This window comes from Mercurialis annua, linkage group LG2 (assembly GCF_937616625.2).
Source record: "Mercurialis annua linkage group LG2, ddMerAnnu1.2, whole genome shotgun sequence".
In the NCBI taxonomy this organism is placed as follows: domain Eukaryota; kingdom Viridiplantae; phylum Streptophyta; class Magnoliopsida; order Malpighiales; family Euphorbiaceae; genus Mercurialis; species Mercurialis annua.
Window position 1 is genome coordinate 9,225,157 of NC_065571.1, and position 115,641 is coordinate 9,340,797.

Consider the following 115,641-nt stretch of genomic DNA (forward strand, 5'->3'; position numbering starts at 1 on the left):
GGTTGCTTGTAAAGCTTCTAATTCTTTATTCATAGCTTCTTTCCAGCATTGCTGTTTTATAGCCTCATTATAAGTTTTTGGTTCTTTATTTAAATCTACTATACTAGAAAAAACTTTATGATTACCAGATAACCTATCATATGAAAAAACTTTATGCAAGTGATGAGGAGTAGATTTAGATATTGAACAAACATAATCTTTTAGAAATCCTGGTCTATGTACTACTCTAGTAGATTTCCTATTTATACTTGGCACTACTGTATCATCAGGTATATGTGAAATATCATGTTCATTATCAACTAAAACTTGTTGATTATCTAAAGTCTGTGAGCTATGTGCATTTATGTCAAAATCTATCATTATATCCTTATTAACCACATTAGGTAGAACACATAAACTAGAATCAAAAGTTGATGATAAAACAGGATCCTTAAATGGAAATAAATGTTCATAGAACCTAACATCCCTAGAAAGAAAGACCTGTTTTTCTTGAATATTATATAATCTATAACCCTTTGTATGTTCTGAAAATCCTAAAAAAACACACTGAGTTGCCCTTGGTGTAAATTTACTTTTGTTATGTGCTACTGTTGAAGCATAAGCCAAACAACCAAAGACTCTTAAATCTGCAAACACAGGCTTTCTATTATACAAAATTTCATAAGGAGTTTTATTATCAATAACAGGAGATGGTACTCTATTAATCAAAAAAACAGAATGATGCACACAATCAGATCAAAAACTAACTGGTAAAGCAGACTGAAATTTCAATGCTCTAGCTACATTCAAAATATGTTGATGTTTTCTCTCAACTATAGAATTTTGTTGAGGAGTATATACACATGTTGTTTGATGTATGATACCTTTAGATTTATAAAATTCATTCATATTAAATTCAAGTCCATTATCAGTTCTAATAACTTTTACTTTTGCAATAAACTGTGTCTCAACAAAATTATAAAAACCAACTATTATGCCTCTTGCTTCAGATTTAGATTTCATTAAAAACAACCAAGTAAATCTGCTTTTATCATCTACTATAGTTAGAAAATATTTATGTCCATGCATAGAATGAAACCTAGCTGGTCCCCAAATATCAATATGTAATAAATCAAAAACTTTATCAGACACAGAATTACTTAAAGAAAAAGAATTTCTCTTTTGCTTGGCTAAATGACATGTCTTACAATGTTTACTATTAGGAATTTTAATATTTGAATCCATAGAATGTAAAACTTGCAAACTTGAACTAGCTGGATGCCCTAATCTGTAATTCCACAAACTATCAAAATCTACTTTATCAACTAAACAATGCACATCTTTATCTATCAAACATTCTGCAGTTTTTCCAACTAAACAATCATCAGTATTTTCAGTCTCATTTCCAGTAATATTTGCAGTATTATTTGACTCATTTGCAGGCTGACTCATAAAACTCTTATCTTGATTTATATTTCTATCATATTGATAGTTGTCAGCTTCATATTGACCACTTCCTTCAATGCCATAATCTTCATAACCAGTATTCTGATCAAAATTATAGCCAGCTTCTTGTTCATTTGTCATTATTAATTCTCCCACTTGATTGACATAAGTTTGAGACTTATACTTAGGCCTATATCCAGGTGGATAACCATGTTTCTTGAAACATATGTCAATGGTATGTCCAGAAATACCACAATGACTACACAAAGGCTTTCCATTATTAGGAATAGGATAAACTTCTTTTGTCCCCCCTGAGGCCTATAACTATTCTGACTTGCATCATTTGTCATTGGAGGTCTAAAAGATCTATTGTTATACATCCTATTATTATTATAAGGTTGTCTGTTAAAAGAAGAAGTTCCCTGTGCAGCAAAAACATGAGGATCCACAATCTGTGACATACTAATACTTCCACCTAACTCTCTTTCATGTTGCAAAGCCATAGAAAAAACCTTATTAATCTTTGGTAAAGGTTCTCTCATCAAAACTTGTGTTCTGATAACTGAAAAACCATCATTCAAACCCTTCAGAAATCTAATTATACAATCTGCTTCTTGATAATCCTTTACTAGAGATAAAGCATTACAATGGCATTGAGGAATACAAATACACATAGGTAACATCCTGAGATTAGTTAATTCATCCCAAAGCATCTTAAGATGTGTGAAATAGTCAGTAACAATCAAGTTATTTTGCTTAAAAGCATATATTTTTTCCTGTAGATCAGATATTCTAGTAACATTTCCTTGTGAGAATTTATCATGCAAATCCTTCCAAACATCTAAAGCATTGTCTATCCATAAAACACTTTGAGCAATAGAAGAGGTTAAAGACCTCAAGATCCAAGAAAGTACCATAGTGTTACAACGCTCCCAGAATGGATAAACTGGATCAATCTTTGATGGCACTGAAATGCTTCCATCCACAAACTTCAATTTGTTCTTTGACAGCAAGCACATACGCATAGATCTTGCCCATGAATGATAATTTTGTCCATTCATTACTGAAGAAACCAATACTAAAGAAGGATTTTCATTAGGATGCAAATAAAAAGGACTTGAAGGCATTTCATACTCTGAAAATTGATTAGAAGCCATTAAAACCAATAAAGAATCTGTTAAATGAGAACAGATTATGATGAACCGTAAAGAAAATGTGAAATCTGTTAAATGAGAACAGATTATGATGAATAAGAACTAAAGAAGAAGTAAATGAATGATCTGTTAAGTAAGAACAGATTATCAAGAAATAGAATGAGTAAATCTGTTAAGTATGAACAGATTTTTAAAGAAAGATCAAGAATTAAAAACAAAACTTGCTGTTTGCTTAGAAAGAAAAAATTTAGTACGAATTTTCTCAGGAAAATAAGAATCAAAATTTCTCAGAAATTGAAAAGAAAGAACAGAGATTAGAAGCGTGATTTTAGCTTTGATACCATATTAGAATTTGAGATTAAGATAAAGAGATTTTCATTAAGTTAATAATTGTGATTACATTCTTCTTTATATAGAGAAGAAGATTGACACTTGTCCTATTGCTATTTGCTCTTTACACAACGGCTAAATTGCTTAGAGCTGATAACAGACTCTGCAACTAACTTACTGACTGTTTCTGTAACAAACTAACTGCCTGGCTAAATATCCTATTTAGTCCTCTAACTTATTAATTTGATAAAGAATTAAATTTGCTTTCTATATTTAACAGATAATGTAGAAAAAAATCAAAAAAATGACTAACAATTAAAGAAATATAACTAGATTGCTTAAATTTATATTTATTTAATAAATACATTTTTTATGTATTATATTTTATATAAATTTTATGTGAACATCATATTTTATTTGGAATTGTCTAGTTAACTTTTTTGGCAGATTTATATTTTAAAAGAAATTAAACAGTTTCGTCCATTAATTTGACGAATAAATATAATTATATTTAAATAAAATTAAAATTTCTTTCGTAGCTGGACTAATTAAGTGAATCCACGTCAGTAATTTATATCGGACCAGATGCCTTCTATATTTTACAAAAAATATGTCTAGAAACAAAAGATAAATTTATTTTACCTATTAATTTTTAATATTTATTCTAATATTCTCTCTTGTAAATAACAATTCTATTTTTTTTTAAAAACTCGCCAATTACCATTAAATAATAAAATATTGATCAAATATCGTAAATGAAGTTAACTTCTTTTTTTTTTCTCAAAAAGAAAATACTAGCCGTCAAGAGTTTTTTTTTTGTTTTTCGCTTTAGCTACCGTTAATGGTTTATTTTTGCCGTTGGTAGCCATTTTTTTATTACTTTAGAATACAATAAATAGCCGACTCCTTTTCATCTTTTTTGTTTTTGTTGGTAACTCTATCGACGAGGCGCATCAATTCCAATATAAATACAAATTAAGAATCAGAGATAGATCAAGACCTTTTAAGACTGAAGATGAAATCGTTTATAGGTTATATTTTTCTTTTGATATCTTATTACAGCGATCGTCTTTCTTTATAAAAGTTTGTTATCCTTTCTAAATGAAAGGTTTTTTTATGAAGGATTGGTGAGTTTAGTGAGTTTGGTGAGTTTTCTGTTAGACAGAAAAGAATTGGATCTTATTTTGATAGAGCAGTTATGCAATTTTAATTTTAATTTTATAAGTCGATCTGCGAATTAAGATTTTACATCTTATTTCATGTTAGATCATTAGAAACTGTTATACCCTTTTTAAATTCTTACACTTGTAACTGCTTGATATTAATAAAAGATTATTTGATTGTTAAAAGAAAATGTTAACTTCTCAAAATCTTAAAAAAAATTAGTGATGTATTGAAAGCTAATGAATAATAAATTGATTTTTTTATCATTTTTCAATCACAACCATTTTTTTAGTTTCATCTCAATTTCAATAGCCATTATCAATTGTAGGGGGCTCAGTCTAATTCGGTTCGATGTGCATATTTTTAAAACTAAACCAAACTATTTTATAAAATTTAAAATCAAATTTCACTAATTTTATTCAATTTGTCCTGAAATGTATGATTTCTTTTCAATTATATCCAATTACACAATTTGTCCTGAAAAGTTTGGTTTTAAATTTCCAACTAAGTAATTTTGATTTAATTTAAATATAATTATAAAGAGTGGTATGTCATATAATATCCAACTAAGTAATTTTGCTCATGTGGCACCTACGTTGCGCTGATGTGGTATGTCATACATCAGCGCCACATAAGAAAAATTGTGTAATTGGATATAATTGAAAAGAAATCATACATTTCAGGACAAATTGAATAAAATTAAAAACTTGAACTTTTGTGAAACTTTCATAAAAGTTTTGGCCTTTTTAATCATTTGGTCTAAATATAATGATTATTGGTAGTGATTTAACATCAATTTATGATAAAAGTGTTAATAAATAACCAATGAGTTATATCTCAAATATTATAAGAGTTTGATACCAATATGTTAGGTCGTGATTTAATTTCTCCCACAAGTACTCCCTTTCTACTTTTATATATAAAAGGGTTAATTCCATAAAAAATCGCGACCTTTACACGAATTTTTATTTTAATCACGACTTTTAAAAGTTGTCATATATTACCACGACCTTTCATTTTTTTTCAAATCTCTCACCAAATCAATTTTTTGTGTATTTTTGATGACGTGGCCAACATAATCCGGCAGATTTGAAAAAAAAAATGAAAGGTAAAATTCACCGGAAAAAATAATCGGTGATAGATTTGAAAAAAAATGAAAGCTCATGATTTTTTATGGCAATTTTTAAAAGTCGTGATTAAAATGAAATTTGTGTAAAGGTCGTGACTTTTTATGGAATTAACCCTATATAAAAAGTTAATTAATAAAATTCATCTATTATATAAAAATAAAAAAAGGTGGACGGTGGTTTTCCAGTTCGGTTTGATTCATCGAGTCTTAAAACTGAAACAAAACCGAAAACTGCAATTTTTAAAAATTATTAACCAAACCAAATTATTTTAACCACTTTAATCAATCAACTCTCAATTCTAGTTCACTTCCATTTTACAGTTTGATCCAGTTTTTTCTCATTCTTATCAATTGTATAACAATTCAAGGGAGATGTATGCCATATTGCCAATAATATGGAAGCTACAAATTGAGCAAAACAAAATGATGATACTAATTGTTTCAAGCAGAGTGACTAAACTACAAATATTACACATATGAGCGGTGCTCTCGTCAAAATCCAAAGCAAGCCTAGCGAGAGCACCGTTTATATGTGTAATATTTGCAGCTTATTAACTCGGCTGGGAAAAATTAATATCATCGTATTGTTTTGCTCAATTTGTATTTTCTAGTATTCAAAATTGTACCCATATATATATTGTCATTATTATATAAGAAAAAATCAAAAAAGGTGGATGTTTGATTTGGTTCACCGAGGGCTAAAACTAAAAAAAAACTAACCGTATTTAAAAAAAATTATAAATTAAAATGAATAATTTTAAACACTTTAACCAAACAACTTTAAATTTTAGTTCAGTTCGATTTTGCAATTTGATTCAATTTTTCCTCCTCTTAATAAACTATATCACAATTTAAATGAAAAGTGTGCAACGGTACATAAGCTACAAATTGAGTAAAACAAAATGATGATATTAATTTTTGCCAGCTGAGTGAATACGCTGCAAACATTACACATATAAGCGGTGCTCTCACCAAAATCTAAAGCAAGTCTAGCGAGAGCACCGCTTATATGTGTAATGTTTGCAGCTTATTCACTCGGCTGGAAAAAAATTAATATCATCATTTTATTTTGCTCAATCTGTATTTTCTAGTATTCAAAGGTGTACCCATATGTATATTGTCATTATTATAAAAGAAAAAATCAAAAAGGTGGATGTTTGATTTTGCGGTTTGATTTGATTCCCCGAGGGCTAAAACTAAACCAGAACGAAAAACCATAATTTTTAAAAATTATAAACCAAACTGAATCATTTTAAGCACTTTAACCAATCAACTCTCAATTTTGTTTCGGTTCGATTTTGCATTTTAATTCAATTTTTCCTCACTCTATTCAAATGTATCACAATTTAAGTAAAAAGTGTGCCAACAATATATTGAGCAAAATAAAATGATGATATAAACGGTGCTGTCGCCAAAATTCAAAGCAAACCAGTTTCAATTCTTTGTGCCAAAACCAAAAAGAGCTGGGACGATGATTTGAGTTTTAAAGACAATACCGCTTACATGTATAATGTTTGCAACTTATTCATTTAGCTGCCAAAAATTAATATCATCATTTTGTTTTGTTCAATTTGTATTTTTTTAGTATATGCATTTTGTTATCAAACTCTACATAGAAAATATATGTATTTATTTGTTTGTTTTTCATGAACCAAAAACAAATTGGATAACCATCAATTTTGTTGCTGTCCCTATTTTGTATATTTGTACAACTCTTTTAGAAATTGTTCATATCGTTTGAATTGAAGAAAATAAAATAAAACAAACCTAAGAGCGCATCATTTCATATAAAATATTTGTTTTTTTCTTTTTAAATTCTTATTTTTAATTCACTTCATAAATAGATATACATAGTAATATAATTTATGCCGACAATTTTATACTATTATTTATACTTTTGTTCTTCATGAACCAAAATAAATAAATTGGATAACTATCAATACTATTGCCACCCCTATTGGAATATATCTCCTTCTCCTATTATGATTAAAGGTTCATATCCTTAGAAGTTTTTATTCGATTAGAACTATTCTAGTTATATATATATATATATATATATATATATGCTTGTAATCAATCTATCATCATTCGATTCAATAATATATTTTCTCTTCTCTAATTATTTCACATGGTATCAGAGCAAAATTGATCCTTGATCTCCGCACATATCTTACTATTTTAGGGAGGTGATTTTGGTTATTTTTTAACCAAAATCACCTCACACCCCTTTTAGATTTTTCATTTTTTTTAAATTATATATTACTGTTTTTCTTTTTTTTGTTTTAATTTTTCTACTCTATATGGACAAGAAAGATGTCGCCGCTGCCATACTCGCCGCCTCCATACTCGCCGCCACCAAACTTCAAGTTTTCGATGATTATTTTTTTCATATGGTACTAGTTTATTGTTATTTTCTATTTTTTTTTTCAATTTTTCTACTCTATATGGAAAAGGAAGATGTCGTCGCCGCCGCCATACTCGCCGCCGCCGCCATACTCGCCGCCGCCGCCGCACTTCAAGTCTCCATGTTATCTTCACCCTTCGAATCACTCGGGTCTTAAAATTAGCCCGGTGGCTCAGAAAGGCAAAAACTACGAAGAATGTTCTTCGTCCAAATTATTGATTGGGACCGATGCAAGTCTTTAAACTGCAAATATTGAAGGAGACCATCAAGTTTTAAAACTGAAAATTATTAATTGGGACCGACGCCATTTGTATATTTTTGTGTCACCCTTTACGAAATTAATTATTATTTTCAATAGAAACAAATATATGAAACCTTCTAATTTAAGTTTACTGAAAATTTAATCCAAGTATATTTCAAAGGCTAGATCCATTTTAAAGTCTTTAAACTTTTATTTTTTGATTCATCAAATCCTTCAACTTTTATTTGTCTTTCTCTAATCCTTAAACTTTTATTTTTTGGTTCATCGGGTCCCTCAACTTCTATTTGACTTTTTTCAGATCCTTAAACTTTTATTTTTTGGTTCATTAAATCCTTAAATAAAAATCCATATAAGGACCCAATGAATTAAAAAATAAACAAGGGATTTAAAAAAGACAAACAAAAATTGAAGGAGATGATGAACCAAAAAATGAAAGTTTAAAAACCCGAAGAAATCAAATAAAAATTAAGAGATCTAATGAATTAAAAATATATAGCTTAAGAACCTTGAAACAGATTTAGCCTATTTCAAAATGAAGCAACTTGTGATTTTACATATGTAAATTAGTGGTGCACGTGATCTTCTCGGTTTACTATGCGCCTTCAAAAGTTTCTCTAGTAATTTTTGAATTTCTGTTTATTTATATCTAATGTTAGGTTGAATGTGATGTTTTTAATTATTTTGACTCTCGATTTATTCAAATGTTATTTCAAGTTATATTGATATAATTTAACTCTTGACAAAAAAAATCGGTCAATATGAAATTAAATATTCATTTTAATTCAATTTATAATAAATGTAAAAGTTCAACTTTATTATACTACTCACTCCATCCAAATTGATATACATTTTTTATTCTAAATAATAGATACTCAATTATTATTTAAATAAAGAAAATTCAAAAAACTCTCTTTGAATTTTTTACTCTCCCTTTTCTTTAGAAAAAAAAAATTTATTCTATTTTTATTTTTATTTTTTAGAGGGTGGGAGAAGGTGATTTTTCAATTTTAATCGGAAAATCATCTTCTCTCCGTCCATAATAGTACTTATTTTATGATTTTTACTTTTTAATTCAATAAATTTTTTTATTAGAAAATTTATCTATCAGTTTAAATTTTATCATGTTTGAATAAAATTTTATGGTCTCATTTTCAGTTTGTAATTTAATTTCTTAGATCATTTAAGGATTTTTAATGTTTATCTGGACTTTGGATTCAAGTTTTTGTAGGCAGGGACGAAGCCATGATTTATTTTTAGAGGGGTAAAAGAGAAGATATTAGATAGTTTGAGGGGCAAAAATATTTAAAGAAAAAAATTAAAGGGTCAAAAAAGCTAAAAAAACAAAAATTATTGAGGATGAAAAAGTTAAGAATAAAAATTTGGAGGGGCTAATGCCATTACTACCCCCAGCGGTCCCCGCCCTTGCTTGTAGATTTGATTTTTTTGAAAGTTTATCGATCTAATTTTAAAATCTTATTGAAGATGACGATCGAAAAATACTAAATTTGAACGGATTATCGGTTTAATCAGAAAAGAACTAAATTGAAATATCCCATCCAATGACACTTTATTCATCGGTTGAGTTAATTTTTCGGGATCCATGTCTAGATTGTTCTTGCTTTTGATTAATTTGTATTGCTTATCAGTTGTTGCTTATTATTTGGTAGTCATATGGAAAATTAAATAATAAAAGAATGAATAATAATTAAAAAAATTCTATCGCATTATTGGCTTGTTATAAAAATGATGTGGTGCAAAAATTGTATGGAATAAACACCAATGGAGTGGCTCACAACAGTTCCACGTATAATTTTATTTTAAGGCAATCGACCACTACCACCAAATAAGACCCATTTTCTTTGCTTTGCTTGGAGCTATCAATCACATATGGTGAATCTTCATTTCCTTGTCTTATATTTTTTTTAAGCAAAATGTTTTATATACACACACTTTTGATTGTTTTGACATATACAATTTTTAAAAAATTAAACAATTTAATCCATTAATTGTATAAATTTGAATAAATATATTCAGTATGTTTGATTGATCCAAATAGAATATATATATATATATATATATATATATATATATATATATATATATATATATATATATATATATATATATATATATATATGATGAACCGCTATATATATATTTTTTAAATAAAATATGTCAAAATAATCAAAATTTTAGATATGTAAAATCATTTTTCTTTTTTTATTGTATGAGGTTTAATGATCACTTACTAGATAACAAGGAGTTGCCCATTCTCTATATCTACCGTAAAAATAATAAACTCTCGTATATAAATAGATGAGTATCGTATGAGTGTCAAAAATTTGAACTCGAAACCTCGAAAATTCACAAATTCTCATAAAATGAGAATACGGGTCCCACTATAATTAAACAAAGAAAAAGTATAACATGTTTTCTTCACGAAATTGCCATCAAAGTTTGCTTGCATTATCATTTACACTCAACAACACTAAAAGGCTTAACCAATTATGCAACACACATTCACAGGGACGCTAACTGAGACTTTTATGAACCCACGCACCTTAACCATACACCACAAAATCTGATCCACAAGACTTTTCCAACTCCATTAACTACAGCCACTAATTCTAATTCTTACTCACATATATTGCTTTCTGAAACCAACTGGGATTGCTTTTTCTATGTCATTTCTTCAATGTCTATCCTCCCCCATCACAAGTACCTTACAAGGTCTCCAACCCATCTTTCCAGTTACCGTGATCCATGCCTCCTCCGCACGCGACTGATATGTTCAGCCATGAAAACTGCCAATTCGAAGCCGAAACCAACCCAATTAGCTATGGAACCTAAGCTTGTAAGTACTTCAAATTTAGTCACACCCATTGGCAATCCTGTGCTCAATGACCCTAGTCTGCAATCAACATGGTCTCACCGCGCATTGGTAGCAACTGGGTGCACCACTGTTCTTATTTCCCTAGCCAAGGCTATAGTTGCTGCAGCCGGTTCAGATGCATGGCTTCAAACCATGTTAGCAGGCTATGTTGGCTACCTTTTCGCTGACCTTGGCTCTGGTGTTTACCACTGGGGAATAGATAACTATGGTGATGCATCAACACCGATTTTCGGTGCTCAAATTGATGCATTTCAAGGTCATCATAAGTGGCCATGGACGATCACTAGACGTCAATTTGCCAACAACTTACATGCCCTAGCAAAGGTGGTAGCACTTTTTGTGTTGCCAGTAGACTTATTCTGCAACGGCCCAGTAATCCACGGTTTTGTTAGTGTGGGCGCTGGCTGTATAATGTTCAGCCAGCAGTTTCATGCTTGGGCTCACGGCACCAAGAGCAAGCTGCCACCGCCAGTGGTGGCATTGCAGGATGCAGGTTTGCTAGTTTCACGCTCACAACATTCTGCACATCATAGGCAACCCTATAACAACAATTACTGCATAGTAAGTGGAGTTTGTAATGAGTTTTTGGATAACCAGAAGGTGTTCGAGGCCCTAGAAATGGTTTTGTTTTTTCAGCTTGGGGTGAGACCTAGGTCTTGGAGTGAGCCTACTTCTGACTGGATTGAAGAGGTTGAAACCTCTTCACATGTTACAGCACAATAGTTTTTCTGTTTTAAGTACATATAATAGTTTTTTTTATAATCGCTAAACGTGGCAATGTGTATAGGATTGTGAAAAGACGCATCATTGTTTCTCATTTTTTTAGTCTTTCCCGTGACCAAATTATTTTAATAAGATCATGTTGGTAAACAGCAGATTTGAGTACTTAGTAGCAAAGACTTTTTTTATCTGCTTTCTTAAAGAATTAATAAAATTGTGCAACTATGTATAATTCCTTAAAGAAGGCCACTTGCTCCTTAGATAAGAATGATCCTCTGTTCTACAGATAAAACACAAATGTAGAGATTTGCTAATTTCTATTTACTTTAAATGGCATGATTCATAGGAAAATTCCTAATTCAGAGGAGACCTGTGCAAGCCTGCATGAACATTAATGAGCTAAATAACCTTTTCGATTCATTGGATCAATTTTGCAGCAATCCAACATTCTAACAAAACCCTCAGCCATGGCCATTGTATTAAAATATTTCCTCAAAACTAGGGGAAGTAAAAAGGGAAGCCTCAAAGATATAAAGCACGGTAAGTTCAAATAAGTGGATTTGCACCAAACAAATATTAATGACTATCAGACATGAGAAAAGAGAAGGGAATCAAATAAGAGGCACTTATTCTAGGGGAGTCTAGGTAACGTCAAAAATTCAAAAGTTTACACCGATGATAATGGGAAGTGATTCTTTTAGATTTACTTGTGAGGTTTGCAATCTGAAATCATTCTATACTGCTACTTTTAATTCTATGGAGTGAAAATATCTTTCGCACCTTGTGTTTTTCCGGGTACAAATACAGTTTGTATATGAGCCTTCCATGTTACATATCAGCCCCCTACTGAAGAAGATATGGAGGACACACAAGGAAACCAGTAGCGGCGTTTTCCATCTCTGTGCCCATCATCAATCATCGCAAGACCCTCCTGCAAAAACATTATTGATTCATATAATGCCACAATACTTTTGCTCAGGATGCATGAAAAGGGATTGAAGAAAACAGAACTTACATCTAATAGAGTATCAAGAGCATCAATAGCACGGCCAGATGTCCAAGAAAGTCGCCTCTCAACCTCATCAACAGTCACAAAGCCTTGAGCCTGAAAGAACATATTGGTTGAAACACAATTTAAATAGTTATTTCATTGAGGATGACATTTCAACACATTATGAAGCACAAACGAGAAGAACCTGAGCCAGCTCTAAGATTTCATTATGGTCTTTGTTTAATTCAGTTGGAACAGATCGAATAAGCTTTCTTTTTCCAACAGAAATCACCTCAAAACCGCTCCCTAGTATCTGAGAATGGTCAGTATGATTTGATTTATTAAAATTTAAATGAGCACCTCATCAATAAAGCACTTTATAGTTACTTCAGTTATGACAAAATTATACTTCATCCATCTGAAGAATATCCATAACAGCCTTAATTACAAACCTTAAGCTTACTTATGGCACGCAAGCAGTCATCCTCAGAAACTGCTTCTCGGTCACTCTTTCGTTTCTGGCGAAGTAGAGTGCAAAGTTCCTGCAGGTTGATCAAACCTCCATTGTGGAGTCTTGTTGCCAAGCATATCTCAACAATTTGTACGCCTGTCTAGTCAAATAAATGCACACCATAAGCATTTCTATCACATGAATAACAATAAGTTGAGGATCCAAGTCAAATGGAATTACAGATACATTTTAAACATTCACAGAGCAACAAACTAAAGCACGAGAGTTAAAGAAGAAATGCACAAACCAAGTTCATAATAGAAATCGCCAATCCCTAGCAGCTCCGCCCAAAAACCTTTATTAGAGGCCAAAGGATCCACTCCCACTTTAGCACACATGTCATGAAATTGAGCTCTAAAAGTCGGGTTCTTTCGAATATCATTCTGCAGCAAACACATTTTATCAATCTTCAACAATAGAATATAGCATAATCCCATTTCAACCACGAATTTTTGCAAATAGGGTATTGATCAAAATAGTAAGGACGTGATAAGCAAAGAATAAAAAGTAAAAAAGTAGAGTAAGGAACCTTATGTTTACGGGCAAAATCTTGAAGCTGAGAGCGAAAAGTGGAGAGCTGTTCTTTCATAAGATCAGTTCTTAACTTGGCTACATTTTCACCCAGTAATCTGTATTGATCCTGAAAACACACCCAATTAAATAATACTAAAAAATTAGCACAAGAATTAAGCTAACAAAGGATATGAAACAAACCCTAGCAGCAGCAGCGGTTTGTAACCCGCCAATTCCAGGTCTCCTTCTCATTCTCTTACAATAAAGATCGATGCTTTTTACTTTTCTGGTGAAGATGATTTAAATTTATGTTTATTAAAAATCTGAAAATTTCTATGTTATATTCATATACTTATTAATGTAATAAGTGAACATGGAATCGGAGTGGCGCAGCGGAAGCGTGGTGGGCCCATAACCCACAGGTCCCAGGATCGAAACCTGGCTCCGATATATTTTTTTTTCTTCTTTTTGTAGTCTTACATTTTCAATGATAATAATATACATTATTTTTAGAATTAATTACCAGAAACTCCTTGAAATTAAATCAAACTAACTAAATTCTTTCTTATATTTAAAGAAATTATTTTCCAAATACCTATTTTTAGCAAAGTATTTACATCATTTTTACCCATCTTTTTTTCTTATCCAAGGCTATCTAATTCGCCAACTTATTTACCAAAATACCCACTATATAAAAAAGTCTTATCTCATTTTAGATTAAACTTTTACATAGCCACCTTTCTCTCTCTTCTCTCTCAAAGTTCTCTCTTATTTTCTTTTTATTTTCTTCTTCTTTTTCATTTGATTTTCAGTTTATCTCCTCCGATTACTTTTCCGTTCGTCTTTCTGGTCGCGCTTCCGTTCGTCTACTTCCGATGGATTTCTCGTCGTTTTTCCGTTCGTCTTTTCCGTTCGCGCTATGGATTTCTCGACTCGTTTTTAAATTTGTGTAATTTTTTAGATTTCTTTAATGATTTAAATATTTTATAAATTAATAATTATAGATCTATAATTTTTTGTTTATAAAATTGTTATATTATTCATAAAATTATTTATTTTGTCTTCTCTTATTCATAGATTTGTTTATTGCTACTAATTTTGGAAAGAAAATATTGATTTATGGTGCATTTGTAATAATTTTATAATATATTTACATTTTATGTATTTTTGGTGTATAAATAGTGTATTTCTACCGTTTTTTTGTATATTTATAGTGCATTTACAGTGTTTATGGTATATTTGCAGTGTTTATGGTGTATTTGCAGTGTTTCATGGTTAAACCACAAAAAACACTACAAAATTCCATAAATACACTACTTATACACTGTTTATACACTATTTATACACTACTTATACACTATATATACACTAATTTTACACTATATAAACACCATAAAAACACTATATATACACTACTGTTAAACTATAAAAAATAAAATAAAAAATTTCAGGAAAAAAATCTAAAAAAAATAAAAACTAACACTATATATACACTAATCTTACACTATATAAAAAAACTGCCGGTCGATTTGGTTAGTTCGGTCGATCGAACCGAAAAAACCGAAAACCGAAATTGAAAACCGAAAAAGGTATTTATGAAATAAAAAAAAGGTATTTTTCATAAATAAAAAACGTCATAAAAGAAAAGTCAAAACTTGCAATGTAAAGTTGCAAATAAACTGCCAAAACATATATTTTGGGAAATTACCACATATTTAAAACTTCGAAATTTCTCATCCATCAATTATAAAATAAAAAAAGAAAAAAAAACTCTCATTCATTTGTTAATTTTTGTTAGTTGACTAAAAAATCTTATAACAAAAAATGAAATGAAATTTAATTTATGTATCTATTTTCTTTTATAAAAGTATATATATATATCGTAATTGTTTTTAAATATATAGTTTATAATTATTTAAAAAAGTTAAAATTTATTTATAATTGTTATTTTATTTATTTTATCACATTCTTTAATACTTATGATTATCACCTAAAATGTATTATTATTATTAGTAACACTAATTTTTTATTTCTCCAAAATTTATTATAAAAATTATATTCATATTCATATGCATATACAAATACAAATATATATTTATTTTTATGAATATTTTTAAAAAATAAGTATAATAAATATTATTATAATTACTTTCTAAATTGAGTTAAATGCAAATAATTCAAAACTTTTAGCGCTTTAGTTGTGATTTTGAGGTTGTGGCAAATTTATCATTAACTTTCGTAAATTTTGCAATTTAAAATATCGAACAAATGACAGTAATATTGTGTTGTAAAAATAGGGTTAGTTACAGATATATACATAAAAATAGAATTTATTTCATGCGGTACGTTCCCTTCTATACTAAATAACATGCGATACATTTTCTAACCAAAATATTACATTTTGTACGTACTATGTGTTGAGAATAAACCCAACTTGTAGTAATCCGGAAGTCGGATGTCGATCCCACGGAGACAAGAGGTTTAAAGTGAATGAAATTGACTTTGATTTTCAATTCGGAAAGCAAACGAGTAATTGGATTTTTGATTAATAACTACGGAACTAAATTTAAGCAATCACTAATTAGACTAAGAAGCAATTAAAAATTAAACAACTAATTGATTAAAGGATTAAAAACAATAATTAAAAGCGCCTAAGGGTTGCTAATCATGCCAACGAGATTCCTAGGTAATAGGTCGGGTATACGGGTATTGGTTCGGGTCGAGCCATTCTAAGGTATCTAAATCCGCTCTCTCGAGCCGGAAGTTGAAGAACCGACAATTGATTAATGAGTCGAAATCCAACTCACTCTCGTGCAATTGGATGTCGACTACAACAATCAATCCGATTAATCCGCAAACTCAAACAACCGCTAAATCCCTAAATCACTCTCGTGCATTAGGTCTTAAACTTATGCTCAACTAGGTCTATTTTATTAGCTTAACTCTCGCCCTCACTAATCAAACACAAATCATAAATTAAGAAACTAACTTAATCTAAGCATTAAGATCATTAAACACAACAAAACCCTAACCCATACAACCCTAACCAATCATCTAGCAATCATATATAGCAATCATAAACAACCCCTAGACTAGGAGTTTAACTACTCATAACTAACCTAACATTAACTACTAAGCAACAATTAATCAACATAATAAGGATTAGAGTAAATACCTTAAGTGAGAAAGGAATCAATAACATAAACAAGATAATGAAGATAGAAACTCAAAAGCTTGCATTAATGGAGATGAAACCCGAACTATAAAATCTGTAAATTAAATGAAGAACACCAAGAACTATGAAGATCTTATTCTAAAAGTAGAGAGCAAAAGGAATAATATTGATCGATTCAAAGTTGTTGTTTACCAAAGTGAATGATTCTTGACCTAAAAGATAATGTGTCTTATATAGTCTGGATAAAAAGGGAAATAAAAACATCCTAGTACAAGAGGTGTTGGGCTAAAAGAGGAAGTGGGCCACTTAAAGCTCTTTGTTCAAAACAGATTTCGTCTTCACCTTTTTCCCATGTCTTGGTCGAGAAGCTCATTTAAGTTGAGCTTCTCGATCGAGAAGCTCCTTTGATAAACCTTCGTGCAAAATCATCCTTCATGTCTTGGTCGAGAAGCTCATGTCTTGGTCGAGACATGTGTTAAATTACACATGTCTCTTTTGCTTCTCAGCTTCTCTTTTGCTCATGAACTTCTCTTCCAAGACATGCTTTAAAAACTTGATTTCTCTTTAACTCTTTGCTTTAGCTTCCGACTTTGATATTTCTTTAATTCTTCACTCTTTTTAGCCCAAATAGTTCCGCAAACACTCCAAATCACCTGAAACGCCAACACACATAATAAGGTATCGAAACACCTAAAAACACATGTCAAAACGTAATAAAGTGATGCAAAAACTATCTAAATATTAGGAGTATTCTACTCCTATCACTATGCGTCAGCAGGGCTGATGCTACTGACGCATGAACATGTGCACCAGCTATGCTGGTGCTCATGCTCCACTAACCCGCAGGTGACGCGCGGGTCAACTATCTTTTTTTTTTAATTATCAAATCAAATAAAACTTACTTATATAGTATGTAAATTTTACCTCACATTTAAAACAAATGGTTTATCTATTTTTTTCATCTTATCTATTTATTTATTTATTTAATATTTCAATTTTAAAATACTAATATTTTAATGAATTTCAAAATACAAATATTTATTTACTTATTTAATATTAATATTAATTTTATATATAAATATAATAAATTTTAAAAATATAAAATGTACAACAAATTTTTTTCCCGTCTCATAAAATAGAACAAAAGACACGTTTTTTATCATATAAAAATAGAAAAAATAGCCACATTTATTATGAATTAAAAATAAAATTATCAAAGTACACTCATGATTCTATTATGTATAAATTATGTATCTATTAAGTATATCTAAAACTATATATATCATGTATAAATGATATATTAACGATTTATCTATTTAGTACATTTTAAAAATATATTTATTATGTATAAGTTATGTATTAGATATGTATTAGAAATGTACTAAATATATATCGGAAGTGTATCAAATATGTATAATAAATATATTAGTAATACATGTATTAAAATTTTCGATAAGGTTTTTAGATGTATAAAAATATTAGTAATACAACTTAAACAAATGCATAAAAAAATAAGAAAAAGGTTCCGAACAATGAATATGTATCAAATATGTATCAGAAGTGTATCAAATATGTATCGGAGATACATCAATTTTTTTTTTCAAATACCTTTTGTATGCATCAAATAAACATCGGTTGATTCAATTTAATTGATAAAAATAAGAAATGACAATTTAAAAATTTAATTAATTTAATTAATTAAACTTCAATTTACTATATCTAATTCATTTTTTAATCCAATTTTTTTTTTAAAAACTGGTATTTTTAATTAATTCAATTATTGTATTTCTTAAATAAAATTAAAATTAATATTTTTAAAATTTATTTAGAACATATTATTTTTTGAAATTATCTTAGAGAGGAAATATTATTGTTTTTAATATATTTAATAAAATAAAAAATACATTTAATGTGCTTTGAATTGTTCAAATTGAATAATTCAAAAGAACAGACACTACTGACCCGCGCAACACGTGCGGGTCAGCTGATAGTACACCAACTTTGCTGGTGCACTAGACAAAATCTGACGCGCGCTAACGCTAGAAAAAAAGTATTTGATGTAACATTTCACGTGAGAATAGTACCAATGTAACTTTTGGGGGAAAAAGTACATATGAGAATTGGATCTAAAAAAGCCTACAACTGTAATTATTCCGTAAAAATATCGTTGTTTTAGAAGTATTGTAATAATACCACATCACCAATGAACTATACCTCAAATGATATAAGTGCTGAGCAGCAAACTGTTAAATTGTGGGTTCAAATTTTTCCATAAACATTCTCCCTCCCAATTATTAAAAATAATAATAAAAAAATTACATTAGTATATGACTTTACCGTTGACTTTTTTATACATTGAATCATTCTTTTAAAAACCGGACCGGACCGGCCGGTCAGACCGGTTGAACTGCAAACCAGTCAGTAGTCCGGTTTGAAACTGCAAAAAACCGAATTTTTTGGTTGGATCGTGTTGGACCAGATTGAACCAGTAAAAAATCGGGTGTTGAACCGGATTGAACCGGTAAAAAACAACTGACCCATAATTTATTTCAATTTTTTTTAAATTTATTAAACAGGTTGAACTGATCATTGAACCGGTTCAACCGAAAACCGGTGGTCTCAACGGTCCGGCCACCGGTTCGGTTTTTAAAACACTGCATTAAACTGCAAAAATTACAAATGTTAGCGATAAATTTATTAAAATTTAAAAGTTGCAAAGCGCTAAACATTGGATAATGGATATCATCTGCCATTTACTCTTTTAAATTTCATATTTACCAAATATATTTAATTTGATTGTCCTGGTGTGCCTTATCATTATTAACTTAATAGATATGCAAATCAAGAATCATAAAGTTTTGACTTATTAAATCAAAATCAAAGTTGAAATACAAATAATTTTTTTAAATAATGATTGAAATGAGATACTGCAAATATGCAAAAATCTAAATTTGCTTCAATATCTGAAGTATTGCTCAATTTAGTCCTTTCTGTTCAGGTGAATGTTAAGCACAGACAAATATTTGCCATTTCTATCACACGAAGAAAATGTCACATTTCAATTTTTTTCCATACAGAAACAAAGAAGTGGGATTTGGAAACCCCACTCTCTCTGATCGACACGGAAACAAACACATCGACATCTTGACGGTAATAATCTCTGTATTTCAAAATGAACCATGATTAGAATGGTTCAGCAAGGTCTTATACATTGTATTTCACTGTACTCAAAGATCTAATTGATCTGACAAGTATAAATAAATGTAGTTGTATCTTGTGTATTTCATCCGCTAGTCGGATGTGACAAAAAGTATCGACGAAAAAATTTCTCATTTTTCTACTGCTAGATGATTAGCCTGAAAATCCTATCTCATGCTGATATTCCTGTAGCTTCTTTTGGTATTAGGAATAGTAAGGCAACTGGAATGTAAGTGCAAAGGACTTGGATGACAATGCCTGAAACAAGGTTGTCAAATGAACCTGATGAGAGGTTGAGAAATGAAGCTAGTCCTGCACCAGTGAACGATCCTAGAGTCGAACCCAAGTTGTTGATTGACATAAAGAGGGCAAATAGAGTTCCCTCGATTCCCGGTGGACATAACTGGCCTGATAAAATCAGGAACGGCATGAACCTGCAGATACAAGGTAAGAATAGTAACAACATGGTGTAAATTTGTTTCAGTGCAATTATACATGTGGATTTTGTTGCGTGGAAATGGAAATGCTGAAACGGAAAATGCGAACAATATTTTCTACATGATTATGTTATACATATAGAGTTTCAGAGCTTCAGAAGTGTTTTCAAAAACGAAAATTGAAACTTCAAAAAGTAGGACTTGACAGGTTTCCGCACAATATAGCATGTGGATTATGCAAATGCGCAAGTCACATGGAAATTAGTTTGATATTGATCCTTCAAAAATCATCAATGGAAGAAAAAAGGAACTTGGCAATAGTTAAACCTACTTGAATTGATTGATTGCATCAGCAAGGGCAGACCCACAAAGGACCATGATCTTATCTGAAATTCCATAGGCTAGATGCATTCGGGACACTAAAACTATATCTAGGAGGCTCGTGAGAGACAACCCAATATGAGCACACCTGTAAAGCAGAATAAAGCAGAGTCAAGGAAATCAATTTGAGAAATAAGGGGCATATTTGACGGGAAAAATTATGCAATATGAAGTGCTTACAAGAGAATTTTCCGTAGCTTCATGGTCTTCAAATAGTTATTGTAAATAAATGTCCCCAGCATGAGTCCTAACCATCCAACAACACGTGCAGTCCCCAGAAAAGATGCATCCAAGTTCAATGACTCGGTTTGGTAATAGAAAATAACCGTGGAGAGGTTTGGAACAGTGACATGTGCTAAGAAAAACCAAGCCATCGGTCTGGTCTTCCCAAGACCAAGGTAAAAAGCAAAAACAACCATGATTAGAAGAAATAACTAATGCAGCCGAAAGTATAATGGAAGCAAATTAAAAATTTCAAATCGGTTTAGACACCTAGTATAGCCAATTCTATAGTATAATTAAAACAGTTAAGCCGGATGAAAAATTAAGCCGCAAGCTGATCAAATATTTTGAAGATTAACTACCATCATCTTATTGAATGAAAATCAAAATCTTATTGATGGCCTAAAAATAGCAAGAACCTTAAAGATGTCACATCACATTTGACTTGATGACATTAATTTGTTTTAGGACCGAATCACCATGCAACTTGAAATCTTTCAGCACTTACCTCAAGATAATTGGCTGCCTAAAAGCACGTAACAAACTGTAACTGGCTGCTTTCAGGGACTGCAACCAACCAATTGGTAAAGAATTTCCCTTCCCATTATGTGATTTAGAACTATTATCTATCCTTTTCACATTAATCTTTTGGCTCTTCTTTCTTCTTGAAGTACTTCTCTGTGGCTGCTTCGATAAGAAACTATCTTCATCTAAAAGTACATCATTCCCATTCTCAAGATATGAGCTTCTTGTAGAACTTGCAAACTCAGGCAGCGCTTGACTGCCTACAGAATTCTCCTTAACCAAACCACATGATAATAACTGGATGGCTGGAAGTACAGAGAAAAGGAGAAAAATGGTATCTATCTGTAAGTTGTTTAACGCATATCCTCCTAACAAATTGCCACATACTCCACCCAAAGCCATGGAAAACCAAGATATAGATTGGAGATCTCCTGCAAATGAGGCCCTGTTTATTGGCAGCTGTAAGTATGTCATATTCTTAAGAAAACAAACTAAACAATGTAATTCAGTACACAGTCAGTAAGACTATGCTATATTGGTAATTCACTATATCAATATTTGGTATTCAATATTGGTAGCCGTCTACTTAGTTGGAAAGTTTAGTATCACAATTGATAAGGAAAAACTCTTTTACTGCAGTCCCATTTCATATTCACTGCACTTAAAACTTTATGGTTTCCAAGCTAATTACTCTATCAGGACTGGGCATGAATATGGAAATGGAGAAATACTAGACATGTTCACATACATACCGTTCAAACCTCACTGCCTCAGCAATCATCGCATCTACCACTACATCTGCCATGGCGGAGCCCAAGTTTTGCACTGTCAAGAAGATTAAGATGTGCCCTTTGGAACTTCTTAGTGCTGAACTTATGCCTAGAATAGGCCATGGAACTAAAGAGAGGATAGTAGCAATTACTAGGTAGGGTATCCTTTTTCTTCCCTTAATTGGTATGCAGTCAGACACAATTCTGCAAGCCACAAACAAATTAAGAATCAATAACTAGAAACTGGAAATTGAAGAAGATAAAAAGGACAGCTTTCTTATTTTAATCTCTCCGCACCTACAACATGAGCAATTAAACTGGTACAGCTATATTCATAAGCATATTTGATAAAATAATCAAGTGTAACATGATCATGCCATAAAAAAAATTCTAAATGTGCATTATTTAATTGTTTTGAACTTGAGCTATTTAAGAACCTCAAAAACATGAGACATAAATTCTAATGTGCCATAAAAATTCGTTTCTGCTACTAAGATTTCATTAAAGAAAGATGCAAAGTTTTATCCCAACATAGTTATGAAATGGAAGTTGGAGTCTTCCAGCTCTATTAGATTTGTAATTCCACTCAAAACCTCATGATTCATGACATATAAACTTAATATAAGTTTGTGGTCTCATACTAGCAGCACAATATAAGAACCACAAATGCAGAAGTGTTGTTCATACAGCAGGCCTGTGAGTCAAATAGCAAGGTGCTATATTACAAAAGATACTCCACTGCAAGGATGAAATGCACAGATGAAGCTTCATGGTTTCTCTATATGAGTAAATGTTGATATAAGAAAGAACCATACCCGTATAATGGTTTTATGCTCCATGGGAAAAATGCTACTGAAGACACAAATTGGGAGGCTGAAGGTGACAACTTAAGCCTATCTTTTAGGTGGTAGGAAACGGCTGTCCATACAAAAGATCTGAAACCCTACAATTGCATTTCAAAAATAATCAAATAAAGACTGGTGAAAGGACTTTCAATATAAGATGAAAAAAAATACAGATCAGTTTCTGATTACCACATATTAGACCAAACAATACAATATCAATCCCGCAGAAAACAACCAGAAACTTTAGATTGTTTTAAACTTCCGAAACTAACGTACTCTAGTCTAAACTACAAGCTAATAGCCTGCCAACTATAAAAGATCAAGTAGGAGGAGGATAAGCTGGCAGAAAAGAGACCATTAGTATGATAAACTGAGTTTGCTTCATAACAAAGCCACCACTCATCTACAGGGAATCTTTGGAGTCCTAAATCATACTTAAGGAATTATAAAAATAAGTAACATGCATGAGCATGATCAACAATGAATAACAGTTCTTTTCTAAGTCCTTTTTGAAGTAGAAAACCTCGAAACATACTAAATCGCTTTAGAATTAAACGAAAAATCCATATCAGAAATATCACAATCACACAAGTTTTACATTTTTGTAAGAAATTAAACTAGGAGTTAACATGATCATTGTTTCCAAGAATGAATACCAGTGCTTTTCTATGTTCTTTTAAAGTAGATTACATGGCAAATATACGAAATCGCTCTAGAATTATAAAAACCCAAATTGATAATATCACAATCACAATTTACAATAATGTAAGAAATTAAACTAAGAGTTACAACACTAATATACACCATCATATGTATACCATGTTTATATCAATAATCAACTTGGCTAATCTTCCAAAACCCAGAAACCTATACCCCGATTTACATTGTTCAAAAAGGAAAAAAAAAACAATTATTCAAAATAAAAATAAAAAACAGATTAAATATCTAAAATTTGATAATGAATAAAATTGAATCTAACAAACAAATTCATATCTGGAAATAGGATGGAGAAAGAAAAGAAATTAAACCTGATTGAAGTAAATCAAGCAAATGAGCCATAAAAATGGAGCTCCAAAAGATTTTTTCATCACTTTGAACCATCCTATCATTTTCTTTTGATCATTAACACAAATAACTGAACACAAATAAAAAACAACAAATAAATTTAAATTTTGTAGAGCAGATATAAGCAATTAGCAGCAAAAAATTTGCAATTTTATTTCTGTTATGTGCTCTGCTTATGTTTTTTTATTTCCGAAACTGTCTCTGCTTCAACCGTATATTTGGACTCCTTTTTTCTGTTTTGACTTAGATATCCCTACTAATTAGTGCGTGGTACGTACTATGGACATGGGTTATTTCGTCATTTCGAGGATTTGTAACTCATCGAGCTGCTGGCGTGTAAACTTATATACGTATTTTCGACCTACCAAATCTTGACAAGTCAGATTTTGAGGCCCACTAAATTAACAAGACAGTATCCATGTCACAATGATGAGTTAACACTGGTAATGGTAATGACTTAAGTGGCAATTTGCCCCCTCAATTTGCAAGTAATGTACAATTTGCATATAAATTAATTTTATGAACAAATTAATCATGAATTTGTTAGATGGGTAATTAACTCCATTTCGGTAATTTGCTCTCTCAACTTGTAAGCTAATTGTTTTCTAAATTAGCAATTTGCCCCCTCAACTTGTAAATTAATTTGCACAAATCGAATTAACTAATATAATTATCAAGTTCGTGACTAATTTACCCACAAAATTAATTTATGTGCAAATTATTTATTGCTTACAAGTTGAGAGGGCAAATTGCCATTTGAATCCACTAGTAATTAACAAACTAATTAAAGTTTTTAATTGTGTAATACTCGACATTTTAAAAATATAATTGTAATTTGTAATATTTGGATTTTTTAATAATTAGAGATTACAGATTTAAAGTAAAAATTTAATGTTTTAAACTATTTAAATTCAAATGATGATTTAAATGGCAGAATATAAATTTGAGTTTGGTATTATGATCTAAAACGTTCAATCTTTTATCATTTTAATTAGTTTTTATAATTTTAAAATAATTTGAATTTTTTATATTTTAAATAGAGCAAGTAAAATGTGTTTTTTTTACTATGGTTGTTCTATTGAACATATATATATATATACTCATTTAGATTTTTGTTATAAATAAAAAAAATCAGTTGTTTAATTTAAATTATTCATATTTTTTTAATACTTTAAAGAAAGTGAACGATTGTGGAAAAAATTGAACCCACAATCTAGCAGATTGCTACCTAGTGCCATGTAAAAAAATAACACATGTACATTATAACCACATATGCAAAAATAGTAGTATATTTTATCTCAATCTCTATAGCTAAATTATATTTAAAATCAATAGAAGAACTTTTTGGTTAAATTAATTGACATGATAGCCATCATTATTGAAGGCTTTCATAATCAGAAAAGGAATTGGTACTATTAAATGGTGTGGTAAGCAGAGATTCTTCAAATTTAAAATAATTAATTCTGAAAATATGTATTTTTTTCATTTTATTAGCAATATTTATATTTTAAATATTAAAAATAACTAGAAAACAACATATTCTTCTGAATATATTTTTTTATAATTTTTAACATCTATATCAACTTCAAGGTACTTATCTGCAAATGATTTGGATAAATTAAAAACTATATTTTAATCTAACTTTCTTTATCTCATTAGTTGATATTAGCATAAATTATGTGATTCAATATGCTTACAACATGAAGTTGTTTCTGATCCAAAAGAAAACTTTCATTCATGTTCCAAAGCTAATACTCAGCTTTCAGAAGAAGCAATGATATCAATATTCAATAAGCTCATTCAATATGTTCAGCAAGAAGAGAAGAAGAAAAAAATTACTATACGAATCATCGGTTCGACGGCAACCCTACAATCTCTTCCGATTATATGTGTACCGAACACAACGATCTTTGCTAAACATGCACATGAATAAAATAAAGTATGCGGTATGGATTCATAATATGCTTATACTGGTACAATTTCCAGAATCAAGAATACAGTTTGGCTTTCATTGATTTCTGCATATAATATTCTGTGAAACAACTATTCCATTTTCTGATATATATGAATTTATAATCTATAACTAATAACAGCACAAACAAACTACTTACCTACTCTCGACGTTGCACGTAAATATCTAACTGCACAAGTTTATGGAAAACATGAACTGCCTGTTCCACAACTTTGAAGTAATATGTAGGCAATTAGATGCAGTAAGTAGGTAGACTTGCAGGGCGGTAGACAAATGGTTTGACGGTGTGAGAAAAACCTGACGGACGATTATAACTGAACTTCACTCCGGTGCTTCCATTACCCAATTGGGTGCAGTGCTCATGGAAACTGCTGATAGGTCTCGACAAGCATGCATCCCAACGGTCACTTTCAGGCATCGTCTCTGCCACGGTATAAATTCCTTTGGCATTTGTAAATGCTTGGTAATTTAGAACTTCCCCACCTTTTGTTATGCAAAGAACAGCTACTTCAGCACCTGAACCAAAAAAACAAATCCAACCATCAGATTTCACCACTCTTTGAATAAGAAAGACATACTGCATGTACATCGATTTGCTTCAAAATTATGTAACACACGAAACAAAAACTCTCGAATGAAAAATGTCGAACAGAAGATGCTGAAATGACAATTAATTTTGAAAATAATTTATATATAGGGAGAAGCTTCAGATTTTCATAAGCATTTCCAGAAACAGACACAAAATGCCAAACTAGAAGTCGAAAATTTTCTGTGCAACATAACTTCAAAATTTCAATTCTCATCTCAGGCAGCAGTTGGATAAGTTTGAATCGCTATAAATCTGACTTCCAACTTCACAAAAGTAAAGCCATTGAGAATCTATCCTGCTTTCCTAGTGCATTAAATACATGGAAGCTATAGCCCGCTGTCATAATCAAGTCATCAGGGCTCCATAGCTATGTACCACATAGCTAAAGAATGTAAAATCCACTCGGCAAGGCTATATGAAACACTAAATATAATGATAAACTTCAAGATCAGCTTGATTGCACTGTAAACTACAAGAGAATGGTCACAACTTCCCTAATGATACAAATTTTTTCAATAAATTCAAATGCTGAAGACTTTCTGCCAGTGCCAAATGAAGTTCCGGAATTATACAATTTAATGGAATCTAAACTTGAGTAAGAACTATACTTTTTTGTTCCTTTTTCTATACAATATATATATATATATATATATATATATATATATATATATATATTTTCCGGGAGAAGCTTCTAAAGGTATCATTAGAATATGTATGCATTTGCAGATTGGGTAGTTAAACTAGCAAACAAGCTATGTAACACATAAATGTAAATGCTGAAATAGATAGACCGATTTTTCAGAAGAATGTGTTTAAAATATGGTTTTTGTGTTTTCAAAACTTTTCTAAAAACGGAAATAAAATGCCGAATATTAGAACTCTAAAAATTTCTGTGCAACATAGCGAACAAAAATTCAATCATCTTCCTTGAAGAAGTTATTCAAATGCATTAAAGTAAAGCAGTCTAATAAGATTGATATATTTTAAACCTCGCATTTTGTAAAAAGGGAAATTACAAATGCCATGCTCAGCTCTAGGTTAGAATTTCTCCTCAGCGCAACTAAAAAGTTCGTTACGCCTCAGCCTTCTATACAGTGTTGTCTACTTGTGATTGCACCAATCAATTTTCAACAAAACCTTGAAATATTAAACCATGCCAAATAAATTGAAAAAGATAAAGAAAGATATTCAATTTCATACTAGCAAAGTCGCTGAACTTATTCGGGTGAAAACTTCAACAGGAGCTGAAAAATGGAAAGCATCATTCTATTTTCTACAATTTTTTGAAAAGTAAATTCCGCGCAAAAAGATAGAAATAATGGCAGAGAAAGCTCTATATAATTTTCATCCTAGCAGTGTGATTCCACCAAGCCCACCAGTAACTTCTACATATTACAGCTCATGCACTTTAAAATCTTGCTAGCAATGACCATATGCAGATTGCTCTGACGACATTTTGACCATTAAAAAATATGTTACAACATCATATACGAACCTCAAATCCCATTGAAGACAGTACAATTTCCTAAAACTTCAACTCCTGATCATGAATGCAAATAGGGAAAGTAATCAAGTCGAGTCGAAATATTGTCAAACTCGAAGTCGACCCAACTCTTAAAATTTGAAACTCCAAATTTGGTCAGCTTTAGTTAAAAAGCTCGATCTTGGTAAAATAATTGAGAATCAAGATGGATTCAGTTATTTATGTAAAATTTAATATATAAATAAAGATATTATTGCAAATGTATAAAGGATAAAAAAAAAGGCAAATAAACAAAAACTTGATTAGGCTTGTGAGGCGATTGAGTTAAGTATCTTAACATTTCAAACTCAATTCGATAAATGGCTTGAGTAGCTCCAAACTCGAAGTTGACTCCATTAACATCGAGTGTATTTCAAATATTTTCGAATCAATTCTGAATTATTTACGATTTAACTCGACTCAATCACAAACAAAAGACACAGGAAAGCAGGTAAGGTAACTACAAACATCCAAAACAACAAACCGCAGTCTCATAAATTCAAGACAACAATAAAAGGAAATTAGAAACAAGTAATTTATGAAACCCATAAGAACCCATCAACCAACAAATACAATTAATCACTACAGCAACTGACCCAGTAAAATCCAAAGACTATCAGAATACGAATAAAAAGAAGAGAGATGACCTTCTAAGACATGATCTTCAGGGCCGATTGATGAATCACCACACACATCACAAACAACTCTCCCATGAATTTCACCAGTCCAAGCTTTCACACTCGACACCAGCACCATCATCATTATTACTAAACAACCCATCTTCATCATCACCCGATCATTCTTTGTCGGTGACTGGAACAGTAACTCCATGGTCAAATTATTAATATTATTATCTTCTGAGGTTACAAATATATAGATACTCGGTCAGCACCAGTATCTTTGTTCCAGTGGATGAAAGAAAAATCAATTTTCATTTCCTTCAAGTAAAAGCACGCAATAAATTCTATTCCACAAAACGACGGGTCGTTTAGGGTAAACTAAGTTGCTGTCGGTCGAGGCAAGTAAACAAGCAACCGGTTAATTGGAAAAGATTTATGGTAAACAACCATTCATTTTTATAGTTGAAAAAAGGTTCATTTCCCCCCTCAATTTGGTATAGAATTTCAATGAAGAATAAGTTTATAATTTTAGACAACAATGCTCACAAATTGATTAATTTAGCATGGCAAATAATAATTGGAGCAATTGGAACCAAAGTGTCAACAAACTATTGAACTTTGAAGGGTCAAAATGTTTACTGTGAGGATTTTTTTATTTAAAACGTTGGGTTTTTTGTTTCAAACTACGAACTTAGTGTTGTTTGATGTTTAGTTTTAAGTTGAAGGGTCAAAATGTTTAAAGTTGCTTGATCTCGTCTCAGGTTTGAATATATGTAAAAAATTAAATTATGAGTAATCAAATGAAATTGAAATAAAAAGAATTTAGTAAAGCATAGGCACAACATCTGAAACAAGATGATGGCATTCTCATTATCAAATTAACTGGATTGTCTATATAACACTGCTTTACGTGCAGCTACTATCTTCTCAAGCATGCCAATTCTATCTTTAAGCTTCTTTATTGCTGGCTGATCCAACAATGAATTACCACTCTTTCCTTCTTTATTCCCAGTTTCTACTCTGCTCTCATTTGCCTCCTCAGCTTCTTGCTTCACTTTTACTGTACCAGTTTCCACAGTTTTTGGAGCTGAAGCTTCTTCTACTTCAAAATCATGCGGAGTCTCGGAAGCTTGTAATATTTCATCATTATCTTCACCTGACAATGAACCATTCCGTGATTTACCTGATCGGCAGGATGCATATATGCTATTACCATCTTGTCCGGCCTCAGCGGGTTCATCAATGTTCAAACTTTCGTCAAACGTTAGATCCACAGCAAATGGAACATCATGATCATCACTTAAAGATGCACCTACTGCATTTTTGCTATCAGGATGGTCTTCATCCTTACCGGCTGCTTCAGGATACTGAAAATCTACATCTAAAGTCAGATCAATAACTGCATTTGTTGACAATGGAGTACTAGATTTAGCTGATGCTGCAGGGGGCGAAACTTTGGTGGCCTTTTTTCTAGATTCAAACCATTGATCTATTATCATGTCATCATCTTCCTCATTAGAATCTCTGTCTTCAATACTTTTTTCAGGAGAGTCAAGAATGATGGTCTTACCGGCAGGCTCTTTTGACAGCTTTCGCCTTCTCCTATGGGAAGCTGAACTCTTTCGCTGTTCCAAAACTGAATGCTTCCACCAATCCAAGTACCGAGTTGTAACATCAGTCTCGAAATAACGAGAGGGTATATAACACTTTTCGTCGCTTATTGGTGCTCTATTGTAACAGCTCCAAGCATCCTTTTGAGTCTTACTCAGATCTAGCAACAAAATCTGGAATATCTTGGTCGAATCCTAACTGTCTTGCCACTCTATGTGGCAGGTATTGTTCTATACAATCAACTCCCATTCCAACTAACTCGGAAACTCTCAAACACCGAATAAACGACTCTAGCTCTTCATCCAAACACGAATTCATCGACACCCACATTTCCTCCTCCCTATAAAACTTGGGGAACTCCCAGTTTTTCACAGGTTTAGTATACGGCCGCCAAGCAAAGCTCTCTTTAGATGAGTCCAAAACCAGCCTAAGGTTGTCAAATTTGCTGGATATCAAATTATTCCACAGAGCCAACCTTGGCTCACCATTACTCATCAAATTAGGCTTGGGTTGGAGTTTCATGAATCTCTCCCAAATCCAAACTTGAACTAACTGAAATGGAGACCAAATAGTCACAGCTACTTCAAGTTCTTCAGTATCTTCATTACTGGAAATAACAGACAAAGCAGCAATCTTTTTTCTCAACAAGGTTAAATCTCTATAAATACTTGCAAGAACAGCCGGTGCTAAAGCAATCCTAGTACCTCTAGCTAAATGAATAGCAACTGAAAAAACGCATTCAGAGATAACATCATGAGAAACAGGCAAAACAAACCTTGACAACCATAATGAAAGAAAAGCTTCATGTTCCAATTCTCCACCACTATCTATGAACTTGTTCAGCCATTGATGCTGGCTAGCCTTCTTAGCAGGAGTCCTCACTAACTCCCGTCTTGCTTGAATCAGTTTCTCTTTAGTTTCCATAAATTCCTCAGTTTCAAGAGGGTTTGAAACAGGACAACCCAGAACAGAATAGCCTGAGATCAACAAATCTTCTAGAGTAATTGTTGCCTCACCCCAAGTGAAAATGAATGATTTTGTTTCGGGACACCATCTCTCTGCAACTCCAAGAATCAAGTCACTGTTTTTCTGGATATTGTAAGTGGAATTTAAGATTGCTTCATGAATACCAGCTTTTCTCCAGGTGAATTCATGAAAAGATTCCATAAAGATTCCATCTTTTCAACCCATTCCTTCCATCTCTTTAGTGGATGTTTCCATCCATGGAAATTTATGGTTAAGGGCCATTTATGAGGTTGAAATGTGTTAGGAACAGAAGGTAGAGAAAATGAAGAGAGATGATTAGAGGTTACTAAGGGTTTTAGGAAATGGGCTGTTCTAAGAGTGGGATTTTCTTGATCAGTTGATGAAATCATGAGCTCATTTCTTGATTCAAAAATGGTATTTTTTGTTTCTTCCTCCATTGTTGGAGAGTAAGGAAGATGGGTTTTTTTTGTGAAGAAAAAGAAATGGGAAGTGAAAGGACTTGAGAAATGAATGGTCACTGGATTTGGTGACTGTTCAAGATCTTTTTTGTTTCTCGAATGGTACGCTCATGGTTATTGGTGTCAGTGAACGCATGAACAGAGTTTTAAATGAATGGAAAGAAAATGGAGCGAGAAATTTGAAGGGAAAAAGGCAAATATGATCTTAATATTTCGGTCTAAAAGCATATATGCCCTCTATGTTGTTTTTGGCTCAAATTTAACCTCAAACATCATAAAAGGATACTCTCGATTCAATATTTTGGTCCGTTTGATTTATGAATTTTTTTAGTTCGATTATGGTTAAGGGTTGAGGTGCCCACAATTTACATTGTGAATGTTCCGAACTGTTCACAGTTCAATACATAATTGAACTGGCCTTGAACCGCCCTTTGGACGGTTCAGGACCTGTTCAAAATCATATGGTTTCGGTGAGTAATGAAGTCGGACCATTATTTTAGATAGGATATAATTTACTTTAAAAAATTAAATATCATACTAAAAGAAATATACACTAAAAATTATAATAATTAAAAAGTTAATGTAGTGAACTTTTATATAATTTATTGTTTTTTTAAAGGTTATTTTTTTAATTTTTTTTATTGAGGTAGGGGTCTGGTCCTATCTTGGCTCCATCATTGGTTTCGGTTCACGGTTTCAGTTTTAGCCGTTGAGAAATTTTAAAAATATTTTTCAAAAATTAAATTTAAATACTTAAAATTAAATTAAATTAAAAATGGAATTTAATATTAGTTATCATATATATATATATATATATATATATATATATATAATTAAATAATCCATTTAATTTATACATTTTGATCATTAATTATTTATGTATAGTTGATATAGTCATATATTGTTATAAAGAAAATGGATAAAGTTATTATATATTTCTAGCTATATTTTATATATAAATATAGTTTCATATATTGATAATTAATTGTACATATACATATATAATAAATAATTTAAAGTATACATTAAAAGAACATACGGTTCAAAATTAAAACCGCATATTCTAAAACTAACGAAACCGGTTCCATAAAATGTTAAATTGTCCTCCCTCCCTCCGGTTCGAAGTCATTCAAACACTGTTCAGAATTTGACCGGTTCTGAACAAGTTCAAGGTTCAACCCCGTCATGTCCACCTCTAGTTGAGGATTTTAAAAGTTCTTTTAATCAGTTACCTGATTTGTTTTTATGGTTATTCTTTACACTTTTATCGGGTAAGCTCGATTTCAATTTTTAAAGTTATAATTATTCAGCTTTGATTAATTTGATTTATTCGTTCTGTTTGGTTAAATATCTAAATTAATTTGGTTAATTCGGCAGGTAGCACGGAAACGGGAAACGGAAACGATACAAAACGGACACGGGAACACAATTTTTTTTTAAAATGAAAGACACGAAACGTGGGGGAAACGTGTAAATAACAAAAATATAGGGATATATTTATAAAAATATTATAAAAATATTTATGATAATTAACAAAATAATTCATTTTAATATACTGAATATTTAAAATTTTATTAATATATAAAAAAATATAATATAATTCAACACAAATAAGTATATTTGGTGTATTGTGGGCAATGCGAATGTAAAATTTATGGATAACTAGTTAGATTTTTTTATTTGTGGGTATTAATTTTAATTTTTTTACAAATTTTTAATTTTTATTATTTACGAAAATGGCCTGAAACGTTTCATACGGGTGTCCAAGAGTTTCCGGTTTTCGAAACGTTTCCGAAACGGGAAACACAACTTTGTTAAAGTTTCCGTGCTTCTTACGCCTCAGACAGGCCCGGCCTTAGGCATAGGCCACTAAGGCCTATGCCTAGGGCCTCTACTTTTAGAGGGCCCCATATAAATATGGGGTCCTTAAAAAAATATTTAAATATTTTATAAAAAAATATATTATATTTTATTAAATGTGTTTTATTGAAGCTTTTAGTCGTATGTATTATTTTTTTTATTTTAAAGGTTAATTAAATAAATTTAATAATTAAAAATCTAAATTGCAAAGGCCCCATATTTATTTTAAATCTTTTAAAAATAAACCTTTTAATATATATATATATATCGGGCATTTTAATAATTTGTATTGTAAATTTAATTTTAAAAAATTAAATAGACTCCTTAGTAATACGTATGTAGTTTCCGACTAATATACCATCTAAAATAATATTTAATTTATATATTTTTATCGTTTAGGGCCTAATCTATATATATTATTTAAGTTTTTATAATTGTTTTTTAAAATGTATTTTTTAAAAATTTATCAATGGTCTATTAAAAACATATTTTATAAAAATGAAAAATGAAAAATGAACTTAATTTTATGAAAAAATAAAACAAGTTCTTTTTATAAATACTTTGATAAAAGTAAATATTTTTATAAATATTTAAAAAAATCGCCTAGGGCCTCATCTAGTCTAAGGCCGGCCCTGGACTCAGAGATCGAACTAAACAGGTCGGATAGTGTTTCTGCTGGTTTTCGTGAGTATCAAGTTCTGTTTTTTCTCGAATGCTATGCTAATGGTTACCTATTGGCGTCAATGAATAGACTGTAAATGAGTGGAAAGAAAATTCAGGTTGTCACTCTGTTCAAGAACTGCTCCCTTCATCACGCAATCAGTAAGATAAAAATGCAGCCAAACGTATAAAATTCAAAATTATACTCCTCCCTTCATTAACATTTTCCAAATAGCATAAATTAATGAAATTAAAAGGCAATGTCTTACATTTTCATCTTGAGATAGAAAGTTTATTTATTTACTAGTATTATACTAGTTAGTAGTTACACAAGAAATGACATATTTATAGTTGTGATAATACTAATAATTATTATAACATCTGCTCTAATAAACCTCCATGGAACCATTTAATTGAATAATGCATATACTGAAAACAGATTTTGGAAGGTAAAAAGGATTCAAAGCTGAGACTCAACTTCATTTCGTTTACCAAGTCAATAGCAGTTATATATATATACAAGGCAAAAGGAATAAAACTAAATCATGCATTATCATGTCAAAGGCTAGGCTCACACTCACCATACAAAGTCATGAACAATATCGCTTTCCGGTCAGCAACTACCTTCTCCAGCATACTAATTCTACCTTCAAGTGTTTCAAATGGATTTCCTTCTTCGCCACTCTCATTTGTATGAACTGACACTTCTCGCGGTTCCGAATTATTAACAGTCTTACTACCTGCAACTGAGGATGAAGGGCTCTGAGATTGGCCTAATGCACTGCCTGCATTTTCACCATCACTCATATCTAAAACTTCTATAGCCACATTTTCGCCAGTTGACGATGAACGACTCAGAGGTTGGCCTAACTGACCAGACACATTTCCACCATCATTGTCGTGTTTGGTCTCGGCTGGTTCATTGGATTTCAGTGTCAGCTGCACAGCATTATCACCGGGAGATGAGTCATTCACATATGGACGACCCGACACAATTTTTCCATTGCTGCCATGTCCATCCTGAACAGCTGCTTCATTATGTTCAACTACTGTATCAGGAATCAAATTTCGACCTGATGCATTTTCATTATCACCCTCCTTATTCTCAACAGCTTCACTTAGCGGAGCTTGCCAAGTCTTAACTTCATGCTTGTTCCTGGATTTTCGCAATTGTGCTATAGTTAGGTGATCTTCCTCACTAGAATCTCCAGCTTCCAACCTTTTACATTTAGGAGGAAATCCAGGAGGAAAGGGAAGATCGTTAATTTCAACAAGAGTCTTTTTGTCTAAACTCTTGACCAAGGTTTTCGATTTCCGCCCAGAATAATTACTAGAATCAAGTACGACACTGTCCATGTTCTTCCGTTTTAGGATCTTTGATGATCTTTTCAAACAGGAAATGATATTTTCGCTATTGGGACTCTGAAGTGGTGCATTCAATGCTCTTAAATCATTCTCTGCCTTCTTTGGCTTGAGACTCTTTCGCATAATTTTAGAAATACATACGAGTTTACATCTCTTATTCTTTTCTCTCGACTGCTTCAGCTCTTTCCTAAGGCATGCTAAACTCTTGTGCCGTTCCAATACTGAATCCTTCCACCACTCCATGTACTTGACTGTAACATCAGTCTCAAAAAGACGAGAGGGCACATAACATTTTACATCAGTAAGTGGTCTATTATAAACATTCCAAGCATCCTCACGATTCTCACTAGATCGAGCAACAAAAGCTGGAACATCTTGATCAAATCCAAATTGCCTTGCTACTCTATGCGGAAGATACTGTTCAATACAATCAGCTCCAATCCCAACTAACTCGGAAACTCTCAAACATCGGAAAAACGACTCTAGCTCTTCATCCAAACACGAATTCACCGACACCCACATTTCTTCCTCCCTATAAAACTTGGGAAACTCCCAATTTTTCACAGGCTTAGTATATGGCCGCCAAACGAAACTCTCTTTCGACGAGTCCAAAACCAGCCTGAGATTCTCAAATTTGCATCTCAGATTATTCCATTGAGCCAATCTTGGCTCACCATTTTCAATATATTTAGGATTGGGCCGCAGCTTTAAAAATCTCTCCCATATCCAAACTTGAACTAATTGAAGTGGAGAAAAAACTGTAACACCAACTATAGATTTATCATAGTTAACATCATTACCAGTGTTTCCAACTAATGAGGACAATGAGACAATTTTTCCTTTCAATAAGGTTAAATCACTATAAATATTAGCAAGAACTGCTGGTGCTAAAGCAATCCTAACACCTCTAGCTAAATGAATAGCAATTGGAAAAATACGTTCAGAAATAACATCATGAGAAATAGGCAAAACAAACCTTGACAACCAGAGTGAAAGAAATGCTTCATGCTCCAATTCTTCACCATTATCCATGAATCTCTTCAACCAAAGATAATGAGTAGCTTTTTTAGCAGAAGTTCTCCCAAATTCCAGTCTAGTTTCATTCAGTTTCTGTTCAATTTCCCTCAATTCCACAGTTTCAAGAGATTTAAACACGGGGAGACCAAGAACTGAGTACCCATATACCATCATATCCTCTAGAGTAAGTGTAGCTTCACCCCATGGGAAAATGAATGAGTTTGTTTGTGGGCACCATCTCTCTGCAACACCAAGAACCAGATCATTTCTATGGATTTGGTATGTGGAATTCACGATGGCTTCATGTATGCCAGCTTTTTTCCAAGTGGGTTCGTGTAAAGAAGCCATTTTTTGAACCCATTCTCTCCATTCCTTCTGTGGAAATTTCCACCCGTGAAAATGGACAGTGAGAGGCCAATTTTGAGGGTTAAATGTTACCGGTAGAGAATCTGAACAAAGACTGAAATTCTCTTGAAGATCAGTGGATTTAGAGGGTTTTAAGAAGTGGGCTTTTCTTAAAGTTGGGGTTTGGTGATCGGCTGATGAAATCATGAGCTCGTCTCTTGACTCTGTAATGGCGGTTGAGGATGATGATCCGTCCTCCATTGTAGAAGGTGAGTGAAGAATTTTGGTGGGTTTGTTTGTTTGAGAGGGAAGAAATGTCGGGCTGATTTACATTTCTTAACAGTCACACTTAAATTACTTTCTGTCACGTCTCATCGTTTCTCCATTTTCTTGCCATAATTGCTCGTCACACTTACTGATTTATGATTTTGACATTTCTGACGAACCATTACAGTTCACTGATGAACCAGGCATTATCAGATATAAATTTGATAAATAATCAGCAAATTCACTCCACCAATAATCATTTTAATTCTAAGTGTTTATACATTTTTATCAATTATGCCTGTAAATTTATTTTTACTACATATTCACCCGATTAATATATGATAAATTATTGAAACCCCCTATGTTTAATTATGAATTACACTAACTCATCCTTTAATTTTTATAAATTCACTCTGACATCCTTCATATTTAGATATATTATATGATTATATTCATATGTTAATTTCTCTGCTAGTCAACTCGGTCAAAAGGATGAGATTTGATTTTTAAATTTATTTTTTATTCAATTTCATCCGAAAATTGTCAATTTTTTGTTATTTTTCTAAAATAATAAAAATCATGAAAATATTATGTAAAATTTCAAAATATGTTTATAGATATTTTATAAACAAAATCAAAAAAAATTCTTATTTAAGATTTCAACAAATAAATTATTAATCAATTACATTGATGTTGAAAAGTATTAATTTTTCTGTAAGAATCATTTTATTAATTATGATATGAAAATTATTAAAATGTGATGATTTATAAGTTTTAAATTTATCTAATATATTCATATTTAATGAAATTTATAAACAATTTTATTTTAATATTTTAATCTTTGAAATGTTATATAATTTTTTAAGAATTCTTTTTATAAAATTATGCATTGCAGTTCAATGATAGTATCTCTAAAGTACCAAATTTTTTAATTTAAAGAGTTTGATAATAAATTAAAACTTCAAAAAAGCGATGATAAATTTTTTTAATGATTTTTCTATCATTACTCTCTATTTTCAAAGGAATGAAAAATAAATTTTTAAGAAATAATTAGCTACTTTTATTTTTACAAATAATATTTTTTATTCTTAATATAAAAATTGAATAAATAAATAAATTAATATATGATATTTTCATTACTATTTATTAAATTGAAATAAAATAAAATAAAAGTTTAATTTATTTGCTAAATGGAACTAAAATTATTAATATTTATGATAATATAAACAATAAATAAAAATAATAAATTCAATTGAAAATAGAAAATGTAACTAAATTGAATCGAGTTACATGTATCGCATGCTTTTCTTGAAACAGATTTGCCTTCACCGTATGTAAATTGCAAATGTTTTTCAGGATAAAACGAAACACAATAATACCGAAGCGTTGTTCTTAACGAATCAGAATTATCATCCGCATTCTATTACAAAGAATACAATTTTGGAGAGAAAATTTAAAATATTTGGATGTCTTTTTGCATTGGAGTTGATGGCTTTATATAACCATCAAAATTACATAACATGCATCTCTTTTATTGTATAATGAAGGAGACATGTTATAAAAATTAAATAGCAAGTTACACAATTTAAATTGATAAGTTAAAAAAAATTAAACCGGATATTATGTAATTTGAAGAAAAAAAAATTAAAAATGTAAAATAAAACTTGCACGAGCCTAACTTTATCATTGCATTCGAATGCGAGATTGAGCGATTATCCCTTAAAGTTAGTTGGTAGCTTGGAACTACGCTAATGAACAATTTAATATAAACCACATCAAGTGAAGTTTCTTAACCAATGTGAAAATAAATAATTTATTTTTCAAAATTCATTTTTCAAGGTGTCACTTCTGAACATCAATTCTCATTTTTTTTTCAAAAGCTAGAATCTATTAGATCAAGATTCAAGTACAATATAGAAAGCATATGACAAAATCTCACTATATGATCTTTCCAACTCTAATCTATAAAAGACTTAAGAAGAATTAAAGGAAACAAGCAAAACAACAACAACAAAAAAACTAGGAAAAAATTAATCGGAAAATTCCACTTTTATTTTGAGAGATTTAAAAAAATAAAACATAAAATCATAAAATAATTTCTTTCAAAAAAATGATAAACTCCATATCATAGATCTACATAGCATAGAGATTTTATGGACGGAGAGGAGGTGATTTTCGATCGAAACCGGATAATCACCTTCTCCCACCCTTTAAAAGATGAAGATGAAAAAAAAATTAAAGAGAAGGGAGAGCAAAGTTTTAAAGAGAGAAGAATTCTCTTTCACCCTTTTAACTATTTCGAGCATATAAATATACGGCTTTGATCTACTCAAGGTGGAGAATACAAAACCACCAACATTCAACTTTTTCGGATAGTGGGTCCAACTCAAAATTAAATATCAAAATGACAAATAATCATGTCATTTGAACACCCATATTTAACATTTGAAAAATTATTGCACGCAACCGTTGCGTCATGTCAGTCGCAACAAAACAATGATGCGTTAGCCACGTGAAAAAAGTTGATAATAAAAAATTTAGTAGTAATTAAAAAAATTTCTATCGCAAATACTCATTGGCTTGTTAACATTCTTAACATTTTTCAACAAAATATTCCTTTTAAAAATATGTCTTATCTTCTTTTAATTACTATTTTTAAAAATCAAATATAGTAAGATTTTATAACAATATTAATAACTCTGATAGTAAAATCTTCCTGCGCTAAAGACTTTGTTTAAATTTGTAATTGTATAAACAAAGACTCACATAAATTTAAATTTAGTTAAACAAAGACTTCATATTCCAATGTCAGACAAAGAATCAAGAAAGAACATAGTATTTTTTTACTGTTCAAACTTGCAATGGCGTAAGCAAAGGATTAAAAAAATTATTTTAGTTATTGTTTAAGAACATTTAATTTAATTAAAGACTTAACTACAACTTCACACGAAGACTTCAATTAAGCTTAAACAAAGACTTCATTGACAATTTAATAAAGACCTCATATATATATATATATATATATAACTCAAGGTACTGATCTGATGCAAATTCAAGAATACAAATAACTAGAGCAGTAATTTGTTAGTTGGTTCTTGGCAGAATGCCGATGTACAATGATGATGAGCAGATTAAGATTGAATCCCCTGATCAAGATGCCTCAGGTGATGATTTTCAAATTTTTATTAGCATTTTAATTCATATTTAATTAATTCTATAACGTACAATTTGCTCCTTTTGGGTCGTATTTGTTAGATACTTCTGCCGGGACTCAGTCATACGTCGAACCAGAGGGAAAAACAAAGCTGACGATCAAAAGAAAAGAGGACGCACCATTGGCGGAAACCGATTTCAAAGTGTTGGTGGAGCTGACGGGCACAGCCGATTTGAAGGACAGATGCGGACTAGATCTGGTGGTAGTATTAGATGTTAGTCTGAGCATGGACGATGACAATGGAAAGAAACTTAACAAAATGAAAACTGCCATGCAGTTCGTAATCAAGAAACTTACACCCAACGACCGTTTATCTGTTGTGACGTTCGCGAGGACGGGAGACAGAAGGCGCCGTTTGATGCAGATGACTGCAAATGCTCAAAAAGATATCGGAGAGCTGGTGGGTAGCTTAAGAACAGGACCTTATACGAACATAGTTGATGGGCTTCGAGTGGGAAAACAAGTCGTCGATGGCCGGAAAATAACCGCAGGACGTGCCGCTGCTATTATGCTTATGAGTGATGGCGTCGACAACGTGAACGGAAGAAACATTAGACAAGTCCTCAATAGGCAGATTCCGGTATGGGATGTACCAGTGTACACATTTGGTTTTGGTATGGAACAAGATGCCCAGGTACCGTTTAGTTTTTTCAGTTTATTTGATGACCCTTTTCCCTATTGGGAAAAAGGTCATATATGCCTCTAAGAATTGCCTTCAAAATCAAGTAAGTTCTTAACGTTCGGAAATATTCAAATATGCCTTCAACATTTTAAAAACTGAATAACCAGACCCCCATTTTGACTTATAAATGAGACATTGGGGGGACTGGTTAATTTTTCAGTACGTTGGGGCATATTTGAACCTTTCCGGACGATAAGGACTTACTTGATCTTAGAGTCAAACCTTAAGGGCATAAATGACCATTTTCTCTATTTACAATTAAGTTTAATTATGGATATTAAACTCTGTAGATCACTATATTTTTTTCAAATTACAAAAAAGTCACTAAACAAACTTTCTTTACAAAATAATCATTGAACTATACGTTTTGTTATAAAAAAATTTATGTTATAAAAAGAACACTAAATTTGTCATGAATTAGAAATAAATCATTGGGTATACCTTTTATTAGAAAAAGATTATTGAACTATATTTTTTTTTGTAATTTCGGCTTGCCACGTAAGCAAAAATATTGCATTTTTGCGTGAAAACGGTACGTTTTATATGGATGAACCCCTTTATAACAAAAGATAAAGTTCAATTAACTTTTTGTAACAAAAGTTTGTTTAGTGACTATTCTGTAATTTAAAAAAAGTCTACTGACCTACACAATTCAATATCCGTTTAATTATAGATATCAAATAAAAAAAAGTTTAATTATAAATAAGTTTAGATTATTAGCCAAAGGCCCAAAATAATATCAAATCATTGTATCCTGTATCAAAATGGTACTCATACTTTAATTTGTGTCATTTTCATACTACAACTTCTATTATTTATTTCAGGTCTGTTTTTTTTTATTTTGGTCACTTTTAATGACGTGACAACCGAAAAAAGAATATATTTTTCTATTTTCTTCCACCTCAGAAGAAACATAAAATAAATTTATCCTATTATATAACATTAAGAAAATTAAAATAAACTAAGATACGATGTATTCTTTTTTCGAGACCTTGATGTTTTTGCCCTTTTTTCTTAGTCGTAGCTTTTAGTGTGCCGTCTTGAGCGTGCCACTTTTTATGCGAAAACTTTGAGTTAAGGGTTTTGCCACTTCTTGTGGCTTTAATATACGTATTATTCATAAAAAAAACAATAAGATACGATGTGTCATCTGATGTGAAAGAAAAAAATTCTTATTCTGGTCATCATGCAATTATAAGTGGCCAGAATTTGTAAAAGAGACTGATCTGAAATAAATTATGTTGCCAAAAAATACAAATTAAAGAATAAGTACTATTTTGATACAATTTCGGCTAATTTCCTTTATCTACTATATATATGGTGTTGACTTTTGACAAAAACGTTTTCTGAAATGTTTTTTTAACAAAGGGCCAACGTGCACTCTGAACTTGTGACACTGATCATCTAATCTAATTTATATTTTTTTAAGTAATTAACCCCATAATTTTTTAATTTTGGGTCAAATAACTCTATAATTAATATTTTTATTTCAAAAAAGAGATTTGGGATAATTATATCGTAACAATTAGAGAAATATCTAATTACTTTTTTGCATCACTCACCTCCGATTTGCATTTTATACGTTTTTAAAAAAAATACAATAATAGAATTATTTGACCAAAAAATGAAGAGTTTTGGGGTTAATTGCTCAAAAAAGTATAAATTGGGTTAGATGACTCCGTGTCACAAGTTTAGCAGGTGCATTGATTCTTTGTTCAATGTTTTTTTACATTATAGAAAGTCTTATTGTAAGAGAAATTCTTAGATAAATTCAGTCCAATACATCATCCGTGAACTAAATCAATCATATTATAATACCTCATTAAAATAAGGGTATTCTTGTAATATCATATCCAAAAATGTATGCAAATAACAAACAAAATTATAAGAATACTTTTATTTTAATGAGGTGTTATAATATAATTGACTTAGTCCACGGATGACGTGGTAGACCGGGTCTACATAAGAATTTTTCCTTATAGTAAAAATTATTTCCTTAGTAAAATTAGTAAAGTGACTTAATCAAATAAATAAAGAAAGTCTAGTCGCTCAATGTATTTTTCAATTCAAATAAGCCTAAATAAAATAGTACTTTTTAATAATTTAATAAATTAAAATAAATAATTATCATAGTTTATTTTGTATTATCTTATTTATATTCAGACTGTAATAAGTTGACCGACTGATAATTAATTAATTTATATTAATCAACTATATATATATTATTAGTAGATGGACCTCATTTATTACAAAAATGGACATCTTTTGCTAACAATTCATAATAAAGTGTCTTTTGTAATGTAAAAAAATAATCTAAAGGGATATATTTATCGAAAGTGAAAGCCATAATATAGGTAAATGAATTTTTGATCATAAATGTATAAATCTTAATTTTCAATTATTATTTTATTAACCATTTGTTAATTAATAGCTGCTCCAAGAAATCGCAACAAAGAGCTCTAGAGGAACTTATTCAGACGTCCAAAATGAGGAAAATTTGACCTTAGCATTTTCCCAGTGTTTGGCTGGCCTTCAAACTATTATTGCTCCAGACTTGACCTTGACAGTCATACCAGAGAAGAACTCAAAGATAGTGTCTGTGTCAGTGTCCGATCTGGATTATCCACAATCCACAGAAGATGATGGCTCCGTCACTATTTTATTTGGTGATCTCTTCAGTCGAGAGACTCGCAAGGCTATTGTATATCTTCGTCTATCCGAGATTAAACCTAGAAAGGGCCGAACATCGGTGCCCTCGACTATTCTCCAAGTCAATTACACCTATACCTAGTAAGAAACTCCAACATTTTTCTTTTTCTTTTTCGCTTTGTTGTCGAGGTTTTATTTCTAATTTGATCCATATGCGATCGATTTTGCAGTGCTGAGGGGATCCTATTTCGGGCTGAAGCTCAACTCGTTGAAATAACTCGATCTCGGACAGCAGTGACGCAAGAGATTGAAGACATTTTGATTGAGGAGGATCGTTTGTCCACGTTAAAGGCGATAAAAGATGCAATAGCGGAGGCAGATCGCGGGAATCTTCGTGGAGCTGTATCCATTCTGGAAGCGGCCTTGGACTCACTTAACCGTGCTGTCTACCAGCCTAATGAAATGACTGACACGATGAAATATGAGCTAAAAAGGATAATAGACTTGATGAAAGATCCAAACACCTACAAGACGAGAGGGCGTCCTTTTGCCCTCTCATATGTGACTTCCCATGGTCGCCAGCGTTACGCCACAAAAGGAGACACTGGCTCGGATTTGAAAAAAATGCGCTCATATGCCACGAAAAATATGAACACAAGCTTTGAACAAGCCGAGCGTTTTGACAAGAATCCAAACATATCACTGCCCTCGGCCAAGGAGGATGCGCAACTGGATCTTAAAAATGATCCGTTCGCCCCAATTGCGGTACCTCTTGCGAACAATAATCAGAGAGCCATTCTGGCTCTAAAACAGAACGAAGATATTATTGAGAATGTTAAGACACTTGAAGACATTGAAAATATAGCACGCAATGTTGAGACTGGCATCCAATCTCTCCAAAAAATGCTAGCCTCAATTGGAAATGTCCTCAAGACCTAGTAAAGCAGCAACAAAAACTGAATTTCTCCATCAACTGCATGGGTTTCTATGGGAAAGACAATCCTTCCATCTTATCCTTGCTCCACAATAAAAATGATGGCTCTAGCATATTTGTTGGGGTGAATGTGAATCTTTTATTTTATTACTGTTTTAACTGTAATTGCCTTATTATCGTTGAATAAAACACAAATTTAAAAGAAATTGTAAATTAAATAAACTATAGTACAAATGGTATATGCGCTTGGCAGCAATCTGTTAGGTCGTGGGATCAATTCCTCCCACAAACGCTCCCCCTCCCCCAATTATCAACAAAAATAAAATAAATAAATATTTGCTGCTTTTATTAAAATTAACTAAAATATTTAATTTTGTAAATTGCAGCCCGATTTAAAGAATTTTATTTCTATAATATTCACATTTATCCAATTGAATCAACTAAAACTTATTTTACTTAAGCGTTAGCCACTGAATAGTATGGAAGTGTGCTACGATTATGTGTGTTTTAAGCAGAAGGTACAAAAAAGCCTTCGAATTTTTCTCAAAAGTATAGATCAGCCCTTTTACTTTATCTGGGCACAATTAAGTCCCCGTATTTTTAAAATTGAACAATTAAACCCTTATTATTATAAAATCGAACAAAAAAACCCTTTTATTTTACTTTTGGGACACTTACCTCCTCAAATTTTTGGTAAATATTTTAAATATTAAAATTATTTTGAACTTTTTTTCTATATGATTATGAGAGACATGTCAGCCATTAACAAGTGTTTCTAATGATGTTGGATGAAAGGGGGTTATTTGTTCTATTTGAAAACAAAGAGGGTTTAATTATACCCCAAAAAAGTAAAAGGGCTGATTTGTACTTTTGTAAAAATTACGAGGGTTTTTTGGTACCTTTTGCCTGTTTTCTATCTAATAATTTGTGTAGTAGTTTAGATTTGGGCTTATTAGGTGTTTACCTAAAATAAAAGAATAATTACCTCAGTGTTGAAAAGATATTATAAATACCTCAAGATTTTTGTCTAATTACTTTTGTACTCTCCATGTCAAAATATTCAGAATTTTACTCTCACATATGACAGCTCTCTCTCTCTCCTTCCTATTTTTTATGTGGTTCTTTTTTTTTTTCATTTTTTCCCTCCTTCATTATTTCTCCGCCATCACCTCCGCCATCGCTCCGCCATCACTTTCGTCGTCTCTCCACCATCGCTCCGCCGTCGTATTATCGTTGTATTACCGTCGTTCCAATATTATTTAAAATTTAAATTATCGATTTTGTAATTTTTATGGTTTATTTTGACTTATAAACCTAAAAAATATCAATCTTACAATTTTTCAGTTCCAGATCTAAAAATATGTAGAAAAAACGATTTTCATCTGGAAAAAATTATTTTCTGCAAAAAAAAAAAACGATTTTCTGCGGAAAAACAGCGTCTGATTATCATATCATTATCACGACATTATCATGTCGTTATCATAATACTGCAAAAAATAAAAAAAATCTATAAAAAATAATATTTGATTATCATACTGCTATCATAACATTATCATGACGTACTTTGTCATAACACTATATTATCATAACATTGTCATGACGTACTTTATCATAACAATATAATATCATAACATTATCATAACGTACTTTATCATAATTTTATCATAATATTTTATTATACCTTATCATATTATTATCAAACGGTATCATATTATTATCATCAAATTTATCATACTGTTATCATAACGTTATTTATCTTTTATCATAACTATATCATATTATTATCATAATATTATCATGACGTACTTTATCATAACTATATCGTAACTTTTTATCATAAACTTATCATAACATTATCACAATATACTTTATCATAACAGTATCAAAAAATATTATCATAACATTATCATCACGTACTTTATCATAACTATATCATAATTTTATCATACTATTATCATAATCTTATCATATTATTATCATAACCGTATAACATTATGATATTGATATGATAACGTTAATGATATAGATATGCTAACGTTAATGATACCGAAATGATAATCAAGCACTTTTCTTGATAAAAAAATCGTTTTTCGCTGCAGTGTTATGATAATGATATGATAACGTCATAGTGATAACGATATGATAATCAGACGCTGTTTTCTGCAGAAAATCGTTTTTTCCATCATAAAATCATTTTTAATGCAGATTTTCAGATCTTAAACTGAACAAATTCAAGAATAATTTTTTAAGATCTGAGAGTTAAAATAATCGTAATAATCACCACGAATTAAGAAAAAAATCGCTAAAATATAGAAGAATGGCGAATCGACGACGGAGTGAAGACGAAGCGAAGGCGGAGTAACGACGGAGTAATAATGGATCGTTGAAGAAACAGCGGCGGCGTGATAAAGAAGGAAAAAATAAATGAAGAAGAGAAAAAAAATAGAGAAGAAGAAGAAGAAGAAGAAGAAGAAGAAGAAGAAGAAGAAAAAATGGAGAAGAAGAAGGAAAGAGAGAGAGAGAGAGAAGAAAATCTGAAAAATAAAAAAGAGAGTAATATTAAAATGCTTAGAGTAAAAAATAATAAAAAATAAGTATTTTTATAATAAAAAAAGACTTTAGAGTAAAAAAATAAAAGTATTAAAAAGGTGAAGTATTTTCTCTATTTTTTCCTTATTGAAGTATAATTTACTATTATTTTAAAAAATAGAGTATATTTCCTAATTTTCTCTTTAGATTTTGATATACAATAAAAAAAAGTACCTAGAGAAGGACGATTATGAATATGAAAAAAATTTCTAACAATCAAACAACAGCATAGCAATCATGTTCCATGCCCAGAAAAGAAATTGCTACATATGTTGCACCATCCTCAGGTCTAGGGCTGTGCGTTCGGTTAGTTCGGTCGGTTCGGTCACCGAACCGAACAAACCGAACACCGAAGATTGGTAAAAATTCCAAACCAAACCGGACCGAATTTTAATTTTGGATTACACCAAACCGAACCGAAAAGTTCGGTTTGGTGAAAAACCGAAGTTTTTTACTTTCTCCTTTTTTTAATTTTTTTATTACAAAATAAATTCTAATATTAAATAATAAGTGTCTAATAAATATTTTTATATATTTATTAACATAATTATATGTCGTATGAAATTTATTAACATATATATCCACTATAATTAAAATATTAAAACCAAAAAATATAAATTTACATATATTTACATATTTTTTTTATTTTTTATTTAAATTGTTCGGTTTTTCGGTTTTTTCGATTTTTAAAATGCTCAAACCGAACCGAAAACCGAACACCAAACTTTCACCTAATTACAAACCGAACCAAACCATATTCGACAAAAAACTGAACCGTAATTGTAATTTCGGTTCGGTTCGGTGAAACGGTTCGGTTTGGTTTGGTTTTTGCACAACCCTACTCAGGTCCCTATACTTTTTATTTTTTGTTTATTAGGTTATTTTAAAAAAAAATATTTACTTTATCCCTATACAATCAAATTTCGTAATGATTTCGTCCTTAAAGAGACTAAGTAAATAAAAAATGAACATTTACAAAAGGTTAAGTAAATAACAAATTTTATATAGGACGGTGACAAAACAGAAGTAGAAGGACTAATTAAGGCAATAAAATAGATCAGGGATGAAATAAATAAAAATTAAAACGTATAGAGACCTGAGGATGGGATTTGCTGTCTTTATTTAGTTCTAGTTCTCATTTGTTTTGCAAGAGTTGTCTTTATTTGTAAGTGTCAAAATTCTAATTTTTTAATTGTTGTATGGATTTCTTTAAAAATTCGGATTGCAATTTAGTCCATAAAATTACCAATAGACTCCGATTAAAAAAGAAAGTTTGCATTTAGGTGCGCAAAATTGCAATTTCATCCATAAGCTTTCTAAAAGGACCAAAATCAACTTTTAAATTTATAAACTAATTGCAAGACTTTGAAAACGTTCAATTGAATCTAAATCAAATTTTATATTTAGAAAAATATTCATTTTAAATTGGACAATTTTCTCTGGCTATCATCATTGGTCATCAATGCATTTTTTAAAAATCTGTATCAAAATTACAGTGCTTAAAGTTACCCCTCTTTTTGATGAAATTTGAGTAACCAAACATTGTTAAAGACAATATAAGCACTGTGGATTAGCACATACATAATATTTGAATAAAAATATTAAATGGATATCGCTTGTGTCATTTTCATTGTATAGTTGTCGATCATCTTGAACACAATTACCCATTGATGACTAACATGAAGCATTTATCCTTTAGAGAGTCTACTATTGTGCAACGTCAATCTATTGGGAAGTCTCAACTATTATGAAGCGTGGATCTTTGTTGATTCCACTATTTCGAAGCGTCGAGTCCTAACTATCGCGAAGACGAACATATTTTCTAACCCTCTATTTGTAACCGCTGAAGATGTGGTGTTCTGCATCCGCTGAGGAGAGGATAAACCTTGCAACCACTGAAGATGTGGTGTTCTGCAACCATAAATGTAATTTTCCAAACTCCTTTTGGCACATCAAATGTTGATCGGAATACTACAGTAATGCATTTGACCCTTACTAAAACCATTGAAGATGTGGTGTACCACGTAACCATAAAGGTATCTTTACAAAATCCTTTTGGCACGTTAGATGTCAATTGAAATGCTATATATAGTAATGTATTTGACCCTTACTAAATATGCTACAGCGAAGCCGTAACCCTTGCTGATGATGATGTTGATCGAGATGCTATAGTGAAGTATATGACCCTTGCGAGGTATCTGACCCTTACTAATTTGCTATCTCAAATCTATAATCCTTTTTGATGATGATGTTGATCGCGAGGCTATAAAAAAGTATCCCGGCCCTTACTAATTTGCTATCGCAAAGTCGTAATCCTTATTGATGATGATATTGATCGAGATGTTATAGCAAAGTATCCAACACTTACTAATTTGCTATCACAAAGGAGTTACAACAAAGGAGTAATTCTTGTTGATGTGATGTTGATCGAGATGCTATAGTGAATTATCTAACACTTACTAAATTTGCTATCATGAATCCATAACCCTTGATGATGATGATATTGATTGAGATGATATACCAAACTATTTAACCCTTATTAATTTGTTATCGCGAAGCCTTGACTATTGCGAAGTCTTCAACATTGTTCCTGACTTGATACTTACGAGGTCTTGATAATTGCGAAGTGTTGATTTTATTGGAGATCTTTGCCCCCACTTCTGATTAACCATTTTGGAGACACAAATTTCCCCTCGCATCCTCTTTTTATATGGCTTTTGGTTAGAGACAAAATTACTTCAAACACTTTGTTGATTAGAATCAGAGTTTTGAGTGTCGACAATTCTTCTTCTTGTTTGGTATGCCAAGATTAAGAAACTAGTACTCACATTATTCTTGTCGTTTCCCGATTCAAACTTGGAATCAGATTCACCGGCGTTGTCATCTTTTTTAGGCTGCTCCGCCTTCTCTACACCTTTTCTGTAATTATTGGTGCTCTCTAGCGGTTAAGAAATATCGAGGTTTATATGGGAAACTATTTGGCTCTACTTAATTTGGAACTTTCGAAGGCAAAGAATAAAAGAAATTTTAAGCATGAGTTTATGGAAGCGGACAATGTGGTATATAATACGGTTTGCAAGACAGTGACTTTTTACAAGGATTTGAACTCGAGTTTTGAATATTCGGGTAATGATGTTTTTAGAAATTTTCATTTCTTTTGTCATTTTTTTGTAAGCCTTTAGCCTTTTTCAAAAAGGTTTGTTTGCCATCCACGACTTTGTGATTGAGCTAATCAAATTATCATTTATAAAAAAAAAACATGATTACAAACATCTGATGTAAACTGAAATTAATTAATGATTAATTATATATTTTGATATTTTCTAGCATTTTTAAAAGAAATGTTAGAATTTCTTACTTCATTTTGATTTTTGGTTAATAATAGGTTGATTTTAGGTTGATTTTAAAATTATTCAATCTGAACAATTAATTTCTTCTAAAAATATTAAACTACACAACCCAAGATGAAACTGATTCGTATCATCATTTCTATATTAGTAAAAAAATAATTGACATTTGGTTGATTTTCGGTTGCAATTCAGTTAATATTCGGTTAATTTTTAGTTTACATTCGGTTGATCTTTAAAATTTGATAAAATTACAAAAGAGAGTTTCAACAGATTAAATAGAATTCATCAAAATAGTTAAAATCGACACTTGTCGACCTTAAGGAGGGAGAAAATGGTAACAATAATTTTGAATTATGTCGCAGAAAAAAAAATAAAAAGTCAATTGGTTGATATTTGATTGATTTTCAGTTCACATTTGATTGATCTCTTAAATTTAGTCAAATAATGTTGGGGATTTTACTCGCCAACTTGTAATAAAGTGGACTTTAAGTCGGGGTTGTCGAACCCACATAGATGAGAGGTTTAAAGTGAGCGAAGTCGATCTTGAAATTCAATTCAGATAGCAAACGAAAGGAGATTGGTTTTAAGTAACAATTTTAACAACTAATAATTCAACTAATACTAAATTTGCAATTAACAACTAATTAGCAATTAATTAAGATTAAAGCGATTTAACTAATGAGGATTACTCAAATAATAAAGGGGTTTGGAGGTCGAAACTACACTTAGGTCATGCAATCAATGGATTCGGGTCTAGGGCTACAAAACGTGAACCGAGCGTTTCTAAAGCATAACTCACGCTCTCTCGAGCCTCAAAGAGCTAAAAAACAACAAACAAGCCAACCAACCAAGCTTAATCCACTATCGTGGCACTAAACAGGATTAACAAGCCAATTAACAATCAACTCTAAGGTTTCCTAATCTCTAACCCACTCTCATGGTGTCATCAATTAGGATCCTAATTAATCTATCTAATTAATTAACCTTCTCTCAAAGTGTTAACCAACCTAGAATCATGCTTTAGGTAGCTAAACTAAAACAAGCATTAGGAATATCAATTAGAACAACAACAACAAGCTCAAACCCTAACCCAAATCATACATTCATGAGCTTCAAAAAAGTTCCTAGTACCTAGGTGTGTTGGCCCAAATCCGAAATGGGTCCACCTCTTGTCTTTTCTTTAAAAAGACCCAAATTCAAATGTCATCAGCATGGAGCTTGATCGAGCTCAATTCATTAAGCCTCAGAGCTCGATTGAGCTCGATTCACGAAGGGTTAGGCTCACGAGCTCGATTGCCGAAGGTTATGGCTCAATCGAGCTCGATTGCCTCGAGGGGAGGACTCACGCAGATCCACTGACTTAAAATCTTCATAACTCTTTGTAGACACCTCCAAATGAGCTGATTCTTGAACCGTTGGAAAGTTTAGGATGTCTAGTTCAACGTTTATGAAGAACACAAATTAATTTGAAGCTTCTAGCTGGTTCATATTCACCAATTAGTACAGCAGGGTTGGATTGTCACATGCGTTCTTGCCATCTTTTTGGTCCACTACTTGCCCTTTTTCGGATTTGTTGATTCTAACTTCATTTAAGCCCAAAATACTCCGTTTTGCTGCATTTTACCTACAACACAAACTCACGCAACAAGGCATATGAAATAGCCAAAAAGCGTGGCAAAACAAGTGAAAGTAATACAGAAAACACTTAGAAACATAAAAGTAGTTTACTCCTATCAAATAACAAAATAAATATTTAAACAGATTAATGGGAACTCATCAAGAAAGTCAAAATAGACACTAGTCGACCTTATAATCTATTTTTGAATCCCATTAACTGGGTCACATAACGAACCCGAAAACATAAAAACAATATAAAAACTACGTAATGAAAATTTGGAAACGGCTGGCGAGGAAAAACAATGGGTACTAACTTTTAAATGATGTGGAATTTAATGTGAAATATTGTAAGTTAGCATCACTTTCCGGCAAGTGATCTCTAATGAAACAAAATCATAACTTTAATAACAAAAAATAATATTCGTTTTGTAACTAAATTAACTCACATAGTTTATTACCCATTAAATATCTAGCAAAAGCTAGCTAGGAATCCAAACAATAGTGTCACTATTAAGGAAGTGACAAATTGGAGGACCTCCAGGCTTAACTTTCAAAAGTTGAAAAGCCAAATGATTAGGGTTCCAAGATGAAGTATTCATATGGCAAACAACAACTGCTTCAGCTTTAGAGCCATCTTCCCCAACTAATGGAACCAAGTAAGCCTCCGTCGCCATTATTATATGGCAGTAAAACACAGCATAAGGGTACCTCTGCTTGTGACATACTATTTGACTGTCTCCAATCATTTTAATTTCCTCCAAAATTATATATTTTTGCTTCTTATTTTCTTCTTCTGCTTCGTTAGCAAATACTTCAACTTTATTTCCATATTTCGACACAACAAAATCAACTAATGATTTTAAAGATATAGAGCAATATTTCTCTTCTCCCTTAACTCCTGGAGCCTCACATTCTTCTATTGTTTCTTTCATAATTCGAGCTTGTTTCGACGTAGGGTTTATAGAAAAATAGTTCAAAATGTCTGAAAAATTGTCGGTTGAAAAGGGTATAGTTTGTGCAAATTGTTGTGGTAAGAAATTGGACCCATTTGTTGATTTGGTAAATGTAAGCATCATATTTTTACCAGGGATAAGATCGTCAATTAAGAAGTATACAGTCGTAGAATTGGCTACGGTACTTTTTTGAACATTTTCACCTCCCTCTTGCCCTATATACGCAACTCCATATCTTGCCCTCCTCGGATCTAGAGGGAATGGATCGGTGTTTTCTTGTGCTTCTGAAAAAATTGTGCTTGCGTTCCCTGCAATAATTAATTTTTTATCAATCATAATACAGTTTAGAACAAAAATTAATAATATTTCATTTATAAAATCAATAAATAAATGTAAAGATGTCATAATATTTTTATATGGTATGGTGCATTCAAAAATTTATTTTCTAAAGACTAGCCAAATCAATCGAATTTAAATCATTTAGAAATTGTAATCGTATTTAGGTGATTTTTAATAAATTGATTATTGTTTGTATGTGGATTATGTTTTATATAGCCGATATGAACAACTAGGCCTCGTAGGCCAAAAAATAGGTAAAATGACATCTTTGATCAAAATGTTAAATATATTTTTAAAAATAATAATGACAATTTGATCCGTCAATTTTATAAATTATAACAACCCTCATTTTAACCTATTCATTAAAAAAATCTATTTCCAAACACATATTTCTCATTTAAACCTATATAATCTTTTTTTAATTGAAATAAGATCAATTGATATAGTTACGGAATCAAAACTAAAACTAAATCTAAAAAATAAGTTTAAAATGAAAATTTGATATATTTGTCACAAATTACAAAGTTAATGGATCAAATCGTAATAATTTTTTCTATGATATATATATCATTTTGGTCAAAGCTAGATATGGATACATAAAAATAATTTTTCCATTTTTATATGCATCCACAAGTTTAATTTTTTTTATCAAATATCTTACTACAAAATAATTTAAACATTTTAATCCATCAAATAGTATAAGCGACGGACAACAAATTATTAGGTTGTGGTCCAAATTTTCTAACAAGTGCTCGCCTTTCCAATTAAAAAAAAAGACATTAAAAGAAGTCGTAAGTAATTAACTAACCAGGTTGTATAAGATTGTGTATAACTTTGGGCATGGGAGTGTTTGGTAACATGGATTTCCAATATATCTCTTCTGGTAATAGTAGTTGATGAGAAGCATTTCCTTGTATTACAAACTGCCATGATTAGGGTTTATAAATTAGTTTCTTAATAAACAAACACAAGCAAACAAAGCAAATTAAGAATATAATTAATGTTTTTCAGCAAATTAGAAGAAAATGTAATTCTTACCCAAAATAAAACCACAAAGAGAAGAAGGTGAACATCCATACCATGTACAAATGGGGTTGTAATGCTTGCAGTGAGATTGAGATTATATATGAATAATTTAGACATTTAGTTAATCATTTATAACATAGTCAGAAGTGTTTTCTCATCAACTAATTTTGACTCTACTTGTATATAATGAATTTAATTTAATTTTATATGAAGTAGATATTAAATTACATGAAAAAAGGTTTTGACATTTCACTACCAAACAATGTTTGTAGATTAAAGAAATATTGGAATGACATTTTTCACGTTGAACATATAAAGTAGAGTTTGGACTGCCTCTACTAATTTTGTTTTACACCAATTTTTTGTTTTTTTAAAATCAACTTAGAACGATTCAACAAAAACGTGACAGTGAAATAAACAGATAACAAATTAAGGCAAGAGAAAAAAAATGTCCATTTGAATTAGTGGTCGTAGACCTATTCAATCTGTATGTTATATGTGCATGCCCACTTGAATCAGATTTTTTGATAAAAAAATATAATTAAGAATACTATTTTTTTTATATAATTTTAATTGTAAAATATATTTCACATTTGAAATTTGATTTTTTTATTTTCTTATTCTAAATTTTTCCATTACTCTATTTATTTAATTTTTAAGTTAGAACGAATTTTCAATTGTTACTCTTCTTAATTAGTCGTTCTTTTTTCTTTTATTTTTAATCTTCTTCTTATCTTCTTTTATTCTCCCTAAAACTTCTCCTCCTTTTTATGGATTTTCTTCTTCTCGTTGAGTTATTTTCTTCTTGATCTTTTTTCTTCTTTATATATTTTATCTTTAAAAAATTATTGACGATTGTCTTTGAATTCTTTTTCTAAAAACTCGACGGATACATCCATTCTTCATGTTAATTGTTTAATTAATTTATTTGATATGTTCTAGAAATGTTTTATAAAATATTGACGCTTTTTCTAGCAATTTTTTTCCGGGAGATGAGCTCGGTGTGCGAACGCACCCAAGACCGTGCGAACGCACAAGACCTTTCGTGCGCTCGCACAGCCAGCTATCGCGCCTCTTTGGGTCATTTTGCCCCGTTTCGACCTAGATTTCCGACTTCAAGTACGTCGGACATTAAAAGTGAACTACGAACCCTGAAAACGAGAAATTCTGATATCGAACATAACGTGTTCGATTAAGGTTTCGAGATATAAGGAACATAAGTTTAAGAATCGATGAATAAGAGATATAACAAATATCTCGACTAAGTATTAGAATACTATCAAAGTTAAGAATCGTATTTGAAATAAGATTATATTAACCTAAGTTTATAACTTAGGAATTTGATACTAAGTTCACGTTTAAAAATTAAACGTACAGGTAATTCGAATAAGTAACTGACTTATCGACGAGCTACTAGACCAACGAGTTGGAATAGTTAAAGGATCAAACGACGCATGGAGCTCGTGTTCATGGGATCTTAATATTATTATATTTCGGAAAGCAGTCACAGTGAGTGGCAAATTTACTTTCGCGTATTATTATTATAAAAGTTATTTTCATACATTATGAATATTAGTATTATCGATATATCGCATAGATATAAATCGTTCGTATAAGATGATATGTTTGATGAATTTGATTATATGAATGCCGTTGTATTCGTTGTTTTGAATATGAGTATCTAGGGTGCGGTCCGAAGAGGCCAACTACCTATTGGGTGTCAATAGGCTGTGTGATCACTAGTAAATCAGTCTAGCGTAATTAGACTGTTTGTGATGATATAAGAATACGCATGATTACTAGAATTTGAATAAGTATGTGAAACGAGAGTGAACTCAGTTAAAATAACCTGAGCCCCACGAGAGTGAACTCGGTTAAAGTAACTTGAGCTCCGTATCTAGTGGGTTGGACCCACCAGTGGGTTGGATCCATCAGTGAGTTGGACTCATACTTTGGAATTAAGAGATTGGCCGCGGCTGACGTGGTTGAGTGTAAACACTCCCGGGTCGGACCATTTGAATTAAGTTGATTTGATTATATACGTTTAGCAAATCAAGGATTAGAGTTTCGATAGGGTTTATTACTAAAGAATGTTTGCTGTGTGCTTATATCATGTATAGAATTTACATACGTATTAAGCATGCGATGCTATATTTTGATAATATCATTAGTAATTTGCAAACTCACTCAATATTTTTCCAAATATTGACCCCTTACTCCGATGTTTGCAGGTAGTCGGAGTCGGATCAGATAAACCATCTTCATTGTGCCAGAAGTCGTCGGACTTGCACAAGTATAAGTTTCTAAAGTTGCAGTAGTCAGTAGGCGTTAATAGAAAACTTGTGATTTGATTTCAAATAGTTAATTCTTAATGTAAAGTCTAATATAATATTCAATATCTATAAGTATCTTATTTAAAAGAGTTTTCCGAAGATGTTATATATATAATATTATACTTTTAAATGCAAAAAATTATTAGTGGTTTTAGGCTTACTACGGGTTTCGGAGCTACCACTCCCGTTCCCTAGCACCAGTCTCGGCTTAATAATTTGGGTCGTGACAACGGTACTGCAGCATCTGCAGATGTTGAGGAGTCATCCTAGAATGACGACAATGACGAGAGTGAGGGCCCGTCGAATGATAGAGACTATCACACAATGACTGAAGGCATGCGGCGCCATAGATAGAATCAAGGCTATAATGTGAGGTTTTAAATGAAAAAAAAACACTAGATATCAAGATTATTTATGATTTTATTGTTTATTTATTCAAATACTGTAAAATTTGTATTCCAATTTCAATCTATTTATTATTTTTATATTGTTTATCATTTAAATATATTTATAGATTTCATGATGTTTGTGTATACTTAGTGAAAACGATAAATATTTAAAAAACAAAAGCTACACGCTAAATAATAAGTGTAATTTTTTTAAAATTTTATACAATAATTTGATTGCCCAATTATTATGTTAATATCTCTCCAATGATTTTGAGAGACTAAAAATTGTCTCTTCGATAATTGGGATCGCGGATTGCCTTGTAATCCGCATTACTAGAACACAGATTACGGGACTCCAACACTAAATTGGTATTAAATTTTAAATAGGTATAAAATTAAAAAAAAAATTTGGACACAAATCCGTCAAAAACTTTGGTTATTTCATCTACTTAAATTACAAATTTTGCTAAGGTTTGACCTTTTCCATATTGGTTTTAGCAAGTGATTTGGTATGTTTATTTTTTTACTTTGGTAGCAACAAATTTTTACAATTTTCTGATTGTGCACACTTCAAATAAACCTGTACAACTAAGAAGAAGCTAGTCATTGGTTTTAAATATCTAATTGTGGAAACAGATATCTCTTCTTCACTTTCTATATTTATTATCCATTCTCGTCATAAAACAAAACATTTTTGAAGCTATTCAACCAAAATACTAATCTGCTATTGGTCACTATCTATAACACTTTCAAGTGATTTTTTGCAGTAACATTTCACATGGCGATGAAAGCAAGTTTATCCAAAGATTGCAATTAGTCTACCGACTGGACGGCTTGAGGAAATATAAAAATGGTTAGAAATACTTGTTGCCTGGCGTGCGGGGGAGACTGAACAACTATAAAATTTACAAGTCCTTAATTGCAAATAAACAAAAATTGAAGGACCATTCTATTATATTTAACAAAAACTTTCAAAGAGTTGTCTTTTTTTGGTCTCTTCAGTTTTTGTAGTTGCCATTTATAATTCTATATAAAGAGTTATTTTTTAAAATTATTATATTTCATTAAAAAAAACTCATAAACCCCGAAGAAAAACGAATCATACGTATCAGAAAAGGTCATTTTCATCACAAACAAACAAAAATTAATTCAAAAAAATAAAACTAATAACAAACCATACAAAATGAAATCCAAAAACTATAATCAAATTAATTCCTTATTACATGTATCTGCACATTGATGTCAAGTTTATAGCTCACTCCACATATATCGTTGTTAATTGAATATGTTGGTAATTAAGTTAAATTCAAAAATTTATCAACCAAAAATGAAAAATAAAAACCAAATCTTAAATAAATTTATTTTTGTAAAGTTCCATTATTTGATCTAGTTATATGAATTTAATTTGTATTATAAAGAGTGAAAAATAAAATAAAAAGATGAGAAAGAGAATTTAAGGCGAAGACATAGGATATATCAAAAACAAAACAATTAATATATTTGCTATTTATATGTGAATAAATAATTTTGGTATCCAAGTTGATGTCCAAATTTATCACCAAATTTATCTGATAATTTTGGAGATTGACAAACTTGGCATTAAAATTTGGACACGACCCTTGTGTTTTTCTTTTTAATTTATATAATTTTATATTTACAATATGAAAAAATAGATTGTACTAAGAATATATTTCAAAATATATTGGTTCAAATAGTTTTTTTAAAGTAAACATATGATACTGAGAACTTTTTTGGGTAATTTACACAAATCCCTTAAAAATGCTCAACTCTAATGTTTTTACCTCAGCTTTTTATTTTTTACAATAATCACTCAAAAATATAAAAAAGTTTCCACAAATCCCTCATACCCCAAAATAAATTGGTCTTTACATAAAATAGGACAATCTTATCCTTCCATAGAAGATTAGTCAGCTGAGACCACATATATTGCATGTAACTTCACGCGCAAATGGACAGTTGGCATGGTGAAGATTTACTGTAACAATGAACTTGAAATTTTCAATATATTTTCTCCTTTTCTGTTATTTGAACATATGTGGCTTTCTTTTTAAAATTTGTTTACGTGGACCAATAAGACTTTCCAATAAATTGTTGTAATAACTTTCCTTTAGCATGTGGTCCTACAAAAAAATATGACTTTTCACTATATCTATTTTTTAATTTGTTTAAATTTTTTGATTAAATAAATATATGATTTAATTCATTTTGATTTTTAATTAATTGGTTTAATTAGAAAGTTTAATTTCACACTTCTAAATTAATTTTAATAGTGTATATTCTTTTAAAAATAATTTTAATTAGATTAAATTAATTTTAATTTTATATTATATTTACATTACGTTCATACCTTCAATTTACTATTGCTTTATTTGTCACTTTATAAATTTATTTTTAATAGTGTAAATTTTTAATAAACTAATTTGATTAGAATAAATTAATTTTAAAGTTATAATTAATTTACACAAAATTTATTTAAAATTACTTTATTTTGAGTTTAAATTAAATTTATATTAGTTTATTTTTCAATTTACTATTTGTTTATTTTTCACTTTATAAATTTATTTTTTATGGTGTAAATTATTAATAAAATAAGTTAATTAGAATAAGTTAATTTTAAATTTATAATCAGTTTACTAATAACTTAATTTGAAATTGGATTATTTTGAGTTCACGTTGAGTTTACATTAAGTTCATATTGAGTTTACATTAAGTTCACATTAAGTTCACTTTAAGTTACATTAAGTTTATATCAAATTTACACAATTTATTTTAATTTTAAATTAAGTTTCACTTTAGTAAGAACTTACATAATTTACATTCAGTTTACATTAAGTTGACATTAAGTTTATATTAAGTTTACATTAAATTTACACCAACTACCGCAAAAAATTTAAATAGTTTATTTTCAATTTACTATTAGTTTACTTGTCTCTTTATTTTTTTTTAAATTATTAATAAATTAATTTGATTAAACCAATCTAAATTTAAATAATTTATAAAACATTTAAATAAGTTACTGTTGAGTTTACATTGAGTTTATATTAAATTTACATTGAGTTCTCATTGAGTTCACATTGAGTTCACATTAAGTTTACACTAAATTTATACCGACCATAGTAAAAAACTTAGATAATTTATTTTCAATTTACTATTAGTTTAGTTGTCTCTTTGGAAATTTATTTTCAATCTACTATTAGTTTACTTTTTAAAAGTATAAATTATAGAAAAATGATTTTACTATAATAACAAAAAAATAATTTAATTTTAAATTTATAATTATTTATCAAAATATTTACTTTGAGTTGACATTCAGTGAACATTAAATATTACATTAAGTTGACATTGTAATTATATTGAGTTCACATTAAGTTTACTTTGAGTTTATATTGAGTTGACATTGAGTTCATATTCAGTTTATATTCAGTTCACTTATTTTAAATTTACTTTTGGTTCATTTTAATAAAACCTTAAATCAGTCACTTTCAAATTACTATTAATTTATTTGTCATTCTATAAATTATTTTTAATAGTATTAAGTTTACATTGAGTTTATATTAGGTTCATATTGAGTTTATATTAAGTTTACACCAACCATTGTGGAAAACTTTAAAAACTTTACTTTCAATTTACTATTAATTTATTTGTCACTTTAGAAACTTATTTTTGAATTATTAATAAATTAATGATTAGACCAAATTAATATTAAATTTATATCAATTTACAAAAAAAATTACATTAAGTTGACGTTGAGTTTACATTAAATTTACACTAACCACCACAGAAAAATATATGTTTACTTTTAATTTATTATTAGTTTATCATTCACTTTTGGATTTCTTTAATTATTAATAAATTAATTTGATTAGAATAAATTAACTATATTGAGTTGACATTAGATTTATATTAAATTTATACAAACCACCGTGAAAAATCTTAGATAATTTATTTTCAATTTTCTATTAGTTTATTTGTTATGATATAAATTAGAAAAATAAAATTTTACTAACATAATAAAAAATAAGTTAATTTTAAATTCTTAATAATTTAATAAAAAAATTACTTTATATAGTTAATTTTAAAACTATACTTAGCTTATTAATAATTTATTTTATATAGTTTATATTGAGTTGACATTAAATTGATAGCTAGATTATTAAAAATTATATGATGAATATATTATTAATATTCTATTAGTAATTAGTATAATTTGTAGTAATTTATAATTATATATGTCATAAAGAATAATCAACAGCTTGCTTATATTTAAAGCATTTGAATTTCATAAAAAAGAGGTATTTGTAAAGATAATAAAATTAATAAATGCACTGTCATATAATTGGGTTCTGTTTTACTTGAAAGATTTCCTTCTGATCTGTTGCGGTGTGCTTTGATGGATAGTTCTTAACTGACCTGTGTCTAGTTTTTGTTTTAGTTACTTAATTTTGTTATATAAAAATATTAAATAAAAGCACTGCCAAAGTGCAAATTTGAAATTATGAAAAATTATATGTACATGTAGCATGGAAAATAAAAGGTGAGAACCTATTTGCACTTTTTATCATCATTTCATTTTTTTTTCAAATGTGGGTACATATGCAGGTACGAAAAAAACAAAACATATAGTGAGAATGAATAATCATGTGTAATAGACACACAATAGGACAAATAGAGTATAGGGATAAATTAGGAATGATAACTATTAAAAGGTAGGCATGGAAACTTGTTTTGAAAATTGAGGGATTTTTGCAAAAAAAAAAAAAGTTGGGTGATTTGCACAAACTTTTGAGTTTTTGGGTGATTTGAAGTAATTTTCTCAACTTTTTTACCAAGTTTTTTTTATAATCGTTAAATATATAATTGAGTTAGTAATAATTTATAATGTTATCATTGAACTTTAAAACGTAGAAGTTTTACCGATTTTAGTTAATGAAAATGAATTAATGATTAAAAAAAGTATCGGGAAATATAATTGGAGGAAGTTGAGTTTAAGTAATGGAGCAAATTCAGATATTAAAACATCCATTAGACAAATGTAAGAAACACACAAATGTCAGCTTTTGTAATATTGTCGGCTTCTATACGTATAGTGAACAAATGAGGACACTTAGTTTCAATAGTAATGATAAAAGAAACTACTTATTTTAATTTAATTATAAATATAGTACTAAAATTTGACAGCTAAAGTGAAATGTGAGGGTGGAAAATGTAGAATAACTGAAAAAACACAGAATGGAGCTTTAACAAAAGAAAAAAGTTAGGGAGATTAAAAGGTATTATGGGCAACTTAACAAATCTTAGTGCAGAAATCAAATTGTGGAAAAAGACCGCCGAATATTTCCCATTAAAAGAAACTTCTGTTATGCAGACACTACAACAAATTGGTTCTTTAACGACCATAAATTGCGAAAGGAGTCAACTACCGTCGCAATAAGCATTACCAAAAGCGACTACTTTAATTTCCGGTCCTTAAATTATAATAAAGATTAATCCTTCTCTTTAAAACTTAAATTGCGGTCGCTATTCAAATTTTAGAACGAGTCTCTATTTTCTTACGTCACAAAATTAGAAAAATAAAATTAAAAAAATACAGTTTAGGTCTGGAGGCAAAGAATTTCCCGCAAAGTGACGTTCTCTTTTCTCACTCTCTAACTTCCATCGCTCGATTTCTATTGCTCGATTTTATTTTGCATTGCTATTAACTTCCCTCATTCTCTTCTTCTCTTTAATCTGTTGTTTTGCAGTTTTCAGCGATGAAATCACTATGAGCTCTTTGTGATCTCTTCATTTCCGGCGATGAAAGTACTGATGGAGGTATTTACTCTACTGCTTTTTAACTCAAGCTCAACTTGATTAGTTTTTTTAAAAAAAAAATCAAGGGTTTATGTAGATAATACAGATGTATTTCGAATTTAAAGTACAGTTTATAATTTTAAATTGAGTTAAATTAGGGTAATTGATTTTAAGATTCTCCCATTCAAGAGAGAGATTTGAATCAGAGATTTTCAGTAGTTATAAATATTAATTTGTCTTTCCTAATCCCATTCACGAGAGAGATGAATCTAGGGTTTATTGACTAATTTTGCAAGTTTTATTTGTGTGTGAAGCTGAATATATGAAGCTACCATTTATTTTAACTTATTTATTATTATATAGCATACTATTCGTGTCCAGGTCTGTATTTTTACTAATTCAAATTTCTCGTAATTTTACCTATTGATAAATGCAGTAGTAGCCAATTGATTTATATGTTTCTCAGTTGATTTGTATGTTTCTCAATTCAATACCTAGTTTTGCATCAGGTGGAGTCCGCTGCACAAACAGAGGGACATTTGTTTCTTTCTTGAGGTCACTCTAGAAATTTGGGAGAAACTTAAACAATAAATTGAAATGGAGGAGGGCTGCTGGTTAGCTTGCTTTTCTGCTCCAATTGACATGTCTTTTGTTCTTCCAGATTTATCTTTTGTAAAGCTCATTTATAACATACTAATTAATTTTGCATCAGGTGGGGCCTGCTACATAACCAGGGGGACACTTTCCATTAGATACGAGAGAAGCAGGTTGACAGGGTCTCTGGACTTCTCAAGAACTTGAAGGTATGTTGTGTGATGGTTTTCAAGGCCATTGTTTTTCCACTATTTTAATGAATAGTCACATTGGTTTCATTTATATTGTCAAAATGACATCTATTATCTCAATCACACTTGTATTATTGACTACTCCCTCCGTCCCGTAAAGATAGAAAAAGTACCACCTTTTTTGTCCCATAAAAATAGAAAAAGTGGAGTTAGTTAAGCCAAAAATGGCTTTGGGTAGTGTACATAACTAAGTGATTAAAAAGGACAATATAGACAAATTGTCATAAATTACCTATAAATAACTACTTTCTTAATTCTTGTGAAATGGGTGCTTTTTCTATCTTTACGGGACGGAGGGAGTATATATTATTCAATTTTTTAAGTAGAGCTTCCACTATGTAGTTTGTACATTATAACCTAGTTTAACAGAGGTAATACAGTAATCGACTAAAAAATGGACTGATATGTCTTATGCAGTTCAGTTGTGGGTTTGAATGTTATGTAATTAACTGTATGTTAGGTTTCATTTCTTGAGCAGATAACTTACAGTGTGACTATGCCAAAAGGATAACAAATTGCAATGTGTTTGCAGGTATTATCCTATCTCTCTCAGTTGATTTTTTGCGGCTGATTATTTTGTAATATGCAACGGATTTAATTGTTTATATTTATTGTACTGTTACTAGTAGAATTTTCCATGTCAAGAAGTTGAAAGACATAACAAGCCAGAGGTTGAACTCAAGCATGCTCTTCTTTATTTATTTTCCTAATACCTTGTTGTTGTTGTTTTTATCGAGTAGCAACAATGCATAATACAATTAAATAACGATTTGGTTTTGTTTTAGGTTTTAAGGATATCTTGGTTCCGGAAAGATTTAATCTTTCATCTTTTTTACATGCCTTATTGTCACAAGATTCCTCTGGTTTCTGAATTTACTATTGTTCAGTTTTCCTCTAAGAACTTGATGTGTCTTTGGTCGATGAGTTTTGGTTGTTAGAAAAATTTAAAGCTTGTTGAATGAGTTTCTAATTGATTGCATGTGATGTTATGCTTTGCAGATTTTTATATGTCAAAATGAGCGGAAAAATGCTTGATAGAAACTTCTATCAATTCACTTCGTATAAGCCTTAAGGTAAGCTAGAGATGGCTGTGATGTTTTTTTCAGTTTAATAGTGCATGCATAGTATTAGGATAACTAATGCTATCATTATTCTGACAAAAAAAAATACCATCATTAGCCTATCTTATGTTTGCATTTGTGAAAACATTTGAGTATTTTATATGTTTATCTTTTGCTTTTATTTCCATGCTACAGTAGCTAACAGAGACACTCTTGTTGAACTTCTGGGGTGAATTGATGTGAAGGAATGACCTACTCGGATGATAAGCAAATCTATGTCATTTAGATCAGTGAACTTAAATCAAAATTTAAATTGATATTGCATCATTGAATTTTTGAAAAGTTGCATTGTAAGGGTGCTAAATTTGTGCACATTATCTCTTTCTAGTTTTAAGTGTCTGAAATTTCAAATTACATCAGGAGATTGATGAACCTTTTTCACACTGCTGACAGAAAATTGATTATAAAAGATCTTTGTTTGGCGGTTGCAAATAGTATTATTTTTATGCTAACTAATGAAATTGCGAAGGGATTTTGGTCGCAATTGTTTTATAAAATTACGAAGGTATTAATGAAATTACGACCGGAAATCCGGTCGTTATTTATGTTGATTTTAGCGACCGGAAATTTACCTTCGCAAATCAATTACGACGGGATGCTTTCTTACCGTCCCAAATACTTTTTACGGCGGAGCCTATTACGACGACATACGACCGGATTAATACCTTCGTAATTGATCAATTGCGACCGGAATGAAACTTTTAGCGACCACTTTTCCCTTCGCTAAAAAGTCATTTTCTTGTAGTGAGAGATAAGAGCAATATGGAAGGTGTGAACTCGTCATGCTTGGCCTATATAAGCAGTGGCGGATCCAGAAATTTTATATGGTGGGTCCAAATATACCGTAAATTCAAAGGCTTAATTATCCAAATATACTATATAAACTTTTTTTGTTTATATCTCAGATTTTTATAGTCGTCAATTTTAATCCATTTTTCAATTTTGCGTTTCAATTATATCTATTTCTAAAATGAATTTTTTTACTCTAAAAAAGATCCAACTATTTCTTTTATATATGTCATACAGTCTAATGGCCTTTAATATTTTAAAAAGTATTAAAAGTTAAGACTATGTACTAAATATGAATGACATATTTAAATATTTTTAAGCGTAAAAATTCCAATTTGAAAAAATGGATACAATTGAGACTGAAAATTAAAAAAATTGAATAAAATTGACGATTTTAAAAATTTGAGATATAAATGAAAAAATTAAAAAGATAAGATATTTTTGAATGATTAAGTCAAATTTAAATAATAAAAATATAAAAAAATTAAATAAATAATACTAGTAATATAAATAAACATTTTTTATAATTAATATTGGCAAAATTTTATGTTTTAAAAATATTAAATAATTACATTATTACTTATACTATCGAAAATATATTATTATTAATATATGCTAAACAATCACTCAACTATTGATCGCTCATTTTATCTTATCAATATATTTATTAATTTGATTGTGGAAACAATTTGTAGTCACATGCAAAATAAATATCACCTCTAGTAACAAATATACAAGTGATTTAAAAAAGAAATTGCAATTTTTTTTTATGTTTTCATAACATTTCACAGGTAAAACCGCTTACTTATAATTTTAACCTATATTAAATTATTTTCGTTTGTAATTTGGTATCTTAATTAGGATTTAGAAATGTATAATTTTGATTAACATTTGGTATCTTAATTAGAATTTAGAAATGTGGACGTGAACCACAACAGAGCTATTTATAATTTGTTTGTTTTTATTATCTAACAATATACACGTACAATTATACATAGGTAAAAAAAAATCAAAATAAAAAAGGTGGGGTCCATGTACATGGATCCGCCTCTGTATATAAGTCTTGATGGTTCATTTATTTTACATAACTATATTTTAATTGCGAGCTGAGCTGAGATGAAAGCATTGATTGTAGAAGATGTTAGGACAATTCAAACCGGGAAAGTTCTGGTTCTGACATCTCTTGGAGTGACTGTAACGACGGTGAACGACGGTGCAGGCGCTGTGGACTTGCACCACAATGGCAGGCATTTCGACATTATTTTTATGGACGATCGTATGCCGGGCATGAACGGCCTGCAGGTATTTTTTTAAATCTGTTTTTCATTTTGGTTGGCATTTACTCATATATACTTTTGCGCAGGCAACTGCGAAACTTCGTAAGATGGGGGTTGACTGCACTATTGTTGGGCTTTCATCGGCAGATGAAACACCGAAACACATCCGCAAATTTATGGAAGCGGGTCTTGATTATCATCTGCTGAAACCGATGAGTAATGCTACAGTTAGACCCATTCTCCAGGAGGTTGGCCGTGCTAGTGCTTCTGGTGATGGTGCTTCTGGTGCTTCTGGTGTTTCTGGTGCTAGTGCTTCTGGTGATGGTGCTTCTGGTTCTAATGCTTCTGGTGGTGGTGGGGCGAACTAAATGCAATCTGGAGGAATTTTAATTATTATATTAATTATGTATATATCTGTTAATATCTTTTTAATGAATTAATATAAGGATAAGGAATTTAGGGATAAGGAATTAATATAAAAGATATCTGTTAATATCTTTTATAGTATTAATTATCTATTACATTACATTAAAGTTGGACCAAAAACACTGTAGCAGGAACAGTGTTTTGGCAACTTTACCCTAAAAATCTGAGTATACCGTTTGTGTCTTATCTCAGTTCCTTTTTTAACCCGTTCTTTTTTGCTAATTACTCTTTCAATCCCCCTTTTCTTTTCAATCGTATCTTTCTATTGCTCCTGTCGTTCTTATCCATCTTCCTCTCTATCGTTCTTCAAAAAAGAATTTACTCTAAATTTTGTTCCAAATTTTATAAGATCATTTAGTTTCGTATTTTTCTCTTTCATCACCCACCGCCGCCCGCCGTCCATCACGATTAACGTCCACCACGACATCGTTTGAGTCCCACAAAACCAGTCTAAGAGAGTTATGGAGTTTTTTTGATAGTGCTTAGAGCTGTGGAGGCTGCACAAATAATGCTGAATGGTCGGCTAGGAGGTTGTGCTTTATCCATGGAGTTTTGCTACTATTAATCATCGTGCATTATACTTTTTTTGCTCTCTCTGAATCTCTGGCTTACGAGCTTTTTTCAAGTGTGTACAACAATAACTGTTTATTTGATGATAATTGCTATTGTTATTTTTAATTCATCTTGAATTTAGAGATAAGTATATTGCATTTTTAATCTCACATCTTCTAATATGAAAACCTATTTTCAAGTTTATAATCAATTTATTTATGGATTTATTATCAACAAATTGCATGATGATTAAACTTAATTGGGGACAAATTTTTTTATGAAGGTTACTCATAGATGTCCATCAAGATAATTGGAATCCATAGGCATAAGTTTATTGTGAGTGAATGTTTTTCTGAATTGAAAATATTGATAATAAGTATACCCTCTGTTAGTGTTTGATTTTTTATGTTAGATTTTTATTTTAATATTTGATCTTTTATGTTAGATTTCTATTTTAGTGTTTGTTTTTGTTCATTTCTTCGCTGTGCTTTTGGTTTATTTTGTTCTATGTTATTTAAATTGATAATTAGTACGGAGTTCTGAAAAGGCAAAGTGAAAAGAGGTATATTGAGTAAATGTCCAATTTGATTCTTCATTATATAAGGCTTATTTAGATCATGGAATGATAGAATTGCAGATCTTTTCGTAAAATTATCAATGGTACTAAGCTGATTCCTAGAGTTTTACTAATTTTTGATGTTTTGAGATTGAATTTGAGATAATGATATTTTTTGAAGTAGGGTTGTTAATGTATTGATAGATGTTTGGATTTCAATTGGTAGTTTAAGGTTTTGAATTTGCTCCTACTTTTGATTTTAATTTGTGTTCTTATTTTAGTTTTTAGTTTAGTGTTTACAGTTGCTAAATTTTCATGTCCACTTTACATTTTACTATTTTATTGGCAGTTTCACCTTGCAATTTGAAATTTAATGTGTAATTTTTCAAATTATTGTATTTAATTAAATTCTACACTATCGTGAAGTTTATGTTTTAGAATTTTAACTGCGATTCTATGTTTGTGGTAATTGAAGGTCATCGAGTTTGACGATGCATTACGGAGAGCAAATCTAAGGTGAATAGGCGAACGGGGTGTATTCAAGCCAAATTTTGGTAAGAATGCAAAGATTAATGCTTTAGAAAGCTATTAAAGCCTATAAATTAAACGCTACATTAATCTGAATCTGATGTTTGTTGCCATTTATCAATTAGGGTGTGCAGCAAAACCTCATCTCTATAGTATGATTGTTATCAGAGTTGAGTAAGGTTTGGTACATGGTACAATGATTTATGCCATCTGTACCATTTTATTTGACATAAGCTTAATAATGGTACTTTTATTTTGTCAAACGTCATAAATTCATAATTTTTATTTTAATTTGCATTGTATTAAATTCTTCGATAATAAGGTCAAATAATTAGAATTTGTATCATTTCATAATTGGAGATCATGCTAGCAAAATATAGGAACGTCTATTATAACCAAGCTGTATTTCATCTTTATGATAGTTTTGAACATCATGTGCATAATAAAGCTTCAGTTTGCATGTATATTCATTTGTTATGACACTGCTGCCTCATCTTTTTCTAATATACGGAGATTATCATTACGAGTTATATTTGTAGTTTTCCATGGATATATTATGATTTTAAATCTTATGTAGTTTCAGTTTCTATAAAAAAATTGAAATAACTCTCCATTTGAGATAAATATGTGGCTTCAGCTGACATATAATTTGATTTCACTTGCAGGCTTGGCAGAAACATGAGGAAATAAAAGCTATTGAGAAAAGTTTGAATGAGTACATGTATCAAAATTATGGCCCGAAGCATCGCGAGGGCTTCGTTCTAGTATATATATATATATCTGTTAATATCTTCAAACAAGTTATTTGTTATATGAAAAGTGAAACACATTTGGTTAAATGTTAGCTCATCCTTTTTAGTCATTTTTGTTTTTGCTCACTATCATAATGATAATGTTGTTTAGAATTCATCTGATACAACTACAAGAATGAAGCCGGTGGTCAAAAAGAATACGAAAATAGCGTTCCATCTTAACTTTTATAAAGCCTCACTGAATGTGTGTGTGTTGTAAATGTGACGGCGTTTGCAGACGGTTGTCAGTTGCGTAGGGCCAGTTTTAAATGTCTATAAATATGAAAAATTATATCTTTTCTCTTCTCTTCTATTTTCTTAGAAAACTGATTCTATAGCTTTGTAATTGTAGAAGAATTAGATGGATTAAGTAGAATCAGTTTTGATCATCCGAGGTAATTTCTATAAGTTATTCCTAATTTTTTTGATAAAATTATAGTTTTGAAGTTTTGAAATTAAAATTAGGAGCGCCGACGAAGATGCAGTTACAGTCACAGGCGACGCCGCCGCCGCACCAAATGCAAGTAGGGCCTCAGCATGTCGTGGTGCCTCACCCCGTTCATAAACTCTCTTTGCAGTCAATTCAGCTAACGTAAGTTAACTTCCACATATTTTTCTCTCTTCTCTTTCTTATTTTGAAATTTCTGTTCAAAGGTTATTTTCAATTTCAGTTAATTTTTCTTTTAGGTTTTGAAACATTGATTTTAATTTTGTAATCATTTGCAGTTCAAATTTTTAGGTTTTTCTTCTGTGAATTGCTTATTTATTTGTACCCCTCTATACTTTAATTTTTAATCTCAAACTGATACTATGAATTTTAAACTAGTTCAAGTTTAATCATCTGTTTGTTAATTGATCAGTTCTCTGGATTTTTTTTAATATGGTTTCTGATTTTAGTTAATCTTTTGAATGAGACCTTTCGCTTTCGCATCATTGAAATCGGTAACACTGTAAGCAACATCAATATGTGCCTGCTCTCCTCTGCTTAAACCAGTGTTTTGCAGATTTGCCTTGGTTGCCTGACTATCCGTGATCTTGATCAACTTATCATTAGTTGTGGTGTTCTTTATTTCTCAAGACAAAAAATGTTTAGGGTTGGGAGCTGGTTTAATAAATTTGAGATGTGTAGCAAGTCAAGGTTGTGACTTTAAGTATCAGTTATGTACTAGATCAAGTTTGACAAGCCGCAGTCACACCTAGTCCTTTAGGGTTATCTTGCATTCTGGCTAGTACATTAGTTTTAGGCTGCTTTAAATAAATATTTTACATTAAGCTAATGTCATTAAAGAAAATGAAGGGTTTTGTATTTCTGCAATGAGCACAATTGTTTGCTCAAAGAAAATGTTGATCTCAATAATCCTATTATTATAATTAGGACTATTCTCACAAAATTATATTTAGGAAACATTTATCATGACTACTATTTCCTAAAACACATGGATACTTTATGTGATTTAGGTCGTTCTTCCAATTCTTGAATTCAGATGTCAAATTTATATTTTTGGTGTTCTGCGATAATTTACTTTTAAATCTTAACCATGCTATTATTTTCTGAATTTCCTGCAGGAGAGTACCATTGCCCTGTGCTAAACAAGGTCTTTACTGAATTCACTCATATTGTCGTTGTGCAAACTACAAGAAACGTTTCTGTTATGAGGTTCGTTGCATTCTGATATAAGTGGGTTTCCCTTAAATATTATACAAGACTTTATTTGTTTGTTTTTATCTTATAGGCAATTAAAGAGTTAAATATCAAGACCAAGATCTGGAAAAGAAGGTTGAAATATGTTTATTACTTATTTGTTACTGGTGTCACGGACAAATTGATGTTTATTATTATTTTTCCGGGTCTTGAACTGGTTTTATGAGAAGATATTACTGATTTCAGCGATCACCATGCTGAGTTTGACATGATAAACACTGAAGTATAGGGTGCTTCAGTTGACAATATGGTAAGTTTCTCATCAATTTGAAAAAGCTAATGTCTTTTTTATTTTTCTTTTTTGTCTTATTTTGATCTTATATATTGTACTGCTGTTTCAATGTGTCTCTGTATTACAAATAAATTAAAATGAAAAGGTGGTCAAGAAATGCTGAGAAATTTGAGCATTAGTGATTGACTTATCAAGTGCAGATTGATCGGTTTCACCATTCTCTCTTTTAAATGTACACCTATAAATAAAGTCCACCTGCTACATTTCTAAGTCATCCTTCACATACTTTTTACACCAGTAATTCATTTAATTATGTGTTTATAGATGACATGCTAGAGCGAAACAAGATTGAATTCTGTTTCATTCATACTTACATCTAATAAAGTTTGTACCGCTTTCTTTTGCAGACTATGGTTCGTGCTAATAAGACGAAGGCATGGTAACCGGAAAGAGCAGCACTCAAGTATATATTCACGTGCTGGCTGAGTTCACTGTTCTCGCAAAGTTTCGTTTTGAAAAAATTATGCATTTACATGATAATGACGGGTTATATAGAAAAATGAATTTTTCATTTTTAAGATTGAAAATTTAAAGTCAGTTTAAACTTTTTAAATCTTCAAACAAGGTATTTACACTTATATTTGTTGTTTATATACATGTTTAAGCTTGTTTTAGTGGATGAATTAGTGTTGTTATGGGTTTATGTGGGTGACTTTCAAAGTTTAAGAGTTTGATTTTCTATTTCAAAAAGTAATATTTATGACCACGATCAAAGACATGAGTTGTTTGTACTTTTGAAAAGTAGCAAGTATTTCTCTAAGTTGTGAATTAAAATAAGGAAAGCTTTAAAAATATTTAATTTCTTCCAAAAATCCGAAAATTCAAAGGTTAATGAATTTCCAAGGTTAAAGCTTGAAAAGAGTATTTCTTTTAGTGATCAAAGGTTCAATTTTTATTAAAACCTAACATTAAGGAAATTATGGGTATAAAATGATTTTAAGCTTTAAAATATCTTAATTTTCAAAAAAATATGGGTTTTATGGTTCTTTGATCTTAAAAAAAAAAATTAAAAGATGTAAATTTTGGGTAAAAGCCGAAAATTTTAAGATCTATTTGGAAAAAATATTATATGATTTTAAGTGTTTATGTTGTATGATTAATTGTTGAGATTTTTATACATGCAATTTGAGATTTTTTTTTTCTTCTTCTTATGCAATTTGAGATTATGGTTGCATGAGTTATATGAATTTATGATTTTTGAAGGAAAAATGAAAAGAATTATTTTTTTCATGAAAACCAAAAACAACATGAGGAAATTAAGTGAAAATTTGATGATTTTATGAAAAATATTTGATGGATTTAAGTGTATACGGTGTGTGTTAATTATTGAAAATTATGTTTATATGAGGTACGTATAAATGTTAGAGATTCATGCTAAGTTGAATGCAAATTTGGTTAAATTCCATGTTTAAATATGTTAGTATGAATGTTTGGTTATTTGGGCAAATTAATGTTTGATATGTTTTGGTGATAATTTTTTTTTGATGCTAGTCATTAGAAATTCAGATATTTTGTTTGATTATTTTCATAGATTATCTAAAATTTGTATAGATTTTGGTGTTTAGGTGGTAGAAAGGACGGTGATCCGCGTACCACTTCCGGTGAACGGATCATGGTGGCTTTGTTCATTAAAGGCAAGGCATGGTTGGGCTGAAGGCCCAAACATAAAGAAATGCCTGGGGCCGAAAGGGGGCGAGATCGGAAGTCGGAAGATAAATTTCCGATTAGGAATTATGATTAAAAATTAACTTTGGACTATAATAAAAATATAATAAATTAATTGTGCTCTAAAAGTTAAAATATAAAGGAAATAAGATTTTTACAATAAATAAAATAAGTTTTAAAGATTATATAGTCGGAATTGACTACGATCCATAAAAGCGGAATAGGAACCTAGGGTGCCGAAAATGAAAACATATATTAAATTTATATTTGGATAATATTTTGATTATAAGATAAAATATTGGTGGACTTAGGTTATATACTGCCTTTTCCGTGGGCTTAAGTTTAGTAAGCCTTGTTAAAATATGGAGGAAATTAGACAGGGCACGATTCAACACTAAAATATTCTCACTAGTACGGATGGTTATGTCTCGCTACAAAAATACGAAAGTCTTCTTATTTCTTTCTCTTTCAATCTTTTATTTGATGTTTTTACGATTCAATCTACTGAAATATACACTCAATATGAAAGAAAGCTAGTGATGAGTATTTGAGCTTAAGGGATTTGAATTTACTGTCAATTTCATTGAGTACATGTGTTGTACTGCGTTCATCGCTGCTGTTGATTTCAATTTCAGTTTCGATTGTTGATTATTGGTATCGGTGAGTTAAATCCATCTCTGTGTTGAATCGTTGTTAATGATTTCAATTTCTCAATTTTGATATGTTTGATTTCTCCTCAAAACCTATTATCAGGGTTTTCAATTAAATTCGTTAAGGTTAATCTCTTCTTTATTTCAATCTCAGTTAATCGATATTTTTTATTACCTGATGCATCATATCAAGTAAGTTAGTTGGCAACAACATTTTGGTTCGTACATGTTTATATTACTGAACTTGGTTTTTTAGCAAACTAACAGTGAACTATTAGTAAAGTTAAATGCAACAGGATAAAGGATGCTTGTAAGGTGTTCGATTAGCTGCCTCAACCGGATGTTGTTTTTTATAGTGCTTTACTTTTTGGTTCGTACATGCTTTACTTTCTGGTTACTTTTTGATCATAATAATGATGCTTTGTAGTTGTGTTGCTGCCTTAGGATATGGTTTTTGGTGTGACAATCTTAATGATGATTATAAGGTTGTTAGTATTGCACAAAAATTACTAGGTTGTTTGTTGTTACATTTTTAAGTATCAAGTGAAGAAGCTATAGAAACTACTAGGCTGTTTGCTTTGAAGGAATGTTTGCTGGTAGGATTATGGCTTCACATCCTTTTTTTATTAATAATCTGCCTATATGCTTTGTTCTATTTAGGAAAAAGAATGTGCATATATTAGCTACTGAGATTGCTGTAGGAGGTCCAACAAAACTCAGCCGTATATATCCCTTGCTACTCCAACTATCGCAGCACCTCGTACACCTGAGCACAGCAGTCCCGTTTTGACTGATCAGGCCCCTCGAACTCCTCAGACAATAGCTATTTATGGCATCATATGTTTGATTCGGCATAAATTTAACTAATTCTTTTTTGATGTCATTGGCTCTATTTTGTTTGATTTTGCTGCTGACTTTTGAATTTTTGTTTTCTTTTATTTCTAATATAGTTTTTCACTTGTTGTGTTTCTAATACTTAAATACATTGTGATTTTCTCCTTACATACATTGTTTAAATATACTGTTCAAATGTGGATTGTAGTTATAGCTAATCCAGGTGGAGGAGTATTTATATCAGATCCAAAAGAACCTACAGGAGGTCATGTTGTTGCTCATGCAGCCACAATAAGGCTGATCTCCGGGAACGGAAAAGGTGAACAACGTGTCTATAAGGTGAATAACTTGATTTTTTGAATTATTTCAAATGCAATCGTGGAAAGGCATCTCTTTATTTTAAGTATATATATTATTTTGTTACTAAATAGTTTCTAACAGTTCACTAAAGGGTTACTAATTTTATTTTTATTTTTAAAATCAGCAAATTTTGAAGACAGATTTTGATTATAAGGTTCCTGATGCCAAGCCAATATCATTTGTCAAGGCAAAAAAAAATTGAAACTTGTGAAGGGACTAAATCCACTTAATGACAACTTTGGTGAAAGTATTATTTCTTCTGATCAACAATGGGAGCGTATTGCATTTCTTTTGTATCAATATGGAACACGAAGATGGCGAAAAATATTGAGAGTGATGAAGAGGTTGAAGTTAAGAAGACGAATGCGGAAGCGACAAAGGCAAAAATGAAGAAAACAATTTAAAACTTGTGATTGTCTAGTATATAAATTTTCAGTTTTAGTTGTTTGTTTGGATTATTTTGTTGTATAGGATTGTTTTCTGAACTTATGAATATTGGTTGTTATTTTTGTTTAGTTTTATAAATTCAGTATCTATTTAGTACATTGTTAGTTAACTAGTAGTAAACTATACTTTAGTATATGTTTTATTTTATTAAAAATTATAGGTAGATATTTGGTAATTTAATAGTATACTTTCAATATAAAATTTGATAAACTTTTATATAGTATACTAGTAATTATAGTAATTGTCTAATGATTATTATTATTTTTGTGTTATCTGTTGGTAACTATTTAGTAACTATTTAGTAAGTCTTTTGGTTACCATTTATGAATTTATTTTACTTTTTCTTGATTTTTAATAATAGTAATATTGGTCAACTTTTAGGTAAACTATTAGAATATTTGAATTTTGGATAAAATAATTTTTATTGGTCAATTTTGGGTATAAAATATTGTTGGTGGATTATTTATTTGGTTACCAACGGGTAACCATTTAGTAAATTATAGTAAATTTGTTATTAAATTTATTGTGAAAGTATAAGTAATATATTAGTATACTATTAGTAACTCTTTAGTATGTCATTAGTAAGCTTACATTGAGAGTAATTCCATTAGTAATTTATCGTGAAATTATAGGAAACAAAGTGGTATTCTATTAGTAACATTTTAGTAATCTATTAACAAATTTACAATGAGAGTATGGAATACATGTTGATTTATCATTGGTAACTATTTAGTAACCTATTAACAAACGGTTACCAGAGGTACACCATTGGTAATCTTTTAATAACCTATTAACGAACACCATTTTGGTAATAGTTTACTAAACCTATATTAAAATATATTTTTTTATCAAATATGAAACAAAGAAATATTTCTATCCTTGTTTTTGAATAATATGTCAATGAAATTTGTTACAAATCTAAAGGAAATGAATTTTTTAAATTGTTCATAAAAAATAACATTTTATTTATATTTATTTTGATTTTATTCGACACGTCTTCCTGTTATGTCCTCTTTGCCCACATCTTCCACACTTATTTGTACTTTGTGTCTTCCATGATGTATTTATTCTTCTTTTTCTTGGTCTCCCTGGTGGTATCTTTGCTATTAGTGGAAAAACTTCAATTCTCTCAATTTCGGCAGGTATATCCCAATTGTTATGGCTAGGCATTGGATTCAATACTAACTGGATACCAAATATATTAAGAAAAAAGAACAAGTAAATATATATTTAAAATGAATTAACAAAAAGAATTAGCTAACTGTATACCAAATACTTACTAAGAGTTTATCTCAACATGTAAACCAAATAGTTACTAAGAGTTAGTTAACTATATACCAAATAATTACTAAAATTACTAAATAGTAATTTTTGGTCAAACAACTATTTATGCAAACTATCAAGGGTAAGACTGCATTTTTGGCAATGTAAATTAATCATCAGATGCAACCATTGAATTCCAAGGAATCAAATATGCAATTCCTGCTTGGTCTGTCTGCATTCTTCCTGGCTGCAAGAATGTTAGATATAACAGTGCCAAAGTGAAAACTCAAACCACATTGCTTGAAAAAAAAACGAACCAAGCCATCCAAAATAAACCATCGGTCTCTTACATAATTTCAGACACCCATAGAACTTCTCTCTTAGGAAAGGGTTGTGTTCATGCTCGTCAACCCATCGATCAAAAAGCTGATGCTAATAATGCCAGTGACTATCTTTATTACATGACCATCGTGTAGCTTACGAAAGATGATCCAATTTTGAATACAAAGCTTCGGGTTAATGCTAGTAGTCAGGTTCTACATGCTTATGTAAATGGAAAACACATATATATGATCTCAATTTTCCAGATATTATGATTCCCATAATCGAAAGTAAAGTGAAAGCAATTAAAAATTACCAATATGCAACAATGAAAAGATGAAGCTTGCAATTAATTTAAGTTACCACAACAAATGACTGCAACACATCAATAACGGCATCTGAGTTTCTAATTTTCTCAACATGATGTATAAAAACCTTCTTAGTCTTCAATTTCTCCACTGCAACAACAAATTAGTAAATCAACCTAATTCCCTAAACCACAAATTTACGACTCTTTTAATTCTATAGTCATGAATTATCAGAATTATAATAATCAAATGAAAGTGTTCGGCGGTATGTACCTTTTGATTCAGCATCAGTAACGAAAAGTTTCTGCAAATCCAAAAGCGCCGGCTTCAATGGCCTTTCAATGACTTCTGCGCGAGACAGCCATAGACATTTTGTGTGGAGCTCGATAACATTCCAACAAGATACAGAGCATAGGTTCAGCCCAGAGCTTAGTTTTCTTTTTCGACGGCGGTGGAGGGACTGACTTTGGCCGCGTGTGAGTTGCAATAGGCTGCGACAATTTAGGATTTCAAAACAATCCGTATTTTTCACAACAAAAAATTTATTTTTGCAACTTATTTCAGTCAAACGGTATATTTTAACAAATTTTGGTCAATAGGTGTTTGTGAGATTATTTTGGTATTTTGGGGGTATTTGTCTAAAAATCCCTAAAATATGTGGGCTTAAATTTAGTAAGCCTTGTTAAAAATTGGAAAAATTAGGATACTCTATTTTTTAAAGTAATTTGATTTCTTACCTTAATAAGAAAAAAATAGAAAAAATATCTCATTATTTTAATATTTTTATTTTTTACTCTAAAACATGTTTAAATTATAATTATATCTACTTTTTTTTTAATTTTTTACTTTAATTATATTTTTTAACTCTTATCATGTTACAACTGTCATATTTTTATGTCTCTCTTTCCTTTCTCCTCTTTTTCTTCTTCTTCTTCTTTTTTTCTCTTTCTTTTTTTCTTCGTCAATTTTCTTCTTCTTCTTCTTCTTCTTCTTCTTCTCCATTTTCTTTCTTCTTCGTTCCTTCATCGCTCCGCCGCCGTTTCTCTGCTGCTCCACCGTCGATGCGTTGTTCTTTTATATTTTATTTTAGCAAATTTTTCTTTAATTCATGGTGATTATTGCGATTTTTATAACATTCAGATCTAAATAAATTATTCTGGAATTTTTTTTCAATTTTAGATATAAAAATCTACATGAAAAATGATATTGTGATGAAAAAACGATTTTCTGCACAAAAAATGATTTTCTGCACAAAAAATGATTTTCTGCAAAAAAATAGCATCTGATTATCATATGATTATCATAACACTGCAGAAAAAAATTATTTTTTATAAAAAAACAGTCTCTGATTATCATATGAGTATCAATGTATATCATAACATTGTGTAAAGAAAGATTTTCTACAAAAAAAAATTGATTATCATGTTGTTATCACTGTATTATCATCTCGTTATCATAATATAATCATATGATACCGAGATGATAATGTATTATTGTACCTAAATGATAATGTTATAACAACGACATAATAATAAAAAGTTGATAACATTATGATAATATGATACCAATATGAAAAAAATTACATAAAAATTATGATAACGAGATGATAATGTGAAGAAAATAGTATGATAGTGAAGTATAATAAGGTTATATTATCATACTATTATCTTCACCTTATCATATTATTATCATAATTTTTTTGTAACTGCATGTATCATATTATCATACTATTATCTTCACATTATCATCTCGTTATCATAATTTTTTTGTAATTATTTTTTTCATACATGTATCATATTATCTTTACATTATCATCTCATTAACATAATTTTCTGTAATTTTTTTACATATAGGTATCATATTATCATACTATTATCATAATTTTATTATTTTATTATCATCTGATTATCATACTGGTGTCATGAGTCTTTTTGTAATTCTATTTTCACGTACGTTATCATCCAGTTATCATAACCTTATCATAATTCATTATCATCTAATTATCATACTCCAGTGTTATGATAATGACATGATAATCAGACACTATTTTATCATACATTATCATAGATATTATCATATATGTACCATAAATATTATCATCTCGTTATCATATGATAAAACATTATCATATGACACTATTTCTGTAAAAATTTTTTCCATGAGTATCATATTATCATACTGTTATAAGCTTATCATTATATTATCATAAAAACATTATCATACTATTATCATAAAAACATTATCATACTATTATCATTATCGTACATTTGTATTATCATAACCTTATCATAATCATATAATTAATGTTATGATAACGACATGATAATAACATGATAATCAGACGCTGTTTTTTAATAAAAAATTGATTTTTTCTGCAGTGTTATGATACTTGCATGATAATGCATTGATGATACTCATATGATAATCAGAATCAGTTTTTTTCTTTCAGAAAATCAGTTTTTGTGTATAAAAACGTTTTTAATGCAGATTTTTAGATTTAAAATTGAGAAAATTCAAGAGTAATTTATTTAGATCTGAAAGTTAAACAAATCATATTAATCACCACGAGTCGAGGAAAAAAATGCTAAAATTGAATATGAAAAACGGCTGAGCAGCAGCGGAGTGATGGCGGAGCGACGGCGAAATGATGAATTAACGATGAAGAAAAATAGAACAAAAATGAAGAAGGAATAAAGAAGAAGAAGAAAAAAATGAAAAAAAAATGGCGAAAAAAAAGAACAGAGAAAGAGAATAAAAGGAATGGAGAAGAAAGAGAAAAAGAGAGAGAAAAAAGAAAAAAAAATAAGTGACAGTTGTCACTTAAGAGTAGGAAGAATATGGTTAGAGTAAAATAATAATAAAAGGTAGGTATAATTATAATATAAATAGGTGTTAGAGTAAAAAATTAAAAACATTAAAATGGTGAGGTATTTTCATTATCTTTTCCTTGTTGAGGTAGGAAATCATATTATTTTTAAAAAGAGAGTAGTTTTTCTAATTTTCTCTTAAAAATTAGGGTTAAATACACAAATCCCCTAACATGTGCCTTTTATTCATTTAAACCTCACAATTTATTTTTATGCAAATATCTCTAAAAAAAAACAAATTTTAAAGAATACCTCAAAATTTAAAATAGGCATATTTTTATTAAAAAAAAGACAATATTATCCTCATATACAATATACCTTTTCGTTTGACCAACCCACTAACCGACCACCACAGGCCGACCAATTTCTGGCCGACCACCGCCGGCCGACCAACTTCCGGTCAACTTCCGGCGACTTTCCGGGCAGTTTTCCGGCGACTTTCCGGGCAATTTTCCAAAGACTTTTCGGGCAGCTTCGGAGACTTTTCGGGCAGCTTTCCGGGTACTTTTCGGGCAGCTTTCCGGCGATTTTCCAGTCAGTTTTCGGGCGACTTTCGGGGCAGTCACCATCCACCCTCCGGCCTTCTCCGACCAAATTCCAGCGACCTTCGGATACATTCGGATAACTCCAGGCAGCTACCATCCACCCTCCGGCAACCTTCCGTCGATCCTCCGGCCATCTCCGAGCAGCCACTTTCCATACTCCAGCCACCTCCGAGTAACTTCCGACGACCCTCCGACCATCTCCGAGCAGCCACCATTCACACTCCGGACACCTCTAGCTAACTTCCGGCGACCCCCTCCAGGCATCTGCCGGCCACCTCTGGATGTTGTTAGCTTTCACTATATATAAAATATATATACACCTTTATAAAATATATTTGGTTGATCTTCAGTTGACATTAGATTGAATTTTGGTTGACATTTAACTAATCTTTATTGAAATTTGGTTCATCATTTACATTTAGATATTAAATTTGATTTGATATTTTACATTTAGATGTTAAATTTAATTTGATTTTAAATATTTGGTTGGTCTTCGGTTGACATTCGATTGTTTTACGGTTGACATTTAGTTGATTTACAGTTGAAATTTAGTTGATTTACGGTTGACATTTAGTTGATTTTAGTTGACATTTAGTTTATCATTAAAATTTGGTATAATTATAAAATAATGGCTTTAACCAATTTAAGCGAACTCTTCAAAACAATAAAAATCGTCACTTTTCAACATTAAGAAATAAAAAAATAGTAATAAATTTGATTTTATATTTTACATGTAGATGTTAAATTTAATTTGATTTCAAACTTATATGAAATTAATAACCAATTTCAGTAATTAATATTTCAATAAATAAAATTCATTAAAGATAAAGAAAATATTTAGTTGATCTTCGGTTGATATTCGATTGTTTTACGGTTGACATTTAGTTGATTTACAGTTGACATTAAGTTGATTTACAGTTGACATTTAGTTGATTTTAATTGACATTTAGTTTATCTTTAAAATTTGGTATAATTATAAAATAATGGCTTTAACAAATTTAAGCGTACTCTTCAAAACAGTAAAAATTGTCACTTTTCAAAATTAAGAAATAAAAAAATAGTAATAAATTTGATTTTATATTTTACATGTAGATGTTAAATTTAATTTGATTTCAAATTTATATGAAATTGATAAAAAAATCACTAATTAATATTTAAATAAATAAATTTCATTAAAGATAATAAAAATATTTGGTTAATCTTCAGTTCACATTTGATTGATTTACGGTTGACTTTTAGTTGATTTACGGTTGACATTTAGTTGATTTACGGTTGACATCTAGTTGATTTCAGTTGACATTTAGTTGATCTTTACAATTTGATAAAATTATAAAATAATGGCTTAAAAAAATTTACGCGAACTCTTCAAAACAGTATAAATCGTCACTTGTTAATATTAAAAAAATAGTAATAATAGTTTTGAAATGTGTCACGGAAGAAGTTTTGAATTCCAATTCCACCAAAGCAAAATGATATTTTGTTTAAATTTTTAAATATTTTACCACAAATGTCGAGCAACTCCACGGTTGACTTTTTACATGTAAAGATAAATTTAATTTGATTTCAAATTTATATGTAGTTGATAACATATTTAAATATCTAATATTTAAATAAATAAATTTCGTCAAAGATAATATAAATATTTAGTTGACATTCGGTTGATTTGCGGTTGACATTTAGTTAATTATAAGTTGACATTTAGTTGATTTTAAGTTGACATTTAATTGATCTATTGTTGACATTTGTTTGATTTTTAAATTTGATTTTTTTTAAAAATAAGAGATTCAACTGATTAAAGCAAACCCGTCAAAACATTAGAAGTAGACGTTTGCCAACATTAAGAAGGGAAAAATAGTAATAATTATTTTGAAATGGGTTCGAATCCCATTGAGAGCAAAATGATTTTTATTTAATTTTTTTTAATATTTGACCACAATTGTAAACCGACAATCGCGGTTGATATTTTACATGTAAAGATCAAATTTATATGTAATTGATATAAATTATAATAACTAATATTGAAATAAATAAATGTTGTCAAAGATAATGAAAATATTTGATTGATATTCAGTTGATTTACAGTTGATATGCAGTAGATTTTTGATTGATCTTTTGTTGACATTTATTTGATTTTTAAAATTTGAAAAATTATAAAATAAGAGTTTCAACATATTCAAGCAAACCCGTCAAAACAGTAGAAACCGACGTTAGTCGATATTAAAAAAAGACAGTAATAATTGTTTTGAAATGTACCACGAAAGTGAAAGGAAAAAAATATCATTGATATTTGGTTGACAATTGGTTGATATGTGGTTGATTGTCAGTTTATTTGTAGTTGATTTTCGTTTGCCATTTAATTTATCTTTTAAACTAGTCAAATTATAAAAGAAAAGTTTCAATAGATTAAAAAAAATTGATAAAAAATTGTAATTTTTTTAAATATATATTATAAAATAATCTGCATTTGTATATTTAGCGTTAATAAAAATTAATTTATAATAAATTTACTACGGAAAAAAGTTATTTTAAAATTATATATAATTTATTTCAGGTTGACAATAAATTTACAATAGTTTTAGATTTAATTTACATGCACTTTCATAAATTATTGTAGAGTATGTGTATATATAATAAAGAGTAAACATAAATCGCAAATAAGATTTGCCTTTGTGGTTAAACTCTTAGCCAAGGTGAGAAAGGTCATTGGTTCAAACTCCACTAAGAGCAAAATGTCTTTTTATTTAATTCTTTTAATGTTTGACCACTGTTGACCGTCGGTCCGCCGCCGTTGACCGCCGGTCCGACCAACATTTCTTGACCGGTCAGACCATTTTCCAACTAGTCAGACCATTTTTCGTCCAACCGCCACCTATTCCCTTATTCATTAACTCTTGATGAAGGGTAAAATTGGCTTAAAAGTGTTTTGAGGTATAAATGAAAGGATAAACAATAGAATGAAAAATTTCTGTATTTAATTTTTTTTAGTCGCTAACGTATATTTTTATAAAAATTGAATTATAGAGTGTAATTTCCTCTAAAAATTAGAAGTTAATTTTTATTATTAAAAAATGGACTTGTTATGTAATGAGTCCAAAAGCATTATCTATTTTCCATTAGTTATCTCAACAAACAATTAATATTTTTAAAATATGTAATCAAAAATATTAAAAGTACTAGATATTGAAATTATAGGCTTAATATAAATCTAACTTCTACTTTTAATTCCCCTGTAAAAACTTGGCTTATCTTTGTGTGAGCGGAGCGGGGTTCGGGGGCCGCTCGCCTAAAGTTTATGACTGACTTCTCGATCAGGAAATGGTTTGAAAAATGGAGTCGCCACCTAGTTCAACTAGGAAATGCCTTTTAATCAACTGGATAGCCTTACACGCCTCCGGTAAGACTATCGTGCATCGGACCAAAGACAAGGGTTCGTGGACTTCCTCGAGTATCATGTGCTTGGCTTATCTGTTACCGACTTTATTTTCTGAACATATTCGTTTTATATCTCATCTCAAGAGTATATGCAGTTCACAAGATATAAAAGCTGTAAATAAACAGTGATGAAAGCAGTAAACACGTTTGACGCGCATATGACTCGATCTGAACTGGTATTTGAGGCAAGTAGTAGGTACTCCTAAACATACATCCAACCTTAGAGGTTTCTAGCAAGTAGCATAAGTCTGGCTGGTCTGAATTGATTACATGCACAAAGCTAAAACCGGATGTATAAGTGTGATTGATTGATTTTATTAGGTGAGTCTTGAAAAGTCTATACAACCGTTACTACTTTTTCATATTATTCCTACGATATCTAAGTGATGGGCTGGATTTGCATCAATGGGCAAATTATGAGTGATTAGTCCTTTAACCGGTTCATTATTGGATTTAGATGCTTTTGGAAAGCAATAAACAGGACCAGCATGCTCAGGGGCAGTTGGATATACATACAAGGTTAGAAATACTTTTAAACCTCGTTGATAGAAATACTTTTAAACCTCGTTGACTTTGAGTTCCTAGAACTCGCGCGGGTTTTGACCATCGGTCTGGTCAGAATGGGCTTTCGGTCAGATCACGAGAGTTGTGCGTCTCATCGATCCGGTTCTACTGGTTTGATCCGGAGTCTAATCCAAGTTCGGGTTAGCCCGGAATCAGCTCTGGAAGTTGCTGGTTTGCTGGGCCTCGGGCTCGTGGACCCGGTTTATACAATATGTTACATATTTGGACTTCTGGGTCCGTTTCACATCGTTTATGGCCCGTTCAGTACATAATATTATTCTATACTAAATTCTCTACGTCTGGGTTCAAACTGGGCCTGATTTGGAGTCCGGATGGGCCTGGAAACATGTTTTGAAATTTGGATCGCGTTTGGAAGAATCTGGGAGCAAGTCTGGGGAGCTGAGGGAGGAAGAACACGACGCCGGTTCATAGTGCCGGCGCCGACAGTATGACATGGCGGTGCCGCCGGCTTCAGCGGCGGTGGTTCGTCGATAGTTTTTGGGTCGTTTTTGTTTTGTTTCGTTCTCACTCGTTTTAACTCCGTTTTTCATGCAAAAGTAGTCAAAACAGCATAAAATCGAACAAGAAATCCAAAAAACACATAATCAAAGAGTTTAAAGCTATATAAAAATATTTTCTGGGTAACAAGTACGATTTTAGGGTTTTCATGGCAAAACTAGCTAAATTCACCTAGAAACATGCATTCTAAGAGTTCTAAATTGATTGTTTTCTGGTATTGGGCAATAAAAACAGCTAATTACAGTGATTAACATGCTTTTTCATCGAATTTTATGGCGGTTATTGAAATCATCGAATTAATTGATTAGGGTTATTTAATGGCAAATAAGCAATCATAGGCTAAACATGCATCCTAAAGTTCACAAGTACAACAATTATGACAATTATACATGAAAAATATGGCAAAATCAAAAGAACAATATAGAGGGTCCTCAGAAATACCGTTCTGAGTCCTTGGCTCGTTTTCTGGCGAAGTGGATGCGGAATCCAGCTTCGAATCTGTGCAGGGCTTGCGTTCTTGGAGAATCAACACGTGTTTAGTGTTTTCAGGACTGGATTTAGTGTGTGTGTGTGTGTGTGTGAGGTGTCCGAATTCTACTGGTAAATTTTATGGTTTGTGAGCCAACTTTAGCCAGGCTAGCTTAACGCTGTATTTATAGTGGTTAATTAGGTTTACGGTTTGATTAGAGTCTTCTAGGGTTTAAATTGTTAAGTGATAAGTCATTAGGTGTTAAGATTAGCATGAAACTCTATCTAATTAATTAAATTCGTATTAAAGATTGGTGGCTAAGTAAAAGATTGCTAAAAGTCTATTTTAGTGCCTAAAAGTGCTAAAAAGGTTACTAAGGTCCTATGGGTTTGGTTAAGGTCAATTTCAGTCCATCAAACTTGCAAACTGGCCCATAAACTTCTAAGATATGGCAATTAGTCCAATTTCTAGACTTAGATTACAATCTCTTTGGATTTTTATGGGCTATGCACGCCAAATTACGTTTTAATCCTCCAAGTTTACAGCTGTGCACAGATTAGCCTGCTTAGATTCCAGCAAGCAAATCAAAAGCTCGTCACCCGGACAGATTTCTCTGGAAATCATCATTGGACGCTTCAGTTCCTTATCACTTTTTACCTCTCCGAAAAATAGGTGTCTACACTTTGTTTAATGAATGAAGTTTTTGATAACTTTCCGATCATATATATATTATATAATACTTATGTAATAAGAAATTATTAATTGTACTGTTAAATGATCGAATAATTATTTGTTGACAATTTTTTTATTTTAAATAAATTAAACTATATTTAATAAAAAATGATTGAAATCATATTTGTTCATAAATAATATAATTTTAGTTTAAAATTTATTTTATATAAATGTAATATTTTTAAATTACTTCGGCCTAATTATTTAAAAAACCACCACTTTGTAACATTTTTCGTTTGTACCCTTATATAGAAAAAGGTTCATTTGTATCTATTTTTGATTTTTCATTTTCATCTCTACCTTAAAGCATTAACTTAAACTTTTTTTATTTAGAAAAAATTTTAAAATAGTCATTCATTTTTTTAATATATTCTAATTAGACTTTAATGTTATTAATAAAATAAAAATACCTTCTTTTTTATAAAATTAAACTAATATAACTATTTATTTATATTAATTATCAATAATTTTTAAAAATAAGACCGTAAAAATAAATATTTTTTATAAAAAAAATTATTTTCCCGTCTGAAGGAAGAGCCTGCTGCTCCTTCTCCATGGAAGAGGAGCAGGTTTGCTCCTCTTTCACATGGAGGAGGAGCAGATTATGCTCCTCAGATCGCTCGTCCTTCACATGAAGGAGGAACACTGCTCCTCCTTCATGTGAAGGGGCAGCAGATCACTCCTTCACATGAAGGAGGAGGAGTAGATCGCTCCTCCTTCCCATGGAAGGAAGAGCACGATATGCTGAAGGAGGAGCTGCTCCTCTTTTATGTTGTTCCTCCATGGATGAGGAGCAGCGGATTTCTTCTTCGGACTGAAAAATAATTTTTTTTTTATAAAAAATTATATGCTTTTACGGTTTTGTATTTAAAAAATTATTGATAATTACTATACATTAAAAGGTTATTATTAGTTTAATTTTATATAGAAGAAGATATTTTTGTACTATTAATAATTTTAAAGTCTAATTAGAATATAAGTCAAAAAATGAAGGACTCTTTTATATTTTTTTAAATAAAAAATGTTCAAGTTAATGTTTTAAGGTAGAGATGAAAACAAAAAATTGAAAATAAAATATAAATGAACTTTTTTCTAAGTGAGGATATGAATAAAAAAATTGTTATAAGATGGAGGTTTTTTTTAAGTAATTAGGCCAATTATTTCAGAAAATCAACTAATGATTATTATAGTTTAGTAATTATAATTCTATATATAACTTAGGTCAAATGACTATAACAGTCAGATGTTTGGACAAAAAAAATCATTTTGTTCCAACCGACGTTCATGAGAACAAATTAGCATTTAGAGCTCTAAATTATAGCTAATAAACTGAATAATTTAATACATTGCCACTTTCGTAACGTTCATATAGCAATTTAAAAAGATTGTAGGAGTAATTTCTAAGTGTGAACTTACCATTTCTGATAGTGATATTTCTAATTTACAATTTTGATGCGTTATTATTTTTTAATATTTATGGCAATAAACATTACAAATGTTTGACCAAAAAAACGTTAAAGAATGTATGAATGGTTGTGAGTGTGAATATAAAAGAGAAAAGATCTTCTTTATATAAATTGATACAAATTATTTAATTTTTATGGAGTATAAAAGATCCTAGAGTTGGTTCTTTTCTGAAATAATCTCAGATGTAATTTTTTGTAATATTATAATTGCTGTGAACTTTTAAAAAAAAATATAAATTAGAATAATTAAAACTACTTTTTCGATTTTTTTTTAATTCTACATTTTATAATTTTAATGGCATTTATAGCTAAGCTGCTTATTAAAAATAATTAGCAATTACCAACTAATTAGAATGTAAAAAATTAAATTCAAATAAGGTATATTGAGTATATTGTAAATTGATAAAGGTTAAATTTTATTTAAAATGCATATTACCAAAAACATAAAAGGAATTAGAAATCATTACCTTTTGTGAATATTAAGTTTTAAAATTAGTAGTAGGTCATTAATTAGAGAGTTATAACGATTCTAAAATATTGAAAGAAATACGAAAGTATGAAAATGATTGTGAAGAAGGAAATATATCAAAATGAATGTGGGAATGCCACATATTACTACATGGGAAAAAAAGGTCCTATTTTATAAATTTAAAAGAAAAAATATAAGAATGATTTAAAATAATATATTCATAGCTGTAAAAGTTGTTATTATAAGTATATAACCAAAATATCTAAAACTACATTATATTTTCATGAGAAAAAAAATTAGCATTTGCAGCCCTAAATTATAGCTAATAAACTGAATTATTTAATACATTACCACTTTCGTAACATTCATACAGCAATCAAAAAAACATTGTAGGAGCAATTTCTTGAGTGTGAAGTTACCATTTCTGATAGTGATATTTCTAATTTACAATTTTATACGTTATTGTTTTGTAATATTTATAGCAATAAACATTAAAAAATGTTTGACAAAAAGATCATTAAAGAATGTAAGAATGATTGTGAGTGTGAATATAAAGGACAAAAGATCTTCTTTATATAAGTTGAATACAAATTATTTAATTTTTTACAGGGTATAAAAGATCCTAGAGTTGGTTTTTTTCTGAAATAATCTCACATATTATATTTTGTAACATTATAACTGCTGTAAAATATTTTTAAAAAAAATGTAAATTAGAATAATTAAAACTACTTCTTCGATTTTCTTTGATTCTACATTTTATATTTTTAATGGCATTTATAGCTAAGCTGCTTATTAAAAATAATTAGCCATTACCAACTAATTAGAATGTAAAAAATTAAATTCAAATAAGGTATGTTGTGAATATTGTAATTTGATAAAGATCACATTTTATTTAATATGCATATTACCAAAAACATAAAAGGAACTCGAAATCAATTGTGAAGATTCTTATATATATCTTTTAATCTTTGGCCAAAAAAAAAATTATATTGAACGTTGAGAAGGATTCTTTAAACTCTAATTCTGTGATTGCCAACAATTAAATGGGGTGTGAAAAAGATTTGGAGAATGCATATGAAGATATTTTGAGCAAATTACCTGAGGAAATTCATTCTGAAATATTGTCACATCTCTCAACAAAAGATGCGGTGAGAAGCAGCGTTTTGTCGAGGAGTTGGAGACACACATGGACCTCTCTTGCCGATCTTGATCTTGATCTACACGGTCCAGTTGATGATACCCTCAACTCATTCGTGGATTCCGTAAACACGGCTCTGACGTTTCGCTCATTCCCACTTGTCAAAACATTTAGACTTAAAATTGAAGGAGAGTATTCGAGTTCAAGCTTAAAGTCATGGATTGAAGCTGCGATTTCATATAAAATTCAGGAGCTGGATCTTTGCATCCGACGAGCAGGTTTTCCAGAAATAAATATATCTATGCCGAATCTCAAGATCCTTCGTCTCGAATCAATGAGGTTTCCAGTTGATTGTATGATTGAAAGGATGTTATCAAGCTTCATTAATCTTGAAGAATTGATTTTATATAGATTGATTTTTACTCCTAAGACCGCTCCTATCCATATCCGATCTTCTTCATTGAAAATTTTAAAGATTCACCTAAATTATCCATTCGAAATGGAAAACATACATTTGAAGTTTGTTGTTGATGCGCCTAAACTTGAATTTGTCGAGCTTGATAGTTATGGCGGTCTAATAGCTGCTATTCAAGCTAATTCACACACTACAATTCAGGCTAATTCGCACACTATAGATATAGATTGTGTGCGTCTTTATCTTGAAGCATGTTTGTGTGATTATCTTCACTTCAAATTAGATACCGCAATTCAATCTTGCATCGTTGGATTTGTCACCAATATCTGCACTACTGTTAAAGTTCTAGCCTTATCTCCAAACATTTTTCAGGTAAGTATGTGTCTTGAACACACTGTTTTCATTTCCACATTTTCTTTGGAAATTTACTTTCACAATTTTAATATTTATAACTATCTTTTTTTTTTTTAATTTGGCGATCAGACTTTTAATCTTGCATTTAATTAACTTTCAGTATCTGTTCGATGAATTCAACAACAATCTGCCTTCTTTTCCTAAATTGAATCAATTGGTGGTCAAATATTTTCAAGTTGGCATGCCGAATCTGCTTGATATGCTCAGAAGTTCACCAAATTTAAAAGTTCTTGTACTCAGTAAGGTTAGTACCATCATCTATATGCATATGAGTGTGTAAATTAAATGTTTTTGTTAGCCGCAATAATAGTCATATTTTCTATTTTTATTATATACTATTGAAACAATTTTGTAACTTCGCTACTCAATGTCGAACTATGTTAATTAACATCAACTGCAATAATTATTTTCTTTTTGCAGATTTATAAAGATTTTTTTTCATCAGAATATTGGGATGATGAGCAAAATGGTGTTCCCCAGTGCTTGAAATCGTCCATCGAAAAGTTTGAATATAATGGTTACTCAGGCTGTTCAGAAGATGTGAAAATTCTAGAATACATCCTGAAAAACGCAAAGGCGTTGAAGAAATGTTACATCGTAGCATTTTCTTCTAACGATTATGAGGAACCATTCAAAGAAGAGCTTTTAAATAAGTTATCAGTGTTGTCAAAGACATGTCAAGTTAAAATTGAACATTCTAAGTGGTCTCCACTTTCTTGATTAATTTATAAATTGATCTTTAGCTCTCAAGTAGTTTTTATAATGTGTGAAGTGTGAACTATATTATGATTACTAATATTTAAATAATTAATTATGTTAATTTTGATGTATTTAAAATATTGTTGGCAGTATGTGACAACTGATGCTTATTAAACAATAAAAATATTCTAAACTATTTCTTTTTATTTTAAAAAAATTAATATTAAACTTATGATTTTTTTAATCAAATCTAATAAATTTATCTTTTAATACTTTAGTAAATACTACGTAATTAAGAATAGGTTAATATAAATAGTTATTGATGTCAAAGTTATTTTTTAATTCTATATTTTTAATGGATCTCAATTTTTTTAAATAATTATTATTTCTAATTATAATAAAAACAATATTAATTTACAAATACAACAAAAAATAGTAAAGTTATTATAAAAATATAATTAAGATGGGATTAAATATCATAAATTAAAAAAATTATTCATTTATTTGAATTATTTGTCAAAAGAAATTATCATTCTTTTCTTAAGGTTTATGGAACTAATCAACCTTTTGTCCAGGCAAGTGGATCTAGCACATTGCACATAGTGAAAATGCATGAAATGTAAAGAAAAGATCAATTTTAAGTGTTAAATTGATTATCACCTAATTAAATTTGTGTGTGTATGTAGTTGACCAAAAGTGTAAAGTTCAGGAGTATAAATGTGCATTTGGAAAATTTTATATAAACACAATTTACGTAGAGAAAGAAATCCTTTAAAAGTAAATAGGAGACAAGTTGCGAAAAGGTGCAAAAATGAAAATGACCTTCATGTATAGTCTGTGTCTCTTGTTGACACTTGAAGTATTTCGGATCTCAAATATGATGCTGTCGTAAAAAAATATCAAAAAAACATAGCAAATTAACAGAAGTTTATTTTAGCGATAAATATATGATGTGGCAATAGATTTATCCATGTAAGCATTAGAATGAATTAACAGGCCATCCTTGTTAGATGCAATAAGAATTCAAAAGAAAGCAAATAACAGTACTGGGAATGACTTGTTTATTCTTTATGAAAGTGCATCAAATAAATAGAGAACAAAACAGATATACTGTAACAAACTACAGCCCACGTTCTAACTAAAAATAAGGAAACTAACTTGACTAAATCAATTAACAAACACTCCTAAAGTCTAGGACTCTTATTTGACTAAGTACTTATCATTCCTCCCTTGAACTAGACTGCATTTGCAGCTAGTTAACCTGTGGTAGTTCACACACTCCAAGCTTCCTTCTTAGCTCCTGAAATGACTCCAATTTGAGCGGTTTGGTGAGGATGTCTGCTATCTGCTGCCTTGTACCACAGAACTGAAGCTGCACAACTCCATCTATCACTAGCTCCCGTAAGAAATGGTAGCGCACATCAATGTGCTTGCTCCTGCCATGCATCACCGGGTTCCTTGCCAACTTAATTGTCGAACTATTGTCACAAAAAATGACAGTGCTCTCACTGCCCATGTAGCCAATCTTCTTTAGCACCCTTTGCATCCATATTGCTTGACAACTACTTCCTGCAGCTGCAATGAATTCAGCTTCAGTTGTTCTTAGTGTTACAATCGGTTGCTTTCGAGAAGACCAAGTCACTACTGCTCCGCTTATCATAAAGACGTATCCTGAGGTGCTTCTTCTATCTTCCATCGATCCGGCATAATCGATATCGATAAAATGTTGGTAAAAATACGCAACTCGTAATAATATAATGGACTTAAGTCTGAGTGATCGTACCCACAGAGATAGAGGATTAAGCGAGAATGTATTTCACTTGAATCTTAATTCGTCTAGTAATAAAAAGCATTTGTTTGAGTTCAACAAAAGTAAGACAATAGAACTAACTACTTGGACTAGAAATTAAACTAAAACTTCACAATTAACAAATGGATTCAAACAATAGGTAAAAAGCGTTTAGAGATTGCTAATAATGTTCAAAGCGTTCCTAGGTAACCGGGGTCAATTGAGATACTAGGTTAGGGTCAAGTCTTCCTAAATTGCCTAATCCGCTCTCTCGAGTCCGCAATTAGAACTAACTGAAATTAGATTAATAAACCGAAATCTAAATCACTCTCGCGTAATTAGATTTCGATAATACCAATCGAATCTAATCATGAAGCTAACCTATAACCAACTAAGCCCTAAACCGCTCTCGCGTGATTAAGTCCTAATTAAATGATTTGCTAATTCCGGGTAATTAAATGACTCTCGCCTAATTAATTAACTTTTAAACCTAGGATTAGAGGATCAATCTATCCTAGGCATTAAGCATACAAATCATTACAAACCTTAATCTCAATAAAACCCTAGCCAACTAATCACAAACAAAACATCATTAACAACCCCTAAACTAGGGGTTTAGCTATTAATCATCATCACAACACCACTAATTAAACAATAATAGAGATTAAACATAGAGTAAAGATTAGGTACCTTGGAATAATCAATAAACATTAAAAGCATGAACAAGATAATGTAGCTTCAATAAATAAACTAATACTTGTATTAATGGAATTTTCCCAAAATGGCAAAATTTGGAAATTAACTATATGAACACCAAGAACTAAGATGATCCTTTGGTATTTTTGATAAGAACAATAAGAACTACACTAAAAACTAGAGAGAAAAGTGCTTGCTATCATATTAAAGGTGACTAGAAATTCTCTATCAAATCATCCATGACCTAAAAAAGGGATAAAGTGATATCTATAGTGTTTACAAATGAGGAAATAGGAGACAACTCTAAAAAGGATGCTTGGCCAAATGAGGAAATATGTGAGAGTGTGAGAACAAAAGCTGAGAATCCTCCTTGTGCATGGCTCGAATCGAGACATCCACCAAAGTTACATGTCTCGATTCGAGACATGCTTTTGCAGAACAATCTGCCTCCTTTTGTTTAGTGTGTCGAATCGAGACACTCTCTACTTCCTCTTGTCTCGATTCGAGACATGCTTCATGGGGGGAGATTGAACTTTGCTTGCTTCCGACTTTTGCACCTTCCGCACTCGACTTCCGCTTTGGCTCATTCTTCACTCTTTTGGCCTCAAAACACTCTGCAATATTCTTGATTCCCTGAAACATACACACACGCTATAAAGTACACATTGTCATTGAAAAGCGAGGTGAAAACATACAAAAACATACGAAAAGACACCCTAATTATAGGAGTATTTAACTCCTATCAAACCTCCTCATACTAAACTCTTGCTTGTCCTCAAGTAAGAACAAAACTCACTTAACAACTAGGAATCAAGAACTTATCAAAAACGACTACTTGTCAGACTTAAAAGTTTTCCAGGCCTTCTTGTAGAAAAAATAATTAAAGCCGTCCGGACCCGGAGCTTTATTGCTATCACAACCCAATAAAGTAGCAAGAATTTCCTCTTCAGAAAAAGGAATAGATAAGGAAGCTGCTTGGATATCAGATAAAGAATTAAGAGGTAGGCCATCTAGAGAAAAGTTGTTGAAAGAATACTGAGAAAATAAATCCTTAAAAAAGGAATGCACTCTCTGCTTGATTAAATCCGGAGAGCTGTATCAAACTCCATCAATATAGATATCAGAAATAATATTACTCCGTGAATGGATGGAAGCAACTGTATGAAAATATTTCGTATTCCGATCCCCGTTTAAATTCCAATTAAGCCTTGATTTATGTTGCCATAGAGATTCCAAATGCTTAGAAAGTTTATCAAAATCAGCCATAAGAGAAGCAAGCTGATTGCCGTCCTCCTCATTCAGAGATTGAAAATCGGTTGTAGCCTCCAAGGCAGAGATTTCAGATTGGACCAAAGAAAGTTTCACATTTAAATCTCCAAAAACCTCACGATTCCAATTCTTAATAACTGACCGGAGCTCTCGCAATCTTATCACCAAATTTGCATTCGGGAGCCTTTCAGAGATTGAACTCCATGAATTTTGAACAAACAAATCAAAGTCTTTGTGGCTCCACCAAGCATTAATTGATTTAAAGGGCTTCGAACCCCAATCTTTTGCAATCTCAGAGGAAAAAAGAATAGGGATGTGATCAGAGTAAGATTTTGGAAGAGCCTTCAAAGTGCAGTTCGGCCAAACTGTAAAAACCGACGGAGAAACAAAACATCTGTCAATCTTCGATCTATAGATGTCCTATTTTGCCAAATAAATAACCTACCATGAAGAATAGACTCAACCAAATTTGCTGATGAAATAAATTCAGAAAAGGCTAACATAGAAGGAGAAAACCTCGTACAATTAAAACGCTATGAAGGATCTAGAATTTCATTAAAGTCACCCACCACAATGCACATCATATCAGAATTCAGACCGGAAAGGATGTCTCCCCATAAAGATGCCCGCTCGGTAGGACAGTTACTAGCGTAGACCAAAATGAACCTAACATAAACCATGTTCCATAAAAAATCTAAGCTAATCCATCTATTAGCTATAAAAATCCTTGAAGGAGAGATTAAATTTCTGTTCCAGACACATAATAAACCTCCCGAAGCTCCGGTAGAAGGAGCAAAACAAAAATCAAAATCCAAGTTTGGCCAAAGTAAGCGAACACTAAAATCGTCAAACATTTCGTGTTTAGTTTCAATCAAACCAATGAGAGAAAGTTGCTGCGAACAAATCATAGAGCGAATAAAATGAGACTTACGAGTAAAAGATAACCCACCACAACAATTCCAAGAAACAAAATTTAATTTGTGCAACATATCAAAATTGACATACCTAGAGGAAACAGAAAACTCACAGGCTGTGTGATCTCTCCTTCGCAATACTTTGCGATAGTAATTGAATAATCCCTACTTCATGCTCTTCAGAGAACAATCCCATATGCAATCCCACTTTCCAAGCTTTTTTTGCTTTAGAATCAGCTGTAATCAAACGATTCCGGTTCCTGATAAGATCATTTGAAAAAGAAGATTCTGAATTATTGTTAATGTTTGTCAAAGAGATTAAATTCCCAGCCGGATTAAGTCTCTTGGTTCTGCGTCCCTGGCTAATAAACCCTTTGAAATCTGCTGGTGCTAAATTGATATAGGATTGATGATCATCACGTGAACCCAAAGGATACACATCGGCAGTAGATTGATCTTCATTATACGTAAAAACAGCAGCATCAGATTGTACCCCATTGTCTGTGTTACCAACATCATGGACGTTAGCAAAAGAATTTCCAACCGCAGCTATTGGCAAATTCTGGACGCTATCAAACGCAGCAGATGAGTTTAGTGTGAAACCCTTGGTTTGAACAGAATCATGCACATCATGCACGCCTTTATCATTCTCTGAGTCCAAACTTTTGCTATCACCCGAGTAAGCCAAAGAATCAGAATCAGATTCTGGATAAAAACCATCATCCAAGATTATTGGCAAATCAGATTTTGAAATACGAATGGTGAAATCCTTTCCTTCAATTGAAACGAGAAGCGACTCAAAGATATAATCTCTAGTTGTGGAGATTAAAACTGAACCTGTATCAAGTGTCTCTTTAGTAAGGATCAAAGGATGAGCCGTAATCGAAGCCCCATATCGATTTCCTATTTGCATGAAGAAATCCTCCTCTCATGCATAAATAGGAGTACCCACAATATTCAACCAAATAAAACGAGATGTGCTAGCAGAATCTCTCTCACAATGTTTGCAAGAAGCAAAAAAATCACTTAGAGAAGGAAATTGAATTGATTCAAAAATTTGTTTTGCCTCTAAAGAATCAAACCTTATCATAATTTCAGTTCCCCCCAAAAACGATAATGTCGCAAAAGATATCCCTTTTGACTTTAGGTAAATAGTAGTCAGTAGAACTGTTTTGACATCCTTGACATCAATTATCAACGATAGAGTGATGCCTGAAATCGAGCTAGCAGATGGAACAAAGATCATTGGACCTTTTTATACTACTTGAGCATACGATCTTCTGTCACGGTTTGATGGCTTGTTGATCGGACGTGGAGCATGGGGAGTAACTGGAGGTTGTGGCAGATTTCCTGAATCAGAACAAATTCCATGTGGGTATTTGGAAAGAAAAGCCCTAATACGAATGTTAACCTTGTTCAAACGATGAATAATCGTTGAGAAATCCTCCTCTGGGTTTGGTCGGAAGAAACCAAACCTTTTATTCCTGATGTTCCTCTTCCTAGCTAATGAAACCCTGTCTGCCACTCCAAATTTTAAGAACGCTTGTTGCAGGTGAAGATAATTCCATTCATCAGGAAAGTTCTCAAAGTAAAAAACTGGTGCAGGCAGAGACACATCCTGACAATGTTGAAGTTGGCTATGTTGTGGTCGTTGGGTAGTTTCCGGAATGGGGTGGTTGATGGTTGTGTTTGCGGTGGTTTTGTGTTTAGGGTTAGGGTTTTGGGAGAGAGACATTCTGCCGTCGAAGCTGTTTTTTACCTTTAATTTATGAGTTATTACATTTTTACAATTTAATTATGCTTTTTAAAATTTATCATAAATATACACCCACTTTCTTTCTTTTTTTCTCCAAATTCATACATGGTGTCGAGGTGACACTCATTAAATAGTTGTAATTTGCTGAGATGGTGGTCATTTTTAACCAATGAATGAATGTCACGTCAACACCGTGTATGAATTTGGAAAAAAAAATGAAAATTGGTGTATTTTTATAAGTTTTAATTTATATTAATAATGAAAGTTTTAATTTATATTGAAAAAAACTTTATTTGTGTTACTAAGCCTCCTACAATATTAATTTGATATAATTAATAAAAATTGACAAGTTGAGGGAGTCAATTGATAATCAAAAATTAATTTTGGTTTTAATTGACCATAATTTATAAATTTAAGGGACAAATTGATATTTAGAAAATAAATATTGTTGGGAGTAAACAGCACTCCTTTAGTTACGTATTAAAAATAAGTAAATTTATAAAAAGAAACAAGTATAAATACTGAATTAACTGTAAGACTAAAAACTGTCAAAATTGACCAACATTCGCAAGTTGAGATAAACTTACCACTTAAGTCTAAGATTTTTTTTTTTTTTATGAATAAATCTAAGAATTGGTATGGCAAATTTAACTGTCACTATATATGGTTATTCCTAATTTGATTTTAAATTAGTGAACAACAAAATGGTGACCAGATATCATTTAGTTAAAAAAAAATTAGGGTTCAATATTTTTTCAGTTACCAAATTATAATTTTTTTACATAAACGGTTATCGAATTATAAAAATACACAAATTAATTACCGTACCATAGGTTTTTTTATAAAACAGTTACCGAATTATAAAAAAAATCGGAAAGTGGTTACCGAACTATATTTTTTTTATAAAACGGTTATCGGCTTGGTGATATGGACGAGAAAAATTTGTATAGGCATCAAGTCGGTAATTATTTTGTAAAAAAAGTAATAATTTCATAAATATTTTGTAAAAAAGTACAAGTGTGTTAACCATTTTGTTACTTTTACAATTTTGCTATCATTTTGTGAAAAAAAAATAGTTCGAGAACCTTTTGTTACTTTTTAAAATTCGATAACCGTTTTGTAAAAAGGCATCCGCAAAAATAATTATGTTGAATATTAAGTGTGATGGAAATCCCACATTGGAAAGATATGAGTAGAATGTGGAATATATAAGTGGGATGGACTACCTAACCCATTACCTTAGGGTTTTGGGTTTAATGTGGTGTCCGGCCCACGGTTATATGGTTCACATTCTGGGCCTCATGAATGTATTCTCCCATACATTGCGCTCAATTTGGACCAACAAATTAACCCATAAATTTAAGTCTAATCATCTTTAAAATGGTTAGATTATAACATATTCATCACATTGCAGAAAATGTTTCTCAGATAAATTACATAGGAACCCAAACAATTGTATCAGTATTAAGGAAATGACAAATTGTAGGTCCTCCAGGCTTAACATTAATGACTTGGAAGGCAAAATGTTTAGGGTTCCAAGCTGATGTATCCGAGTGACAAACAACAATTGCTTTAGCTTTGGAGCCATTATTAGCCACCAGCGGAACCATATAAGCCTTCGTAGCATTAATTGCATGGCAATAATATACTGCATATTTATATCTCTCCTTATGACAAACTATTTGTTTGTCACCTATCATTTTGATACCTTTTAAAATAGTATACTCTTGCTTCTTGTTTTCTTCTTCTACCTCGTTCGAAAATGCCCTAATTTTCGAGCCTAGCTTGGCGGTAACGAAATTGACTAGCGACTCGAAAGAAGTAGCACAATATTTGTCTTCTCCTCTAATATTTGGTGCTTCACATTCTTCAATTGTTTGATTTATGATCTGAGCTTCTTTCGATGCGGGTTTTATTGAAAAATAATCGAAAATTTCTTGTGAGTTGTTGCTCGAGAAGGGTATAGCCTCAGCAATTTGACGAGGTAAGAATTTGGATCCTTTGATTGATTTGGTGAAAATAAGTTTCATTTTTTTATTAGGATGGAGATCGTTGTATAAAAAGTATATAGTAGTTTCATTTTGCATAATATTATTGCTGGAAACTGTTTTCAATTCTTCATTCCAATATCCAGTTCCATAGGTTGATCTTTTTCCTCTAGTTGGAGCCATAACAAGCTCTACTTCTGCAAAATTACTTATATTTCCTGCATTTTCCGGTATAGTAATTAACACGAAGATAATTAAATTTTACATGAAACTCACTTGTAAAAAAAATTAATACGAACCAGGAGGCTGCAAAAGTTCTTGTAAAGCCTTTGGTAATGGAGTGTTTGGTAACTTGGATTTCCAGTAGACCTCTTCTGGTAGAGCACCATTACTTTTATTGAAAAAAAGCTGCAGTAAAATAATATTAAGTTTCACTTATTTATCAAAGGAAAGACAGATATAATATGTTTCTATTCAAGAATTCTTACCAAACATAGGGTGAACATGAGAATGAGATGAAGCTCCATAAGTATCAGCTGATCCAGTGCATACAAAAAATATGTATATTTAAGGTAATATATTATGTTTTTCAAAAAAGGTAATATATTAAATCTAATATATATCTGCTAATAAAATAGTAATATTTAGGTCTCTTGACTATGTCATATGCCAGTAGTAGGTAGTGTTTTTATTCACAAGGTCACAGCTTGTGATCAGTTGACTTCAAATGTCAAGTTAAGTGGCCGAGAATATTTTGTTAGTAAAAGTCATGACAATGGAAGACTTAATTTTGGACCTCACAGAAAAATGGTACTCTTGACAAAGATGTCGTTAATGTTTAACTATTTGTCTATTTGGATTAAAATATTGAAAAATTATCGCGCGCACCGTTGTACTATATTAATCGTGCAATAAACTAATGATGCTTTAGTCATGTGAAAAAATTAAATAATAGAAAAATTAAATTTTAATTAAATTTTTTTTATTGCAAATGCTCATCAACTTGTTGTAAATATGACCAACTGCCAGTGGCGGAAACAGGACTCCAATTTAAAAGAGTAAATTTTTTTACGTTCGGTTATTTAAAAAAATCAAACGGCAATAAAACACTGTAAATCTATAAATTTGCAGTTGTAAGGACGGTTAAAAGGAAACAAACTGCCCCTAACACATTATAACCGCCCCTACTAAAAAAACTCCAACAATCTTTTTTTTTTTAATATTTTTTCAACGATGAGTGTCGGCCGACCCTCCTCAACCCTCCCTAGTTCCGCCACTGCCTGCTCCTGTTAGGGCTTCGTCAATTACAGCAGTAAAGACACAACCTCCATGTTGGATTTCCAATGCACCTCTTCCGGTGAAGCTCCATTACTATTATATCCATGGAAAATAGCTGCAATAGGTTTATGATCAATGAAATTAATTCTATTTTCCTTTATTTAATCAAAGCAAAGACATGAAATGATATCTTTTAATTTAACAATTCTTACCAAACATAGGATAAAGATGAGAATGAGATGAAGCTCCATAAATATTATAGGGGTGTGCAAAAACCGACCGAAACTAAAAAATCGAATCAAACCGACAAATTCGGTTCGATTCAATTTGAAAAGGTAGAATAATTTCGGTTGGTCGGTTCGGTTTGGTTTTAAGAGTAAAAAAATTTCAGTCACTTTTACACGTAAACCGAACCAAACCAAAATAACCGACCGAACCAACAGGTTCGGTTCGTTCGGTTTAAAAAATTAATTTTTTCCAGAACTTCGGTTTTAAAAAAATCAAAAATTTTGATCGGTCGGTTCGGTGTAACCGAATACACACCCCTACTCCGGTACATGAAAAAACTCTGTATAGCTAAAGGAACGTATCAGATCTAATATTTATATATGAAAAAAAGTAAGGTTTAGTACTTTTGGAAAGCAAACTCTTTTGATTTTTAAAAAATTTATCCAATTTTTTTTAAAAGGTGTAAGTTTTATTTCTAATTGATCAATTCATTCGGAAGATATTCAATTTTCAAAAAAATTAATATTTTATATAACATTGAATGTATATTTAAAAAAATGAAAAGAAAAAATTATCAATTAAGATGTCACATGGTTTAAATAAATAAATTATACAAATTTAATTGATTTTTAATTAATTAATCAAATCAGAATAAATTTAAAAAGTTTAGATTAGTTAATTTAAAATAAAAAAGAGTTAATTTTTTTGTCCATTAGTAAAAAAAATAGTTATGTTTATTACTCCCTCCGTTTTTATTTAGTTGTCCATTTAGTCAAATAAATTTGTCTATAATTAGTTGTCCGTTTAGAATATTAAGATAACATTAGTTATTATCTTTCAAATCTGCCCTTACTTAATAAATAACTCTATAACTCAATTTACAAAGTATTTATTATATAGTAGGGTTATATTAGTATTTATTTCTATAATTTAAGGTAAAAAAGTCTATTTTTTTAATATGTGTTATTTTAGCTAAATGGACAACTAAATGAAATGATGTAATTAAGAGGTTAGTGATAGCTTCGGTTTTTTCAAATAGTTTTGAAGATTTCATGTTATAATGACTTAGCGTAATTATGAGGGGACCTTATTGGAAACTTTGGGAGATTCTATGGTGTTTAATGGTGTGGGAAATTTGGAAAAGTCGAAATCAAAGAGTCTTCCAGAATGAAGCATCGGTTATAGAGAAGGTGATTTTTAACTGTTTCACTAAAGCGGTTTTTTTTAGGTGCTGTAATAGAAGCTTTTGCTATTCGGGTTTGAATTTCAACAGAAATCTTTTTTTTTTATCCGAACTGATGTTTCTTTTTAGCCATTTACTATAGTCTAAGTAAGCCTCTAATATGCCAACACGTGTGTGCTACTTCTTGTGCAAAAGCTATATGTGTCGATTTTTTCCACTTCTTGTGGCTTAATATATAAATTTATTAATAAAAAAAATTCTTGGCTATGTCATATGTCAGTAGATAGTATTCCAATCACCAGGTTACAGCTTGTGATTAGTTGACTTCAACTGTCAAGTTAAGTGGCTATGTTAGACAAAAAGTCACGACTATGGTAGACTTGATTTATGAACCTCACAAGAAAAAAAAGATATTTTCGGTAAAGTTAATCATTAAAAATGTTAAGTGGAAAAATACCATTCCATTTGCGTTGACCGGATCACAAAGCATTAGCGGAATGATCCCCGGCCGCGCTGGTTTTTTCCTCCATACGTTCTCAAAGTGATCGAAACATATTTTCAATTTCTCTTTTTATAATTTTATATTTTTTTAATTTTAGTACATCTTTTATTTTCAGTTTAATTATAGTAATTTGTTTAAATTAAAATAAAAAAATTTAAAATGTACCCGACCTTCATATTACTTTATGTTTGATTTTTTTCATAAAAATACAATTTGAAGCAATATAAAAGATATATTAAACTTTATTCCATTAATATGATCAAATGACTAAAATTGAAACTAACAATTGAAAAATAAATTAAAATTGAGGATTTCAAAATATAGAGCAATAAAAAAAATAAAGTACTTTTTATGATTAAACATGTCCCATCTTTTATTTTTATGATAATTAATTTTATCATATTTGTTATTAATAAATAGACACCTTCATTATTATTTAAAATATAATAAATTGTTTAAAGGATTAATTTCTTGTAAGGTCATCAAATATTTGACTTGATAATAAAATTGTTATGCAAATATGTGACTTGATAATAAAATTTATGTCTAGAATTTTAATTTTAATTTGTATTAGGATTCTAATTAGTGAAGTATTTGCAAGGATAGCTTTATTGCATTGGGAAATTAGGAAATTATAATCCAATTTGAATTAGTACTCCTAATGCTCTCACTATATAGCCTACCTTATTGTCATGATCCGAAATCTCGAGCTGAGACCGACGCTATGGAATGTGAGTGGTAATTCCAAAACCCGTAGCAAGCCCAAAACCACTATAAACTTTTTACGATCAAATCAAATAGCAATCATGCAAACGTTTTCAGAAAGGCTTTTAAAGCAATACAGTTGCAAACATCTATTCACATTCTGAAAACTATACATAAAAACTAGGGTCTTACAATGCGATGCAACATTAAGCATTGCCCTGTTTCGCACATCAAAAGCAAACAGTTTAAAGCGCAGTTAAACTATTCAAGTTGACAAAACATCAGAGTATAGCTAATGCATAAAATCGTTTGACAAAATCACATAAATATCTAGGACTAGACTACTGCAGCGCTATCGATTGAAACTTTCTTTGTACATACTTCTAAACAAACTTCTGAAGCAAGGATAAAAGTCTGTCACGTCAAAAAGACAATTCACATGAAAATGTTTAAAACAACGGGGTTAGTCAAAACTGAGTGAGTTTATAGTTTACTAGTGAGTATTCTATAAAACAAAACAATGTTATAATTCATCATTTATATGCATCCGAATATAATCCGATTGAAATCCTAATTCTTGATTCATTGTTGAATCTTTCTTGCAATCAAAACTAATAACTTAATCCTGATGGTAGGTTACGGGATAGTTCAACCATGTCAACCATACCATCTGCTACATCCCCGGGATAGTTCAACCATGGTGACTCGTACCATCACTTATATCTAACAATCGATAGAGTCCCATGATAGTTCAACCATGGTGACTCGTTAGATACAGGCCGCGGGATAGTTCAACCATGCTGACCTCGTATCGAATTCACACACAACAAAAAAGTATATTGCTCGATCTTAACTAGTGATCACGTAGTTCCTATTGCCGCCCAATAGGAAAGCATGTTTCATCGGATCTACATTGGTGTCAAGATAATGATGCGTGCATTTCATACAAAGTATTTTGATAATAAATCATGTTATGCAATTCATATAAAACATTTTGCATTTAAAAAAGCAATGCATTTTCAATACATCAAAAGTAAACATTTATAAACTCAATGCTTGCCATTCCAAAAACTTAATCACACGACTCTCGTCAAGCTCCTTGTCCGATAGCCGATTGCCTCGCCGGATCTAGGAAATAGACAAACATAACTCGAGTAAGAATCTAACTCTATAGGCATTCTAGACTCGAGATATAAACTTATACATAACTCGTCGATTTCTAATCACGTATAATCTCTCTTATTACTTTGGTACTTATCGATCTTCGATAACTATACGACTTAATCCTTAAACCTAAACTCTCACTCTGTATATCAAAACCCTAATCATATTAAATGTTCTAAGTCCAACTTCCACATTTTTGGAGTCTGTAAACTTCAAACACCTCAGAACACCAAGCATCAAACTTCAGATCATCGAAACGGGTCACGAATGACCCAAAATTGGTCCGGAAAGGGTCCTGGCATGACGTGAGAGCCTTCCTCGCGTCATGAGGGCTTCCTCACGTCGTGAGGACCTTCCTCACGTCGTGAGGACCTTCCTCACGTCGTGAGGAACCATCCTCACATCGTGAGGATGTTCCTCACTCCGTGAGGGAACACTCTCACGTCGTGAGAAACACGAAATCCGCCCCGACTCCGATTCCGACGTGCTAGCAACGCTTCTGCACCTATCCACCATCCAAACAACAAAAAACGTAATAAAAACGCTTATAACAAATCGAATACGCGATAACGGTACGGTTTTGCCGTAACCTAACATTATATCCAAATATCCATCAAAATAAACCAAACAAACCTTAAAACGACTAGCTTACCTTGATAGCCCTTCGCTCTAGGACCGTTTTGCACCGAGAATCGTCAAATTCTGACAAGAAACAGAAACCCTAAGCTTAGTCATTGTTTTGATCGTGAAATGGTGAGTTTGGTATTTGTAACTTCATAATGAAGTTGATGAAGAAGGATATATATATAATTGTTAAAGTACACTTAGGCTCAAGCAGCTTAATCTCGTACTTTAACTCAATTCCTTAATCAATGTCCGCGTTCAATTTTAAAACGATCTCCAAATTACACGAAACTTTACCGATAAATTCTTAAAATTATTTTACGGACGACGGCGTAAAAATTATTAGCTTGAGACCTACACTTTATTTTATATTAATTTTCTTACCTTTTTCTTAGTCCAGCTAATACCAGCTTTAACAAATAATAATTACCAAATAAAATTATTATTCCGCGATCAACTTAATAAACTTATTCCGACTATAATTCTCAACTCAATTTCCAATTCCGACCTACTTGACCTAAATTTCACAATGTAGGACACGTGGCATGATCTAATACCTTACAAATTTATGGGTTATTACACTTATTCACCTTTTAGAGTATACCAAAATAGAACACATAATGTAAACATTGATGTGAATAAGGGAAAACGGGTGTGTGTGATGTGAGGAATATAAGTTAATCTAAACCTTTTTGGGTTACTTCTTATAGAGAGTTAAACACTTTTTGGATTTTTCTTCTAACAACATATTTACCAGAGATGTTTTCTATTTGGTGATTCTCCACCAATTTTGTACTCCTTTTGATGATTAGTGGATGACTCGATTCTTTCGTCTGTGGATGTACGTTTTAATGCAGAACAACATAAATCTCTTGTGTTATTTATTTATTTTGTTATATTATTGTTTATTGATCAAATCTAATTAAATACCTGCCGGATGGTTTCGATTATGCTGCGCATACCAATCCGGTTATGAATCGGTTACGACAATTGGTACAACAATCAGTATCAATGTTATAACAAGAACCCTTAAATTTAATAAAGAGTTATATTTAAAATATTCCTAGTCTAAATAGACGAATGAAACTAGCATAATATTGACAATGATTATGTTTCGCTAATCATGTATATGAGTTATTAATTCAAATCATAGCTGCTATTTGAGAAATGAAGCACTCGATGACAAATCATGAGAATATATACTAGATAAATCACTGTCATAAGTAATTCTTATTACAGTAATATTAATATAATCCTTTAACCTTGAAATCATCATGGATTTTAACATAACTATTTCGTATTTTGACACATTCTAACATTGTCTATAATAGGATAATAGAATAGATTGTCGTTGAATATGAAAGTAGCTAGCTATATGAGAAATGTGAATGACTATGAAGAAATTTGTCCCTCATTTATTTGAATTAGATATATGTGGGCCGTTTGAAAAGATAGGCGGAAGGAAGTGCATGATCATACTAAATGAATTGATAAATACTTATTGTCACAATCCAATTTCATGGACGTTAACTAGCGCTGCGGAGTAAGAGTGTTGGCTCCAAAATCTGTGGCAAGTCTAAACATTCATAATACAATCCATACATTCATCGTGTAAAACAACAATAGTATAACCAATTTCGGGGGCAAACGAGACTCCAACATTATACAACCATAATCACAACATCATTATCAACACTCGGCATCAACCCAAGACTCACTTACACGCATAAATATTCATACATAAAATCATTATGTCCATACAGGGACATCATACAATTTGCAAAATACGTCAAACAACCTGAGTAAACATACAACACACAATTATGAATACTGCGGTCTAAAGTTTTAAATATTTGTTCATAAACATTACTATAAAATAACCTCTAAGAAGAAAGATTCGGAATTGACACAACGCCTAATGATAAAACTTGAAAGTGGGGAAACAACGGGAGTCAGTTAAAATTGAGTGAGTTCATATCATTATCAACAATTGATAAGTTAAAATCATTTAAAATATTTAAAAACGTTCGTCGTTACGGATAATAATTGGATCCCTAGTCCACAATATATATACATATATAATCACAACTCGATATCATAATCCAAGCGTCGTGCCGGCGGGACGCATCTCCAACTGCTCCACGACAGTCACTTGAACAATAAACCTTGTGAGTCTCAAGAGATGAGTCTACCACCAGCGCCTTTACTATGGGTGAGATGTATCTTCTAACCGAACCAGTAACCCATATACAAATATCATCAATGATCATAACCGGTGCACACGTAGTTCTAATGACGCCAATTAGGTAACACATTCGAACCAATCCATAATTGTGTTTAAAAACAGTTTTAAAATCATTCATATAGTATATGAAACAAATATATATATATATATATATATATATATATATATATATATATATATATATATATATATATATATATATATATATATATAAGTTACTTAATACAAGTAAATAATAATATAAACTCACAACACGGGATCAATAATCCCAAACTCTGCCATGCTTCGTAAGCCATGATCTAGGTCTGTTGCTCGAGTAGTAAACGGGTCTAAGGAACTAACATAAATTGATATAAAATTTTAAATAATGAGCCCTACTAGATGATTTTAGATACGACTCAAGGCAACAACATAATACAATCAATCAACAATAAGTAGACACATCAACACTTAACCAATTAACTAAATCATAATCAACAAATCGATACATACCACCAATCAAGCATCCTGGTTTTGATTGTTCTCCAAGGTTTTAAAATCAATTTGCGGAAATCTTCTTTTCATTTCAAATGGTTATTATCCAAACATGATTCTCATATTTATATAAAAACCAATTTGGCCGAGTTCTCACAACTCCAAAGCCTAACCAACAATTTGGGAGACTTAAGTTAATCCCATAATAACCATGAACATCATATATATACAATAAATACATTTAAAACATAATTCCAATATCTCATTTGTAAACTAAGGGAGAACAACCTAACCCGAGCATGAAACCATCATAAAATGAACTAACACATTTCAAAGGCTGAAATACAATCCAAAATCATGCCAAGACGCTCAATTCAAACCATAACACATTAAAATTCAAAAAACCCAACACAATTTAGAAAGCCTAAGCCAATTCACACAATTCATAATATGGTTGGTAACCAAAATAAAATTTCACAATGTCCAAGACACGATATCAACAAATATGGAAAATGGATAAATTAGCATGTGGATATATCAATTAAGTATAAAAAACACATATACTTTCACTCTCTACACATTTTCACAAAATCCAAACCCACAAACTCATAATCAAATAGTAAGAGTTACAATTGGTTATATCTTGAAGATCTACATGTCAATTCAAGTGGGTTTGAAAGAAAAAGTGGAATTGATTACCAATAAACTTTCAAAACTTGAAGTTAAAGTTAAACCCAACACCCCAATCACCAAATTCAACTAAAATCTTTTTTTAAGAAGTGTTAACTTAAATTGTTTGAGTGTTTTAAGGTTTATATCACAAAAAATGTCAAGAATTAATGTGGGGGACGAGTTGGGGACTAGAAAAGTGAGAAAAATCTGGTTTTAGGGTTTTCTCTCGCCACACACACAAAACAGTCCATATATAATGTTTATTTTGTGTATGGCAGAACCTCCAGCCGGGTCTCACCTAGAAATCTGGTTGTAGGTCTTGTTGAATCTGTTAATCTGGGAGTTATGAACATCCAACTCCTCATCCTCCAATTCACAAATAGGTTATCTAAGATCGCCGAAGACAAATATAAGTGAACCAATAATATAAAGGATAAGGATATCAATATCCATGAAGCTGAAACCCCTGATATTAACCATTGTGTTGGTAATAGTTAGAGTATGAAGCCCCTTATGGAAGTTTGGTTTCTTGGCTGGTTCAAGATTTTCAAGAATATTTCTTTTCTATGCCTGTGTTTTTATATCTTGTTTTAATATGCCTCTTTCTCTTGTAACAAAAAAAAAATATGTTTAGGCAAAACTCTTTTTTCATATAATTTAATTAGTCTTGTAAAAAGATTTACCTCACACCGTCTATTCTCTCCTTTTCGAAATTTTTTTAGGTAGATTCAGTCTACCTTGTCATTCATAAACTAACCTATCATATTATAACACGTCATTAAAATAGTAGTATTATCGTAATTTTGGTTGTTACTTTTTTGTATTTTTAATAGTGATATTACGATAATACCACTATTTTAATGACTTGTTATAATATGATAGGTTTAAGTCTATCAAAAAAATTCTCCTCTTTTTCACAACCATTGATTGAAATGATCATATATATTTTTTTTTTGAGAGAACGATCATATATTTCTTATTTTAACCAATTACGTGCCCTATTTCATACCACATTTTTGTTTGAATCATTCCAAATTTTAAGAGACTTATTACTATTCATATTTTTATGACATATGCTATCTATAATTATGTTCTTAATTCATTCAACAACTTTTTATACAAAAACTTAGGGCGTTTATTAAAGAATAAAGAATTCTTTAAAAAGTATTTCAAAAATAAAAATTCTAATTAAGCATATTGATTCAAATAAGTGTTAAGAAATTTTGTACTTTTAAATAAAATTATAATTGGAGTTGCATAAATTAATAAATAAGAGTTCTTTCTAATTTTTCTTTTTTCAGATCTATTTGAATAATTTAAATATTAAATGGTTCATGCAAAACACTTAATTAGTGCTGGAACTATCAATTCACCCTTAACTTGGCACGAAATATCAAAAGAGTCATTTCTACCGTTTTTGGATCAAACAGACCCGCAACTTGCGTTTTTCGGTCAACTCAGCCCTTTTTTTTCCTCCCCCACTCTCAACTCCGTGTTTGAAAAACACTCTCTTGGTTTAAAGTCTATATTAGTCCTTATCATTTAAAAAAATTACAAAATTAACACCTAAGTATTAATTTAACACCAAAAATTAAAAAAATATTTTATTTTATTTTATGAGGAGGCTCCTCTGGAGGAGCACTGCTCCTCCGGCGAGGAGCAGCCCTGCTCCTCGCCTGAGGAGCTGTTGCTCCTCGTTGAGAAGCAAATTTGCTCCTCGCCTGAGGAGCACTGCTACTCAACGAGGAGCTGGTGCTCCTCGTCGGAGGAGCAGTGGAGCAGACCCTCATCTAGGTCTGCTCTTCTTCGTGAACAGCAGACCTAGATGGGTCTGCTCCGCCAATGGAAAAAAAATTAAAAAAATTTCAGTTTAAAAAAAATCCGGTGAAATTTGAGCGGTTTTCGGTGGGTAGGGTGGTTTCCGGTGGATGCGGTGGTTTCCGGTGGAATTTGAGCGGTTTCCGGTGTGAGTGGAGGGTTAAATTGATCTGGTTTTACATAGTTTAAGGGTGGTGATAACCCACTCTCTTTGGATTTTTTGATAAAAAAACGCAAGTTGCGGGTTAGTTTGACCCCCAAACGGCAGAAATGACTTTTTTGATATTCGTGCCAAATTGAGGGGGTGAATTGATCCTTTGTTCATTAGTGCAGGCAGTCCCAACTCTACCTTTATCAGTTCAACGCGGGAATTGTCATTCCAATATTTCTTTAAGGTCTAACGTGAGGAATGTCATTCCAATATTCCAACATTTTGTTGATTTATTGGAAATCTATTTAAATTTTTATAAAATTTATAAATCTATTACAATTGAATAAATTTATTGAAAAATATTAAATTAAAAAATTATTTTATTATATCTACATGAAAATGGAATGCCACTTATTTAAAAAAATGAAAAAGAATTGTCAATTGAAATATTATATGATTTGAAGAAATTAATTTTAGTAAAATTTAAATCTACTTTAAAAAATTAATTAGATTTTTTATCAAATTGGCCAAATTAGGTTATATTTATAACTTTTAAAAGTTTGAATAGATTCATAAAAAATCTAACGGTATTAAAAAGACAAAACTTTTTAACTTTTTAATTTTTTAAAAATATATTCAAATCTTTTAAAAGTTGTAAATCTATCCCGATTAGTCAATTCGTAGGAACCTATTAAAATTTTCAAAATTTATTTGATAATTTATAAAATTAATTTTCCGAAAAATGTGACATCCCTATTATTAACAATCATTTTTCTTATCAATTGTTTTTAAAAAAAATAACATGATCAATAAATATTGTGAATATAATTAATCAATTTTAAAAATGGATAGAGTTACAACGAATATGCTAAATTTGGATAGATTTACGAGTTTTAAAAATTTTGAATGTATTTTTAAAATGTTGAAAAAGTTTTTTTTTGGCACCATTAGACTTTTATTAAAAGTCGAAAAGGTGTAGATAAATTAATTTTAAAAATATTATTTCAGTTTTAAAAAATAATGATAAATTTATAATTTAAAAAAAATTGGATATAATTTTAAAAAATTAAAAAGATTCAGGTTAAGTAATTTAAAAAAAATTAAACAATTGAATAAATTACAGTGAATAAATTCCACTAATTGGTCAAATTCAAAATAAATTTATAATTTTGAAAAATGTACAGTGGTTAGATTTTTAAAAAGCCGAAAAGGCGTTATTTTTTGACCATTAATCCTTTTAAACTTGCAGTCAATGGCAATACTTTTTTTCCACGTAATTTAATATCTGCTTTATAGAAAATTAGACTAAATTCATAATAATTATTGTCAAAATAATTGATGAGAAACACGCGCTGACTATGGAATATAAATTAAATTATATGTTTACATGTTTATATATAATCTCCATCTCATTATATTACAACCCTATTTAGCCAGTATGGATATTCATCTTCTTCCCTTTATTGTTTTATTTTGGGTAAGAATAACACTTTCATTAATTTTTAGAAAGAAAAATTATATATATAATTTAAATATTTATATTTTAATTTATCAAAAAAATTGTTTATGTTTTTGTATTGTTTATATTTTTATGCTAATGGTCAGTATAGAAATTTTTCAAATGAAACTAATTTTGATTTATTCATAAATCCTAATCATGGCAGTTTTCAGTACAAGGAGGTGCTTCTCATGAACTACTACGAGAAGAGATGTATTGGCAATTCATGTTACCAAACACTTCCATGCCCAAATCTCTACACGATCTTATACAACCTGGTTAGTTCATTATTGACGTTCTTCTTTTACTAGTATTGTTTTACGCGCTTTGCACAATTGTTTGCACGAAATTATCACTCTTTTTTTCCAAACGGTTAAGTATTTTTATGTGACCGCTATTTCTATAAGTATTTTCGTGTTCATTTACGGCATCAATACATGCATACATCTTCATACTGATCGAAAATTTAAACAAACTAAATTATTACAGGAAATGCGAGCACAAATGTTTCAGGGGTACTAAGGAACATTGATTTTGTCCGCCCAAGACCCTTCAGGGCAACATATGGAGTTGCCTATATAGGTGGAGATGGAAGTGAGAATGTTCAACAAATTAGTACCATAGCCGATTCTACGACTGTATACTTCTTAATTGACGATCTTCTCCCTGGTAAAGATATGATGCTTATTTTTACTAAATCAACAAATGGATCCAATTTCTTACCGCGTAAAATTGCACAAACTATACTCTTTTCGAGCAACGATTTTTCAGACATTTTGAGCTACTTTTTGATAGAACCTAAATCAAACGACGCCCAGATTATGAAAGAAACAATAGAAGAATGTGAAGCTCCGGGAGTTAAGGGGGAGGTGAAATATTGCTCTACATCTTTAAAATCATTAGTTGATTTCGTCGTGTCGAAGTACGGAAAGAAAGTTGAAGCATTTGCTAATGAGGTAGAAGAAGAGGATAAGAAGCAAAAATATAAAATTTTGGAGGGAATTAAAATGATGGGAGACAATCAAATAGTATGTCACAAGATGAGATACCCTTATGCTGTGTTTTATTGCCATATTATTTTGGAGACAAGGGCTTATTTGGTTCCATTAATGGGTGAAGATGGCTCCAAAGCTCAAGCAATTGTTGTTTGTCATATGAACACTTTAACTTGGAACCCAATGCATTTGGCTTTTCAAATCTTGAAAGTTAAGCCTGGAGGTCCTCCAATTTGTCATTTTCTCAATAGTGATACTATTGTTTGGGTCCCCAATTAGGTCAGATCCACCATCTTCAACGGTTCATGTTCTTAGTCCAAACTGCTCGGCCCCTCTCCTTCTAGCAGTTGTTTCATACTCCCTCCGTCCCATTTTATTTGTCCACTTCCTATTTTTACACATATTAAGAAAATATTAAATACTAATAATTCTTCCTTTTATATCTTTTTTTGATTTTTTGAGTTAATTTAAAATTACTATATTGAAAAAAGAAAAATAGTCAATATAATAATAATAACATTAAATGCCAACAATTAAGGTAATACTTATGCTAATATCTTTTTTAACGGTAAGTAATTCCCTCTTTTAAGTTTTTATTGTTCTATATTGCTACCGTTCGTTTAGCAAATTATTTACGCTTTCGTATTCTAATTTGATAAACGAATGTGTATTTGGATGGCTCAATAGTAACCGCGAAGTCCACTTTTATTTCTTTTGCTTAAGATTGGTTCATCATCTTCAGGAGATGGCCTTTCTTTTTATATATTTATATATTGCTATCTTTGACAAAAAAAAAACATTAAATGCCAACACAAATATAAGAATGATATCCATTAATATTAAGAGTAAAAGAGAAAAATATGTGTATATAATACAATTGTGACAATCATTTTAAGACATTTAAATATAATATAGTGGACAAATAAAATGGGACGGAGGGAGTTTCTTTATAAAGAGCTGAAGTATATTGGGTTGCTCCGTGATTAAATATGAACTTCTTTATCTAGCTAATAAAAGGAAAGATTAGTTGCTTAATCCAGAGCCTTGATATTTTAGTCAATAGAAGTTTGGTCGTGCCTTTTAGCTTAAAATGTGGAGTTATCAAGGAGTTCCCATTTCTTCGTATCTTTTTTTTTATTTCAGCTAAAGGATTAAAAAGTATTCTCCAAAAGGCAAGGACATTCTGTTTTATATAAGGTTTTTCTTTTTCTTCTCGATAAAAGGCTAATAATCATCCATGACCTCTAATTTTTGAGGCTATACAAAATCAAATCCCCTAATATTTAAAAACGATCATAAAACTCTTTGATATTTGTGGCGGCGCTCATAAAACCCCCTGAGACTATAAAATCAACGATTTTTAGAAAATGGTGGTGTAGCAGCGACTTATTGATGTCAGAGCCAACAAAACACTGACCCCGTGTCAGCCCATGTCTCGTATCAGGTGACGCTTCACCAAAAAATCCAAAATACCTAAAATACCCTCAAAAATTCAATAAGAAAATATAAACAAAAAAATAAGGTGTTGATAAATATCGCCCCTAAATTACTAGATACTGCCCTTTTCTTTTTACCTTCTTGCCTTTTTAAATAAAAAAATTCGCGTGAACGTCCTCTGGAGACGTCTCGCATGGTGCGAGACATCCTCTAGAGACGTCTCACATGGTGCCAGACGTCTCCCGAGGACGTCTCAAAATCTTTGAAAAAAAATATGAAGAACGGCCGAAATTTTACAAGGCAGCGGGTGGTGGCTGGAGAGTGGTGGGTGGTGGTGGCCGGAGAATGGTGGGTGAGTTAGGATGGTTTGGTTTGATTTAAGGGTAAAATTTTCTTTATAGACGACGATACATGGTCGAGTTCCAACCATTTCGTTCGTAGCTCATTGCTTAGTTGCTACGAACAATAGTTCGGGATGTGATCTTTACAGGATTGAGGAAACGTAAAATCATTTATTCATGCACTG

The 115,641-nt window shown here is 30.7% G+C and overlaps 13 protein-coding genes, 3 long non-coding RNA genes and 1 other non-coding gene across 21 annotated transcripts; 9 read left to right on the forward strand and 8 right to left on the reverse strand.

Annotated features, from left to right (window-relative positions):
• The first annotated feature begins 10,290 nt into the window (after positions 1 to 10,290).
• On the forward strand, positions 10,291 to 11,646 carry LOC126669293 (fatty acid desaturase 4, chloroplastic). The gene has a single exon (XM_050362734.2). The coding sequence runs from the start codon at positions 10,564 to 10,566 to the stop codon at positions 11,482 to 11,484; it is 921 nt and encodes a 306-aa protein (XP_050218691.1). The 5' UTR covers positions 10,291 to 10,563; the 3' UTR covers positions 11,485 to 11,646.
• Positions 11,647 to 12,022: 376 nt separating this feature from the next.
• LOC126669294 (vacuolar protein sorting-associated protein 22 homolog 1-like) lies at positions 12,023 to 13,795 on the reverse strand. Its single transcript, XM_050362735.1, has 7 exons — positions 13,698 to 13,795; positions 13,513 to 13,623; positions 13,231 to 13,366; positions 12,925 to 13,079; positions 12,678 to 12,785; positions 12,497 to 12,586; positions 12,023 to 12,412 (listed from the first exon to the last, which is right to left on the reverse strand). Exons 1-7 carry the CDS (start codon positions 13,746 to 13,748, stop codon positions 12,317 to 12,319), a joined length of 747 nt encoding a protein of 248 aa, XP_050218692.1. The 5' UTR covers positions 13,749 to 13,795; the 3' UTR covers positions 12,023 to 12,316.
• A 79-nt stretch (positions 13,796 to 13,874) lies between these two features.
• On the forward strand, positions 13,875 to 13,946 carry TRNAM-CAU (transfer RNA methionine (anticodon CAU)). The gene has a single exon. It is a non-coding gene; the product is annotated as a tRNA-Met (tRNA).
• A 5,869-nt stretch (positions 13,947 to 19,815) lies between these two features.
• On the reverse strand, positions 19,816 to 24,334 carry LOC126670068 (probable folate-biopterin transporter 4). The gene is made up of 7 exons (XM_050363724.2): positions 24,078 to 24,334; positions 23,020 to 23,147; positions 22,187 to 22,408; positions 21,418 to 21,879; positions 20,868 to 21,065; positions 20,638 to 20,775; positions 19,816 to 20,303 (listed from the first exon to the last, which is right to left on the reverse strand). The coding sequence occupies exons 1-7, from the start codon at positions 24,156 to 24,158 to the stop codon at positions 20,042 to 20,044; spliced, it is 1,491 nt and encodes a 496-aa protein (XP_050219681.1). The 5' UTR covers positions 24,159 to 24,334; the 3' UTR covers positions 19,816 to 20,041.
• Positions 24,335 to 26,044: 1,710 nt separating this feature from the next.
• Positions 26,045 to 29,113, reverse strand: LOC126670653 (uncharacterized). Its single transcript, XM_050364429.2, has 2 exons — positions 28,845 to 29,113; positions 26,045 to 26,602 (listed from the first exon to the last, which is right to left on the reverse strand). The coding sequence occupies exons 1-2, from the start codon at positions 29,026 to 29,028 to the stop codon at positions 26,319 to 26,321; spliced, it is 468 nt and encodes a 155-aa protein (XP_050220386.1). The 5' UTR covers positions 29,029 to 29,113; the 3' UTR covers positions 26,045 to 26,318.
• A 1,330-nt stretch (positions 29,114 to 30,443) lies between these two features.
• On the reverse strand, positions 30,444 to 31,595 carry LOC126668128 (uncharacterized). Its single transcript, XM_050361345.2, has one exon. The coding sequence runs from the start codon at positions 31,593 to 31,595 to the stop codon at positions 30,579 to 30,581; it is 1,017 nt and encodes a 338-aa protein (XP_050217302.1). The 3' UTR covers positions 30,444 to 30,578.
• Positions 31,596 to 34,849: 3,254 nt separating this feature from the next.
• Positions 34,850 to 37,576, reverse strand: LOC126667493 (uncharacterized). Its single transcript, XM_050360483.2, has one exon. The coding sequence runs from the start codon at positions 37,379 to 37,381 to the stop codon at positions 34,952 to 34,954; it is 2,430 nt and encodes an 809-aa protein (XP_050216440.1). The 5' UTR covers positions 37,382 to 37,576; the 3' UTR covers positions 34,850 to 34,951.
• Positions 37,577 to 40,448: 2,872 nt separating this feature from the next.
• Positions 40,449 to 45,072, forward strand: LOC126667494 (uncharacterized). Its single transcript, XM_050360484.1, has 4 exons — positions 40,449 to 40,551; positions 40,643 to 41,235; positions 43,715 to 44,073; positions 44,163 to 45,072. The coding sequence occupies exons 1-4, from the start codon at positions 40,491 to 40,493 to the stop codon at positions 44,869 to 44,871; spliced, it is 1,722 nt and encodes a 573-aa protein (XP_050216441.1). The 5' UTR covers positions 40,449 to 40,490; the 3' UTR covers positions 44,872 to 45,072.
• Positions 45,073 to 51,642: 6,570 nt separating this feature from the next.
• LOC126667496 (BURP domain-containing protein 5-like) lies at positions 51,643 to 54,862 on the reverse strand. The gene is made up of 3 exons (XM_050360486.2): positions 54,753 to 54,862; positions 54,523 to 54,637; positions 51,643 to 53,683 (listed from the first exon to the last, which is right to left on the reverse strand). The coding sequence occupies exons 1-3, from the start codon at positions 54,855 to 54,857 to the stop codon at positions 52,902 to 52,904; spliced, it is 1,002 nt and encodes a 333-aa protein (XP_050216443.1). The 5' UTR covers positions 54,858 to 54,862; the 3' UTR covers positions 51,643 to 52,901.
• Positions 54,863 to 62,895: 8,033 nt separating this feature from the next.
• On the forward strand, positions 62,896 to 65,671 carry LOC126667499 (uncharacterized). Of its 3 annotated transcripts, none has more exons than XR_007638210.2 (6): positions 62,896 to 63,294; positions 63,772 to 63,887; positions 63,986 to 64,076; positions 64,597 to 64,650; positions 65,118 to 65,191; positions 65,375 to 65,671. It is a non-coding gene; the product is annotated as an uncharacterized LOC126667499 (long non-coding RNA). The 3 variants fall into 3 exon arrangements; XR_007638209.2 differs by having other exon boundaries at positions 62,897 to 63,294; positions 63,783 to 63,887; positions 64,579 to 64,650; XR_007638208.2 differs by having other exon boundaries at positions 62,902 to 63,294; positions 63,783 to 63,887.
• Positions 65,672 to 67,144: 1,473 nt separating this feature from the next.
• LOC126668129 (two-component response regulator 24-like) lies at positions 67,145 to 67,673 on the forward strand. The gene is made up of 2 exons (XM_050361346.2): positions 67,145 to 67,330; positions 67,392 to 67,673. The coding sequence occupies exons 1-2, from the start codon at positions 67,145 to 67,147 to the stop codon at positions 67,671 to 67,673; spliced, it is 468 nt and encodes a 155-aa protein (XP_050217303.1).
• Positions 67,674 to 67,952: 279 nt separating this feature from the next.
• Positions 67,953 to 72,795, forward strand: LOC126667497 (uncharacterized). Its single transcript, XR_007638204.2, has 7 exons — positions 67,953 to 68,261; positions 69,315 to 69,393; positions 70,033 to 70,553; positions 70,624 to 70,750; positions 71,725 to 71,815; positions 71,892 to 72,110; positions 72,500 to 72,795. It is a non-coding gene; the product is annotated as an uncharacterized LOC126667497 (long non-coding RNA).
• A 547-nt stretch (positions 72,796 to 73,342) lies between these two features.
• Positions 73,343 to 76,204, forward strand: LOC126667498 (uncharacterized). 2 transcript variants are annotated; one of them, XR_007638207.2, is made up of 3 exons: positions 74,142 to 74,477; positions 74,622 to 75,640; positions 75,786 to 76,204. It is a non-coding gene; the product is annotated as an uncharacterized LOC126667498 (long non-coding RNA). The 2 variants fall into 2 exon arrangements; XR_007638206.1 differs by having other exon boundaries at positions 73,343 to 75,640.
• A 13,727-nt stretch (positions 76,205 to 89,931) lies between these two features.
• On the forward strand, positions 89,932 to 91,793 carry LOC126667495 (putative F-box/FBD/LRR-repeat protein At1g78760). The gene is made up of 3 exons (XM_050360485.2): positions 89,932 to 90,988; positions 91,131 to 91,274; positions 91,451 to 91,793. The coding sequence occupies exons 1-3, from the start codon at positions 90,107 to 90,109 to the stop codon at positions 91,748 to 91,750; spliced, it is 1,326 nt and encodes a 441-aa protein (XP_050216442.1). The 5' UTR covers positions 89,932 to 90,106; the 3' UTR covers positions 91,751 to 91,793.
• A 2,724-nt stretch (positions 91,794 to 94,517) lies between these two features.
• On the reverse strand, positions 94,518 to 96,391 carry LOC126668130 (uncharacterized). Its single transcript, XM_050361347.1, has 4 exons — positions 96,049 to 96,391; positions 95,929 to 95,979; positions 95,319 to 95,848; positions 94,518 to 94,847 (listed from the first exon to the last, which is right to left on the reverse strand). The coding sequence occupies exons 1-4, from the start codon at positions 96,389 to 96,391 to the stop codon at positions 94,518 to 94,520; spliced, it is 1,254 nt and encodes a 417-aa protein (XP_050217304.1).
• A 3,170-nt stretch (positions 96,392 to 99,561) lies between these two features.
• LOC126669552 (BURP domain-containing protein 5-like) lies at positions 99,562 to 100,714 on the reverse strand. The gene is made up of 3 exons (XM_050363042.2): positions 100,630 to 100,714; positions 100,441 to 100,549; positions 99,562 to 100,359 (listed from the first exon to the last, which is right to left on the reverse strand). Exons 1-3 carry the CDS (start codon positions 100,666 to 100,668, stop codon positions 99,587 to 99,589), a joined length of 921 nt encoding a protein of 306 aa, XP_050218999.1. The 5' UTR covers positions 100,669 to 100,714; the 3' UTR covers positions 99,562 to 99,586.
• Positions 100,715 to 112,579: 11,865 nt separating this feature from the next.
• Positions 112,580 to 114,713, forward strand: LOC126670433 (BURP domain protein RD22-like). 2 transcript variants are annotated; one of them, XM_050364160.1, is made up of 3 exons: positions 112,580 to 112,662; positions 112,857 to 112,961; positions 113,173 to 114,713. In XM_050364160.1, the coding sequence occupies exons 2-3, from the start codon at positions 112,895 to 112,897 to the stop codon at positions 113,955 to 113,957; spliced, it is 852 nt and encodes a 283-aa protein (XP_050220117.1). In that variant the 5' UTR covers positions 112,580 to 112,662; positions 112,857 to 112,894; the 3' UTR covers positions 113,958 to 114,713. The 2 variants fall into 2 exon arrangements, with proteins under 2 accessions (XP_050220117.1, XP_050220116.1); XM_050364159.1 differs by having other exon boundaries at positions 112,581 to 112,662; positions 112,850 to 112,961.
• Positions 114,714 to 115,641: the final 928 nt, after the last annotated feature.

What these genes read in the sequence shown, in the direction of transcription:
- LOC126669293 (XM_050362734.2), top strand. Translation starts at nt 10,564, where the DNA reads ATGTCTATCCTCCCCCATCACAAGTACCTTACAAGGTCTCCAACCCAT.
- LOC126669294 (XM_050362735.1), bottom strand. Translation starts at nt 13,748, where the DNA reads ATGAGAAGGAGACCTGGAATTGGCGGGTTACAAACCGCTGCTGCTGCT. An exon ending in AAACCGCTGCTGCTGCTAGG is followed by an intron (nt 13,624 to 13,697) that starts GTTTGTTTCATA and finishes GTGTGTTTTCAG; the next exon opens with GATCAATACAGATTACTGGG. An exon ending in GTGCCATAAGTAAGCTTAAG is followed by an intron (nt 12,786 to 12,924) that starts GTTTGTAATTAA and finishes GACCATTCTCAG; the next exon opens with ATACTAGGGAGCGGTTTTGA.
- LOC126670068 (XM_050363724.2), bottom strand. Translation starts at nt 24,158, where the DNA reads ATGATAGGATGGTTCAAAGTGATGAAAAAATCTTTTGGAGCTCCATTT. An exon ending in AGCATAAAACCATTATACGG is followed by an intron (nt 22,409 to 23,019) that starts GTATGGTTCTTT and finishes TGTGGCTTGCAG; the next exon opens with AATTGTGTCTGACTGCATAC. An exon ending in AAGCTACGGAAAATTCTCTT is followed by an intron (nt 20,776 to 20,867) that starts GTAAGCACTTCA and finishes TCTGCTTTACAG; the next exon opens with GTGTGCTCATATTGGGTTGT.
- LOC126670653 (XM_050364429.2), bottom strand. Translation starts at nt 29,028, where the DNA reads ATGGAGTTACTGTTCCAGTCACCGACAAAGAATGATCGGGTGATGATG. An exon ending in TGAAGATCATGTCTTAGAAG is followed by an intron (nt 26,603 to 28,844) that starts GTCATCTCTCTT and finishes TTTTTGGTTCAG; the next exon opens with GTGCTGAAGTAGCTGTTCTT.
- LOC126668128 (XM_050361345.2), bottom strand. Translation starts at nt 31,595, where the DNA reads ATGGAATCTTTTCATGAATTCACCTGGAGAAAAGCTGGTATTCATGAA.
- LOC126667493 (XM_050360483.2), bottom strand. Translation starts at nt 37,381, where the DNA reads ATGGAGGACGGATCATCATCCTCAACCGCCATTACAGAGTCAAGAGAC.
- LOC126667494 (XM_050360484.1), top strand. Translation starts at nt 40,491, where the DNA reads ATGCCGATGTACAATGATGATGAGCAGATTAAGATTGAATCCCCTGAT. An exon ending in CCCTGATCAAGATGCCTCAG is followed by an intron (nt 40,552 to 40,642) that starts GTGATGATTTTC and finishes CGTATTTGTTAG; the next exon opens with ATACTTCTGCCGGGACTCAG. An exon ending in GTCAATTACACCTATACCTA is followed by an intron (nt 44,074 to 44,162) that starts GTAAGAAACTCC and finishes TCGATTTTGCAG; the next exon opens with TGCTGAGGGGATCCTATTTC.
- LOC126667496 (XM_050360486.2), bottom strand. Translation starts at nt 54,857, where the DNA reads ATGTCTAAATTATTCATATATAATCTCAATCTCACTGCAAGCATTACA. An exon ending in TCTTTGTGGTTTTATTTTGG is followed by an intron (nt 54,638 to 54,752) that starts GTAAGAATTACA and finishes TAATCATGGCAG; the next exon opens with TTTGTAATACAAGGAAATGC. An exon ending in ACACAATCTTATACAACCTG is followed by an intron (nt 53,684 to 54,522) that starts GTTAGTTAATTA and finishes TAATTATTGCAG; the next exon opens with GGAACGCAAGCACAATTTTT.
- LOC126668129 (XM_050361346.2), top strand. Translation starts at nt 67,145, where the DNA reads ATGAAAGCATTGATTGTAGAAGATGTTAGGACAATTCAAACCGGGAAA. An exon ending in CGGGCATGAACGGCCTGCAG is followed by an intron (nt 67,331 to 67,391) that starts GTATTTTTTTAA and finishes ACTTTTGCGCAG; the next exon opens with GCAACTGCGAAACTTCGTAA.
- LOC126667495 (XM_050360485.2), top strand. Translation starts at nt 90,107, where the DNA reads ATGGGGTGTGAAAAAGATTTGGAGAATGCATATGAAGATATTTTGAGC. An exon ending in TATCTCCAAACATTTTTCAG is followed by an intron (nt 90,989 to 91,130) that starts GTAAGTATGTGT and finishes ATTAACTTTCAG; the next exon opens with TATCTGTTCGATGAATTCAA. An exon ending in AAGTTCTTGTACTCAGTAAG is followed by an intron (nt 91,275 to 91,450) that starts GTTAGTACCATC and finishes TTCTTTTTGCAG; the next exon opens with ATTTATAAAGATTTTTTTTC.
- LOC126668130 (XM_050361347.1), bottom strand. Translation starts at nt 96,391, where the DNA reads ATGATTTGTTCGCAGCAACTTTCTCTCATTGGTTTGATTGAAACTAAA. An exon ending in GGTTGAGTCTATTCTTCATG is followed by an intron (nt 95,849 to 95,928) that starts GTAGGTTATTTA and finishes CGGTTTTTACAG; the next exon opens with TTTGGCCGAACTGCACTTTG. An exon ending in CTGATATCTATATTGATGGA is followed by an intron (nt 94,848 to 95,318) that starts GTTTGATACAGC and finishes TGTATGTTTCAG; the next exon opens with GGAATCAAGAATATTGCAGA.
- LOC126669552 (XM_050363042.2), bottom strand. Translation starts at nt 100,668, where the DNA reads ATGGAGCTTCATCTCATTCTCATGTTCACCCTATGTTTG. An exon ending in TCATGTTCACCCTATGTTTG is followed by an intron (nt 100,550 to 100,629) that starts GTAAGAATTCTT and finishes ATTTTACTGCAG; the next exon opens with CTTTTTTTCAATAAAAGTAA. An exon ending in AGAACTTTTGCAGCCTCCTG is followed by an intron (nt 100,360 to 100,440) that starts GTTCGTATTAAT and finishes CGGAAAATGCAG; the next exon opens with GAAATATAAGTAATTTTGCA.
- LOC126670433 (XM_050364159.1), top strand. Translation starts at nt 112,624, where the DNA reads ATGGATATTCATCTTCTTCCCTTTATTGTTTTATTTTGG. An exon ending in CCTTTATTGTTTTATTTTGG is followed by an intron (nt 112,663 to 112,849) that starts GTAAGAATAACA and finishes TAATCATGGCAG; the next exon opens with TTTTCAGTACAAGGAGGTGC. An exon ending in ACACGATCTTATACAACCTG is followed by an intron (nt 112,962 to 113,172) that starts GTTAGTTCATTA and finishes AAATTATTACAG; the next exon opens with GAAATGCGAGCACAAATGTT.